Source organism: Geotrypetes seraphini, chromosome 11 (genome assembly GCF_902459505.1).
Source record: "Geotrypetes seraphini chromosome 11, aGeoSer1.1, whole genome shotgun sequence".
NCBI classification, from domain to species: domain Eukaryota; kingdom Metazoa; phylum Chordata; class Amphibia; order Gymnophiona; family Dermophiidae; genus Geotrypetes; species Geotrypetes seraphini.
The window spans coordinates 132,028,670-132,150,351 of NC_047094.1; the positions used below are offsets into that span (position 1 = coordinate 132,028,670).

Genomic DNA, 121,682 nt, shown 5'->3' on the forward strand with positions numbered 1-121,682 from the left:
CTTTCTCTTCTTTTATTTCCCCTATGTATACAACTTCCACAGCCACTTTCGTTTAATCTGTCGATCTCCAAAACGTTCTCTTTTAGTTGCATAAAGGTCTTTTTCCTAGCCCTTATTCCCACAGTGCGATGGATAGAGCTTCCACCCCTCTGTTCTGTTTATTCACTCTGGAACGCATTGCCACAGGTTGTGGTAAGAGCGGATAGCCGTAGCCAGTTTTAAGAAAGGTTTGGACAAGTTCCTGGAGGAAAAGTCCATAGTCTGTTATTGAGAAAGACATGGGGGAAGCCATGGATCGGTAGCATGGAATGTTGCTACTCTTTTGGGTTCCGGAATCTTTTGTTACTCTTTGGGATTCTGGAATCTTGCTATTCGTTGAGATTTTGAATGGAATGTTGCTACTCCTTGGGTTTTGGCCAGGTACTAGTGACCTGGATTGGCCACCGTGAGAACGAGCTACTGGACTTGATGGACCTTTGGTCTGACCCAGTAAGGCTCTTCTTATGTTCTCTCTTATTCTCAGGGCATCATTTCTTTTGCTGTGCAAGGCATGGCCTACTATATTAGTAAGAATTTGGAGGTAGACCAATGCGGGAGGGGGGGGGCTTCTATGTTTTATAGGTGAGCTTTCCTGTCTCTAGACAATGGCAACCAACTCCTGAATATTCTCACAATAATCCTTGGAGAGGACAATGTTTATCTAAGACATGAGAAAGACATTATTAAATATTCAAGGAAGGAGACAGACCATATGGAGCCAACCTCGTAGCTCAGTTCAAACCACTGTTTTTTCAACAAACTCTCTAGATTTCCAGTCTACAGACTTCTGGTTAAATCTTGATTCCAAGCCCATACCTAATTAATCATCCAGTCTTTTAGCTATCATTGTTTTGAGGGTGACACTCTTATAGGAAGCTGGTTGCCTTTCTGTACTCCATAGATTTCAATAGGGTTACTTTCGTAATAATGTTTATCAATCTCACTATCCCTCCCCCTTTTTTTTTTTTCAAAGTCATGCTAGTGGCTCACCGTGGGGCATATTCAGACGTGAGAGTAATTTTTGCATGCACACACACTACCCACACACAAAAAAATTAAATTTTATTTTTTGGCACTAGGGGTGGGTCTGGAGCAGTGAATGGGTGTGTTTTACATTAATCAGTTGATAATGGGCATTACCACATGCTAACTGATTAGCATATGGCTTGCATGTAAGCTCTAGGGCGGGGTTCTTCAACCATCGGTCCATGGACCAGTGCCGGTCGCATCAGGCCCAAAACAGTGTTCTTCAACCGCCGGTCCGCGGTGCGATCAATGTGGCGTTATCTTCGAGCCAGCTCCCTCTTCCTAACTGATTCAGTGCACAAAGCCACGGGCAGCGGCTCCTACGGGCATCCTGCGCCTGAACCGGAAGCCTTCTCTCTGACGTTGCAACGTCAGAGGGAAGGCTTCCAGATGAGGCACGGGACGTGCAAGGTGCAATTAGTACTATTATGGGGGCGGGGTCTGGGGTGGAGATTGGGTAGAGATGGGCGGGGTCTGGCCCACGACTTAGCCCAGTGTTCTTCAACTGCCGGTCCACAGAATAATTATTTTATTTCTGCCGGTCCATAGGTGTAAAAAGGTTGAAGAACACTGCTCTAGGGTTAATACATGGCTCCAGAAAAAGGAGTAAAGAACACACTCAACTTAATGTATCACTTCAACCTAATGGGCAAAATTTTGAAATAGGAGTAATTTTAGATCGTTACTTATCCTTTGAGAATCACCGTGATCAAATGATTAAAAAATGTTTTGCGATCTTGTGGAAACTTAGAACCATAAAAAAGTTCTTTGATTTGGCTTCTTTTTGGATATTAGTACAATGCACTATCCTATCTACCCTGGATTATTGTACTATTTGGGGGTCCTATAAGAGAACGCTTACCAGACTGCGTCTAGTACGGAACGCAGCAGGAATAGTCAGGGACCACAGCACAGGTGATAATCCTGGAGGGCCGCCGCGAGAGCGGACCGCTGGGCGGGATGGACCTCTGGCCTGACCCGGCGGAGGCAAATTCTTATGTTCTTATGAGTCCTTTTTACTTGCAGCTCCACTGGCTTCCTTTCGAAGCCAGAATCATCTTTCAATTTGGTTGCACTCTTTGGTTTAATACCAACATACCTATCCCCCCAATGTAAATTATACATGTCAAGTAAGAATACAAGAAATTCCGGTATGTTTATGCACGTCGTTTTCAAGAGTTCTTTGGAAAAGCCACTTGCTTTCCGAGCTGGAAAAACAAATTCTTTGATTGCTCAAACACAATCCTATTATGCATTTAGAAAGTCGATGAAAACTTACCTGTTTGAAAGATTTGTACGCTAATTTTATAGTTATATTTTCTGATTTTATATTTTTATCGAAATGTATTCTCTGACTCATTGAAATAATATAAGAGCATAAGAACATAAGCAATGCCTCTGCTGGGTCAGACCTGAGGTCCACCGTGCCCAGCAGTCCGCTCACGCGGCGGCCCAACAGGTCCAGGACAGTAACAGTAACCGTTCTCTTGATGTGAACCGCCCAGAACTATTGGTTGGGGGGTATATATAAAATTATTATTATTATTATTAATTATAATAATAATAACTTTATTTTTGTACACCACAATACCTTACAGTTCAGAGCGGTTCACAATACAAGAAGCTATGCATTATACCAGTATTCTTCAACCACCGGTCCGTGGACTGGTGCTGGTCCGCAGAAATTTTCTGCCGGTCCACACGTCCATCGGGCAGAAGACAGTGTTCTTCAGCCGCCGGTCTGTGGTAAGATCAACGCGGCATCTTCGGGCTGTCTCCCTGAGTGCTGCAGTGCACAAAGCCGTGGGAAAAGGCTCCTACGCGCGCCCTTTGCCTGAACCGGAAGCCTTCTCTCTGGCGTCGCAACGTCAGAGGGAAGGCTTCCAGATGAGGCGCGGGTCGCGCGCGAGGAGCCGCTGCCCACAGCTTTGTGCAATGCAGCACTCAGGGAGCCGGCTTGAAGACGCTGCCATGGACCAGCCCGAAGATAACACTGGGGGGCAGGCCAGAAGGCAAGACACAGCATGGAGGGAGAGAGACAACAGCGGTAGGGGGAATGCTTTTATTGTTTTTACTTAGTGATTGATTTGTCTGTTCAGGAAGAAATGCATTTGTTTCTTTTCCTCTGGGGTTGTCCTGCTTCCAGAGTCTTGCATCTTAGGGTTTGTTTGTGAATATTAGTGCTTTTAGTTTTTGGTCCTGCATTTGCATGGGGTTATCTGTTGAAAAGTATACAGTGTGCTTTGTGTATTTTAATTTTGTGGTTAATCATTATGTGTTGTTAATACAATTATATTGTTTGTATATATGAAAAATGAATGGATAAAATGGTGTTACAATTAGTAGTATTATGGGTCTGGGGCGGACATTGGGTGGAGATGGGCATGACTTAGCCCAGTGTTCTTCAAATGCCGGTCCGCGGATTGGTGCCGGTCCACAAAATAATTATTTTATTTCCGCCGGTCCATAGGTGTCAAAAGGTTGAAGAACACTGCATTATACTATGCTGAACCGTATACGGTGCATACCTATGACGGTCCAAAATCGCTAAGGGCTTCTTTTACGAAGCCCGTGTTAGCGGTATAACGTGCGTAATAGCACGCGCTAAACCGCCGGATGCGCTCGCCGCTACCGCCTCCTCTTGAGCAAGCGGTAGTTTTTCGGCTAGTGCGGGGGGTTAGGGCGTGATTAAAAGTCACCCGCGCTAAAAGGAGCCCTAAACGTTGCGTGTGGTGTTTCGTGTACGCACGTTCTGTTTGGGATCCAGAAGGAAGAGGACAGATTGAGACATCCGTGTTTTACTTCCATTGAAAGCAAAGGATGCAAAACCTAAATATCTCAATCTGTCCTCCTTTTCCTGGACAATAATGTAAGGGGGGGGGGGGGGGGGGAAGGATACGTGAAAAAAATTCAATTCAAGATGAAATCTGGGAAAAGACTTGTAATCACAAAAGAGAACCCAGAAATCATTGCAGACTGCTTTTAGAAACTTACCACTATTGCAAATTTCATTGACGTCTGGAAAAAAGTTTTGTATAGCATAGCTGAAAAATAACACAACTTATAAATGTTCTTGGGTAGGAGGCACCTGGGGTGGTGGCCCCGTGCCCCTCCCCCCACTGCTTCCCACCCCCTGTTCCTCACTTGCACTCCCCCCCCCCCCCTCCGGTACCTCTTAATCTTCACCAGCGCAAATGGCTTCTGCAAGCATGCTCTTCGCGCCGGCATTGATGTCACTTCCTGGCCCCGTGACCCGGAAGCAATTCAGAGGGGAACCAAGCTGGTATGAGCAATAGGCAGAAGTTGCTCGTTCTAGCAAAACTGAAACAGAGGCACGGGGTTGGGGGGAGGGATGGTGCGAGCGTAACGTGGCTGGGCGGAGAGGTGCCATCGCCCCCACCGACTTGGCACCTGAGGCGGTCCGCACCCTTCTTACTACGCCTCTGGCCATGAGCTAATGTGAATATTAGCCCGTGGCCATTAATACAGAAAATACCAAAATTGGCCAATTTACCCTAGCAATAAAAATGAATTTCCTGCATGGGAATGACCCAAGTAAAGATGTGCTAAAGCCTCTTTTTTGTCATAGTTTAGTAAAAGGGTTTCTTTATGTTTTGTTATCATGTAAACATTTAAGTCAGGAAACAGGCAAATCCAGCGGAACAAGGGGAGATCCCAAAATCCAAGCACATTTTCCATACCGCCTAGTTCCAGGAAGAAGGCCAAGTCCAGTCCTGGATTTCTGACCACTGCCATCCTGATGAACTATGAAAACTGCAGGCTCCGGACTCGATGCGCAGAATCTCAGAGATGCCAAGTTAACCCAGCTCCAAGCAGAAGACTTCTCAGCCAGTCCTGATTTTGAACTTAACATCCCAAAGCAGTGTGGGATTTGGGGCTGATCCGTCCCACTGAAATGAGTTCTGGGTAACTTGGGATCTCTGGAATCCTACACAACACTTACGTACGCTGCTTTGGGATATAAGTCCAAAAATGAGACTGGCCACAAAATGCCATTTCTGGACTTGCATAAATTGGCAGCCCTGTTCCAGGGAAACAGCATAGAAAGGAGTCAGTCATTTGCGTTCAGCTGTGCCTTGAATTTTAATAAGAATATAGTTACGATATATCGCCATGTAATTGCTCTGAGTGTTGCTGTCAGACATTTCATTCAAATATGGATTCCGTTTCAGGGTTTCTTCTTCAAGCTTTGATTTAATGGGAAGGAAAAAAAAAAAATAGCGTTTTTTTGAAAACAAAATTAGTATTCGCACTTCTCTCTTTCTAATTAAGATTCTCACACTATTCTCTCCACATCTTCTATTGCCAAAACAAATTCCTTTCTGCGGAGCCACAGCCACCGCGTTTAGTGTGCCACGACTTCGCAAAGTTTGTGAGAATACTATCCCTTCACTTAAGATAATAAATACAAGACGCCAATTTATTTTTTCAGTGACTGCGCCACAGACCTGGAATGCTCTTCTAATTTATTTACGAAGGGAGCAGGACCTAGGAAAATTCAAAAGTAATTTAAAAACTTTTCTTTTTAAAGATGCCTTTGATATTTAATTTCTTAATACCCAGGTCATTGATTTTATTCTATTAATATGCTTTTATTTTTTGTTCCCTTATGTACCTTTCCTCTTTTGTTCTACTTTCCTATATTAAATTGTATTTCATTATCCCTTTTTTTACCTTATGTTATGAATTTGATGAGTTAATTTTTAACCTATTGTATTGTCTTAAGTTTGTATTGTATTGTTTTGTATTGTTCCCCTTTGAATGTATTTTAAATTGTTCATCGCTTAGAACTATGATTAAGCGATTAATCAAAAGAATTAATAAACTTGAAACTTGTCTTTACTGAGAAAGGTTTTTAGATCTGGTTTGAATCTTTCGAGAGAGGTGTGAAGCCGTAAAGCGACCGGGAGTTTGTTCCAGAGGGTTGGGCCGTGTACAGAGCTGTAGATGGAGGACTCTTCCCGCTCAGTCTTACAGGGGTGTCAAAGTCCCTCCTCGAGGGCCGCAATCCAGTCGGGTTTTCAGGATTTCCCCAATGAATATGCATGAGATCTACGTGCATGCACTGCTTTCAATGCATATTCATTGGGGAAATCCTGAAAACCCGACTGGATTGCGGCCTTCAAGGAGGGACTTTGAGATCCCTGAGGGAACAGTGGCGGCAACGCACACAGGTAAATGACCTCTGCATGACGTGTGCTTTCACTATGGTAGTGAACATGAACGGAATTTGGGAGGAACGTGAGCAACGCAAGCATGCATGCAGGTGGATTATGGAATCCTATAATTTGCATAAACCATATCGGTTTATGTTTTGGGCAAATAAAAACCAGCAGAAAAAAAACATGATTTTGGGGGGGGGGGGGGGGGTGTTGAATATTATTAATAGCGCATGCACTTTCAGAACGAGTGTACGCTATACACAAATCCGTGGATTCTGCGTGCACAACTTAATTGCGTACCGAGCTCTTAATTATCAGTAATTGAGTGCTAATAGTAATTGGGCAGTTTAATGGCTCCAATTATGATTTTACAAGGCTCGGTATCGAACTTTACAGGATTAACCAATAGGCCAAGTAGGCACGTGCCTAGGGCCCGAAATGGTCAGGGGGGCCCGATGAAGGAGGGCATCAACATTGTTTTTTTCCAAACGGCGATGGGCCCCTCCAGCATCGATCGGCAACGCGGACACCCCCCCCTCCCCCATCTACGGAAAGTAAGACAAGCAAGCAAGGTGCTGCTTGCCCAAAGCTTCCCTCTGACGCAGCTTCCTGTTTCCGCCTGGGCACATGGTGGGGTGGGGCGGGGCCCTCGACGAATTAATCCTGCCCTGAATGTTATCATTAAAATTGTTAGGATGAGACAATTAAAAGTCCAAGGTGAGTTGCATTCAGGCAAAGCAGACTGGGAATTTCGCTGTTCTCGGGGGGGGGGGGGGCCTTAAATCTAGTTTGGGGACCTAGGCGTCCAGGCTGCTTTCAGTGTGTCCAGCATTCCAGCTCACCCATGGACTAAAACAAAAGCAGGTGGCTGACTATCCTGCTGTCCACGGAGAACGTACGCTACAGGTAAGTAACTACACAAAGTCGAAACGTGCGTCGTTCCCTTGCAATAACCCCCGTTCTCGACTTTTTTTTCGTTCTCCGATCGGCTTCTTTGAAGGGCCGGCAGGAGGGGCAGCGGCAGGGAGGACGTTCCTGTGGATCCGGGAGAGATCCGCCTCCTCCTGTCCGGAGCGCAGCCGGGCTGGGAAGTGGCGCGAGGTACATAAGGAGCGAAGCAGCAGCTGATCGGGACGAACCCAGGCGCTCCCTCTTTTCTGTCCTTTCGGACCTCGCTCGCACGTGTTGAGTCGCCTCCAGCTTGCCCAGTCCGGGTTTCCTACTTTTGCACATCAAGCGCGGTATATTTTGGGACCTGAGCAGCTATTCCACCTTCTGTTTTGTTTGGGAAGGGCTGGGAAGAAGAAGAGCAAATCCAAGATGAGCGGATCGTTCAAGAAATCTCTGCTGGTGCCGGTGCTGTCCTGGATCGGGACCTGGCTCTCCCTGGTTGATTGCAAAGGCGCCTATCACCGTTACCCCGTGACCCATGGCAATAGATACAGCCTCTACACCTCGGGATCTAGTCCTCAGCTCAACCCGGGGAAGCCCGTGGCCAAGCACAAGTAAGCCTGGAGTTCCCCGAATGGAAAGAGTAAAAGAGTCAGGGAAGGCGCGCTTGGACGTCTAACTGGCTTTGGGCCGCGCTAAGCGTTCGGGGGGTAAGAGGAGAGTGAGGGGTGAAGCACGGCAGCAAAAGATCCACCGTGATAGATCGGTGCCTGAGCATTCTCTTTGGCTTTGTCCAGGGTTGGGTGTAGCCCCCCCCCCCCCCAAAAAAAAAAAAAAAAAAAAAAATCATTGTGAAAAGTTTGCTCCTGTGCGTTGGGCGCTGATTCTCGTTTAGAAAAGCTAGTGCGAGGGGTGGAAAGTTCAGGATTAAGTGCAAAGAGAGACCCCGAGAGAAGGTAAATGAACACAAGGGCGCCAATGCCAAAGCTCCTAAGAGTGTGGCCAATGTGGTTAAAGCTACAGCCTCAGCACCCCGAGGTTGTGGGTTCAAAGCCCATACTGCTCCTTGTGACCCTGGGCAACTCACTTAATCCCCCCATTGCCCCAGGGACTTTAGACAGACAGGGGAAAATGCTTGAGTATCTGAATAAATTCATGGAAAGCATTCTGAGCTCCCCTGGGAGAACAGTAATAAATAACGTGAAAAGTTTCAGCCTCTGGTAACCAGAGCTGGTATTGTGACATCATAATGCCTTATTCCACCAATGAGAGCCAACCTCAGCAGTGATGTCACAATGGCTTCATTGTCCTATACTCGGCTCCCTTTTACTACATTTTGATTTCTAGAGTGGCGCAGTGGTTAAAGTTACAGCCTCAGCACCCCGAGGTTGTGGGTTCAAACCCACGCTGCTCCTTGTGACCCTGGGCAAGTCACTTAATCCCCCCCATTGCCCCCAGGTACATTAGATAGATTGTAAGCCCACCGGGACTCTGAGCTCCCCCAGAGCTGAGATTGTGACATCATAATGCCTCATTCCACCAATAAAAGCCAACCTCATCAGTGATGTCACAATGCTTTGATTGTCCTATACTTGGCTCTTTTTTGCTCCACTTTTATTTCTAGGGTGGCACAGTGGTTAAAATGACAGCCTCAGCACCCTGAGGTTGTGGGTTCAAACCCACGCTGTTCCTTGTGACCCGAGCAAGTCACTTAGTCCTCCCATAGCCCCAGGTACATTGGATAGATTGTGAGCCCACCAGGACAGACAGGGAAAAATGCTTGAGAACCTGAATAAATTCATGTAAAACCATTCTGAGCTCCCCTGAGAGAATGGTATAGAAAATTGAATAAATAAATAGTGTGAAAAGTTTCAGCCTCTGATAAGCAGAGCTGGTATTGTGACATCATAATGCCTCATTCCACCAATAGAAGCCAACCTCATCAGTGATGTCACAATGCTTTGATTGTCCTATACTTGGCTCTTTTTTGCTACATTTTTATTTCTAGGGTGGCACAGTGGTTAAAATTACACCCTGAGGTTGTGGGTTCAATCCCACGCTGGTCCTTGTGACTCTGGGCAACTCACTTAATCCCCCCATTGCCCCAGATACATTAGATAGATTGTAAGATCTCCAGGACAGACAGGGAAAAATTCATGTAAATCGTTAAAACGGTATAGAAAATTGAATGAATAAAAAATAATTGCATCGGGTTCTTTTATGAATAATAATATTGCTTTTATTTAAAAGTGCTCTGATCAAAGAAGGGTCCTGGAATATTTTTTTAAGAGGCAACGGCTCCAAAAGGGTTGATTTTCGCATTCCATGTGGGCAATTTAATGAAGCCTCACAGGTTATTAATAATAAGGACTTTAAACTGCTCTTGGCACGGCTGATTTATTAGACTTTAAGGGAAGAAGCATCTGTTATAAATTACAACTGGTGGATTCATGTATGTTGATGACAAATTATTTTCTAAGTATTTCTTTGATTTTGTGCATTCCTTTTTTTTGGAAGAAAAAAAATGGTTTCATTTGTTTTGATTTTTTAATTTGTTTTGCTCGGCTGCATTAGACACTAACACACGCCTGATGCAGCAAACGTGGCCTATCGCGGCGTCCACACTGGGGCTCTTTCACTAAAGCTGCCGGAAAAGTGGCCTTAGCGCACCCCTTACGTGGGCCTTTCCCTCACGGTAAGGCCACCTTTGCAGTGGCCCGAAAATGGCTGATTTTTCCATTTTCTGAATTAACGGACCTGCGCTAATTTTGCCATTATGGCGCGGCCATTAAAAAAACCCCACAACACGTGCACCCCTACTGCCACCCAAGGGCCCTCACACCAACCCCATGCTAATCAGTTAAACCCTAACCCTAACCCCACCCCACCCTTTACAAAAACATAGCACAGTCGACCACAGCGGTAACAACTCCGACACTCATAGAATTCCCATGAGCACAGGCACTGCGGCTGGCGCTAAAAATTGCACTACGCTTTTGTAACAGGGGCGGGGGTGGGGGGTTTAGTGCATGGCAATGCCTCACGCGCTGTCACTTCCACTCTCCACCCCCTAACACGGCCCTTTCCAAGAAAATAAAAAATAATTTTAAGCTTTCAGTGTGTGCGTGCAAATTGGCCATTTTACCGCGGGACACCAGGGTAAATCATTTTCATGTGTGGTAAGGGTATTTTTTTTCTCATTGTTGGAGAGGGCGTGTTGGGCAGGGACTGAACATGGATGCATTAACCAGCTAGCGTACGGATGCCGCCAGCGCACTAATTGGTTAACATGTCTATCACGCGGGAGCCTTGAGCACCTCCTTAATAGCACCCAGAGGCGTAGTAAGGGGGGGGGGTGCAGTCCGCCCCGGGCGTGGTCTTTGTAAGGGGCACAGGCACCCTACCTCCTCCCCGCCCCCCCTTCCCTCGTACCTCTTTCATTTTCCCTGCGCGAGCAGCATCGCGAGCTTGCTGCCCACGTCGGTCTCGCCTCTCTCTGACGTCCCTTCCGGGCCCCGCGTCTAGAAAGTGATGTCAGAGGGACAGCCGCCACGACGCGGGCAACGAGTTTGTGCTGTTGCGCGCGTCTGGAAAATTTAAATGGTATGGGAAAGGGAGGGGCGCCACTCGCTACGCCACTGACGGCACCTGAAGTCGGCTGCCTAGATCAGCACACCTAGGGCTCCTTTTGCTAAGCCATGGTACCTGCTCTGACCCTCGCCAGGCTGCCATAGAAATGTCTACCACGGTTTAGTAAAACCCAGCATTAGCCGATCTAGGCACCTAACTTCATTTTCTTAATTGGCGCTCTGAAATGAAAGCGCCAATAAAAAAATACAATTAAAAAAAACATTTAAAAAATAAAGTTAATTAGCTGGTATGTGCCTTACTCAGTAGGCACCTCCCACTTTGAGCTGGACATCTACTCCGACGCGGCTACCGGCAAGAAGACGTAGTTAGAAGCGGATTTGGGGCAGGTTTTAGGCATAGATTGACTTTGGCGCATTTGTTTGGGCCAAGAAAACCCTGGCCTAAATGGGAGTGCAACTAACGACTAGTTTTACTAAGGTACGCTATGCGTTTTAGCGCACGCTAAAACTACACGCGTGCTAAATGCTAACACGCCCATTATAAGTCTATGGATGCGGTAGCGTTTAGCGTTTGCTAAAATGACTAACGTGCCTTTGTAAAAGAGGGGGGGGGTAAGCTTTCAATACCTACTGGAGCCTAAGACCGCTCAGGCACTGCTGGCGCGATTCTGAATGGCGCCTAGTGGACGATTGACAATTGAGAAATCAGGGCTTAAGTGCTGCCGCAGTATAAGTGCCAACACTAATGTTAACTCGTGGCCAAAAATAAAACAAATAGGAAAATGGGCTCAGCATACAGGGAAACCCCCTTTAAGGACATGCTAAGCCCATTTCTTAACCCAGTTTAGTAAATAGTAGAGAATGACATGAGGACAAATTTTTCCCTGCGGGAACTCATTTTTCCATCCTGTCCTGGAGAGTTATTTTCCTGTCCCTTCCCCGTTCCTGCAAGCTCCGTCCTCATCTGCACAAGCCTCAAACGCTTTAACATCCTACGTAGCAACATTCTAGAGCTCAGATTGTGATGTCATAATGCCTCATTCCACCAATGCCTAAGCTCCGTCCTCATCTCATAAGTAGCAACATTCTAGAGCTCAGATTGTGATGTCATAATGCCTCATTCCACCAATGCCTAAGCTCCGTCCTCATCTCATAAGTAGCAACATTCTAGAGCTCAGATTGTGATGTCATAATGCCTCATTCCACCAATGCCTAAGCTCCGTCCTCATCTGTACAAGCCTCAAACATTTGAAAATCATAAGTGTTCGAGGCTTGTGCAGTTAAGGCCGAGCTTATAGGAACGGGACAAGGACAGCGACAAAACGCAATTGAGTTCTTGCGGGGACGGGGTAAAATTTGGCTCCGTGTCATTCTCTAGTCAATGGGTCCCTTAGGTCCTATTTTACTAAGCCTGTGGTAGAGGTTTCTACCATGGCCCAGAGCGCTAAATGCTCCGAAACTGCTCTGATGCTCACGGGACCAGGATATGACATCGGAAGAGAGCTGATGCCAGCATCAGCAGCAGGTGGAAGAGGCTGTGTGTGCCGGTGAACATTTCTAGAGGTATGCGGGGGAGGGGGGGAGGGGGCGCTCAAGTGGCAGGAAAGAGCTGGGGGCGCCCAAGCATTGGAGAAGAGTAAGGGGGTGGGAAGAAGTAGGGGGACATGAGGTGCGGTAATGCCAAGCGCCAACCGCCCTCACTACGCTACTGGGTGTGGTGAATTCTGATGATCCTTTTGAAAGGAACATTTTTTAATTTGCTATGAAAGCCATATCTGTCTTAGAAATCATTTGCCTTCACCTTTCACTCTTTAAACAAAAACCCAGGCCATAGAATGGAAGAAAAGACCTCAGATGTCTGAAAATGTGCAGTTCCCCATATATCGAATGCCGACACTAGTATGGACTCACTCTTATTCACTCCTGTCTTGTCCATAAATTAATTGTTGCTGTGTTTATGCAAAAAAAAAAAAAATAGTGTGGGAATACAAGCTTACATTTATCTTTTTTTAATATAAATCTTTATTAAAACATGGTGGACATGACAATGAAGCCGACGGCAAAGCGCGCAGCGGCCGCTAAGAGAGCGAATAGAATGCTAGGTATAATCAAGAAGGGTATTACAACCAGGACAAAAGAAGTTATCCTGCCGCTGTATCGGGCGATGGTGCGCCCGCATCTGGAATACTGCGTCCAATATTGGTCGCCGTACCTTAAGAAGGATATGGCGTTACTCGAGAGGGTTCAGAGGAGAGCGACACGTTTGATAAAAGGGATGGAAAACCTTTCATACGCTGAGAGATTGGAGAAACTGGGTCTCTTTTCCCTGGAGAAGAGGAGACTTAGAGGGGATATGATAGAGACTTAGAAGATCATGAAGGGCATAGAGAGAGTAGAGAGGGACAGATTCTTCACACTTTCAAAAAATAAAAGAACAAGAGGGCATTCGGAGAAGTTGAAAGGGGACAGATTCAAAACGAATGCTAGGAAGTTCTTTTTTACCCAACGTGTGGTAAACACTTGGAATGCGCTTCCAGAGGACGTAATAGGGCAGAGTACGGTACTGGGGTTCAAGAAAGGATTGGACAATTTCCTGCTGGAAAAGGGGATAGAGGGGTATAGATAGAGGATTACTGCACAGGTCCTGGACCTGTTGGGCCGCCGCGTGAGCGGACTGCTGGGCGCGATGGACCTCAGGTCTGACCCAGCAGAGGTATTACTTATGTTCTTATACATATACGTATAATTAACTTCAAAATTGCATTTACATCAATCATAGAAATACTTCAAAAACATTTCACCCTCCCTCCCACCTCAATACAAAAACAAAATGCATTATTTCAGACATATAGGGGTCCTTTTATCAAGCTGCGGTAGGGGTTTAACGCGTGCAATACCGTGCGTTAAACCGCCTGCTGCGCTAGCCGCTAACGCCTGCATTGAGCAGGCGTTAGATTTTTAGCCGGCCGCAGGGGTTAGCGTGTTATGAAATGTCCAATTGGCTAACCCCACTAGCACGGCTTGATAAGAGGATCCCATAGTGAAAATCATATTGAACTTATTGATCACTGATAACATCAAAATACAACACCCCTCCGTCCACCCACCCACCCATCAAATAAGAAATCAGGAGAATAATCCAGCTAATCATCGTTCACAAAATTTGTCAATGGACTCCATGTTAATTTAAATAAGTTATTATCACACAACATTTCTGAATTTGTAACGTAAACATAGAGTCCCGCCAAAAGGAGAAATTGAGTCGATCCCAATTTTTCCCGTTTTTGGTAACCATTTGCATGGCTATCCCAGTCATGATGGAAAATAATCTACTTTTATATTTGTCCGAAGGAGGTTTAGGTGACAACAGCGTACCACAAATAACCACCTCATAAGACAGCGGGATTGAAGATTCCAAAATCAAATTGATTTGTCCCCATATCGATTTCCAAAAGTTGAGCATCAAAGGGAAAAAAACAACAACAAATGATCCAGTGTCCCTATTTCAAGATGACAGAACGATCTGGGGTCCAAAAAACTATGTAACAGAAAAAAACAAGTTTGTCTCATAGATTCCGACGCTGTACATCTCATCCTCCAAGTCCAAATCCGTGGCCATTGAGTAGCAGAAATTTGTTGCTTTATCTCAATGCTCCAAATGTCTTTTAGACTAGTTTTAGGTTTCTTGTTCATATATTCAGATATTAATTTATACCACTTGGCGGCCTGATGCCCTAGCAAATCGGTCTGGAAGCATAGGCCCGGCAAGCTATACCGATTATTTAAATTTCGCCAAACGGGGAACCCCTTCTGAATGACATAGCTTGCATTTATCTTAATAATCCCCAGGGGGGACACGCTTTGCCAGGGGATACTTCTCTGTGCTGCATCTGGGTTTTTGTTTAATTTCAAAACCATTTTTATTAGGAGAAGTGAAACCGCGAAAGCAAAGCGCATCGCCCAGCAGAAAACATCGTTCGCCTTCACGGTGCGGTGCCTTTGAGCCCGGCATCTTTGTCTGTGTCTGTGTATGGCCGTTTGGTGGGGGATGGGCTGGGGAGGGCTTCAATGGCTGGGAGGGTGTAGATGGGCTGGAGTAGGTTTTGACGGAGATTTCGGCAGTTGGAACCCAAGCACAGTACCGGGTAAAGCTTTGGATTCTTGCCCAGAAATAGCTAAGAAGAAAAAATTAAAAAAAAAAAAAAAATTTAAATTGAATCAGGTTGGGCAGACTGGATGGACCATTCGGATCTTTATCTGCCGTCATCTACTATGTTACTATGCGCGCTCATTGGTCGGCGCACCTTAGTAAAAGGCCTTGGTGTATGCAGTGGCGTAGTAAAGGGAGGGTCCGTCCCGGGCGCCGACATGGTGGAGGCACCGGCACCCTTCTTCCTCTCCGCCCCTCCCCCACTCCCTCCCCACTCCCGTGCGCATGTACCCCTTCCTCTTTAATGTTCCCAGCACAAGCGGCAGCCCTAACCTGCCGCTCGTGCCGGCGTCGGCTCTTCCTCTGCTGTCAATTCCTGGACCCGTGCCTGTTGCTTTTTTGGGTAATTCCTGGCAAGCGCTATCCCTTCACGCTGCGCGCATTTTAAGGGAATGCCCCTGACCTGCCCACGCCCCTCCCCCTCCCATGGCCCCACCCCCTTGCAGAGCCACGCGTTGTTCTATAAATGGGCGTGAAAGAGTGCTTTCGCACAGATCTGTTGTTTCTGCCCCCATTTCAGTGCCTTGCATCCGTCAGAACGTTTTTCCCCACTGAACCTGCAGCGTGGAACTCGCGTCTAACGTTCAGTGTCATATATAGGTTTTCCCCAGAATTGAAGCTTTTTTTAAGGCACTGTCCCTACAGCAATATTAAAAATATCTATTAGGAAGTGAGAATTATCTTTTACCCATCCTCCTGAATCAGATTTCCGACAACCCACATACTTATTCCATATCGCTTGACCACTTCTTCAAGACTAAGATGGCGACGGCGTTCTAAACTGCCATTTAAATATCCGGCGAGAGCCCATCAGCTCTTACGTATCCCGATGCGGGTCCGCGTCAGACAATTTATTCCTCTTTCACTCCCCTCCCCCAGACAATCTTCAGATGAGTGAGATGCAGTCTAGCTCCGCATTCCAGCCATGTGTTCAACCAGTATATACGCTGTTCTAAAAAACTTTTACTTGTGGGAAAATATACCTATTAAATAAGATCCGATGACGAGTGGACACATGAAGTTTAAGGCAATGAACTGCTTCCGCCTTAAGTGGTGTCGCTGAGGTTCTGGAAAACAATATACTTGTGGATATTGAAGCGTATTATATAAATAATATGTACCGTAAAACCTTGGTTTGCGAGATAATTTGTTCCGGAAACATGCTTGTAATCCAAAACAGTTGTATATCGAAGCGAATTTCCCCATAAGAAATAATGGAAACTGGGAGATTGGAAGATAAGATGTAGCAAAATTGAAATTTTGAAGGAATATGATAGTTTTAATGATTGTATAGAAAGATGGGAGGGGGGAGGGTTTTTAATTAATTTACGTATTAAGAATATAATGTATGATGTTCAAGTGTTGTACGATAGTATTTCATGTTGTTCTTTTTGTGCACTCGATGTAAGTTTGAAAAAGAATAAAGAAATTAAAAAAAAAAGAAATAATGGAAACTCAGACGATTCGTTCCACAATCCAAAAACTTTAAGACAAAAGACTGTCCCCACCCGTATGGCAAGACCTCGCTCGTTTAGAACAGTCGCTGCGCTCCCGCAGCGTCAGAGAGAGAAGAGCCATCGGCTCAGTTGTCGTGCGCGTATACTGTTCGTACTTGTAAGACCTCGCTCGTTTATCAAGTTAAAATTGAATAAAACGTTTTGCTCATCTTGCAAAACACACCAAGTTACTCGCAATCCAAGGTTTTGCTGTAGACACAAGAGTTGTGATACTTTTGGAAAATATGCATATGGTCCTGGACAGCTCTGCCCCGGTAATACCTGTGCGTAGATTGTCTGTCATTTCTATGTATTTATACACCGGCACAAATTTCTAAGAGCCATTTTCCCTGCGCAAAACACGCTCTACAAATTGACAAGGCTTTATAATGTTACCCCCTTTGCAATATTACTCCTTTCTAATATTACCCTCTGCCCCACTGTGCCAGGGCCACCGCAGGGGAGACAGCAGAAGGGGAGCAATTTCTGTCTCTTCTCCCTTGAGCCCCGGGCAGCCACACTGCTCTCACAGCCCTTGAGACGGCTTTGTGTCTATATTGAAAGATCTTGGCCCATCAAGACCAAAGTGACTTAAATCTAGCGGAAGGACCAGACATAAATACTCAGTTTCCAAGAAGTCTTCTGACATCTGGTTTTGCACTCTAGCTAATATAGCATTTCTTTTTTATAGACGTTATAATTAATCTTTATCCTGACTTGCAGTATCTCTGTTAAGGGTCTACAGATCTGTCTCTGCTTTTTTTTTTTTTTTTTTTTTTTTCACCCCCATGTGTGCTGACACCCGTCAGCCTTACCATGCCTCTGCCTAACATTGGATATGACGCCTGGATTGTTCTTTCGTTCATACAAGTATCATTCTTCACCCAGACCTCTATCTCCCTGGAGGCTGGGGTGAGATGGAATCAGTCTCTTTCTGGTTTGCCAAACATAGACAATTCCGGCTGCTAATGACTGGTTTTGGAGCGCCAAGTATAGCACAGCCACCTTCCAGTTTGGTTGGGCTGAGAACTTTTCAGAACCCACCTCGTAACTCTAACCTATACATTTTGGGTGCTTGAAAAGCAAAAGAGAAATTAAATAACCTCCTTGAACATTGCCCTTTAAAACTAGGAACATAAAAACGACAGTTCGACCTAGACACGTATGCTCTCGAAGCATCTTGAATTCAGTAAAGTGGTTGCATATGCTTCCAGGTGCAGTGCTGGATTTACTGAAGCCTTTCTTCCATTGTCTGTCTGTGAGAAAAGATGCTTATTACATCATGCTTTATGCTTTATGTGTCTGTGTCTGGAGAAGAGCCATTACTACAGAAATCCTTGCTTTGTGGGATTTTCTGAGGAATGTAGTCCGATCAAGCACTGTAAAAGAATTAGAAATAAGCTGACAGCTGAATTCAAGGGAAGGCGCCCCCCCCCCTCCTTTACCTAAACCGCGATAGCGGTTATAAGCGTAGGGAGCCGCGCTGAATGCTCTGTGCTGCTCCTGACGCTCACTATGGGGTCCTTTTAATAAGGTGCGCTACCCGATTTAGCGTGCACTAAGGTGCATTCCTGTTAATTTGAATTATCTCCCCAATATTCTCCGTATCCTTTCTTATCAGGCAGCCACTTGGGACAAGGATTTCAAGCAATTATTACTGACTTCTCACTCTTATTTACATTTTAGAAAACAATTAAAAACTCATTTGTTTTCCATATTTATGAGTAATTCGATCTGAAAAAGATATTGTAACTTTTAAAAAACTTTTAAAATCCTACTTATTTAGGGATGCTTTTAATACTTAAAACTTTTTAAAAAACTTTAAAATCTTATTTAAAGTTTTGGATATTTTTAATACTTTTAGGATGTTTCGAACTGTGCTTTGGATTTTAGCCCCTTACCTCTTGGCCTACCCTTTCTTCCAAATATAAGATTGTAAACTTTAATCCTTCCCTACCCTTTCATGTTTGTGTTTATGTTATTATTTGTGTTAATTGATAGTTTCTTTGTATTATTCTCTATATGGACTCTGTACATCGCCTAGCAATTTTAATAGGCGATTCATCAAATGAATAAATAAACTTGAAACTTAATTAACATTTAAATTGAAGGGAGACAAATTCAGAACAAATGCTAGGAAGTTCTTATTCACTCAGAGGGTGGTGGACACCTAGAATTCGCTTCCAGAAGAGGTGGTAGAGCAGAGTACGATTTTGGGTTTCAAAATGGGATTGGACGAGTTCCTTAAGGAAAAGGGGATTGAAGGGTACAATTAGAGGGTTACTATACATTACAAAATGCTTTGGAGATTAGATCACTTACAGGTCATTGACCTGGGGGGCTGCCACGGGAGCGGATTGCTGGGCATGATGGACCTGTGATCTGTCTCGGCAGAGGCGATGCTTATGTTCTTATTACAGGTCTTTTCTTTATATTTAATTAGTATTTTATTACTAATTATTTTATTACTAATATTTAATTAGTATTTTATTCTTTTACTAAGGTGCGCTAACCGATTAACAATCTTTTGCTAACCGCATAGAACTTAACGGTTTTGCAGTCTAGAAATTGATTTTATGTTATCCCTTCTCTCCTCTATTGCAATTACAAAATCCCGAATAACTCAGTCTACGCCACTGGTTTGCGGGAGGTTTGTCCGTCTCCTTCTGTAGGCCCACTACAGTCTTGCAAGTTTGCCTCACTGTGCTCTGTTTTTGTTCTCGGTTTCAGAAATTTCTGTGTGTACGTGGTGCAGAAGAACATCACATGCACTCAGCAAGAGGGGACAGAGACCTACGTGAAGGCCGAATATCTCAAGTGCAGCTGGGGACCAAAATGCCCAGGGACTGTTGTGTAAGTACTCATTAAGAAAGGCAAAAAAGGAGAAAACGCAGGGCTGAGGAGAACATCTCCAATTTTATGCAAATCTATCTCATGCATACCTGACTGGCTGGGTATGTCTCAAGGACTGGGTTGAGACACCCTGCAATATGTCTATTTGAAAATGAAATAGAAAATGCCACACAAAAAAACCACAGCAAAATTTATTTTTAGCTAGGTGTGTCCCGAGGACTGGGTTAAAAAGCGCTGTTATGAAGAACCTAGAAAACATCCTGAATTGAAGGAAAAACCCTACATGCATACCCCTAATCTACTGTAATTATTTGCATAACTTCTTCAGTGTATATATGATGCTGTCCAAAATACCATATTTTTCACTCCATAAGATGCACTTTTTCCCCCCTCCAAAAAAGTGGATGGAAATAAGGGTGCGTCTTATGAAGCGAATACCCCACCCCCGGGTATCTTTTTTTTAATTCTGGCGCCCTCCCTCTCTGGACGTGGCTACCTCCGAGTCCTCTTCTCTTGCGGCAGAGCGGCGCACAATGCTGCCTGCCTGGTCCCGCGCCGCTTCCTGCAAAAACTGACGGCAGCCGTCAGTTTTCGCGGGAAGCGGCACGAGATCAGTTCCAGTCCTTGAGGCCAGATTTTCAGAATATCCTCGATGAATATGCATGAGAAAGATTTGCATGCGTTCTAGGGTTGTCCTATATCCCACTGCGTAACATTCAAAACCTTGCTTCTCACTTGCAAAGCAAGATCCGAATATTCCCCGGCATTTATGATCGATTGTTACTAACATATACCCCGTCAAGATCACTTCGCTCGACTCGACAAAATGTTCTCTCAATCCCTTCAGTTCGCCATATTATATATGATACCACATGGAAAACTGTCTTCTCGGTCACTGCACCAACTCTCTGGAACGCCCTACCTAATCATCTTAGACAAGAAGATTGCTTATCAAAATTTAAAGCTAATCTTAAAACATAATAAAGATGCTTTTGATGTATAAATAATTTCCAACATTTGCATTCAGGACTAATTAAAGCCTCTCCTTCCCTTCTGTAGCAAGCAGGGCCAGATTTTCCTATAGGCTAACTAGGCTTCAGCCTAGGGCCTCAAGATCAAGAGGGGCCTACATTCAAATTGTTAGCAAAATTAAAATTACACTATTCTAAAAACAGTGAACACCAAAACACTGAACCGAAAATAAGGAGAAATTCTACGCATATGACTAATAAACAGTATTGGTTAAGATCAAGGCGTTCGGCTCATTGGGTCTGTTCGTTTGTATATACTAGATTGCACCAAAGTATAGTTCATACGTTCACTGATTGCTATGGCAAATATTGACGTGTTCTTGCATAAATAAAGTGCAGATTGGAACAGACAAACGAACCGACCTATTGATATCTCGACGTTCGGTTATATTCGTGTTACTTCGATAATATGAAACACGTGTTAATGTTATTAGAAAAGATTCTTATTTTAGGATTGCGTACACGATCATTTGATTCTCGCCTTTTGAGTTCAGTAGGTTCAATACTTTAGTGAAGTGTTTATAGACTATTGAAAAATTTTTTGGTGACAATATCTTCATTTTGCGGAATTTTAAGTAAGTTCTTAACATATGTTTTAATTTGCATATTTTAAAATGTATATTACGTGCTTTATTTTATATTTTCATGATTCTATCATAAATAATAAAATCCTAGAGCGCGCATGCGCTGTTGAAATATCGTGAGTCCTTGTGGCTTGAGGTGTGCTTCTGTGTCACTCCTCACAGCGCCTGCGCCAGCGACTCATCAAAATTCAGCCTGGGGTGGGGAATCCGAATTGCACACGTGCAAAATGGGAGGCGAAAGGGCTTCATAAGTGGAATAGCCTAGGGCCTCTTTTCATCTAAATCTGGCCCTGGTAGCAAGTATATGTTTTTGTCTTTGTCCATTACCATTTTAACTTATATTTATCTTAACTCGGCACTGCCTAGACTTATAGGGGTCCTTTAATTAAAGTGCGCTATAGAGCGTACGCTAAATGCTAAGGCATCCGTTATATTCTATGGGTGCCTTAGCATTTAGTGCACCCTAGGGCTCCTTTTACGAAGGCGCGTTAGGGCCTTAACGCGCGGAATAACGTACGCTAAAATGCCCCGCGCGCTAGCCGCTACCGCCTCCTCTTGAGCAGGCGGTAGTGTTTCGGCTAGCGCGCGCTAATCCTGTGCGTGCGCTAAAAACGCTAGCACACCTTCGTAAAAGGAGCCCTTAATAAAAGGACCCCATAGATAGGCAGTATGTCAAATTAAAAATAAACTTGAAACTTTAATATCTTGAAAACCAAACTGACTTATGTATCCTGAGGACTGGGTTGAGAATAGAAAATTGCAGGGAATAAGGATTGCACGAATCCTGTGGACTCCCACACTTATGGAAGATGTTGCTGTGGGTTTCCCGTGGGGATAAAAGAAAGTTTCCATGGGATTCTCACAGGAGTGTCTGGTGAGTTCAGAATGAGGCTTGACTAGCACTGAGAGAGAGGCAACTGGAGCACCAGAGTGAGGCTTGGAATGCCCAGAGAGGCAGCTGGAGCACCAGAGTGAGGCTTGGAATGCCCAGAGAGGCAGCTGGAACAACAGTGACTTGGGACACTCATTGGTTGAATAATGAATACCATCCCAAAAACCACGGGAGGCTAATAAGGTTGGGAGAAAACAGGGCTGCGAGCAAGTAAATAATAGTGTTGACTCCTGCAGAATGGGTGAGGATGGATCTTGGTGGATAGGGGTGAAATTTCTGTCCCTGTGCAACCTTTTAGTTGAGAATCCCTCCTCCATGTCCCCTGGGGTGATGCAAAGGTCAGACTGCTTTCAGTGTTCAGACTACAGTAAACTGCTTATCCAGCTGTCATAAATAGCTGTTATGACTATGATCACAGCCAGCAGGCCCCGGATGTCAAATCTCAAGTGGGATCAAGATGACAGCAGGAACCTTATTATCTCCAGCATCGGTTAATAGCCCCCGATCAGTACCAGCAAAGGCCTAGTAGAACTGAGTGAGGCTTTCCTAGAAGGATTTGTCTGCCACATTCTTTGAGATGCTGGCGCTGCCACCAATATCTTTGCTATACCGAAGCAAACAGTTCTCTAAAAATAATCACCTGCTTTACATCAAGTTAGTTCTTTTTTTTTGCTAAACTGAAGGCAGTGCCAATAATTCTAGCCAAGTCAGTGCCCTCTATAAAAATGAAAGTGATGAACAGGTGTCCGTTGCTGTGGCAGCGACGGCTGTGCCCAAATCTAAACAATGAAAATATTCTATGATACAACCCGTAAAACCATGTTTTCAGTCACTGCCCTCTCTGTGGAATGCGCTTCCATTAAACATTCGAATCAAACCCTCCCTAGACAAATTCAAGTCCAAATTCCAAATCTTCCTCTTCAAAGATGCATAAACACTTCTCCTTCTGCATTCACGGTTTTATTATTTGCGACTTTGATTATTCACGTTTTATACCTTGCGGGCTCCAGACTCCGTCCCTTCTGCTTTGCTGCACCGTATGCTTGGAACAAGCTACCTGAATCCCTACAGCGGGCTTTGTCTCTGGCAACATTCAAGGCCCCGTTCAAAGCCCACCTCTTCGAGAGTGCTTTCGACTTCTAACTCCTCTCACTTTGGGTTCTGCATCCCCATCCCTATATATCATGTCTGTCTGTCCAAGTTATATTATAAGCTCTTCCGAGCAGGGACCGTCTATAAATGTCAGCCCACCTCTTCGAGAGTGCTTTTGACTCCTCCACCTTGGGTTTTGCATCCCCAACCCTATATATCATGTCTGTCTGTCCAAGTTAGATTGTAAGCTCTTCCGAGCAGGGACCGTCTATAAATGTCAGACCACCTTTTTGAGAGTGCTTTCGATTCCTCCACCTTGGGTTTTGCATCCCCAACCCTATATATCATGTCTGTCTGTCCAAGTTAGATTGTAAGCTCTTCCAAGCAGGGACCGTCTATAAATGTCAAAATGTGCAGCGCTGTGAATGCCTTTCATCGCGACATAAATGTAATGTAATTTATTTCTTATATACCGCTACATCCGTTAGGTTCTAAGCGGTTTACAGAAAATATACATTAAGATTAGAAATAAGAAAGGTACTTGAAAAATTCCCTTACTGTCCCAAAGTAGTAGTAGTAATATTTAGCTCATGTATTGTAACACCATTATTGAAGCTCATGTATCGCAACACCGCATTTGAAGCTAATGTAAACCGCTCTGAATTGACTTAGTAATGGCTTAGAAGCTTAAAATAAACAATTAATGTTGCCAGAAAACTGGGAGGAGAGAATGAGGTTGGATGCTCTTTACTTTAAAAAGGCTGCCAGCCCCTGATTAGGCAGTAGTGATAAGAATGGAAGTTGCCCCTGTTAGAATTATATTCTTGTTTCAAGTTTTTTTTACTATCCAACTATTTTTACAAACCTTAATTCCTTCCTCTTTCTCTTCATGTTGATAAGGTATCGGACTCTTTACAGACCAAAGTACATAATTGGCTACAAGACAGTGACGGAGTTGGCGTGGAGGTGCTGTCCCGGTTTCACTGGAGAAGGATGTCACGAAGTGCCCACACAGCAACCAGGGCTCTTGACGCATTTCCCCAGTCCCAGGATTCCTCCAATTTCAAACATGTTTCCCGGTCCAAGACCACCGCCTTCGCATCCAAAACTTCACCCCGAGCCATTCCCAGGGCCCCCGAGTTCACCAAAGAAGAGCGACTATGGTGAGTCAAGAGCATGTTTTATACAGACATATATCTCTCATCTAAGCCTCTAAAAGCCTCCAGCCATATAATAATTGAAAACCAAACCAGCCCTGGACTATTCAAAATAGACTCATAATGATGATAATTTGTATGAATATTTTTTCATCTTTCCATCAAATAAAGGGCAATAAATCATACCCAGCATCTCATTTAGTTCTGAACACGACATCCTTATTTACTGCTTTAATTTTGCTATAATCACAAGTCCCAATTTTTCTATAAATGCATGCTTAAAGCAGTCTTTACAAACAGGCAAACAGAAGAGTTCCTCGTCTCGGGATACAAGCAGAAAACAGCAAGAGAAGCCAAGGTGGATATCTTAACAACTACCAAAGTCTTTGTTAGAAACAACAGGTCCCAACGAGGATCCCAGTTTCGGCGTTTAAAACACCTTCATCAGGGGACATTCAGTGCAGGTTCACAGATTAATTGCTAGAGCAGAAAACAAACTGAGAACCCTCCCCCCCCATACTTGTAAAAACAGCTGACTGCTGTCGCTCAAAGTCTATTCAAAAACAAACCCTTTCGCTTGTTCTTCCGTTAAACCACAGTAAATCTGAAAGTGCCACAAGCAGGTGTATCTAATCATTTTCTTCAAAATATTATCAGTCACACGCTCATCTTCTGAGTATTATAAACTGTAATATCTCTACCCAAGACTGTGTTTTGCGCCAAAGGCATCATCAGGAGCTAGGGTGAAAGCCTGTTCTCATTGCCTAATGTCAAACACAATAAACCTTTTAAAAAACATTATATCTTTCTATTACATATTAAACCTTTAACCTTTGTACCAACATTTATCATATTATTACCTTCATCACAGCGTACAGAGAAACTGGGCCTCTTCTCCCTTGAACAGAGGAGATTGAGAGGGCACATGATCGAAACATTCAAGGTACTGAAGGGGATAGACTTAGTATATAAGAACAGATTGTTCACCCTCTCCAAGGTAGGGAGAACGAGAGGGCACTCTCTAAAATTGAAAGGGGATAGATTCCGTACGAACATAAGGAAGTTCTTCTTCACCCAGAGAGTGGTAGAAAGCTGGAACGCTCTTCCAGAGTCTGTTATAGGGGGAAACACCCTCCAGGGATTCAAATAGGGGGAAACACCCTCCAGGGATTCAAGACAAAGTTAGATAAGTTCCTGCTGAACCAGAACATACGCAGGTAGGGCTAGTCTCAGTTAGGGCACTGGTCTTTGACCAGAGGACCACCGCAGGAGTGGACGGCTGGGCACGATTGGCCACCAGTCTGACCCAGCAGCGGCAATTCTTATGTTCTTATGTATAGCAGCATAACAGAAAGGGGATTTTTCAAATCAGGTCCATTGAGCGGGAGCTACCAAACAGTACGCTCACCCCCCGATGCAATCAATTGAGCCTATGCTAGGTCACATGCTCTTTAAATCCTTGCTCATACATTTGGTCGAACGGAATTTATTGTAACTGAATGCAAATGTATGTGTGTTGAATTGTTAATATATTTGTTAAAAAAGTAAAAAAATACAAATTATATGTAAGCATTATTCTTTATTTAAAAGTATTTAACTCATTGAAGCTATCTATCTATATATATTGTGATTTTTATAACCAATGAATATGCATGAGATCTAATTGTATGTATGCAAATAGGTCTCATGCATAGTCATTGGAGAAATCTTGAAAATCCAGCTGGGTCGAAGCTCTTCAGGAACGAGAGAACCTGTTATAAAGGTTCCCAAATGTGATTCAGCAACTGGTTCTACTGGAAAAAGGCTACGTTACGAAAAGAATGCAAATAGCATGTGCAGAGTAAATCAATGGTTAATCATAAAACACATTAATAAACTTTGTTTTCATTGTTCTGAATAGGTAGAAAATTGCCTGGCGTTATAGGAGACAGGTTGGATCATCTAGAAGAGGAAGTAAGGCGCCTCTCACAGTCTTACAACAGCCTACATACCATGGTGAACGGTTTGGGAGACCACCTCCGGCATGCTATCCAGGAGGACACCAATAAGATGATTGGGACCTTGATGAATGCTCCAAGAGTGCCTGACTCATCTGTTGGCTTTGGCGTCATTCCAGGTGGGGTGCCGGATGCTCCAGAGAAAGCTGATGTTACATTCCCCAGGGTTGGAGACATCATGGGGAAAGTTACGGAAGTCAGCGATATGCTAAAAACCAAAACAGACTTACTAAATGAGGTGCATGGCATGGTCCTGGACCACGATGGACGAATTAAGCACCTCCTAGATGCTGCCAAGCCTTCTCCTTTGACATCGATTGACATACTTGAAGAGTTTATTGAGAGGAAGCTAACCAGTGTAAGGGCCGAGATCCTAGATGGTTTTGAGAAGAAGTTGCTAAACATACAGAGCACATGTGACTTCCGTATCAAAGAAGTCCAAGAGCAGTGTGAGAAGGAGAAAGCTACAAATTTGCAGTTGCAGCAGACGTTGGATGGCAAGGAGCTGCAAATTAAGAAAGAAATATCCCACCTAGAGAGCCAGATTCATGGTCTGACAGTTGTTGAAAGCTGCTGCAGCAATATCAACTACCTTACGGAACGACTGGACAGTTTGGAAAAAAACATGCACATTATTACGGAGTCCCAGAAGAACCAGCAGTCCAGACTAGAAAGTGAACTGCCCCAGATTTCTTCAGTGACCTTTGAGAATTTCTTTAATGGCCGCTTTGAAGATATCGAGGCAAAGATCAATGCATCTGAACGAGACATGGATGGCCGCTGCCATGAAATAGAAGGAGGCATAAGAGCTCTTGTGGACTTGGAAGTGGATGGCATCAAAACCTCAGTAGAAGATAAAATAAGGACCTTGGAAGAGAGGTTTATGACCATTGTTGGGGAGCTTGGCAATATCAGTATGCCAGTTAGCTTGGATGGTGCTGCAATGCCTTTGCTTGAGCGTGAGATAGTCACCATAAAGAAACAAACCAGTGAAGGAATAGAAGTGTTACAGAACAGACTGACTGTCCTGGAAAGTCTTTGCACCCAGTGCTCCAGTTCCAGCGTTGTAGAACATTTTAAGACAGATATTGAAGGCTGTCAGAATAGAAGCCAGGATCTACTGCTGAAACATGATGTCAACTCGGAACTCCTAAAGAAACTCAATTCTACTGTCCTGGAAATCCAAAGACGAATTGAACTGGAGGAAGCAAATTCACTTCAGGGGGAAATCACCTTGCTTAAGATTAATCTCAACACCGTCAGCAAGTCACTTACTGGCCTGAAGGACTCAGTCAGTCAGTACTCCGACACAGTGGTGCACATCAATTCTTCTTTTGATGAACGTGAGCGGAAACTATCTGGTGAAGTCCACTCTATCCAAGAGAAAGTCCAAGATCAGGGCTCTCAGCTGTCATTCAGTAACAGGAATGTCCTGGACCTCAAAGGAGATCTCGAGAGATTGAAACTCCGAATCCTGAACGATTTTGGTAACTGCAAGTACCTGGCCCAGGACCTCCAAAAAGAAGTCTTCCAGTTTGACGGTCGAATGGCTCAGGTGGAGAACATGTGTGGCAAGCTTGGGGTGGTGACTGGAAGCCTGGATCTCATTAAGGATGCGTTAGAGAAGCACACGGGAGATTTGTGGGGATACATGGACCACATGAATGGGACTCTGGAGGTCCACGCTCAGGAAATCACTACCCTGAAAGACAACTTACTTGACTGTCAGGCCAAAGTCAGGGAGATAAGCGAACAGTTCGGAGTCTTGCCAGAGTCATTGCAACATAAGAATCGCTAGCAGAGAAGAATTTAGGTGGAAAAGACATTAACTTATATGAAAATTAAAGATTGCAATGTGATAGTTTGTTTATATATATATATATATATAAAAATTAAAGCTGCTATAATTTCTTAATCCATTTTTATAAGTCAACTTCACAGAGTGAAATTCCTGTTTCCCATTTACAGCACTATAGTTTCTGTTCTGTTGTTGTCTTGTATACTTGTGGTTTATGCAGCGCTGGCCCTCTACAGAGCTGATCTGTGACGAAGGTGAACCATTGAAGATTCTCACTGAAAACAGAATAATTGAATTTGGACATTGACTGGAAGGCAATGATTTCTCCCTAACTGTGGGTTACAGTAAATCACATGTACTCCAACCAGCGATTGGTGGTGGTGGGGGGGGGGGAGGGAGCAAGCTAGTCCCCCGTGCTCTGAGGGTAATAAGTAATGAAAAATGATTTAAAAAAATAATCCTTCACCTCTCTGAAATGCATCCCAGTATTTATTTGGTGCCTCTTGTTCAATTAACGATGTTTCTTTATTAGCTGATGAAAAGGAATGAGTTGGACACAGTGTACTGGCCACTAGGATGAAGTGTCTTGTGTCATGAGTCGAAATAAAGTCACCAGACCTCACCCGTATTTAACACACATGCTTCAAATGTGCATCTGAAAACCTGGCTTTTCTCAAAAAATGTAAGTCTCCCTCCAACTTAGGAACCAAGGAAACTCTTATATCTTGGCATCCCAAGTCCTCTAAATTTTCTTCACACTTCTACCTCTAACCCTCTGTTGTAGTTCCTTCCTATTTCTCCTACTGTAAACCGCGTCGAGCTCTACGAACGTGGAGATGATGCGGTATACAAACCTAAGGATTAGATTACATTAGATTAGATAGCGGATGCTGCGGATGGGCAGACTGGATAGGCCATTTGTCCTTTATCTGCCATCATGTTTCTCTTTTTCTATAACCATAAAGCTCTATGACATCACAATGCAGGTGGAAAGAGCCTTAGCCTATAGGAAGAGGAGATGCAAATGTTAAGAGCCTTAGCCAATAGGGAGAGGAGGAGATAGCACTTCTACCTCTAACCCTCTGTTGTAGTTCCTTCCTATTTCTCCTACTGTAAACCGCGCCGAGCTCTACGAACGTGGAGATGATGCGGTAGACAAACCTAAGGATTAGATTAGATTTGGCAAGAACCATCAAATTCATTTTCTGGCCTAATTCTGCCGGATATCTTTCCCAACTCTGACTCGTTGACCCATCACCAGTAGAATACCCGAGAAGACAGAAGAGGTTGGCTGTATTGGTAGAGTCAAACCTTGGTTTGCGAGCATAATTCATTCCAGAAGCACCGCTTGTAATCCAAAGCACTCGTATATCAAAGCGCATTTCCCCATAAGAAATAATGGAAACACAGACAGTTCGTTCCACAACCCAAAAACTTTAATACAAAATACTATACATACTTGTATTGCAAGACCTCACTCGTTTAGAACAGTCACTACACTCCCTCAGCATCAGAGAGAGAAGAACCATTGGTTTAGTTGTGATGATTTGACACGTGTACACTGTTTGTACTCGTATTGCAAGACTTTGCTTGTTTAGAACAGTCACTAAACCCTTGCAGTATCAGAGAGAAGAAGAACCATCGGCTCAGTTGTGATGTGTGTATTCTGTATGTGCTTGTATTGCAAGACATTGCTTGTATATCAAGTTAAAATTTCATAAAATGTTTTGCTTGTGTTGCAAAACACTTGCAAACCAAGTTACTTGCAATCCAAGGTTTAACTGTACTTCCATCACATAACAATATCTCGAGTGATAAGTTATAAAGAGCGGGAACACTTTAGACTGGTTCAGAGCTCCAAGTGTGAGGGACTAGTTAAAAAAAACCTCTTCCTCTCCCTTATCATGACATGCATGCTTAGGACTTGCCTCAAAAGAGTTAAAAAGCCCGCGGTGTATTAAGCCAGACTCATTTTCTTGCAACACTGGTAACATGGAAAGAACCCATTGCTACCTCTGCTCTTGGTCAGTAGAGAAAAATAATGAGCATTGCAATTAGAGAATGACATGGTGGCAAAATTCATCACCGATCCCGTCCCCACAGATAACCGCAGGAAATAATCCCATGCCATTTTCTAGTGTCTATTTCAACCTCAGTCCTTCCACACCAGCATTCTTCAAAGCAAAGCTTGCGGGTCAGTGGCTGAGCCCATTCATACTCTGATTCTTATGTGAGCCAAGGATAATGAAGCCATTGTGACATCACTGATGTGATTGGCTCTTAGGCACTGGTGGAATGAGGCATTATGACATCACAATATCTGCTCTGGATACCAGAGACTGTCATTCTGTAGTGTCTGTTTCAACCTCAGTCCTTCCACACCAGCATTCTTCATAGCAAAGCTTGAGGGTCAGTGGTTGTGGCCATTCGTACTCCGATTCTTCCCTCTCTCCTTAAAGAATGACATGAAGATGGCTTCCCGCGGTTATCCGCGGGGACGGGAACGGTGATGAATTTTGTCACCGTGTCATTCTCTAATTGCAATATGACTTTGACCTATAAGTAATGCAATGATTGTGTCAGAATAAAATAAGGAAAACGTTGGCAAATGTATTTATAGTTCAAACATTTTTCTTGATTTTATCAAGAAGTACAAAAGTACACAAATGTTAACAAGACAGGATATGGACAAGCCATACATCATCATCATAAGTCTTGATTAGCAATAAATTAAACGTAGTACAACTAGTCAAACCGGTTCACAGTCATTCGCGCGCGGGACAAAGCTGTGCCGACGTTTGAGTCCAGACAGTTGGGCGCAAGACTCCAGCACGCCGCCAGAAAAGTTAATTTTAAAGAGCTCCGACGGGTGGTGTGAGGGGGGAACCCCCCCCCCAGTTTACTTAATAGTGTTCGCGCTGCCGTTGGGGGGGGTTGGGGGTTGGAACCCCCATTATAGAGGAAACTTAACTTTTTCCCGATTTTTTAGGAAAAAGTTTAAGTTTTCTGTATAATGTGGGGGGTGACAGGTCATTTGCGCGCAAGACAATCGCGCACCAACAAAAACGCAAAGACAACTCAGCGCAAACACAATACCACGCAAAGACTATAGCGCACGAGACAATTGCGCGCAAGGATAACTCAGCGCAAGACAATTGAGCGTAAGGATAACTGAGCGCCAGACAATTGAGTACAACGATAACTCAGCGCAATGACAATTCAGCGCGCCTCTAGATGGCGCCTGCCGAACGAAGGCCACGCACACGTTAACACGCGATCACGTCACCACGTTGTCAGTATGGTTCCCTTGACTTTTTGTGTTTTAAATATAAGTCACGTGAATGCATTTTCGTTACTATGGTTACGTTTCCTCTTTATATATGTGCTCCGAACAGCCCGCCTTCCTTTCGCTGCCCGACTTTGTCCGTTATAGGTAAAGATCTGGTTTTGCTAGTATTTCATCTATAACGAATATTTGTCTTGCGTGGATTTTTCTCGCCTCTGGTGAGAGCGAACGTACTTCCACATTTCTTCATTTACAGGTATGTTTATATTTTTGGTATGTTTATATTTTCAGTTCACCTGCACGTGGGTCCCCTTTGCAAGCGATACAAGATGCGTGCTACACAATCGCAAGAAAAAGCGAGGGTATAATAATAATAAAATTGAGCGCAATTGACTATGAACCGTTTATATTGGGTATGTTTATGTTTGCGGTTCGCACGCGGACCGTATGGTTGCACCCCCCATAAAACCCCCAACGGCAAAGCGAACACTATTAAGTGTGTGGGGGGGGGGTCTTGCGCCCAACTGTCTGTGCCAAAATGTCGGCACGGCTTTGTTCCGTCACCAGTCAAACCATGTCAAGTTCAGCATTCAAATCCAGCGCCTTAGCTGGGCACTAGATCCCTTCTTCTCTCCCGCTGAGGGAATTAGGAATGGCGGACTCATCTTGATCAGGAAGAGACAAGACCTCACTGTCACTGCTGTTCACACTGATCCCAAGGGCCAATGGGGGCAAATGCTTTTCTAAAGATCATGCACATATATTTTGATTTTCTTATATTCATGGGCTGTGCTCTGGCTAATGCTTAAACTGCGTTCTTACAAAAATAGACCCCCATACAAGCAGTGTTCCCTCTAAGCGGGCGGGTGTTGTGAGCAAACTTTTTTCACTGTGAGCTAAAAATATCGGGCGCCAGCAAGTTATGAGCCAAATAAATATGTTGCTTTCTACCACAGAACTTCCTTACGTTTGTATGGAATCTATCCCCTTTCAACTTTAGAGAGTGCCCTCTCGTTCTCCCTGCCTTAGCTACTAAGTCTATTCCCTTCAGTACCTTGAATGTTTCTATCATGTCCCCTCTCAATCTCCTCTGCTCAAGGGAGAAGAGGCCCAGTTTCTCTAATCTTTCGCTGTACGGCAACTCCTCCAGCCCCTTAACCATTTTAGTTGCTCTTCTCTGGATCCTTTCGAGTAGTACCGTGTCCTTCTTAAAGTACCAGTGCTGGACGCAGTACTCCAGGTGAGGGCGTACCATGGCCCGGTACAGCAGCATGATAACCTTCTCTGTCTCTTCAGTCCAGCATCTGCCCCTTCCATTCACTGTCTGTCTTTCCCTGCCATCTCTCCTCCTGCCCCCCCCCCCACCCCCCAATTTGGTCTAGCATCCATCATCTTCCTTCTGTTCCCCTCATGGTCTGGCATCTCTATCCTTCCCTCCCCCCTGTGGTTTTTAGCATATCTCTCTTCTCATTTCCTCCACTCAGATCTGATCATTCTCTGCTCTCTCTTCCCTTTTCTTCTCTGGTCTTCCTTCTCTATTTTCTGCCTCCATCTAAATTAAATTCTTTCTTACTATTTAGTCCCGTTTCCCTCTTTTCACTGTGTCTACACACAGCTTGTCACCCCTTTCCCTCACCCCTCCATTATCTTACTATTTTCTTCCCCCTTTATTTATCTCCTCCTTCCATCCAGTATGTGTTCTTTCCCCACTTCCATTCAGCATCTGCTCTCCCTTCTCAACTGACATCCATCTGCCTTCTGCTCTCTCTCCCTTCTTCTCACTTCCATCATCTGTCCCCTTCTCTCTCTCTCTCATCTCCTCCATTCCATCATCTGCCCCTTCTCTCTCTCTCCCCCCCCCCAACTTCCATCATCTGCCCCCCTTCCCCTCACCTTTGTGGGTCACTTTCTTTCCCCTGAGGGTGGCTCATGTCACAGGGGAAGCTTTGGCCGAGCAGAACCGCTTGATTGACAGTGGAACTTACTTGATTGATGTCGATGCTGGGGCCCGTTGCCGTTTGAAGGAAAAAAAAAAAAGGTGGAAAAAAGGAACCTGTAAAGGCGAGAGGAAGGGAAACCTCCAGGACAGCTGCTTTTTGCCCTCCTTCAGCGGCCCAAGAGTTCAGACCAGCAGCGGCAGCTCTGTATGCTTTTAACTTCGGCACAGAGCTGCCCCTAATCAATAGTTTAGCGCGGTTTCATGAGGCAGCCTCGGGGCCTTTGATAGCCGGCCCGCTTCGATGATGCGATGTGGGCCGGCCTAGCAAAGGCCCCGAGGCTGCCTTATGAAACCGCGCTAAACTATTGATTAGGGGCAGCTCTGTGCCGAAGTTAAAAGCATACACAGCTGCCGCTGCTGGTCTGGAGGTGCGGAGACAAGGCAGGAGGCAAACGCGGTGGAAGGCAGGAGTCCCGGCGAAGGCAGGAGTCCCGGCACAGCGACTGCAACAGGAAGTTGCAAGTCAGCTGACGCCGGCCTTTCGTTGCGGCGGGGACCGAATCCTTCGCGGACCGGCAAGATTTTGTTTGCGGACCGGCGTGAAGAACTGTGCTCTACACTGTGTGCGCTGTGACGAGAAACTTGTGCGCTGCGAGGTAATATTTTGTGCGCCAGCGCACCCCAGCGCAGCTTAGCGGGAACAGTTGGCAGAGTAAACGATAATATACCAAAACCAGGGTAAGATACCCTTTTTCCTTAAAGGACCCACGGCAACAAGAGGGCATCCGTTGAAAATCAGGGGTGGGAAATTTCATGGCGACGCCAGAAAATATTTCTTCACCGAAAGGGTGGTTGACCGCTGGAATAATCTTCCACAACATGTCATTGAGGCCAGCAGCGTGCCAGATTTTAAGAAAAGATGGGATTGGCATGCGGGATCTCTTCGTGGAGGTAGTTAGGGGGTGGGCCATTAGTGTGGGCAGACTAGATGGGCCGTGGCCCTTTTCTGCCGTCATGTTCTATGTTTCTGTATTCATAGAATGAAAATAATATTTACTGGAAAATCTCTCAGCTGTGAAACTCACCTAAGCTACAACTTGCTAGACAGTTTGAGTTTTATCCAGTTTAAGAAGGTGAAAACACAGTGCATTAAATAATATAAGAAGCATAAATACCCTCCACCTCCTCCCCCAAAACCCTCACTCCCCCCCAATGGTATTCTCTAATTCATCTCACTATGACACATCAATATACTCTAGGAAACCCATCTTAAGACCGCACTAGGGCCCTTAGGTTTGTAAGTAAGGTTCCCATATATTCATAAACATCAACTTTCACTTCTCAGGCCTTCCCGCATCTCTCACCTATATTATTTGATGGATTGTTGTTGTATTATCCATAATGTGATACTCTTACGTTGCTTTTGATATTGTATGCATCAATAAAAATTGTTTGACTCTAAAGAAGGTGAAAACACTAGTTTCTCTTTCATTGGGAAAACTAGTGACTAAGGCACGGATTCTATAAACAGCGCCTAAACCCCAGGCGCCGAGGTCAATCTTAAGTTTATAGAATGGCGCCAAGCGGTGGCTGAAGTGGACTTGGGCACCGGGAAGCGTCCGAACCGTAGGCTCACCCTATTTAAGCCAGGGGTTTTTTGGTCTAAATAGGCGCCTATATGCCAAACACGTCCATGATCTGCCCCTAGCTACGCCGACGTTCTGGTAGGCGCCTTGGACTAGACGCCCACCTGAAAGTGGAATGTACCTACCAACCCCCCTCTTTTACTGAGGGGTGCTAAACGATTAGCGCACGCTAAACGCTAACACGTCCATAGACTAGTAAAAGAGGGCCCAAGTTACTACTTATCACTACTACTGATCACTGAAACATTTATAGACGGTCCCTGCTTGGAAGAGCTTACTATTTAACTTGGACAGGCAGACATGACAGACAGGGTCGGGGATGTAGAAACCAGGGTGAGAGGAGTTAGGAGCTGAAAGCACTCTCAAAGAAGTGGACTTTTAATCGGGCCTTGAATATTTGCTAGAGACGGAGCCCGGCGTAGGGATTCGGGCAGCTTGTTCCAAGCATATGGTGCAGAAGGGAAGGTGTCTGCAGTTGGCAGTTAGGTGCCCACCATCCGATTAGTTCTAATTTAAGCCAATTATGAGGTACTAATTGCTTGTTATCTGCGCCAATTAAACTTTTTAAATAATTGAGATTTAGGCTCAAGTGTCCAAACATTTGTTAAAACTTTGTCCACAACATTCGTTCTTAACACAATCATGGTGGACATATCCAATATCGAGAAATGTTCACCCTCTATGTGCTGACTTGTACTTGCCCGCAGCTGTGAAAAATCATTCCCCTACACAGACGTGTCTGACACCGCGGGCTTTCGCCTCGACGACTGCTTTGGGGACTTGGGTGAGCAGAAGCAAACTGTTTTCACTCCCTCTGAACGTTGCGTTACGGCTGTCTGGGACACCATGGCGTTGGCGTTGGCGTTGGCGTCTAGGCTCCCGGCAAGATAAGTGGCTCTTAAACATAGGCCCTCTTTTACTAAGGTGCGCTAATCGATTTCGCACGCGCTAAACGCTAACGCGTGCATGTTAGTCTATGGGCGCGTTAACGTTTAGCGTGTGCTCATCGGTTAGCGCAGTGGTTCCCAACCCTGTCCTGGAGGACCACCAGGCCAATCGGGTTTTCAGGCTAGCCCTCATGAATATGCATGAGAGAGATTTGCATATGATGGAAGTGAGAGGCATGCAAATCTGCTCCGTGCATATTCATGAGGGCGATCCTGAAAACCCGATTGGCCTGGTGGTCCTCCAGGACAGGGTTGGGAACCACTGGGTTAGCGCACCTTATTAAAAGAGGGGAAAGCTTTTTCAGCAGATGGTGTCCCAGTCAGCTTCCAGATGTGCGCTGCAGTGAAAGCAGGAAGGAACCGACTGAGACGCTGCTGCTGCTGCTGGGAGGGGGGGGAAAACTTTGTTTAAGAGCCACTTACCTTGCCGGGAGCCTAGACGCCGACGCCATGTGCAGAGAGACGGCCCTAATGCAGCGTGAAGATGAAGTGACCACTGGTTGCTTCTGCTCACCGCAAGTCCCTGAACTAGTGTCGGACGCGTTGATGTAGGGGAGTGATTTGTCACAGCTGCACGTAACTACAGTTCAGTACGTAGAGGTTGATCGTTTGTTGATATATGATAAGTTCGCCATAATTGTGTTATGATAGAATGCTGCGCCCAATGCATTAAGACATTTTTGGATACTTATCAGGCACTAGTTTCTATGGAGTGTTTCCACTGAAAAAGAAACTTGTTTTCACCTTACTGGATAAAGCTATCAAGCCGTGGCTTAGGTGAGTTTTACAGCTAAGGGATGATTATTTTCATTCTATGAACATTCGTATTATTGTTGCTATTTTTTTGAGTGGTATCTTACCCTCGGTGGCAAAGTAAGGGTGAGTGGTGCCCCTCCCCTGCCCTCTTCCCTGTCGTCGCCCCCCCCCCCCCCGCCTGCACAACCTTTCCCCATACCTTTTTAACTTTGGCGTGAGCCAGCATGCCCGCGTCGGTGTCAGCTCGCTCTTTGACGTCTAGGTGCGGGTCCCAGAAGTGACATCAGAGAGAGCCGATGCCGACATGGGCAGCAACCTCGCGCCGGGGAAGTAATAAAGATACAGGGGAAGGAAAGGGGCGTGCACATGCAGCAAGGAGAGGAGCAGGGGGGGGGGGGCTGCACCCTTAGGAAGACCGTGCCCAGGGCAGACCTTCCCCCCCCACTACGCCACTGCTCACCCTGGTTTTTGTAGATCATAAATTGCATTCTTAGCACAATAATATCTGTTTATTTATAGCTGGCCCCGAGCTAGAAACAGAAAACGGCTTCAGGTTCTACAAGGAGTGTCAGAAAGGGTCTGTTGATCTGATCTCTTGGCAAGACTGGCTGTGGACTGATATGAGTGACCCATTCTGCAGGCCACGTCTGCTAGAGCTATAAAACTGAGAAGGGAGCGTGGGAAGTGTGCAGGATCTGAGAGAGAGGTGACTAAAAGAGGCCAATATTCAACGTTGATTTAATTGGATAGCAGGACCCCTACCTGGTTAAATCATGCTGACCGTGTTTAAGCCGGATTTCCAATAGCACTTACCCAAATAGCATTGAAATCTGGGCAGGGCCAGAGTGCTCCGCAGGTGGCCTTTGTGGTATCCAGACAGAAATAGGCTGTCCTAAATTAGCCAGGCAATATTCATTACATTACATTAGTGACTTTTATTCCGTCTTTACCTTGCGCTTCAAGGCGGATTACATAAGAGTTATCTGACCAGGTCCAGAAGTGTTACAGAGTCGAGCGGGTTGCTTCGGGGGATTGAAATGCTTCCTGCGGTGTTAGTTTGTCTTGATGGATTTCTTGAATAGCTGCCTGATAATTGGATATTCGGGGCTGGTATCTGGATATGGCCCGGCTAGGTATAGAAAAGCCCATGGTAACCAGAATCTTAAAAAGTACTGGCCCCCATAGGCTCAATAATGACCCCCATAATGGTTTAGGCTGTCGTTCCCAATATCAAGGCAACTTACGGTATCCTTCATAATTCAGCTAGAATATGTCTCTTATTTATTTAAATCATTTCTAGCCCAACTAATTCTAAAGATACATAAAATCAATCAACAATACAACACAAAAATTTCTGATCTTAACCCCCCCCCCAAAAAAAAAAAAAAAAATTAAATTAAAATATTTAAAAGCATTTATCCAGTTAGTAACATCTGCTGGTCTAAAAATTGTTGCCTAAGTAGATCAAGGAACTTACCCAAAGTGTGTCTGTGGGAGACATTGAATTTACCCCGTTCCTAGTCCACTGGCCCAGCCACTAAGCCACTCTTTCTACTGCTTGGGCAGCTTGGAACTCGAGGCTCTTGTCTACATGGAGTAGCTTCACACAGGTAGCCAGAAGTTGCTTTTTTACACAGTGACTTACCTACGTGGTAGAAAACCTTTTATCCAAAGAATGACGAGACTCTGGTTCTTCTGGTTGATGGGATTCTGTCTATTTCTCGTATGGCCCTCCTTTTTTTTTGTCTTCTGAATACAGCTGCTGAGCCATGAGTGCAGCTGTAAACAGCTGGATTTTAAGCGACCTGTGAGGTGATTGGTTATTATTTCTCTACAGTGCCAGGTTTTAAATAACAGAAAGCTCTGACCGAAGTCCAAGTTTTGCCCCCCAAATCACAGGAGTTTTTGAATAATAGAGCTGAGGTTGTAAGTTCAATCCCAGCCTGCTCCCTGATTGTGATTAGATTAGATTGTGATTGTGATTAGATTGTGAGCCTGCCAGGACTGATAGGGAAAATACTTAAGAGGACCTGGTTACTAGTCAGTGTATTGTAAACCGCTTTGGGTGAATCTCTTCATGAATAAGCAGTTAACAAATCCCAATAAACATATACACACAACCATGTACAGTGACATTTTAGAAAGGATGGGTAAATTGGAATTAAGAAGTCCAAGTCGAGCCTGTTCTGAACTACACGGATAAATTAATTTTTATTTGCCACTGGGTTTAGGGGGGGGTTCTCCCCCCAATTCCTCCAGTAGAGCACAGCTCAATAGGAACCCTATTCTGAAACCTGGTTGTCCTGGATAATAGGTTTAAATCCCAATGTTTATCTTTTTTCGCCATAGACCGATGCTTACATTCAGAAATAGGAAATATATTTTGGGGGGAGGGCACATCCCAGACCTTGGAATCCAGATTTAGACATTTTGCAATATAAATAGATAAATGCGGGTTTAAGCATGCCTAAAACCTGCAATGTGCTTCTTTAAAAAGCACCATAGTCAAATAATGGTATTGTAGATATGTTTAAGATTAATATGGACATAGGTTTGTAGAACCAGACCCCTCTTTTTCCAATTGGCCTATTCTATACAGTTTGTTGTCCAAATCTTATTTCTCGTATATCTCTTGCCTTTCTCTTTTATCCTTTTCCTTTGTACAGTACATTATGGCATTCTTTGGAAGAAATTAGAACCCAAGCTCTTTCCTAGTCCTTCTAACTCTGTATCACACCCTTCTGTTCCTGCCCTTGCTTGTTCCGCGTTCCCAAGAGTCACTGCCCGTGTCTCTATGTTTGCCACTATTTCTGGTATGTTGTTTCCTTCCTTAACGTGATTAAGGTCCTCTGTCTGCTGACTCTCTTGGATAAAATAGTGTGGTGGCCAGGTTAGCCTACTTTAAATGTTATAGGCAGAACCCCCCCCCCCCCCAAAGAGACTAAGATGACGCCTTTTTTCTTGGACCAACAATAGTTTTTGACAGGCCTTTTAAGGATATAAATTCCCTTGAGGATTAACATCACACAAATTTTCAGTTTTCGCTTTCTGTTTAGGCTTCACCACACCACAGCTGCACTTACTTCATCATATACTGTTGACTGTGACATCATTCTGACTATGTGACATCATTCCCCAAGCTTCACACAATTGGTCAAAGCAATATCTCTCTTTTTCGATGATTCTTTACATGTCACCACCTTCCCACCCCACAGTATTTTTCCCTAAATAGTAACTTATATGTATACAAAGTTTGGTTGAAATCTGTCCACGCATTTCGGAGTTATGCTGGAATATACATACATACATCCGATTTTATATATATATATATTTAAATTTTATTTTATTTAATTTTCTATATCGTTTTCTCAGGGGAGCTCAGAAAGGTTTACATGAATTTATTCAGGTACTCAAGCTATACGACAGCCTTTTAGCGACACAGGCAGCAAAGATCGATACTACCATCACCAATCTACTGACCAAATCTACAGACATTAAAGTATTCCGAAAAGAAATCAAAACTCATCTCTTCAAAAAACACTTCCCATCATCATAACCTCACAAAAGTATTAGAAAATGTTCTCACGACCACCTCCATCACCACCACCAGCAATACCCTGAATCCGAACAGTATTATCTCTATTCGTCTAAACAACCTATCACTATCCCTCCTGCTATCAATTTCTCCTGGAAAAGTCCAGACTAACAATTGTAACTGGACACTCTCTTGATTACATGTACTGCAATGCTACTGGAAATGTCCAGTCCTCTAACTTGTAATCCGCTTAGAACCGCAAGGCACAAGCGGAATAGAAATCACTAATGTAATGTAATTTTCTAGTGTATTTAGTCCAATATATTCATTTCTTTTGTTTTATTCTGTTTGTTATCTACTGATTATCATGAGGTTTTTCTCTTAATTTTTATATTGCAATTTCTTTCTTTGTGTAAGTCTTCATTTAGTTCTCGATGTCTCCTTTCTTCTGGAAGTCATCCTTTTCTGTAAATCACCTTACTGCCTTTGGGAAAGCCATTATGTCAAAGACGAGAGGCCGCTGAAAAGTTCTCAGCCCAACCAACAAAGTTGGGGCAGTCTCCATCGAGGGCAATACAGTTAGGGCCTGATTCTCGAAATGCACGTCCTGATTGCAGGCAGCGGTAGGCGTCCTACCACCATCTAGCAGCCAATTAGGGATGTATGTTTTGGGGGTTTTAAAAAGTGTCCGAGGCAGGAAACGCCTGAAAACACATCTGTTCCTGAAATACTTAGGAAACCAACCTATTCAATCTTAGTCCTTAACAACCGAGCGCAAGAATCACCTGTCGCTAAATCTGTACTTTGCTTATTCATTCAATCTGTAACATTTCTAGTCATTGTAAACCGCATAGAACTTCACGGACCTGCGGTATATAAACTGTTATTATTATTATTTTAGGCCTCTGTAGCACATCTACGGAGAAACATACCCATGCTTAAGCATTCCCAAGGCGGGCCTTGGGCGTGGAAGTAGCTTTGGGAGGGCTTAAGTGTCGATAAAGATATCTTCCTTTGTAACATGTTTGTCTTGTAAACATACTCCCAAATTCTGTATATAGCACCATAAGTTCACATAAAATCGGTACACACAGCTGATTTGCAGACAAAATTATTTAATAAGAGCAATCAGTGCTGCCGGTTGACAATTAATATATCTATACCCACTGTACCTGGCCCTAATTAGAAGTTGCACACAACTTGGTAGGCACATTCTATGGCGCGTGCCAGTTCTAGTGTGCAAATCTAGAAAGGGAGTGTGGTCAAGGGAGGGCATTCTTAAAAGTTAAGTGCACTTTTACAGAATATGCTCGATCCGTTCACAATGTAGGCAGCGGTGTTTAGGCCTGATTTTTCTTGACCTAAATGGGTGCGCCTAAAAGTTATGACATGCATTAGCGCTAAGCGTGATTCTATAAGGTGCGTGTGCCTTTTATAAAATTGTGCTATGCACCATTCTCGTTGGTGCTGATTTTTTTTGGGCGCTATATACAGAATCAGGCTTATACGAGGGGGTGCTGGAAAGTTCTGAGCCCAACCAAGAAGAGAATGACGTGGATAGGGTTCAATCGATGATCTGAAGTAGAGAATGACACGGTGACAAAATTCATCACCGTTCCCGTCCCCATGGATAACCGCGGGAAACCATCTTCATGTCATTCTTTAAGGAGAGAGGGAAGAATCAGAGTATGAATGGCCACAGCCACTGACCCACAAGCTTTGCTTTGAAGAATGCTGGTGTAGAAGGACCGAGGTTGAAATAGACACTAGACAATGACATGGGATTATTTCCCGCGGTTATCCGCGGGGACGGGAACGGTGATGAATTTTGTCACCGTGTCATTCTCTAATCTGAAGCAATGTCAAAAACATTGAATTTTGTTTCTGCAAATTGGCGCTTAACACCCTTTTCAGCTACAGTGACAAAATAACGCTCAGAATTTAGGAATTTGGTTGGTTGGGCTGAGAACTTTTAAGCACCCCCTTGTATAGTCCTTAAATCTAGCTCCATCCTCCAGGTAGGGGGAGGGCACAAGTGATTCAGAATCGCTGCAGTACATCGGTAAAATAGGTTAGCAGAAAGGTTCAGAATCAACCCAGTCCTCAAGACACATCAAGTCAGGCTGAATGAATTTGCAGGAAATAAATTTGCATGCAGTGCCGCCATTTTATGCAATGGGCAAACATAACACAGGGATCTGTATTACACACTCAGCTATCTGGCAGGGCATGTAATATGGGCCCCTGGCACAAACCGTATGAGGTGAAGAGTAGTGAATGACATGGGGACAAATTTTTTCCCCATTCCCGCGGGAACTCATTTTCCCATCCTGTCGAGTTCTTTTCCTGCCCCTGCCCCATTCCTGCAAGCTCTGTCCTCATCTGCGCAAGCCTCAAACATTTTAAAATCATATGTGTCCGAGGCTTGTGCGGTTAAGGCACAGCTTATGGGAATGGAGCACGGACAGTGACAAAACTCACGGGGACGGGATAGGGGAAACTGAGTTCCCACGGGGAAAAATTTGTTCCCGTATTATTCTCTACATTGCACCACTCTAGAAATCAAAATGTAGCAAAAGTGAGCCAAGTAAAGGACAATCCAGCCATTGTGACATCACTGATGAGGTTGGCTCTTATTGGTGGAATGAGGCATTATGATGTCACAATACCAGCTCTGGTGATCAGAGGCCGAAACTTTTCACACTGTTTATTTATTCAATTTTCTATACTGTTCTCCCAAGTAGGGAATGACATGGGGACAAATTTTTCCCCGTCCCCCACAGGAACTCATTTTCTCGTCCCGTCCCCATGAGTTCTTTTCCTGTCCCTGCCCCATTCCTGCAAGCTCCGTCCTCATCCGCGCAAGCCTCAAACACTTTAACATCCTAAGTAGCAACATTCTAGAGCTCAGATTGTGATGTCATAATGCCACATTCCACCAATGCCTAAGCTCCGTCCTCATCTCATAAGTAGCAACATTCTAGAGCTCAGATTGTGATGTCATAATGCCTCATTCCACCAATGGCTAAGCTCCGTCCTCATCTGCACAAGCCTCAAACACTTTAAAATCATAAGTGTGCGAGGCTTGTGCAGTTAAGGCAGAGCTTATGGGAATGGGGAAGGGACAGCGACAAAACTCACGGGGACGGGATGGGGGAAACTGAGTTCCTGCGGGGACCGGGAAAAATTTGTCCCCGTGTTATTCTCTAGTGAGGAGCTGAGTCAGCACAAGCCGACCCCTCCAGCCTCGCCTCTCCAGAACCCCTCCTATCCGATCCCTCCACCTCCCGGAGAAGACTTTGCCCTTGATCAAGAACCCCCCACTCATCTCCCACAGATCAAGTGTCCCTCGTCCATAGAAGGCCTATAAGTGAGTGAACTCCCCTCACCCCGCCTACGCCCCTCTCATGATCACGCCCCCTTTTCAGTTGCGTGCTGAAAAATTTGCACGCGCGTCACTGAATAGCGCCTCGTAAGTAAGATGCACGTGCAAATTCAAATTGTCAATTGGCAGCAAGAATTGTTAGTGTCCAATTATTGGCGCTAATTGACTCGTTACTCAGATTACGCACACCCAAATTTCTGCGTGCAATTTTGCGTCCCGTGTATTGAATTTGGGAATAAATTTAGAGATTCCCTTGAATAGCCAACAGGGAAACATCGTTTGCAGTGTGCTGGGCTAGATTACCTTTTCCTGTCAACTTCCTTACTTTCTGGTTTGGCCTCTGAGAGAGCCGGCCCGCCTTCTACACTCCCTGATGTTAACGGCGGCGTACCAGACACAGTAAATTATCAGCTAATCCAGCCTCTCAGAAAGTAGATGGATTTAAGAGGTTAAACAATGACAGTCTGTTAAAAAAAATCTCTCCTTTATTCCCACACGGCGTGATGACGTGAACAGCCATGGTTGAAGTCAGAAATCATGTTATCAATGAATGAGATGATCGGGAGCCATCTCCTCCAATGGCTTTTGCGTAAATTTAGAAATCAGTCTGGATCAAGGAGATGGACAGGCAATCAGAAACTGACCGACTTGTTCCGTGACTCTTGTTATCTGTCTAAGAGCCAGGACACATTCGAGGTTCGAAGAAAGTGCAATGTTGCAATCTGATATTATTAACCTGGAGGCTGTGGATATAATATCCTGCAACACAAAGGAAAAAGAAAGAACTGACCTTTTAAGGGAGCCTTAGATGTAAACTAGGTTTTAAGATCCTGATAAGGTACTAAGGAGATGGGGAGGTCAGATGGTTTTTATCAATAAATATGCAGAGAAGCACAGTTCTAAAATCTGGCCATCTTTCTGAGCCATCCTTGAAGTTATAACTGCTTTACTGCAGATGAAATATTTCGTGGAAAGACAACGTAAATAAGCCACATGTTCCTGAAATAAGGCAGTGTGCCTTGACTTCTCAGCTGATTCTGACTGGCAGCTGCTTGGCACTGGTTCTAGAGCTCGTCCCTTCTTTCAGTCCCCTAGCAAATGTGGACTTTGCTTCATAAGTTTGCAGCGTTCTCTTAGCCCTGGAAGGGGACGTGGTAGCAAGGTGGGTTGTCTCCGTGAATAACCATTGCCTCCTGCTAGTGCTTTCCAGAAACGACCCACCCCAACGCTTGACAATCTTTGCATTACAAGAAAATAACAAACAGACTATGCGATCTAACCAAAGCCCACAGTTCACAATGAAATGCCTTTTTTTTTTATATATATATACAAAGATCCATTGCGTGTGTGTGCGTTTTTCAGGCTAAACCAGAACGCTCCCGTTTTCTTGACTTTGGCATATTTGGCCCAGACCTGCTCACGATGTAAGTATGTAGAAAGGCCAAAGGAAGGGAGAGAATCAGCATCGAATGTGGCCAAACGTCGTTACTGCCCCGGCGCGTTACTGGGGCCGTTTCTAGGACGTATCTACCATCTCCTCTAAAGAAACTTTGGAAACAGGATCCCGCCAGAAAGAGAAGTTGCTGAACTCTGGGCAGAGCAAGGAAGATGCGGACGTGTGAGGGACAGGCGGGAAGATCAGCTCTACCAGCTCACCTAGCCTGGTGTACCTGCAATAGGAAAAGAGAGGTCAAAAAGGAGAAATGGCTTTGTTTCCTCTATTCCCTCCAGTCCGTGGCAATTTGGGGCAGGCTTGAACCCAAAGCGAGCATCTCTTTATCTTTCCCTCCCTTCCCATCCCCCCCAGCCCCATTACGTTCATACCACACCCTAGCCCCGCCCCTCTTGACGCGATTGCTTTTCAAACCCCGGACAAAATGCCGGGTTTTGAAAAGCCATCCGGGCGCCTGGAAATGCCCGGGTAAATCCGGATGTCTGGTAGCCCTATATCAGGGGTGTCCAATGTTGGTCCTCGAGGGCCGCAATCCAGTCGGGTTTTCAGGATTTCCCCAATGAATGTGCATGAGATCTATTTGCATGAACTGCTTTCAATGCATATTCATTGGGGGAATCCTGAAAACCCGACTGGACTGCGGCCCTCGAGGACTGGAGTTGCCCACCCTTGAGCTAGACACACACAAAGGGACAGTCAAAAGAGATCATGCTAGAACTGAAGAGACCTAGGTCAGGGGTGTCAAAGTCCCTCCTTGAGGGCCGCAATCCAGTCGGGTTTTCAGGATTTCCTCAATGAATATGCATGAGATCTATTTGCACGCACTGCTTTCAATGCATATTCATTGGGGAAATCCTAAAAACCCGACTGGATTCCGGCCCTCGAGGACTGGAGTTGCCCACCCTTGAGCTAGACACACACAAAGGGACAGTCAAAAGAGATCATGCTAGAACTGAAGAGACCTTCTAGGTCAGGGGTGTCAAAGTCCCTCCTTGAGGGCCGCAATCCAGTCGGGTTTTCAGGATTTCCCCAATGAATATGCATGAGATCTATTTGCATGCACTGCTTTCAATACATATTCATTGGGGAAATCCTGAAAACCCGACTGGACTGAGGCCCTCGAGGACCGACATTGGACACCCCTGCAAACTCCCAGTGGCACAGCAGCAAAAAGAAAATGCCTCCAGGACCATTGCTAGACTACCCAGACTTACGAAGACTTGGTCTTGAATAGCTCCTGAAAGACTTCTCCTTTGGGATTCACAGTGAATATTCGGGATTCCGGCAGCCCCACCTGCTTGTATGCATAAACATCCTGTTTAGGGAAGAAAGTGGGGAGAGGAGGTTAAAACCTCCCCAAAACAAAACAACCCCCCCCCCCAGAAGACTGAAGGTGCAGCCAGAATAAGAAGCCAGGAAGCAGAAAATCCGGGTTCAATCCCTGTTTCTGTCCTCATAACTACACAATCTTGACGAAGTCTGCTTTATTTCAAGGTCTCTGAAATACACACATTCGAGATCATATCCAAACTGCCCCCAACCCCCCCCCCCCCACCCCCGGACCTTTCTCAGATCAGTGATGTCACAATGGCTTCATTGGCTTATACTTGGCTTACATTTACTACATTTTAATTTCTAGAGTGGCACAGTGGTTAAAACTACAGCCTCAGCACCCTGAGGTTATGGGTTCAAATCCCATGCTGCTCCTTGTGACCCCGGGCAAGTCACTTAATCCCCTCATTGCCCCAGGTACATTAGATAGATTGTGAGCCCACTGGGACAGACAGGGAAAAATGCTCAAGTACCTGAATAAATTCATATAACCATTTTGAGCTCCCCTGGGAGAACGGTATAGAAAACTGAATTAATTAAATAGTGTGAAAAGTTTCAGCCTCTGATAAGTAGAGCTGGTATTGTGACAACATAATGCCTCATCCACCAATAAGAGCCAACCTCATCAGTGATGTCACAGTGGCTTGATTGTCCTAGACTTGGCTCCCTTTTGCTACATTTTGATTTCTAGAGTGGCACAGTGGTTAAAACTACAGCCTCAGCACCCTGAGGTTATGGGTTCAAATCCCATGCTGCTCCTTGTGACCCGGGCAAGTCACTTAATCCCCCCCATTGCCCCAGGTACATTAGATAGAGTGTGAGCCCACCAGGGCAGAACATATGCAACTAATGTACTATTGTTATAAAATTATTTCTATACTGTGCAGGTCTGAATATACTATTAGCAATTTATAAACATATTTCTAGAATGGAGCAGAAGGGGAAGACGAGACCTAGAATTAAAAAAAGAAGATTGCTCTCATATAATGGGGAAGGGGGGGGGGGTTGTGTACGTCAGAAGAGCCAAGAGGGTGATGTATAGGATCCGTACACATTAAGATATAAAGGAGCAACATTTCACAAAAATCTAACCTTGAAAATTCTATCGGGAATTCTGCCACGTCATCACATATTGAACAATGTACTCAAAGGAAAACGCAATTACATTCCATAATGCTGAACACCAAAAGAACTGGAGATCCCCATCGTCCGCGTTAAACAACAGTCTGAGCTGGCTACGGGGAGGACACTTACGTTTTTTCTGTTCCCAAAGGCAGCATAGAAGGGCTCCTGCTGTGGACCGAACAGGTTCTTGATGTCTGTCAAGCAAGCGATTTTAAACACCTCTGGCTTCTTCTCAATCACTTCCCTGTAACATGAGGGGTGGGGGGGGAGGGGGGAAAAGGACAGCTGTTCAGCATGAAGTCATTCCATCCAGGACACTGGCATTGCTGTTGCTATCTCATTTCAAGCTGGGATTTTTCCAGAAAGCCAAAAAAGGTTGCAAACAATCTTTCATGTCTACAGCACCTGCTCTGGGATAGATGTAGCCTGTCAGCGGGACTCAGGCAGGGCAGGCAGGAGCAGCTGCCACCACCTGGAAGCTGACATTGCCAGCCGTGAAAGCTCGTGGTCCATGGATTCCAAGCATAAACCAACAATAATAAAACCAGATCCGCCCGTCAGTACCATCAAACTGTGTCTCGTGCCAGGCAAAGAGACAGCCCCGAACACTGCTTTATGGGGGTGATTTTATATAACAAGGTTGTCCAGGTGAAAAGTCCAAAAAGTGGTTACTTTATGGAGCAGGTACCCAGAACCAGCCACAGTAGCGTGCAAATTCACTTGCACAAATCTGCGTCTGCTCCTAAGGTCAGGCTACCACTAGGCAGACTGGGAGCCAGAAGCACTACAGCCAGTTTGGACTGCTTTAGCAATGATCGCATTTGCCGACCCGATGCACAGAAGGGCTCACCGTGTGTTTTTCCCCTCAATCGCCCATTTTCCAATCTGGCCATGCAAATTAGCTATTTAATATTAAAACTACTCGAGCAATTCATGCACTAACATCGCTTGGCAATGCACAATACAAGCGATGGGTTTTAGCGATTAAAAAAAAAGCAACTGGTCAAGACCAGTCGCTTACCTGTCATACCATAACTTTTTTTTAATGGGCACAGATGCCGAACATGTGTTACACATGCACAATATCTGTCTCATTTAAAAAAAAGAAAAAAGCCCCCCCACTGATGACGGCCCTCCCCAACATCCCCCCGATGAACCAGAACCGGCACCGGGGACCAAGCCCCCCTCCCCCTGTGCCAGCAAAAATTGGCAGAAGGGATGCTCATTCTCTCCTGCCACCCGACCCCTCCCCCCCCCACGGCGCGAGAAAAAATTGGCGAACTTCCCCCCTTACGGCAGCAAAAATGTCAGGAGGGATGCCCACTCCCTCCTGCCAATGGAGGGCTCCCCCGTACCAGGTGCCCCCTTGAACCACCCCCTACCCTAAAAGGCAGGAGGGATGCCCGCTACCTCCTGCTCTCCCGAACCCCGTACCTTTTTCAGATATTGTAATGTAAGTCTCCCTCCAACTTAGGAATCAAGGAAACTCTTATATCTTGGCATCCCAAGTCCTCTAAATTTTCTTCACACTTCTACCTCTAACCCTCTGTTGTAGTTCCTTCTTATTTCTCCTACTGTAAACCGCGTCGAGCTCTACGAACATGGAGATGATGCGGTATACAAACCTAAGGATTAGATTCAATTAGATTAGATATTGGGAACAGGAGGAATGCTTGCTTTTTCCTGCTCTAAGGCCCTGCAGTCAAAAATGGTGGGCCTTCCCCTGATTGGCTTGACTGAGCAATTTCCTACAGCGACATACATACAAATTGTTTTATTCTTCAACCGAGAATCATTGGGAATAGTTATTAGAGATATCATAAAATCCATCCATTACCTGTGCAGAGCTGAGAGGAGGCTGCTAGGGGCTAGTAGGATTGGGCCCTTGGGGAGTTCACAGCCTTGATCATTCACCCAATGCAGGTAATCCTTGGTGAGTTCGGCCAGTCCAATGGCCCTGGCTGAACAGTAAAGGAATTTGTACCCATTTCTGAAAGACATAACACACCGTTTGGAAACTCCCCATGAAGTACGTGGCCGATTTAAACTCTGCACTCTGAGCAAAGAAGTAAAATAATGTGTAACTGCTAATTACAGCCAATTAACACCAATTAGCAGCTATTTATTCATTGTTTCATGCATACTGCAACTGACACGATTCTAGAACTTACACACACTGCGCTGAAAATTGTGCAATTTAATTGGATAGCCAACTAGTGCATGCAATTATCGGTGTTGGTTGGTTTTACTTAAAAGAAACACACGTAAATCAGCGACTAATTTAGACATAAGGAATTGCATCATGTTTCAGTTGGTGTAAATGGCCATGCCTAAAGTTGAGCATGGTTCCCTGTGTTAAGTGGTAAGTGTTTACAGGACAGCCTAAAGTTAGGCATGGTTCCTGGCATTAAGTGGTAAGTGTTTACAGGACAGCCTAAAGTTAGGCATGGTTCCTGGCGTTAAGTGGTAAGTGTTTATAGGACAGCCTAAAGTTAGGCATGGTTCCTGGCGTTAAGTGGTAAGTGTTTATAGGACAGCCTAAAGTTAGGCATGGTTCCTGGCGTTAAGTGGTAAGTGTTTATAGGACAGCCTAAAGTTAGGCATGGTTCCTTGTGTTAAGTGGTAAGTGTTTATAGGACAGCCTAAAGTTAGGCATGGTTCCTGGCGTTAAGTGGTAAGTGTTTATAGGACAGCCTAAAGTTAGGCATGGTTCCTAGTGTTAATTGGTATTTTTTTTAAGACAGCACCCAGCGGGAGGGGGGGGAGAGGAGGGGAAGGGGGAGAGGGAGAGGTGTTCAGCACCAATGTTTTTAGACGCCATAATTAGGATCTAGTCCTAAGAGTAAAATTATGCATATGTGTTTATAGGATTAGAGGGACAGTGCTGCTGAAAATTCATGGCGAGAAGGACTTATCCATATGGCAGTGATTCCTATAAGGAAAAGCACTTTTGAATATCCGTGCCAAAGACTTTAGAAAGAGATGATATGGAAAACCTATGTTTTTAGACTGTTTTAGATTCTCTTTACTCCTACACACTAACAGGAGACTCAATGAATCAGGTTTATTTAATTAGTTAGTTAGTTTATAGCTCGTCCTACCCAGGAGCCCAGAACGGGTTACAAGATACGTACACAGAAGTCTTCAGGATCAATAACACTCATGGTACAGAGAACTTAAGACAAGTATCAGAGCACACATGCTACGGAGAAACTAAGAACACTCAAGCTATATAGGATCTAAGAATGGTATCAGCATGGCTGCAGTAGATAAGAGAACAAGGTTGACATAAATCTCGGGTGCTCCGTGCTACAGGTGAATCGATGTTTCCAGTCAGCCACTAGAACCATCCTCTCTGTCTCACCAATAATGTAGTTTAAATAAAACTGAACCCAACCCTGCAAGAATTGACCAAGGCAACAGCAGGACATCCTGTTTCTGGCCCTTCAACTTCCTGTCCCCCATCACTTTAACTCCCATTCCACTACCTGTCTAGCTCCCAAAGAGAAGCTGTTGGTCAATCTCTCTTATACATACGTGTGGATTTTGTGATAGAGTGTAGCAATGCCCTGGTGTGTCCAGTCTTTCCCTAGATGAGGCAAGATATGTCCCAGTGCATCTGACCTAAATGAATAACAGAGAAGTTAAGTGTCTGAACATTAGAAGGAGTTTATGTCATTGTAACAAGAAAACTTCCAGGTCATCTTCCTACTAGGGGAGAGAAACCAGGTTTGTCCTTTTAATGTCTTTGCCACTGGCTTAGACAAGACCAGACAAGTAAGCCAGCTACTGCCCTCTGAATCAGGCAATTGTTCATACAGCAGGAAATGGACAATGTGATGAGATCACCAGGCTTCCATTTTCTGCATTCTTAGAATACTGGCATTAAATAGATGTCACAATAAAGCACAACAAACAAAGAAAAACCCCAGCAGTGTCTACTGATCTCTACAATAATTTACCAACACACAAAAAAAGTTTTTCTAGTTGGTCAACGCCCATAAACCCCCCCTCCCAGATTTGTTGCAGGCCTCTGCTGGCCTGCTGTATGTCCTGGTGGGCCGGGACAGGAGGTATCTCTCCCACTTTTTATACCTCCCTCCCACCTCCCCCCATGTACCTTTTTGAATCCCTGGCGATTCAGTGGTGTACCGGGCAGGAGCGAGCTTTCCATGCTCCTGTCCCATGCTAAGCCCTTCTGAATGGCTGCTGCAAGTTTTCATGGTCCAGTGGGGTACTGGGCAGGAGAAAGCTTTTTGCGCTGAGCCACTCGCTGAATAGCTGCCGCCAGTTCTTGCGGGATTCGTGATAACTGGTTGCAGCCATTCAGGGAGCAGCTCAGGGCCATGCAGGAGCGTGAAAAAGCTTGCTCATGCCCAGTACACCACTGGGTCATTCAGGGAGGGGGCTCAGTGCGGGACAAGAGTGCAAAAAACTTTCTCCTGCCCAGTACACTGCTGGATCACCAGGGATTCAAAAAGGAATATGGGGGTGAGGCGGGAGGGAGGTAAAATAATTGTCAGGGTCAACTGGGACAGGAGATGGGAGGGATCCCTCCTGTCCCGGCCTACCACTGGACCACTAGGTCATACAGCAGGCTCAGTGGAGGCCTACAGGACATCGGGAAGGGGAGGGGCAAGGTACAGGGCAGGTACAGAGTGCAGAGCCTGGCAGGGCAGGGAGTGAGGGGGGCTGGGTATAGAGCAGAGCACATGAATATTAACACACACACAACCCGGCGTATATTCGAGTCAACCTTTTATCCTCCTTTTGAGGAGAAAAAGGGTACCTCGACTTATATTCGGATCGTCTTATATTCAAATATATGTGGGGGGTTAACTTCTACTGCTTATGTTAATCAGTTGTAAAAGAAAGGGGGGGGGGAGCAAAAAAGGCACAAGTTAAGGTTCACCAAATGTTCCAGTTGAGAATAAATCTACAGAGGTACTATCCTGATGCCTTTGCTTCGGCAGTGATGCCTGTTTCAAGGGAATTTACTTATCAATTCAAATCATTGTTCTTGGCCAAGATGGCTGAAAGGTTGAATTGATATAATATAATATTATAATATTGATCCAATAATAGATCCTTTGTGTGAGGGGGTTATATAGAGAACAGTTGTATTTTGAAAACACTTAAATACATATGTTACTTACATGCTCATACCAACCATGGCCCCAGGTACACCCCCCCAATGCAAATGCCCATCAAACTACTTTAAAAATGACCCTCATATGTTATATGATATGAGTGTTTTATAGATAGATACATATATATTGAACTAGCTGGGAAGAGAACCATTATGTAATAAACAAAAGATAATTATGGGTTTCTAGGTGGACCCCGTCTGCACCCCACTAGCCCAAAGTCCTTGAACCTAAAGCTGCCAGTTTGGACCAGCAAAGAAACTGGACAAGAGAGCAGAGCTCGCCTTACTTTGTGATGGTTCCATCAATGTCTGATATGACAACCTTGTCATCCCAGTTCCAGAGGTAGATGGTGGCTTCACAGCGGCAGGTGCCCTGGAACGGGGTTGTCACACTGAACGTAGCACGGTTGGCACCATCTCTGAGATTCAGGCGGCTCTGAGTTCCAAACAGGCAATGCGTTACACTTGCAAAACACTTTGGCCTCTATTTACTAAAACGACGTTAACTGTTGCTAATACTAGTTCGCACATTGATTGGCACTGACTAGGTTAATCTGCAATGAAGGTAGGCCCAGCATGCAGAAAATGCAAACACAGACAAAGGCGTATGAAGCACTTCAGTATTATGCAAATAGAATCACGCAGATTGAAGTAATGTTGGCGAGATATGATTTTCAAGGTGAGTTAATTACGCCTCCGGAGGGGCCGTTGACATCTTCCTCCAGGAGCATCGGCTCTTTAAAATGCAAACAGATGGCCTGGAGGAATGTTAAAGGGGATGGCATGTGGGCAAATAAAACACAAAATCCCCTCCCATATTCCTAAAATCCCTGGTAATCTAATGATACTGCCTATTACTCTCGTTCTTGCCCTCCACTGTAGTACTCCTCTGGTGAGAAAAATATAAAAAAATGTCAGGCAGTGTCCCAAAGCCCTGCTACCCAATTCTGTTCCCCCAGAGCACTCCCTAAAAGCAGCCCCCTTGCCTGGCCAGAACATAAGAACATAAGCATTGCCTCTGCTGGGTCAGACCAGGGGTCCATCGCGCCCGGCAGTCCGCTCCCGCGGCGGCCCTCCAGGTCCATGACCTGAAAATGTTCCCTACCTAACCTAAAAAGTCCATACCCTATTTGCTCAGTGTCCTGTGAGGTAAACCTCTATCTGTACCCCGTTATTCCCTTCGCTTCCAGGAAGTCATCCAGTCCCTTTTTGAACCCCAGAATTGTACTCTGGCTTATCACCTCTCCGGGAAGCGCATTCCAGGTGTCTACCACCCGTTGAGTGAAGAAGAACTTTCTTGCATTCGTTTTGAATCTGTCTCCTCTCAGTTTTTCTGAGTGACCTCTTGTTTTAGTTGTCCCCGCTAGTCTAAAGAATCTGCCCCTCTCCACCTTCTCTATGCCTTTCATGATTTTATAAGTCTGTATCATGTCCCCTCTCAGTCTCCGCTTTTCCAGGGTAAAGAGCCCCAGCCTGTCTAACCGTTCGGCATATGAGAAGTTCTCCATACCCTTTATCATCCTCGTTGCTCTCCTCTGGACCCTCTCGAGTATTGCCATGTCCTCTCGAGTATTGCCAGAACATATCTGTAAAACTAAGGACCCATGGATCCTTGGCCCCTGTTTTGAAGGCCCCACTGGAGTACACACATTAACCCTTCAACCAGTGACATAGCTAGGACTGAATGGACCTCCAATAAGATGGGTCTCCTATAACACCATCTCTCATAAGGTAGTGGGGCGGGGGAGGGGGGCACACCTTTTCAGACCTCCAGTAGTTTCAAGTTTATTTTGTGTTTGATAAAATCGCTTTTTTCAAAGATTACAAAGCGATGGACAATACATAATTTTCAAATAAGGCCGACATACAATATAGGGATAGACAGACGTGCACTTCATAGGGAAATCAGGGAAGAACTGCAATTTGATATAGGAAAGAGAACAAATAATGATAAAACAATAGGAGTTATGTTATAGTAGATCAGTACTTGCCTACTTCAATTGGGAATAGCAACTCGGTTTAAGAGGCTAACTCATTAATTAAAAACGTTTCTATACAGGAAACTTTTTTTAGTTGTTTGTTTGTTTTTTTTAATCTTTATTCATTTTCAGAAATTACAACATGTGTACAATAATCACTCAGAAATATATTAATTAATCACTTGACAATCTTATTTGTAATCCTCCAAATATATAAATATAAAAGAATCCCATCCCTCCCACCCATATATTAATAATTAACAATTATCAATTATTGTCATTCATATTCCCACCCACCCCTTTATCTTAACCAATACTGAGGTGTTTAAGATGTCTGATCATTAGAATAAATAATCAATGGCCCCCAAATTAAAAAAAAAAAAAAAGTTGAAACTTTTTTTAGTTTTGATTTGAATTTATCGAGGTTCTTTTCTTCTCTTACCTGAGCGGGTAGTAAGTTCCACGTTTGGGGTGACAGAGAAGAGTGTGGTAGGTCTAGTGTTTATGATTCGTAGGGATGGAACAGTAAATAGATTTTTATTCTCAGTTCGTAAGGAGCGGAAAGGAGAATAAGCAATGATAACTAGGTCTAGGAATAGTGACACGTTTGAATGTAATGAGCGCCTGTTTATAAGTTATTCCGTGGTTGATAGGAAGCCAGTGTGCGTTCTTTAATAATGGTGTTACATGGTCAAATTTTCTTTTACTTGTAATTATATTTATTGCAGTATTTCCTTTTGTGTGATTCTTTTATAAAGTGAATTATAGTAATCCAGTTTTGAAATGATCAATGAGTGAATTAATGTGATTTAATGGGTTTATTCCTGATGAATGGGATGGGTGGGAGAGGGGTCTTTTTTATATGCATTTGACAATAATTGTTAGAATGTCAAGTGATTTGTACGAATTATTTGATTGAATTTTGTACACTTGTTGCAAGAGTTAAAACTGAATAAAGAATTAAAAAAAAAATGTTTAGTGAGTTAGCTAAAGATCGAATCATACGCAGCCTATGGAAACAACTTTTAACGACAGAATTAATCTGATCGTGATAATTTAGTTTATTATCTATGATGATTCTGAGAATTCTTATCTTATTGATGGACTGAATTGGAAAGTTATTAATGCAAATTGATGGTAGACTCTTGAGTTCCTCTTTCCATGGGAAAAAAACAGTTTTAGGTTTTTTTAGATTTTAAAGATAACATGTTATCTTGAAGCCATTGTTTTGTTTTGGACAATTTTTGGTTGCTGTTAAATATCTCCTAATCTGAAAAACTTCTCATATTAATAGAAATAGAAACTAAAATTCAAGATATTAGAAATGCACATTTCCCAAAGCAATTACTCTATTCTTTTAAAAATACTTTTGTCTACCTTTGTTGCCTGAGCCATTGCTATGGTCTTAGTGTCTCTTTTCTGCTTTTTTCTTAACTTTCTTATCAGGATCTCCCATTGTTTTGACATACACATGCATTAACAATTACTACTTTGGCTGGCTGGGATCCCCAAGCACTACCATCTGAAGGCAAGTCTCTGCAGAAGTCCTCAGCTGCCCATGGCCGCAACCTGGCCACACATGCTCCGTTCTCACATATGAACTGAGCATACATGAAGAAATGAACGGGGCTACTGGTGTCAATGACTGGAAGGGAGCCATCAACTGCCATAGCATTCTGAAGACCTTGGGTCCCATGAAGAATGGCCACTCACTGAGACCTGGGGATCCCCACCAGCTACAAAGATGATGCGCATCACTGCTGGGTGGGCTTAAGCCCAAACTGAGTGGGTCCCTGCCTAATGAGGTCCATCGGTGGCTACACCAATGACAACAGATAATTCCTGCTAAAGCAATCCTAATGACTAAATATGGTGCTATGTTGAAGACAGCTGTTGACTAGGTTTCATTGTTAATGGAAGAATTATGAACATTTTTTCAGATATGTTGTATGAACTATCTGTGTGCACCAGATAATAATAATAATAACAGTTTATATACCGCAATACCGTTAAGTTCTATGCGGTTTACAGAAGATTAGTGGAGTACAAGTTGAGTTGACGTACAAGTTGAGTTAACTTAAGGGATGTGGGAACAATGGGGAGAAAGGGCAAGAGAGGGGAAGAAAATTCACTACAAAATGTGTTTTTCTTCAAGAGGCTGACTTTTACAACGTTATTGGTGGAGCCAATCTTCATGGAAGCAGGGTCTTGGGAGTTGACTGTCCCTCATCTGACTGGGCCCCAGTGGTCAGGGGCCTAGTAGTGACCACACACCGGCACTATGTTCAGCTGCATAGCCACTCAGGAGCCTGCTACATGTTCCACCAAGGATTGGGAGGAAATTCAGAAATGTGATCTTACAATTTGCTGGGAAGACAGTCGGAGAGATTTCTTGTACGTAGGGACGAAAACTGACTCAGAGGTGTCTCGGGGCTTAGACGGTGCTTTGGAATGTTCCTCCCGATACGCAGCTTCATCCTCGCTGGATGTTGCAAATTTCTTCTTTCTGTACAATGTGCAGAGTGGAGAAGGAGGCCAAAGTGATTATTCTGGTGAAAGCACTACAATTGGGAAATCTTGTAGCTGGGGTTTCTGAAATAGACAATTAAAAAGCAAAAAGGTCCACATCTCACAATATATTAGACAAACCCCAAAAGTCGTAGAATCATGTCTGGTCATTAACAATAAATAGTCAAATTCATGCTTATGCATACAGGACTTTTTTTTTTTTTTAATTTTTTTAAGATAATCAAACCAAAATACCCTTCCCCCCTCTCCCCACCTTGGACATGCATATTTAAGGGGAAAAATAATATTCAATCGTTACAATATTTTGTTAATGGCTCCCAAATATCCTGAAATTTTCTAAAATTCCCCTGCTGGTAGGTTTTCTTGAATTTAAAGAGGAGAAGACTTAGAGGGGATATGATAGAGACTTATAAGATCATGAAGGGCATAGAGAGAGTAGAGAAGGACAGATTCTTCAAACTTTCGAAAAATAAAAGAACAAGAGGACACTTGGAAAAGTTGAAAGGGGACAGATTTAAAACGAATGCTAGGAAGTTCTTCTTTACCCAACGAGTGGTGGACACCTGGAATGCGCTTCCAGAGGGAGTAATAGGGCAGAGTACAGTACAGGGGTTTAAGAAAGGATTGGACAATTTCCTGCTGGAAAAGGGGATAGAGGGGTATAAATAGAGGATTACTGCACAGGTCCTGGACCTGTTGGGCCGCCGCGTGAGCGGACTGCTGGGCACGATGGACCTCGGGTCTGACCCAGTGGAGGCATTGCTTATGTTCTTAAAGAATGTTATTGATTGGGGAGAGGGGGGATAAATTCTGATATGGATTTTAACAGAATATTAAGTGTTGTATCTGAGTTTAAAATGTTATATATGTTGTTACACTTATTGTAAGTTTTTAAAAAATGAATAAAGAACTTTTTTTTCCAAATTTTTTATTCATTTTTACATCTTACATCAATAATACAATAATACATCATTTAAACCTTAAAAACATCACTTGTGTTTCTTCTAACATCATCTTAAAAAACATAAAAAACATAAACAAAAAAATAAACAACCAACATTAATTTTTTTAAAGAGGTTGTTTAATTAATAAGGTATTATAATGAATAATCAGCATTTTTTCCCTACTTAATATATATTGTTTTAGGGTGGAGGGTGGGTTATGTGGTTTTCAAAATCAAATTATAAAACAAATGATCTAAATTATTATATTATGTAATATATATTCTATTTGAATATAATTTTTGGGAGGGTGGGTTGGGATATAATCTTTTTCTTGAGGAACTGTAGAGCTTCAAGTGATATTGTATGTTGAATGATGATTGTATTATACACTTGTTGAAAAATCTAAAATGAATAAAGATTTATTAAAAAAAAATAAAAAAAATTAAAAAAAAGAGGTTGTTTAATAACATTTTTGAAATTTTTGTGAAAATTGCTCATTGTTGCCACTGGAAATACTGCTCAGTGAAATCAAATGAAGCTGCCTTTGCGTTCTTAAGTACGGGTTGTACTTAAGTTGGACATCTCACTCGGGGACTGCCTGTGTTTCTGATCAGAGTTAATCCACCTCTGTTTTATTTATAGATATACAAGACACAAAGAAAAACTTAGATCACTGCAAAGAGGGTTGTGACCTGATATGAGAAGGGAGAGAGAATTCCAAAGTTTTGGACCGAGATAGCTGAATACATTCTCATGTGAGATCTTGAGGTGAAGAGTGGGGGGGGGGGGGGGGTGAGGAGAGTAAGCAGATTACTATTTGAAGAAAGGAGAGAGCACGAGGGAGTATAGGGAATACGGTTATTAATGTAGGCAGGAGCAGTTGGTAAGCGTCCTATGAAAAGAAGAATAATTTTAAGTTGGAAGGCAGTGAAGTCGGCATGGAACAGAGGTATCACGTGATCAAAAAGGTGAACACAGTGAGTAGCAGTGATTTATTGAACCATTTGGAGGCATTTCAAGAGTAGAGGGGAATGCCTGCATAAAGAGAATTACAATAGTCAATATGAGAAAAGACCACGGATAGGAAGAAAATGAGCAACTCAGAATATCAGATGGGCAGCATAAAAAAAGGTTTACAATACATTTTAAAAATAGACCTGACAGTGCTTCAAAATTAGGTTCTTGGGCCTGCTCTTTCTACCATTTTTGTAAGCGATGTTGCTTAAGGGCTGACTCTTTGCGGATGATACCAATGTCTGCAACAGAGTAGACACCCCTGATGGTGTGAATAACATGAGGAAGGACCCAACAAAGCTTGAAGAATGGTCTGAAATTTGGCAGGTAAGATTTAATGCTAAGAAATGCAAGGTCATGCATTTGGGCTGCAAAAGCATGAGGGAACGGTACAGTTTAGGGGGTGAAGAACTTTTGTGCATGACAGAGGAACAGGACTTGGGTTCAAACTCCTGTTACTAACCTACAAGTGTGTTCATGCCACATCCCCTCAGTATCTCTACTCTCTCGAAAAACGTAGGGAGAGGGGAGACATGATTGAGACGTTTAAATATATCACCGGCCATATCGAGGTGGAAGATGATATTTTCTTTCTCAAAGGACCCTCGGCCACAAGAGGGCATCCGCTCAAAATCAAGGGCGGGAAATTTCATGGTGACACCAGAAAGTATTTCTTCACCGAAAGAGTGGTTGATCATTGGAACGAGCTTCCGGTACAGGTGATCGAGGCCAACAGCGTACCAGATTTTAAGAGTAAATGGGATGCCCATGCGTGATCCCTAAGAGGGCAGAGTTAAGGAGATGGGTCATTAGGAGTGGGATCTCTAGAAGAGTAGACATAGGGGGGTGGGTCAGTAGAGTGGGCAGACTTGATGGGCTATGGCCCTTTTCTGCCGTCATTTTCTATGTTTCTCTCTCCTTATATGCCTCCCTGAGAACTCGTTCCTCAGATAAGCTGCTTTTATCTTTATCCTTCTCCTTCACTGCCAATTCCAGACTTCATTCCTTTCATCTAGCAGCTGGAATAAACTACCTGAAATTGTCCGCCAAGCTCCTTTCCTTACCTACTTTAAAAGCAGATTGAAAACGCCTTCAATCCATAACCCTACTTCTCTCTGCCCACCACTCTGCCCACCACTCACCACCCTAGCCAGCAGATAACCCTCCTCCCTAGCTGTATTCCACCCTGGAATCCTGTTTGTCTGTCTTGTCTGTTTAGATTGTAAACTCCTTTGAGCAGGGATTGTCTCCCTAGTGACTCTGTCTACGTCTACGTCTGGTAGTGCTCTACAAATTATTAATAGTAGTAGTATGTGATGATTTAAAGGTGGCCAAACAGGTTGAAAAGGCAACGGTGAAAGCTAGAAGGATGTTAGCGTGACTAGCCAGTAGGAAAAAGGAGGTATTGATGCCTCTGTATAAGATTGTGGCAAAACCTCATTTAGAATGGTGTGTATAATTCCGGAGACTCCACTTTCAAAAAGATATAAACAAGATGGAGTCGGTGCAAAGGAAGGCAACTAAAATGGTTGATGGTCTTCATCATAAAGCATATGGGGATAGACTTACGGCCTCTTTTATAAAGCCGTGCGGCAACAGCCCCGAAGCCCTTTAAATCTGTATGGGCTTAGGGGCGCAGCTTTGTAAAAGAGGCTGTTAAAGGTCTAAATATGTATATTTTGGAGGAAATGTGGGAGAAGGAGATATGATAGAAACATTTAAATACCTACACGGCATAGATGTGTATGAGGTGAAGCTCTTTTATTTGAAAGGAAGCTCTGGAATGAGAGGGCAAGTTAAGAGGTGAAAGGCTCAGGAGTAATCTAAGGAAATACTTTTTTACAGAAAGGGTGGTCGATGCATGGAAAAGTCTCCTAGCAGAGGTGATGGAGACAAAGACTGTGTCTGAATTCAAGAAAGCCTGGGACAGGCCCTTGGGATCTCTTAGGGAGAGGAGGAGATAGTGGATGATACAGATGGGCAGACTGAATGGGCCATTTGGCCTTTATCTGCTGTCATTTCATGTGTCTAGTGCCCCAACTGGATACTGAAGCATTTAAATTTTATAAAGTCTTCCCTCAAACTGTGTCTTTGAATAAGTTTATCTCAGAGTTGTTCTGGCAGCTCCATGTTCAATAGGTTTAGACCTTTGCTTCAAATTCACTTCATATAACAGAAACAGCTTGATTCTTCATTCAGCAATATATGGATCAGCTCAAGACAACATATTAGTGTTCAAACCCTTTCTCAAGCTCATCTGGTAAGTATAAGAAATGGAAAGAGTGATAGTCAACTTGAAGCCTCTCCAAGGGCCTACCTCTTTAAGAAAGAATTCTTTTTAGCCACCTCCGCCTCATCTTTTTCTGCTGTGGTTTCATTCTGCAATCACAGGGAAATCTACTGTTAGAAGTCAGGTTGTTTCACATCAGGAAGGTAATGTCTGGAAAAAAAAAACCCTGCTTACCATGGCACCCTCCAGGATCTGCACCAGGGAGGGCACCCCCCCCCAATCATATTGTCACTTCAGAGCACACCCCTCTACTGTGTTCTAGAATCACTTGCCCGGGCTATACTTGTCCTCTGCCCCTGAAATTATATGCATGTCAAGTTTTGTTCTCTTACAAGATCGATGTTCGTGATTGTGAAAGTAATACAAGTAGTTTGAGTCAGAGTTTAAGATATGTGCATGTATTGCTCTGCCAAGTCATCTCAGTCCTGTCAAAGCACCAAGCTCCAAACCAATTCATATACAGTATGGCTGCATTGGCGCTGCTGTGATGGTTTTATGGCATGTTCATTGAGCTGATCTGTTTGGGATGCGAAGATTGTCTGGAGAGATTAATGCTCTTATGCAATTTGGTGGTGGTTTAATTTTTTGTAAAGTGATTGTAATGTCATTTGTGTATTGTTATGAATGTGTTGATGTGCTTCGCCTTGTAAAAGGCGGATTATAAATAAACCAAACCAATTATTGGTTATCTCCAATATTCCCACGCAATATTATTAATGCATCACAGTTACTGGTGTCCCCCCTCGCCCTATTCTCTGCCTTCCCACCGCAAACGCATCCCTTCCCTGCCCTTACCTTTTTAGCTTCCCTGGCATGAGCGGTATCGCCAACTTTCTGCCCGTATCGATGTTGGCTCAGTCATGGGACCTGGACCTGAGGGCAGCACGAGCAGCAGGTTGGCATTTCTGTCACGCTGGCGGAGAGCTAGAGGTTCGGTAGGGGGGGAGGGGAAGTGAAGGTATGCGCACGGTGGGAGAGGAGTGAGAAGGAGCAGGGGGCAAAGAGGAGGAGAAGAGCCGGTGCCCCCACCCAGACGGCGACTGGGGTGGTCTGCCCCCCCCTCCCCCACTCTTACCACACTACTGATCACAGTATTCATTCTTTGGGGACACCCTAAGTTCAAAATTGCATCATGTTACATGTTGCTATGCAATTTGGGATCTACAAAGACCAGCCAATTGCTTTCCCTGCTAATTGGAATTAGTCGTCTAGCGATGAGCATTTGGAAGTGATGAAGTTTCAAGTTTCAAGTTTATTAGGTATTTATATACCGCCTATCAAGGTTTATCTAAGCGGTTTTTACAATCAAGTACTCAAGTATTTTCCCTATCTGTCCCGGTGCGCCTTCTTTTCTTCAGCGATTAGGCCAGAGAACACTATCATCCATGCTTGGATTACCTCCATATTAATCTCGTAGAGGACCCCTGAGGAAGACACTTAGGTCGAAACACGGATTGTGTCGGATCCCTTATTCCAAGTTGTGGATACATTTTATTGTCTTTTTTTATTTGAATAAAAGTCCTAACCAGGAACTTCAGTCTCCACAGTTTTTTGGTTTGTTTTGATGTCTATGCTCTACCATTTTTTGAGAAAACTAAAATTTCTTGGTGGCTCTAAGCCTATCCAGGTCCAAGGTAACTTACAAATTAAGAGATTTACATAATGCATGGAAGGAACAACAGTAAACATAAGGGGCCTGATTCTAAAAAAAACGGCATCCTGCCTGTAGGTAGCGGTAGGCGTCCTTCCGCTGTCTAACGACCCAATCGGGATGCACGTTAAAAAAAAAATCAGTGGGGTGAAGGACACCTACAATGTAACCAGTTAGCGTGCGTACGGAGACGTCTTGGCATGCCTACAGATGCCTAAGGCCGACGTAGGTGTGGTTAATGCCGGAGGAGGCCTTAGGCGACCGTAGGCATGCCTAGGCGCTTCTCGTAGGTGTGAGTCAGACGCCTTTAATGTAGGCCTGTAAAATGCTGGCCTACATTTAACGTCACTCTTTAATATTTATGATAAATATATGAATACAAGAACACAATAGCAGGTGGGAGTTATCTCTGGTATATAAACTGATTTCATATGCGTAACGCAACGGGATATCAGATATGACCTACGAGTAGTAGCACTCTTCGGTTTGTGTTTATGTCATTTCCTCATTCATCCCTGCGTAATGCATATTTTTTTTTATGTTTTATATATAATGCATTTTTTTTAATGTTTTATATATAATGCTTTTTTAAAATGTTTTATATATAATGCTTTTTTTATGTTTTATATATAATGCATTTTTTTTATGTTTTATATATAATGCTTTTTTATGTTTTATATATAATGCTTTTTTTTAATGTTTTATATATAATGCATTTTTTTTTTTTTGTAATTTTCTTATTCTTTTATACTTAAGGAGTGAATTAAATAATTTAAATAAGTTAAATGAACTTAGCTTCATAGCGAACATGTTTCAACTTTAGAATGAAGCTCCCCAGTGCCAACGTGTTTCGCAATAAGAAAATTACCAAAAAAAAGCATTATATATAAAACATTAAAGAATGCATTACGCAGGGATGAGTGAGGAAATGACATAAACACAAACCGAAGAGTGCTACTACTCGTAGGTCATATCTGATATCCCGTTGCGTTACGCATATGAAATCAGTTTATATATCAGAGATAACTCCCACCTGCTATTGTGTTCTTGGCCTACATTTAAGGCATCTGTAGAAGAAAAGAGACGCGATTCTGGAAACGGTGCCTACCGGTCACTGACACACGACAGGCCCCGTTTTGCAGACGCCTTTTCCGGAAACAGGCACAAGGTGAGCAGAAAAATAGAGTGAGGACATCAGATGCTGTCTAGAAGTTTGAAGTGCAATCCCATTGATTAGATGCAGTGGCTTAGTAAGGCGAATGTGGGGGAGGCAGTCTTCCCCCTCCCCCCGTTCCTCACCTTGCCGCATGTACACAACCCTTTCCTTCCCCTATACCATTTTTACTTCCCCGGCACAAGGTTGCTGCCTGTGTTGGCATCGGCACTCTGAAATCACTTCCTAGACCTGCACCTAGAAAGTGACGTTAAAGGACGAACCCACACCAAAGTGGGCATGCTGCTCGCACTGAAGTTAAAAAGTTAAAAAAACTTAAGGTACGGGGAAAGGGAAAGGGGTGCGCATGTGGCAGGGGGAAGGGGCACCACCACCCCTGGCCCCGTTCATCCTTACTACGCCACTGGGTAGATGCAATGTGGTTATAGGCTGAGGAGTAATCTAAGGAAATACTTTTTGTACAGAAAGGATGGCAGATGCGTGGAACAGTCTCCTGGAAGAGGTGATGGAGACAGGGTATGAATTCAAGAAAACGTGGGACAGGCATGTGGGATGTCTTAGGGAGAGGAGGAGATAGTGGATGCTGTGGATGGGCCATTTGGCCTTTATCTGCCATCATGTTTCTATAACTATAAAGCTCTATGACCTCACAATGCAGGTGTAAAGAGTCTTAGCCAATAGGAAGAGGAGATGCAAATGTTAAGAGCCTTAGCCAATAGGGAGAGGAGGAGGCAGTGGATGCTGTGGATGGGCCATTTGGCCTTTATCTGCCATCATGTTTCTATGTTTCTATAACCATAAAGCTCTATGACCTCACAATGCAGGTGCAAAGAGCCTTAGCCAATAGGAAGAGGAGATGCAAATGTTAAGAGCCTTAGCCAATAGGGAGGGGAGGGGAGGGGAGGAGATAGTGGATGCTGTGGATGGGCCATTTGGCCTTTATCTGCCATCATGTTTCTATGTTTCTATAACCATAAAGCTCTATGACCTCACAATGCAAGTGTAAAGAGCCTTAGCCAATAGGAAGAGGAGATGCAAATGTTAAGAGCCTTAGCCAATAGGGAGGGGAGGGAAGGAGATAGTGGATGCTGTGGATGGGCCATTTGGCCTTTATCTGCTATCATGTTTCCAAGTTTCTATAACCATAAAGCTCTATGACCTCACAATGCAGGTGTAAAGGGCCTTAGCCAATAGGAAGAGGAGGAGGCAGTGGATGCTGTGGATGGGCCATTTGGCCTTTATCTGCCGTCATGTTATAATGTTTTTATTCAACTGTGTAGAGATTATAAGGCAGAATCTGTAGGGTGAGAAGTTATGCAGCTTGGTTGTAATTGCTAAGTGCCCATACAACATCTGTCCTTGTAGAGAACAGTTTTTAGTTTCTGCTTCGCTTAAGATACCTTTTTCTTCTTGATTCTTATCTGAAACACATACAGTGTTGGCAACAGCTAGCGGCGGACATACCTCTTCGATGGAAAAATCCTTCCTCCGCCAGGAAAACCACCACCGGCCACTTTTCTTTGGCATCTTCTCCTTGACCAGCTTATCAACGGTGTTCTGCAGGAAAAGAATGATTCGAAAGGGGAATCGGTCTGTGGGGTGCCAGAATCCACAGGAACATATGGACTGACACCCCAACACCGCCCCCACCCAAACAAAATCAATTTTCTTGAACCATACTTATGATCAGAGTAATTTGTCTCCCAAAAGGGCTTCCATGTAAGACGCTGAGGGGTTGATTCTATAAAGGAAAAAATTTTAATTGGGCGATAGGCACCTATCCCATTCTATAAAGGGCAGCTAATGCATGGCACTTAACACCTAAGAGGCTGTTTCTATGGGCGGAGCGTGACTTAGGCTCTGCTAAGCGTGATTCTCCAAAAATGTAGACACCTGAAATGTAGGTTTTAAAACCCTGGCCTACGTTTCAGGTGCCTAAATTTTTACATAGGCACCACTTGCTGCGATTCTGTAAACGGCGCCCAAGCGTTTTTCTAGGCCCCGGTAGCCACTGGCGTCGTAAGGGGGGTGCGGAGGGGGAGGGGGCAGTCCACCCCAGGCGTGGTCTTTGCAAAGGGCAAAGCCACCCGTCCTCCTCTCCTCCCCCCTCCTCCCCACCTCTCGTACCTCTTTAAATTTTTCCTGCGCGAGCAGCATTACGAACTTGCGGCCCGCGTCGGTGTCGCCTCTCTCTGACATCACTTCCAGGCCCTGCACCTAGGAAGTGATGTCAGAGGGACAGCTGACACGATATGGGCAGCGAGTTCACGCTGTTGCTCTCGCCTGGAAAATTAAAAAGGTATGAGAGAAGGGGTCGCACATGTGGTGGGGGGGATCAGGAAGGAGCAGATGGGGTGGAGAAGATGGTGGGGGAGGGGCACCATTTACCCTCGCTACATCACTGCCTGTAGCCACACTAGCTACCTAGAGAAATGCCGCTCACCGGGGACAGTCAGAGTTTTAGCCGCACTATCTAATCTAATGTAAACCTTAAGTTTATATACCGAAACATCTCCACGAATATGGAGCTCGATACGGTTTACAAGAACTTAAATAATAGGTAGAGAAGGAGAAAGGTTTACATGAAACTTATGTGTAGAAGGGAGGAGAAAAAGGAGGGAGGATTGAGTTACAATTTGGTAAAAAGCCAAGTTTTCAGTTGTTTGCGGAATAATTGGAGGGAGCCCAGGTTCCGCAACGGGATGGTGATAATTCCACTGAAAATCATTGCACTATCCAGATAGCACTGGGATGGGAGGCGAGCAGAGGGGCACATTATCTGGATAGCGACAATATGCAGCATTGCTATCTGGTTAGCTCAGGGCAGGAAAAAAAAATCATTCTAAATTATTCGGATAGTGGTACTAAAAATCAGCTATTCAGGCTACACCGTCAAAAGCGCAGAGGACAGTGGCATGCCGACAATCCCGCACCAGCATTTGAGCGCAAGAGAAATGTGCGCTGCTGCTTTGAGGCCTTCCATTTTATGCTGTGAGGGGGGGGGGTATGGGGGAAAAACCCCAACTACACTTGGAACTGCTCGCACTCCTGTTGGGGGGGGGGGTTGGGGGAACACGCCAGTACACTGAAAGCTCTCATTCTTTTCACTGTTCGGGAGTTTTCAGTGTAGTGGGTGGGGGTTTTACCCCCTAATGGGAGCACGAGTACTTCTAAGTGTATTGGGGTTTTTCCCCCATACCCCCCCCCCCCTCACAGCATAAAATGGAAGGCCTCAAAGCGGCAGCGCACATTTCTCTTGCGCTCAAATGCTGGTGCGGGATTGTCGGCATGCCACTGTCCTCTGCGCTTTTGACGGTGTAGCCTGAATAGCTGATTTTTAGTACCACTATCCGAATAATTTAGAATGATTTTTTTTTCCTGCCCTGAGCTAACCAGATAGCAATGCTGCATATTGTCGCTATCCAGATAATGTGCCCCTCTGCTCGCCTCCCATCCCAGTGCTATCTGGATAGTGCAATGATTTTCAGTGGAATTATCACCATCCCGTTGCGGAACCTGGGCTCCCTCCAATTATTCCGCAAACAACTGAAAACTTGGCTTTTTACCAAATTGTAACTCAATCCTCCCACCCCACCCCTTAGAGCGCAAAAGGGAAAGCCTCAAAGCGGTGGAATCGGTGGCACGCATTTGGCCTGCGTGGTTTTGACACGTCACCGTTATTCAGATATGAGATGGAGCTAAATATATGGCTATATGTTTAAATGCCACAGACGGCATTTAGAAGAAATGCCAACCATGGCCTGTGAACTATTTTGAGATTATATCAGGTGGGTTTCCCAAATGAGGGTAAACCACATATGCAGAATAATGTGATTACGCAGTAAGGGTAGGTCTGAATGGACTATCCCTTGTTTGGAAAGCACGGGAGGCAATTTTCTGGCTTCCAGTACAATGCATCAACTATCAGTGCAAAGCCTCACACTGCTCCACCCAAACCCTCAGAAACTAAGTAAGGCGGCAGCCAAAGCAAACTTTTAACAGTAACCAAAGTCATAACAATTAACCAGAGGAAGGAGGAGAAGATCAAGACAGCCCTGAACCGCGAGTCAAATGATGTCCCAGGACACAAGCTGAAATTCTGTCCAATAATCGGGCTATAATGGCAATGATATGACAGAGGTCTATAAAATAATGAGTGGAGTGGAAAGGGTAGATGGGAATCGCTTGTTCGCGCTTTCCAAAAATACTAGGATTCGGAGGCATGCGATGAAACTCCTAAGCAGTACATTTACAACAAACTGGAAAAAATAGTTCTTCACACAGCATGTAATTAAACTCTAGAATTTGTTGCCGGAGAATGTGGTGAAATCAGCTTAGCAGGGTTTAAAAAAAAGGTTTGGATCATGTCCTAAAAGAGAAGTCCATAGGCCACTATTGAGATGGCTTGGAGAAATCCACTGCTTATTGCTAGGATAAGCAGCATAGAATCTGTTTTGCTATTTGGCATCTAACTATGTGCTTGGGACCTGGGTTGGCCACTGTTGGAAACAGGAGACTGGGCCTGATGGACCTTCCGTCTGTCCCAGTATGGCAGTTCTTATTGGTCCTTCTTTTCTCACTCTATCAAAGCTTTTATGAATATACAGTACAGTATTGGATGGTAGAAATGTATTCCAGGCCATCTGTGCCACAGGTGGCTGCAAATCTGGCTTTCAAATGCTAGCAGAATTACCTTAGGGAGATTCTTCTGGAAGGCCTGCAAAGAGAGGATAATGGGTGCAGCCACTGTCCAGTTATAGTACCTAAAATGGAAGGTGAGAGATTGGAGATCACATAGGAGCAATTTTGAGTATCGGATCTTTATTCAGCCCTGGATAAACAACCAAACTAAACAGCCTGATTGGAGTCACTTAGGTGGCCAGGTTTTAGGTTAAAGCAAAAGAATTTAAATGACCAGGAAAGCCTTCTGGCTATTTAATTTCCTGTCTTGAGCTAACTGGGCATTTTCAGTGGTATTATTCCATTAAGTGCCACTGAAAAAGCCCAGTTAGTGCCAGACAGGGGATCTCCCGGTCATTTAAATTGTTTTGAATATCGGTCCCTAGATTAATTGTATTGCTGATATAATTCTATTGTTGTTTTATTTTTATGCAGGTTTTTTAATGTACTTGTATAATTTTATGATTTGTGGTCTGGCAGAATATAAATATCAAATTAATATAAATTAAAATGAGCAGAAAAATCCCCAGGTAGCTGAGAATGGAGGCCAATTTCCAACTAAGTAGGCCAAACTAAATAAAATGCAGGATCAGAATCTGAATAGGCAAAGAGTTAACAAGCCACTCACTTGTTGTTAATTCGGACAACCAGGTTTGGGTCTTCAAGGATCGCTGGATTTTCTGACAGTGTATCGTATGACAAGGCGTGCTGCATAAACTTTTCTAGAAAAGAAAGGGCAGGAGAACTTATTCGTTCCTACCAGGGAGAATCAGAGAAAACCAATCACCGATTTTAAAAAAGGTTTGGACAAGTTCCTGGAGGAAAAGTCCATAGTCTGCTATTGAGGCAGACATGGGGAAAGCCACTGCTTGGCCTGGATCGGTAGCATGGAATCTTACTACTCTTTGGGGATCCTGCATGGAATGTTGCTACTTTTTGGGTTTCTGCCAGGTACTTGTGATCTGGATTGGTCACTGTGGAAACAGGATAAGGGGCCAGATAGACCATTGGTCAGACTGAGTAGGGTTATTCTTATGTTCTTATGCTATTGAAAAAGATGTGGGGAAGGCCACTGCTTGCCCTGGATCTTGCTACTCTCTGGGGATCCCAAGTGGAATCTTGCTACTCTCTGGGGATCCCAAGTGGAATCTTGCTACTCTCTGGGGATTCCACGTGGAATCTTGCTACTCTCTGGGGATTCCACGTGGAATCTTGCTACTCTCTGGGGATTCCACGTGGAATCTTGCTACTCTCTGGGGATTCCACGTGGAATCTTGCTACTCTCTGGGGATCCCACGTGGAATCTTGCTACTCTCTGGGGATCCCAAGTGGAATCTTGCTACTCTCTGGGGATTCCACGTGGAATCTTGCTACTCTCTGGGGATTCCACGTGGAATCTTGCTACTCTCTGGGGATTCCACGTGGAATCTTGCTACTCTCTGGGGTTTCCACGTGGAATCTTGCTACTCTCTGGGGATCCCAAGTGGAATCTTGCTACTCTCTGGGGATCCCACGTGGAATCTTGCTACTCTCTGGGGATCCCACGTGGAATCTTGCTACTCTCTGGGGATTCCACGTGGAATCTTGCTACTCTCTGGGGATTCCACGTGGAATCTTGCTACTCTCTGGGGATTCCACGTGGAATCTTGCTACTCTCTGGGGATTCCACGTGGAATCTTGCTACTCTCTGGGGATTCCACGTGGAATCTTGCTACTCTCTGGGGATCCCACGTGGAATCTTGCTACTCTCTGGGGATTCCACGTGGAATCTTGCTACTCTCTGGGGATCCCAAGTGGAATCTTGCTACTCTTTGGGTTTCTGCAAGGTACTTGTGACCAACTGGCCGGGGAGGGAGGGGGCGAGAAAAAGATCGCATAATTTTAATTGCATTGATAACTACAGATCAAACATTTCTTAAAAGCACTATTTATCAAGTCATAGTAAGTAGAACTGTACCACATATTCATGTTTGATTCGATTCAGCCCCTAATTGCGCCCGAATGCAATATTTCTATTCGGCCGAACAGTGATTTAAATTTCAATAGGAATAATCCGGGCTCTACTGTGCTAAATCCTGCTGAAATAAACACTTGATCTCTGATTTCATGTTGTTTCTTTTATTATTTACTATGTTATTCATATCTGGTATTCGTAATCAGCCAAATAATACTTTTTCAATTTTGATATTCGGCCAAATAGTAACATTTCCGATTCGGTACAGCTCTAATAGTAAGTGACTTATGTCACATCACTAATTCATGAAAGAAAGGACTTGATATTTGCATTCAATTCAGCTGTGGGGATTCCTTACCCTAAAACCTCTGTAAGTGCAAAGGGTGCAGAGTAAACTGGAAAAAAGCAAGACCTGCCCCATCACACAACCACCCTTTGTGGCAGGTCTGTTTCATTGCTGTCAGCTTAGTGTGGCCGTTTCAGAACGATGAACTGCCTGCAATGAATCGTCCAATTTCAGTGTTTGGGGGAGGGATTATGCCCCACCCCCCAAATTTCAGAGTTTGGGGGGATTATGCCCCACCCCCAAAATTTCAGCATTTGGGGAGATTATGCCCCCACCCCCCATAATTTCAGCGTTTGGGGGATTATACCCCACCTCCAAAATGTCAGCGTTTGGGGGGGGCGATGCCTCCCCCAAAGGTTTCAGCATTTGCGGGGGGGGGGGCAAAGCCATACCAAATTATACCCTCCCCCCTCTCCTTCCTGTTTGTGATCTGGCACCTCTGCGGCGGCTAGCGGGGAGTCTAGACCAAGTGCCGACTTAGGCAGTTTTAGTTTTTTGATTATGAGCCCCATTGGTTCTAGAATGCTATCACTTATGCGCCCATCTGCCTTTGACAATTTCTCCTGTAAAGAGCATGAAAATATTAGTGACTAACTTATATACAGTAATTGCTCCATGAATACTGAGAATTACAATGTGTATACAAGTGTTTGCCACAGAATCTCAAAACCTGTAGCCCTTGCTGTAGAAATCCAACCTCATGCTGCTGCAGAAGGGCCTTACGAGTATATCTGGGACCCCCGTACAAGAGTTCATTCATTCATGTATTAGAAGAAATTCACCCACAGTGGTAAACTGAAATCCCAGACAGGGTTTGAGATATGGATTTTATAGCTGCTGCAAAGGAGGTGCAAGGTCTGGGGGTACTATTGGACCTGCAGTGCCTTTGACACTATCATTTGGAGTAGGGTTACCAGATGGCTCCAGAAAAAGGAGGACGGATTGCGACATCTGGGTTTTACTTCCTTTGAAAGCAGTGGAAGCAAAAACCAGATGTCTCAATCCGTCTCTAATTTGGAGGGCAGAGGTCGGCTTAAAAATTGCCTTCCTAAAGGGCACTGGATGAAGATAGGGTTAAGAATGGGTTTCCCTACCGGCTTGGCTAGGGAAGTGCAGAGTCCCCGATTGTGGGGATTAACCCCCATCATCCACAGTTAGAGAAACGGGATTTGAGGCCACGGAATGCCACGTAACCATTATATTTCAACGACTCACTTCCTTCCTCAACCTATTTCTTGCCCCTCGTTTCCACCCTTCCCTCTGTCGATCCCTGATCCGCCATCACTTCCTCTGCAGCTGTCTCCGCCTCCTTCCGTGCTCACCTTTGATTTGGCTGCGAAGGCACAGCTTGGGCAGCACTGCATCGGGGGATGGGTAGATCAGGTCCTTAATAGCCATCGCTTCCCATTTCTCTATGTCTTACCGTGCTGGATCTCCCTGCCGTCCCCCAGGCCACCGCACAAGGACAGCATAATGTTGTCCACCAGTTCACAAGTGGGATCTGAGAAGTTTTCCATGCCGCTGTCGTTCATACTGTTTCCAGGGCAGCTCGAGCTGGCATCAGTGCAAGGCTTGGGTGGTGGGGCCGCATCACTGCCAAGGCATAAGATACGAGAATTGCTGAAACCTATGTCACCTGCCAGCCACATTTCCCCTTCCTAGTCAGTGGCGTAGGCTGAGGCGGTGGCACCCTTCCCTGCCCCCACGTCGCATGCGCGCACCTCTTCCCCGTACCTTTTTAACTGTACTGCAAGCAGCCACCAACTTACTGCCTGTGTTGGCTTCAGCGCTCCTCTCTTGACATCACCTCCTGGGCGCGGGTCCCGGAAGAGACGTCAGAGAGAGCGCCGAAGCCGATGCGGCCTGCAAGTTGGTGGCTGCTCGCGCCGAAATGAAAAATGTAGGGGGGAAGGGAAGAGGCACGTGGATGTGACAGGGGGAGGAATGGGAAGGGATGGAGAGGAGATGAAAGATGGTACCCAGGGCGGACCACCCCTCTCAGCCCCCTCCCCCCTTACTATGCCACTGTTCCTAGTCTCCATAGACTTCATCCTTATCCTGGACCTTAGGCAGATTCCTCAGAGAGAAATGAGTTTACACGGTGCAGGAGAACCTACGCATGGCGAGGCTGGACCAAGATTTATTTCCAGGCGTCTGGATTTCCCCGGACAGGTCCTCCTTTTCGAGGACGTGTCCGGGGGTCCGGAGAACTTTTCAAAAACCGGTACTTTGTCCAGGTGTTGAAAAAATTCCTCGAAATCCCGTCGGGCAGGAGGGCATTCGCGCATGCACAGTTGCCACGTCATTGTGTCGCATGCGCAGGTGCCCTCCTGCTCGACAAGAGCAGACGGGGGGGTGGGGGGGAGGAGGGCTAGGGCGTAACTGGACAGGGATGGGTGAAAGTGAGAGGGCCTGGGGGCAGATCTAGGGGTCCGGTAAAATCCGGTAACCCTATCTAAAGGCAGTTCTATGAGCTCTACTGTAATTAGGATTAAAGGGACAATTTGTGTGTTTAAAGGCAGCAAAATAAACGACTGTGTTCCAATTTATTGCCATTATGGGCTCCTTTTATCGAACCGCGCTAGCAGGGGTTAATGCGCGGGGACTTTTCATCACGCGTTAACCCTTGCGCTGGCCAAAAACTACCGCCTGCTCAAGGCGGTAGCAGCTAGCGCGACCGGCGGTTTATTGCACGCTATTACGTGCGTTAGGGAACGCTATTACGCGCGTTAAACCACTCTCGCGGCTTGATAAAAGGAGCCCTATATTTTCCACTGAGTCTGCAGTGACTTACTTCCTCCTTGTCTTCCACTAAAAAAAAAAGTCCAAGGACAATTAATGATTTTTATTTGTTTTGTTATATCTGGTTTTTAGTTGTTTTGCTGGTTTCTTTCTTATGTTCTTTTGTAGCTTGATTTAATTTGTAAACTACTATGATTTGACTAATTGTTAAGGAAAGCCATATACAGTAGTAAGACCTTAAAGAAAGTTCAGTTTTTAAGCTGGTGGCTTCCTCCTGCTCCTTTGGGCGTCCATCTCAGTTGGAACTGAGACCGAGATTTGGCCTGCAAATCTTTATTTGAACTCACCCAGTAATTTCCCCCTTCAGTTTATTTCCCCTCCTAACTTGTTTTCCTCCAGCCATTGCAGTAACTATCTCCAGCCATGGGCCTTTCTCTCAGGCTCCTTCCAGAAAACACAGTTATCTACCTGTAGCAGGTATTCTCCGAGAACGGCAGGATTTCATCCGATGCAGCCCACATGGGAACTTTTCCTCAGCACTTTGAAATGTTGACAATATACCCAGATGGGACCCTGAGTTCCAACAGAACCAAATTAAGCTCACATAAAAACCAAAAACCTTAGAAAATGGCCAGGAAAACCTATCGAGAGAAGCTTCTGGGAAATGAAGCATATGACGGTGTCATGGCTCGCATGTAGAAAAAAGAAATTTAGTTAACTCGGAGGCAAGCACAATGCTCTAAACGTTCCATTGGGTTCTGCAGGAAATGAAGGACTAAGGGGGATCTCATGCAAGAATGGCAGGCGGAAACAGGCACGGTAAGACATTCCTAAAAGTTCTGGAGAAAAAGTTCCTGTGCAGGCTTTGTCAGAGGACGGCACCCGTATGGGAGAATTCAGTTTGTTCTCAGAGAACCCTTCAGTTGAAATATATCATGAAGGTGCAATACATTCCACATCTGATATTTCACATACAGAAGGTGTAGATCTGATGAATGTCAAAAGCTTAATGCAACCTCATAATAGTAGTATTTTACAAAGAACCCCCCCTTAAACTATGCAATTCCCCCTTCCCCTTCCCCCTAGCAGGAAATTTGAGCTGGAGAGCATTTCTGTGACCCCCCCCCCCCCACCCGATAGGGAGGGATATAGGCTAAACCTCTACCAACACTCGAGTGGAAAAGGCGTGTAGGAGGAGCTACAGTTACACAGTTGCTAGCAATATTTAATAATGTTCTTGCCTACATAGCTAAGTGATCAAATAGGACCATATAAAAAGCTGCCCTAAATTTGGATTCCTAACTGGCGCTGAATATCGGCCAGCAACCACAGAGCTTCCAGTTAGTGGCCTCTGGTGTGCAAAGATCGCCCTTCCCTCCCCCTCCAAAGTGGCCTGACCCCCATTATGGACCTCCCACAACAAAATAATTCCCCTTTACATTATGTGGTCCCTCCTCCCGTCCCAAGGTCAAAGGCTAGCTCCTAAATCTGGCCAGGAGATGTCACTGTTGCAAATCAATGACAACCCCCTAACCTCATGGGCTGTGAAGGCTGCCACCTCAGTTTTCCCATCCCCCCATCAATACAGGAAGCAGAACCCAAGTTACCTCACCCTAGCAATATACAGCCCAAATGTTGAGCCACCCCGATGGCCCTGTAGTAGCTTAGAAATATAGAAACATAGAAATTGACGGCAGATAAGGGCCACGGCCCATCCAGTCTGCCCACCCTAATGACCCTCCCCTGCCTTTACTTTGCGAATAGATCCCATAGCTTATGGTTCTATTTGCTACAAAGTTAGATCACAGACTCTGGGAAGCTTGAGTACAGTATGAGTAAGGCCTCCATGAAGGACATAAAAGCCACCTGTACTCCGCTATACCTTTTTGGGAAATAAAGGGCAATCTCTTCAGAATTTAATTTTACGATGTCATCCAGGTAGATATCAGAAGGACCCTGGTGCTGGCTTCTCTTCAAAGAACCTTTACGTAATGCAATAAAAATAAAAAAACAAACATATTTTAATTTTTAATTCTGCATGTACACCGCTTAGACTATTAGATAGGCGGTATATCAAAATAAAATTAAACTTAAAACTTGAGTATGTCTACTTCAGTACAGTCAGATTGGGATATACGAGGGTCATTTCATAAATAATGCACACTATTTTTTTAAAATTTATGTTTTATTTTTTTCTCAAGTATTTCTTTACAGTCTTTCAATATAGTCTCCCTGCTTTGCAATGACCGAGTCCCGACGTCCGGGAAACTTCATTATTCCATCCAAGACACCGTTTTTGTACCGGTGGAAAAAAGCTCTTCCAGAGATGCAAAACGATGTCCACGCATAAGTTGTTTCAACTTTGGGAAAAGGTCGAAGTCTGGTGGACTTATGTTTGGACTGTAGGGAGCATGAGGTAACACCTCCCAGCCTTATTTGCGTAGTTTTTCAATGATATTCTCTATGTATCTATGTAAACTTTTACTAATTCTGACGGGGGTTGCCATTCAACATATTACTGGAAATTGGAAGGATTATACTAAGCTTAATTATACCTTTTGGTGGAATTCAGTCTGTCATATTTATAAGAGTGCTTGCTATACAGCAAGGAAATTATCATAATTTTAAAAAGATTTGGGGGCCATTGATTACATATTCTAATGATCAGACACCTTAACCACCCCTTTTTTTTTATTGTATATGGTTATAAATAGGGTTGGATTGGGATATATGATATTTGTTTTAACTGGTTTATTACTAATGGGTGGGATGGGTGGGGAGGGATTCTTTTATGTTTTGATGATTATAAGTAAGAATGTCAAGTGATTTGTAAAATTTATTTTTGATTGAATATTATGCACTTGTTGTAAGATATGAAAACGAATAAAGATTTTTTTTTAAAAAAGATATTCTCTATGTGCGGGCGAGCGTTGTTATGAAGAATGACTGGCCCAGCCAAGAGCAACTGAGGTCGGGTTTTATGCATTTTTCTGTGCATTTTTTGCAAAAAATCACGATAATACACTGCTGTGACACTTCTTCCACATGGAACTTTGTCTGGAATGATGATGCCTTCGTGATCATAAGCAAAAATCATCATTTGTTTGACTTTTGATTGAGGTTGTCGAAATATTTTTGGCCGTGGGGAAGATGGAGCTCTCCACTTGTCATTGAAAAACTATGCAAATACGGCTGGGAGGAATTACCTCATGTTCCCTATAGTCCGGACATGAGTCCACCAGACTGACCTTTTTCCATAGTTGAAACCACCTATGCATGGACATCGTTTTGCATCTCTGGAAGAGCTTTTTTCCGCCAGTAGCCGAGCCATTCAGCAACTGAACAAAAACGGTGTCTTGGATGGAATAATGAAGCTTCTCAGACGTTGGAACTCGGTCATTGCAAAGCAGGGAGACTATATTGAAGGAATGTAAAGAAATACTTGAAAAAAAAATAAACATGATATAGATATACTGTATATATATATATATCTTCTATAATAAAACCCTAAGCGCGCAAGCGCACTTACAACACCGTGATCCCTGACTCCGTGATGTGTGCTTCGGTGTCAGACATGCGCAGTAGAAGGAGCCAGCGGTGGTACGATGGTTTCTTCTACTGCGCATGCGGATGCACCTTAACCATGGAGGTGACTCCCCCCTCCCACCTTCACTTCATCTAATACAGGTGCCCCAGGTCTGGCCGCGGCCCACGGTCTGGCCGGCTCCCTTACTGAAGTTATTCTTCAGTCTGTTGCCGCCGCCGCAGCTCCTCTCACGAGCTGCACCTGCGTCGGAAGCCTCCCTGATGTCACGTCAGAGAGAAGGCTTCCAACGCAGGTGCGGATTGTGAGAGGAGCTGCAGCGGCGGCTTTTAGGAAGAGAAATGCTGTTACCCTGCTGCACAAGGAAGGGGGGGGGAAATGCTGCTGCTGCTGTACAGGGAAGTGGGGGGGGGGGAGAAATGCTGCTGCTGCTGCTGCTGCTGCTGCACAGGGATGGGGGGAATGCTGCTGCTGCACAGGGAAGTGGGGGAGGGAGAGAGAAAGGGGGCCAGGGAGCAATCTTGGTTTGCTTTGGGGGGGGAGACAGAAGGGGGCCATGGAGAGAGACAGAAAGACAGACAGACAACGCATGAGAATGAAAGACAGACACACAGAAAGACAGCAGGCAGGGAGAGAGACAGACAGACAGGGGGCCAGAGAGAGAGAGAGAGAGAGAGACAAAGAGAAAGACAGACAGACAAAGGGGGCCAGGGACAGAGACAGACAGAAAGAATGATAGACAGCGGGAGGGAGAGAGATAGAAAGAAAGATAGACAGCAGGAGGGAGAGAGACAGAAAGAGAGGAAGAAAGAGACAGGGGCAGGGAGAGACACAGAGAGAAAGAAAGAAAGAAAGACAGACAGACATATATTCTAGCACCCGTTAATGTAACGGGCTTAAACACTAGTATATATATATATATCATCAACATCTTTTGTCGTTTCAAGCTACATTATGGGATAAAGTTCTGATTTCTTTACTAGTTACCTCTAGTTCATATCAGCACTTTAGAGGACAATTGAAAACATATCTGTTTACAAGATTTTTAGGGAATTAACGTATTCAATTGTATATGGACAGTTTTTATTCTACTTTGTAAACAGCATAGAACTTAATGGCATTGCAGTATAGAAATAAATGTTTATGTGAAATATATATATATATATATTTTTTTTTTTTTAATTTATTTGTTTGTGTAAAACTTCTGTTATTTTTCTGGAATATATTAGGATTGTATGTATTTTTTTTATGGATATTGTAAATGTAAATTGTCTGCAGACCACTTAGAACCACAGAACAGAGTGGTTAAGACATATTCTAAATACGTTGTGGGACATGGTATCAGCCTTCATGTACCTGAAATTACAGAACCACCGTAGTTACGCACAGTTGCCCCCTCTTGAAACCTAAAGTTAGACATCAAGGGGCTGATTCTATAAACGATGCCTAAATCAGTCGGCGCTGAAAAAGAAAGGCTCTGGCCGCGTGTTAATCACACTAAGGCACCGTTTACAGAATCGCGGCTAGTGGTACCTATGTAAAAACATATGCACCTGAAATGTAGCCGAGGGTTTTAAAGGCCTACATTTCAGCTGTCTAAGGGCTCCTTTTACTAAGGAGCGCTAAGCGTTTTAGCACGACACTAACACGTATATGGACGCATGAGCCGTTAGCACGCGCTAAAACGCATAGCGCGCCTTAGTAAAACAGGGGGTTAGTTTTTGGAGAATTACACTTAGAGGTGCCTAACTCTCGCTCCACCCATAGAAGCACCCACTTAGGCGTTAGGCTCCGATAAGCGCATTGCGACAGGCACCTGTCTTTTATAGACTCGGATAGGCGCCTAGAGCCCAATTAAATTTTTAAAAACTAATTGTTGAGGCTGTTAAGGGTATTTTGCCAATGAAACCCCCCCCCCCTTATTTACAAAACCCTAGTGTGATTTTTATTGCTGGCTGCAGCAGTAACAGCTCCGATGCTAAAAACCACGCTACGGTTTTGTAAAGGGGGGAGGTTAGGCCCCAATTGCACACATGTTAAAGGATATAAGCACTTATGGGGGACCTCTCATATACTGACAGACTGAAAAAGCTGGGGCTTTTCTCCCTGGAAAAGCGACGACTCAGGGGAGACATGATAGAAACCTTCAAGATCATGAAGGGCATAGAAAAAGTGGACAGGGACACATTTTTCAAACTAAGGGGAACCACAAGTACAAGGGGGCACTCAGAGAAATTGGAAGGGGAAAGGTTTAGAACAAACGCCAGGAAGTTCTTTTTCACCCAGAGGGTGGTGGATACATGGAACGCGCTGCCGGAGGATGTGATAGGCAGAAGCACGCTACAGGGCTTCAAAGAAGGTCTGGACAGGTACCTAGAGGACAAAGGGATTGAGGGGTACAGATAGGGGTACAGATAGAGGTACAGATAGGGGTACAGATAGGAGTAGAGGTAGGTTATAGGGACAGGATTAGAGGTAAATTATAAAATTAGTCAAAGACCATTGTTCAGGCAGTGGGCCTGATGGGCCGCCGCGGGAGCAGACCGCTGGGCAGGATGGACCTCTGGTCTGCCCCAGCAGAGGCAACTTCTTATGTTCTTAACTTCTTATGAGGCACTTAACAGCTAGGCACAATTCATGTGTTCTTCAATGCAAGGCCCGGGGACTAATGGCGGGCCTTGAAGATCTCTGAGGCAGCCCTCATCATCATTCTGGCTTTTCTTTCTGCTTCTCTTTGCCTCTCTACCCAAGTTCATGACAGAAAAGGGGAGGTGGATGAAAGGAAGAGCCACATGCTTGAAGGACAAGGCGTTTCTCAGTAGATAAAAGAGAATGCATTTGGAAATGTTTGCAATCTTAAGGATGCCCCCAATGAAGTTTGACGATAGGCTGATGGAGATGGATGTCTCCAGTGCCGAACTGAGGGTGAGAGGTGCCTCTCTTCTGCTCTCTTCTCCGCCCCCTCCCCCATCTCCACACGCTTCTTGCCCACCCCCTCCTGCCGCGCCCACGCCGCTTCCCTTCCCCCGTAACTCTGTTACATTCCTAGCGCGAGCAGGGACCCCCCCCCAAACTGTTGTCACGCTAACATGGGCTCTTCCTCTGATGTCACTTCCTAGGTGCGGGTCCAGGAAGTGATGTCACAGGAAGAGGCTACGCTGGCATGACAGCAGGTTGGGGGTTGATCACACTATGTTGGAAGGTTGCTCTGTTTTAATAAAATGGTTTTAATTTATAGTCCTTCGGACTTTGGTATTTTACAGTATTCTGTGTCTTTCTTTTCAATGATTTGATAGTATAAAAAGTGACCGCCCTTAGCTTAAGTCCTAGGGATTACAATGGTGGCAACACAGCTATAGTCCATCTATGAGTGATCTAACGACTCTTCTTACCTTTTCTGTTTTGTTTACCAGGCTTCAGTTCTGTGTTGACATCACAATCTGCTGGTTTAATGCACTGTGATCCAGTCTGGCTTGTGCCAGGCACCTCTTCTATATGCAAAACCAGTTTAAACTCTTCTGCTTTGGCCTCACTGGTTTTCTCTCCTCCTGTTGCTTCCAGTGGTTTTCGAATTTCCAGTCTCTGCGCCTCTACCCCTGGGCACTCGGCTCTCTTGCCAGCATGCGCTGTTTCAGCTCTTCGCGCTTTCCCTGACACGGAAGGACCGCTGCTATTCTGGAAAAGGGGTTCAGGTCGGAGTAGAGAAGTGAGAGGTGAGGAATCCTTCGAGTATAAGGTTTGGGGCTCATCCAGGGAGTCCTCGGTGATAGCTCGGAAATGGGTGGATTCAGAGGGCCAGATGGACATAATGTTGTCATCTTTTGAAGCTGGCAGAGGACGATGTGCGGTTAGGCTACTTAGAGCTGATTTGGGAGGTTCTGTTCTTTCCCATTTTGAAACCTACAACAGTAGCATTGAAAGAAGTTGAGATATTAAGCCAAAAATAGAAAGTTACAACAAAGAGAGGAAGCGCTAGGTATTACACTGACCTGTGAGAGTTCGCAAGGCTTCTCCATACCCTGTTTCCCCAAAAATAAGACCTATCCTGAAAATAAGCCCTAGCATGATTTTTAAAGATGCTCCTAATATAAGCCCTAGTTAAGATCAACCCCAAATGTCCCCGACACTCCCTGACAAACCTCCGCTCCAAGGCCTCCTAAACAAGCAGAAGTGGCAGCGCTCTGAACAGGCTGGTTCACGGCCTTCCCCGGTGAGGCCTTTCCCTCTGCCACATCACTGATCAGTGATACGGCAGAGGGAAGACCCGGTGGGGAAGGCCGCAAAGCAGCCCGTTCAGAGTGCTGCCGCTGCTGCTGTTTTTGGAGGCCTTGGAGCGGAGGTATGCCAGTGTCACAGTGGAGGGGTCGGTGGGGTTCTGCTGCACAGGAGGATGGGAGGGAAGGATAGAAAGATGCTGCACAAGGGGGTGGGTGAGAGGGGAGGAAAGACACTGCACATGGAGGGAGGGGGAGAAAGGAAAGAGGAAGAATTGGGGTGGAGGAGAGGAAGGGAGAGGTGATTGTTGGACCCAAAATTAATATGACATTGTCTTATTTGGGGGGAAACACGGTAGTTACATAGTAAATGACTAAACTAAACTAAAACTTGAATTTATAGACCGGGTCATCTTCGTATAATAAAGCTCGACTCGGTTTACAATAAATTAAAGAGATACAACAAAGAATAGCCAAGTTTTTAGGCCTGAAGTGAACCTAATTCTCTTAACCTTAGGTGAATATCGTTCCACAATTCTCTTAGTTTAAAGCAGGGTTAGGCAATTCCGGTCTTTGAGAACCACAGGCAGGACAGGTTTTCAGGATATCCACAATGAATATGCATGAGATAGATCTGCATCTCAAGGAGGCAGTGCATGCAAATCCATCTCATACATATTCATTGTGACTATCCTGAAAACCTGACCCGGCTCTGACTCTCAAGGACCGGAATTGCCTACCCCTGGAAGGAATATGATTTCCCTGGTTTACAATACCTATGAGTGATGGAAAAGAGAGTTTTAAGTTTTTGCAAGGTGCTCACCAGACCCAGTCTTTGAGAAGTCCAGGAAAGTGGTACTAGCAGAGAGCATTTGCCAAATAGAATCTTAAACGTTAAACAGGTCCAACCGTACATGCCCTATAAATGAGTAATTTAATTTAAATGGTCCTTTTTCTTAGATATTATTGGGCCAGAAACCTAGAGGTCTGTTCTATCTACTAGAGTCTCCGTCAAAGCTCACGCCAGCCCATCAAAATCATTCCAGTCATTAAATATCTATTATTTTCAGATTAGAGATCCTCTGTGTTCATCCCATTGTTGTTTGAACTCTCCACCACTTCCCTCGGGAGCGCATTCCAGGCATCAGCCACCCTCTCCGTAAAGAAGAATTTCCTAACATTACTCTTGGGTCTACCACCCCTCAACTTCAAATTGTGCCCTCCGGTTTTTACCATTTTCCATTCTCTGGAAAAGATTTTGTTCTACGTTAATACCTTTCAAGTGTTTGAACGTCTGAATCATATCTCGGAGAACTTTATCTTCACGTGGCCAGGGTGGCCAGGGTGGCCAATAGGGTGCGGTGGTAGTGCTCTGTCTTTGTCACTCTACCACTAGTTCTATTATTAATCATTTCTATAGTGCAGTGCTGTACATTTATACTTTACCTTTTAATGCCCATCAGACCAGAAGAGGCAAGAATTTATGCCACTACCCCAGCCTACATAGGATCCAAGCTAACCCTCTACATCCCCACCCGCCTCCTCCGCTCTGAAATGGAGAAACGCCTATGCATCCCCCCAGGAAGGTTTCTCCTGTCAGTAACTGCCTGCAAATGCTCCTACAGCCACTTCATCCCCCAACTCTGGAACCAACTGCAAATCAGATTACAGAACTCATTGATGACCTTCCGGAAAGCTGTAAAAACCCTCCTCTTCAACTAAAACTCCAACTGCAATCAACCCCCGTTGCCCCCTTAAATTTCCCCTTCCTCCTACACTCACTTCTCCATTCCTAACCTATACTTAAGTTGCTGTATAGTCTTTGTACTGTTCAAATGTATTCCACTGTGAATGTTTGCTTGTAACTCATTTTGAGCTACTTGGAGGATGGGATAGAAATCGAATTAAATAAATATGCAGAGCTATAAACAGGCTTCTGAAGCATTAGCCAGTAAGAAGCATTAGGATCCCATTTCAATAAAAGATAAAGGCGGAATTGAAATCCTGATTAACATAACACCAACACTGGATATTGCGATACCTGGGTAAAATCTAACGGCCACTGAAGACTTAGGTATTTAGCATCAGTATTCAGGTCTAAATCAGCCCATAGTGGCCAGCATTTTTTTTTTTTTTAACCCAATCAGACTACTTGCAGGCTTAATATTGACCAGAAAACAAAACCTGGAAGTTGATTAGTGTTACTATGGCGACACCTGCTGCCCACAGAGCTGTACTGCAAGGTTTGCTTTGTTAGAGGCTCCCTTCAGTGCTTGGCCATCAACGAGCTGTATTTTGCCCAAATTCATTGTCTGTGAGTAGAAGAGGGAGGCAGATGAGAAATAAGGAAAATTAAAGAAAATTGACATAGTTGAAAGAGGTGTGAAGGCTGAAAATTGTGTTGCGGAAAAAGTTCCGTTTTTCTTGTTTCTTTCTTTGCGAATAGGAGGAGGAAAACGTTTGGGTCAAAACCCCCCAATGTTTCTAATACATTCAGATAAAGCACTATTTCTTAATAAGCGTAATCAGTATACTCAATTAGTTAATGGCCATTCAGAAGGGTTATTATAAAAAATTTATGGAAGTTTGGGAACCATTAACTAAATATTGTAAAGATCTGTTAAGAAATATAATAAAATGTTTAAAGTGTTTGAGGAAGAAGGATGGGGGGAGGGACAGATTTCATGTCAGATTAATTGTATTATCAAAAAGGGATATATAATTATATATAAATTTGTAAGGAATATTTTATTGATATGGAAAAGGGTGGGAGGTGGGGGAGGGAATAAAAACATGTATAATAATATTGTTTAAGAATGCCAAGTGTGTTATGTAAATTAATTGTAATAATACTGTACACTTGTTGAAAGAAATAAAAAGGAATAAAGATTTTAAAAAAAAAAAAGAAATATAGAAGGGTTGATTACAAGTATTTTATGAGGTGTTTGTAAATTGAAAAGTGGGTGGGAGAAAATAAGTCTTGTCTTTATTCTATTAAATATATTGTGGGGTAATGATATTAATTTATGTAAATGCATCATCATTTGTGCACAATTGAAGTTTTAAAAATTGAATAAAGAATATTACAAAAAAAAAAAAAAAGTATACTCAATTTTATACCACAATGCGGCTTGATGGTCTTGGAGAATGAGATGTACAGTGTCTGCATCTATGAGGCAAACTTGGTTCTTTTTATTGCATAGAGCGTTTTGGACCCCACTTTGTTTGCAAAAGTTGAATTGTTCTAAATCTAATAGATGCTGGCAGTTGGCAGTCGCTGCACGTTAAACAGGCTGCTTCTGCTTTCTTCTGCCGTTGAGGCTCTCTGTTGCGTCATTGATGATGTAATCAGTGAAGCGGCAAAGGGACTCAACTGCAGGAGAAAGGCCGAAGCAGCCTGTTTAACGTGCAGCGAGTGCCAAAGCTGGAGGGATGTTTGTACCGGCGCAGAAGCGATATGTCTCTCCCCCTCCAGTACCTGTGCAGCACTTTGCTGCGGCGCATCCTCCCATGGGGGGGGGGTTTGCACAGTGGGAGCGGGTGAGAGCGCCGATCTCCAGTTGGGTTTTGTGTTTTTTTTTTTTGTTTTAAGTTGAAAGCCGGCGCTGCAGCTCCTCTCTCGATCCTGGTGCAGTTCGAGAGAGGAGCCGTTACCATTCACGGTGAGGAAGGCCGCCGCAGCTGTGTAATTTTATTTTTATTATTTGAAAATCGCCGCAAGCAAGTGGTGACGTAAAACCCGCGCATGCGCAATCGTGTTTTTGCGACGGATCAGGGAACACGATTTTTTTAGTGCGCATGCGCGTCCTACCATTTTATTATATTAGATTGTAAGTCCCTTTCTGCCTAGCAATAGCTTTTTCCATCTTATAAATATGGCATAATGAGTTCCACCAAAACGTATAGTTGAGATTAGAGTAGTTTTTCCAATTTTTGGTTATATGTTGAATGGCGATCCCTGTCACGATGAACAAAAGTTTATTATTACACAACGAAATTTGACTTTTTTTCCTCATAGATATACCAAATAAAACGGTGTCATAGGCTAACGCAACATGGTTCTCTAGACCAGTGGTTCCCAACCCTGTCCCGGAGGAACACCAGGCCAATTGGGTTTTCAGGCTAGCCCTAATGAATATGCATGAAGCAAATTTGCATGCCTCTCACTTCCATCATATGCAAATCTCTCTCATGCATATTCATTAGGGCTAGCCTGAAAACCCGATTGGCCTGGTGTTCCTCCAGGACAGGGTTGGGAATCACTGAAATATACAATAGCACAAATTGCACAATATAAATGTGGCATAGACCCGACACGGACCGTGTTTCGGTCGTGACAATGACCTTCTTCCGAGGTCAGGTCTTGCTAGGAGCCACAATTTTTATTTTATTTTTTAATTCTTTATTCATTTTTAAAACCTACAATAAGTGTATCAGCAAATACAAAATGTAATGATATATGGTATATATGATATTGAACTAGAAAAAGAAGCCTTATGAAAGAATTATTCTATGTTATGGAACCAAGTCTCCTGGGAGGGGGGGGGGTGCGATAGGAAATGGGATTCTTTTAACCTTATTATTTGTAAGATGCATTATTATTTTTTTCCAATTAGTTTATAAATTGTATGTTGTATTGAGACTACTGTATTGATGAAAATATTCAAATAAAGAATTTCAAAAAAGTGTATCAGCAAATAAAAACATTTTTAACTTAGATACAACACTTAATATTTTTCAATAATCCAGTTTAGAACTTATCTCCCCCCCCCTAATCAATAACAATTTTTGAACACAGAAAAACATAGAATAGTCCCCCATCCCCACATTCCTTTACATTTATACAAAGGCCAAAATCTACCCCCCTTCCCCAACCTTGGACATGCATAATTAAGGGGGAAAATAGTATTCATTCATTACAATAATTTGTTAAAGGCTCCCAAACATCCTGAAATTTTCTTAAATACCCCTGCTGTGTGGCTATTACCCTTTCCATTTTATATATATGACATAAAGAATTCCACCAGAAACTATAATTCAATCTACTCCAATTCTTCCAATTCTTCGGAATCTGTTGTATGGCAACCCCTGTCATAATAAGTAGAAGCATATTATTGTTAGAGGATATTTGGCGCTTAGCCCTCATTAATAATGCCTCCGGATTTTCTAATAAACAATTTATTTGACCCCCCCAATGCACAAAATAAATGTGGCATAGACCTGACACGGGCCGTGTTTCGGTTGTGACAACGACCTTCTTCCGGGGTCAGGTCTTGCTATGAGCCACAAATTTTAAAAAATGCAAAAAAAACCCACAAACCACTGTGTGCGTAAACAGTGGTTTGTGGGTTTTTTTGCATTTTTAAAAATTTGTGGCTCTTAGCAATTCCTGACCCCGGAAGAAGGTCGTTGTCACGACCGAAACACGGTCCGTGTCGGGTCTATGCCATATTTATATTGTGCATTTTGTGCTATTGTATATTTGATTGTGTTGGCCACTGCACCATTTTTCAAATAAACTGTACAACAAGATACCCGGTCCACTTTTTTCTCTTTTTGCTTTGCGTTTTGTTCTCGTGGAACTTTTCCGGTGGACTTGTGTTGTGCTCTCTGCTCTGAGATCTCCCCTAACCTAGCCAGTTCGGGGATGGTTGGTTAGTGGTCGTATTTTATGTAGGGTTACCAAATTTTCCTTCGGGAAAATCTGGACCCATGGTCACATCCCCAGGAATAATAATAACAATATAACAGTTTATATACCACAGGACCCAGTTCCACTTCTGTCACGCTCTCCCATTCCCCCCCCAGACGGCATCCACGCATGTCCTCAAAAGGAGTTCATGTCCGGGGAAATCTGGACATCTAATTTAGTGACACTGTCTGCTTGATTACCACTCAATATCAGTGACCAGCCAGCTCAGCAGGGATTAGTCAGGCAGAATCCAGTTAAGCCTTTTGTTTTTTTTGTTGGGTTTTTTTTTAAAATCTTTATTCATTTTCAAAAATTACAAGTGTACAACAATCATTCATAAATATCTTAATTAATCACTTGACATTCTTATTTATAACATTCCAAATAAATAATTATATAATAAGCCCACCCCTCCCACCCTTATACTAATAAATAACAATTATCAATTATTATCCTTCATAATCCCACCCCCCTTATCTTGTCCAATATTTAGGTGTTTAAGATGTCTGATCACCAGAATAAATCGTCAGTGGCCCCCAAATCTTTTTAAACTTATTATAATTGCCTTGTTGTAGAGCAAATACCCTTTCCATTTTATAAATATGACACACTGAATTCCACCAGAAAGTATAATTCAAAATGTAGTATAATCTTTCCAATTCCCTGTAATCTGCTGAATGGCAACCCCTGTTAATATTAATAAAAGTTAAGCCTTTTGAATATCGACCCCTTAGTGAAATCCAAGCAGATTGGTCAACATCAGACCTGGACTCGACTCTTCTGACTTTTGTCCAACTTGCAGGGCTGGTTGAAGGGTGTTTTTCATTGGCACACCCTCCCCCACCTGCAATCTAGCATCTGTGCCTCCATTCTGCCCCCACCCTCCTCCTTGCCTTTAATTCAGTATCTCCCCCTTTCTCAAGTCTCCCCCCGTACATCTGGGCTGGCTGAGGTACTGGCTCAGAGTGCCAAAATCTCAGTCCGACATCTATCCCTCTAGGAGTCTGAAGATAGACTGAAGGTGAGGGCCTCACCTGGTCCGTAGTTTGAATCAGCCCTGCCAACTTGAAACTATCTGGACATGGTTTGATTTGTTATCCATCAGAGCTGAGCCATCGCCACTTCCCCATATCCCACCACTCAGCCAAGAACCATGTTAAGTGCTTATGTCCCCAAGATGCAATGGAAAAGCAGCAGTGAGTACCCCAGTGGCAGGATCCCAGCACCCTCTGCCTACATGGCGAGTGCTCATGCACTGAAGAAAGGACTCCGCTAGGGAAGCAGCAGCTCCTGGTGGTTTCTAATACAATAACGTGAAACTGTAATGCCAGTTCAAAATCAGAGAAATGCAGCTGCCAAGCTGGACAGTTGTTGGGTCAACGGTAAAAGCAACAGGATGTGAACAACTGCTGTCAGGGTGTAGGACTTGGCTGGAGGAGGGTCACCAAGGGAAGTACTGCAACCGCCATGCAGCGAAAAGATAGGTGGGCCAGTAATTTGGGCAATTTAGGTAAAGCAATGCGGTTGGGGGCAATAGGGATGTTTTTCGGCACATTTTCATTGGCTTCTTTAGATCTCCAATTCACCAAATTGCTCTTAACCCTTTACTCACCTGAGGAAGTCTCCCCCAGGTCCACTGCATGTGGGATTCTGCTCTTCCAAGGGGTACGTCTGAACTTTTGATCTCCAGCTCTGAATCAGTTTTAGGGTATGTGGGACGATTCAGGAACAAACTTCAGATAAAATGAACATTTGAAAAGATGCTGGGCATTCAAATTGGAAGCTCTTACAAAGTCCTAAAAGTCTTAAAAAGTCCTTTTTCCGCAGCCCCCACTCACGCTGCACTCTAGCGGATCACAAATGCACATCACACATAACACAACCCCTGCTCCTCCTCCAGAAACTTACACATGACATACCACACCACACCACACCACACCAAAATGCCCCATATTAACTTCCCTGTTTGGGTGCAGTTCCCATCACATTCAGCAACCCATAAATAGAGCTGATGCAAACCCATGCTAAACAAGCCCAAGGATCATTGATTTAGGCAACAATTTGATTTTTAAAAAACCAAACAAACTACTGCAATGTTATTGCCTAGTTTGGTCTATAAGTTTATTCATCTATCTTTGCGACAAACAAAGGGGTAATTTTATAAAGTGTGCCAAGAGGCAGGGGTATAAATGTTAGGTAAATTAATATCAGTTTACTCTAGTATTCTGTGATGGAATTGGGCACCCAGGTGCTGTTAAAGGATACGTTCGTATCATGCATCCTTGGGGTGCCCAACTGGAGATGCCTACTTGTACAATTGCCTCAATGGTGCCGACCTCTATACATGGATGTATCAAAATGGCAGCTTCATCAATGTCCATGGCAGCTGTTGGATGATGCTAGCCTTTTTTTAAACAAGTAGCTTTCTCCCACTCTTATTTTCCAGAGTTCTTCTATGGATTTTACTAAAGACTTCATGTTTAATAGAGCCAATTGGTAGATGTAATAGGTAGGACAAGAATTGATAGATTGGCAATTGGTAGGATTTTCCTACCGATTATCATATCCTACGAATTGTTGTCCTACCAACTGTCATAGACCACTCACCACAGTCAACAGTTTTCATTTTACCTTTGTACAGGTGGAGTATACTCTCCATCAGAGGAAGGGTAACGCTCCTTGGTTTGCGAGATTGAGATCTCCAGATTTGAAATATCAGTGACTGAGAAATAAATTGAATTGCTGGGGAAACAAGAAAAAGAGAAAGATGAGAATATGACGGCCTGTAGCTTCGCTTGACTTGATCATGTTGAGACTTTTCCATACCCAGAGTTGTTGGAGGGGGGGGGGATTAATCATTTTGATAGTCCTCCTAAGGCTTCTCTCCTCTCCCATCTCTTTCTCTCCTATATTTTTCCCAATTTGTCACAATCTGCAGTCAACCCTCAAGCCCCCATGAAGGGGAAAGCACTTTATCACAAGTTAGTTCGTTATTTTTCCCCACTACAACAAAAGGTCATGGCAACTAAAATCCAGAAACACACAAAATAAATAGAAACTCAAATGCTTTAAGATAAAAAAAGGAGAGGGGAGTTTCCAGATAAGACATAAGAATAGCCTTACTGGGTCAGACCAATGGTCCATCTAGCCCAAAATCCCGTCTTCACGGTGGCCAATCCAGGTCACTAGTACCTGCCAAAAACCCAAAGAGTAGCAACATTTTGAAATCTCAAAGAGCAACACGATTCCAAAATCTCAAATAGGAGTGGTGGACACCTGGAATGCTCTCCCAGAAGAGGTAATTGCGGAATCCACCATTCTAGGATTTAAGGGTAAGTTAGATGTACATCTCCTTATGAGTGGCATGAAGTGACATGGGAAGGGGTAGGCTAGATGCACTTCTCTTTATGAGAAGCTTGGAGCGATATGGGGACCAAAACTATGCCAGGGTACATCTGGCAAGGCCTCCGCGTGTGCGGATCGCCGGACTTGATGGACCTAGGGTCTGTTCCGGAGATGGCGCTTCTTATGTTCTTATGTTCATTCTCCCAATCCCAGGGCAAGCAGTGGCTTCCACCATGTCTGTCTCAATAGCAGACTATGGACTTTTCCTGCAGGAAATTGTCCAAACTTTTCTTAAAACCAGCTACGTTAACCACTCTCACCACAACCTCCGGTAACGTGTCCCAGAGTTAAACTATTCTGAGTGAACAAATATTGTCTCCTATTGGTTTTAAAAGTATTTCCCTGTAACTTAAAGCAGAACCCCAAAGGTTTAATCCTTGGTCTGCTATGGACTGTGCATGTATCATTATTACTTCTTCTCAACTTCAATGGATGGTACCATTCAGGTCAGGCTTTAAAATAATGGTCAAAGTCACACACCTTACAGGTGTGTTTCTGAAACGAACAGAATATGAAATGTGTTGTGATTTTGAACGGATGAGAGACTGTATGATCAAGTTCTCATTTTGGTATACTGGAATTTCAGCACGGTATATTTTCATAATTCTTGATTAAATTTTCAGATCTTACAAAAAGTGCATTATAACATGCATGTCATAACCATAAGAATTAAGCACCTATCTTATTGTGGGAAAATGTTTATTGCTCATTACAAAAATCTGTTAATGGTCCCCAAACCTTTTGAAATTTACCAAAATATCCTCTCTGTATTGCTAATGTTCTTTCCATTTTATGTGTATGACATACAAACTCCACCAGAAACTGTAATTTAATCTGTTGAAATGAGGGGTTGGGAATGGGTGGGTGGGATGGCATTTTTTTATATTTTATTAAATCATATAATATATTTTTATATTTATATATTTGGAGGATTACAAATAAGATTGTCAAGTGATTAATTAATATATTTCTGAGTGATTATTGTACACTTGTTGTAATTTCTGAAAATGAATTAAAAAAATTTTTTTTAAAAATCATATAATATATAATATAATATATGAATATTTTTGATGTATTAGGGATGGAAGGGTGGTTAAATTTCATGATTTTCAGATGATATTATAGCAATTCAAGTGATGTTTTACAATTCAAATGATATTCCCTGTTACACTTGATGTATGTTATAAAAAATGAATAAAAAATTCTTAAAAAAAAAAAAAAGAATTAAGCACCTATAAACATTCTATAAACATGCATATTTTCAATATAGCACCAAGTAAAACTTGTTCAGACTTCAGGTATCCAACTTTTAACATCAACAATCAAAAACCACACAAGTATCTATCACAATATCTTTATGAAACAATTATTGGCCAACATATAAAAGAGCTCCCCATATCATAGCAGCAAGGAGATTTATATCATTTTAAATGGTTACTAAAAGGGCATCTGTTTTGTAAGATGAAATATGGGAATTAACCCTACTGTGTATATTTGAACGCTGGTCGTTGACTTGTTTTTGTCTTAAGTATGTATTGTGTATGTATTAGAGTTTTTTAATACTTAAATCCTTTTACTAAATCGCGATAGAGGTTATTAGCACAGGGAGCCACGCTGAATGCCCCGCCCTGCTCCCGACGCTCAAAGAGTTCCTATGAGTGTCTGGGGCAGTGCGGGGCATTCAGCGTGGCTCCCTGAGCTAAAAAACGCTATCGCGGTTTAGTAAAAAGGGGGGGGGGGGAGATTTGTGTATGCATTTGCTGTGGCCCGCTTTGTATAAAGTGGGATACAAATGAATAAACTCTATTTACAGAAGAGATAAGAAGATATAATCCCAGGTTCACCAAAATTAGTGCAAAAATATTTTTAAAAATATAAGTGAAAATGTAAAAAAAAAAAAACCAAAAAACCCAACAACAAAACTTAGCTCTGTATTATCCTCGCTAGCTCGGACAACTTCTGCCTGTTGCTCGCACCAGCCTGCTTCCCCTCTGAATCACTTCCGGGTCATGGGGGCCAAGAAGTGATGTCAGAGGGAAATCCAACGCTGGTGCGAGAAGGAATGTGAGGGTGGGGAGGGACAGCACAAGTGTGGAATGGGGGGTGGGAAGGAGCGTGCGTGCGGGGGGCACCCTTCCCCCCCCCCCCGGCTGTCTCCTACCCATAATACGCTACCGAGGATTGACTCACGGAAGCTGTCAGGTCACTCTGCATCAGGGTTTTATTATTTAGCTCTGGTCCATCTATTCACAATTGCTCATTCCCGTGTCACAGTAGCATAGTGAACAGAGGAGCCCCTCCCCCGCTCCTTCACCAAACCTTCCCCTTCCATTCCCCCGTACTTCTAGTTGTTCACCATCGCAAGTAACAACTTCAACGTGCTCCTTATGACCCCGGCGGCTCTCCCTCTGAAGTCACTTCTTATGTGCAGCACCCAGATATAGCATGTGCAGGGGGGGGGGGGAGCTGACGCAGTCACAAGGTACATATTGAAGTTGTTGCTCATGGCGGAGGAAGGTTTTTTTTCTCCTTCCTTTTGGATTTGTATTCACCTGCCAGATCCAGAATTCTTCTGTCTACAGTATACCCCCGTGAATTTGCGTTTGCGATTCATGGACTCAGTAATTCGCAGGGTTTTTTTCCGTGCTAGCGTTACCAACCCGGACGCGAATGAATCCCGCTCATAACTGCAGATGTGTAACGCACTCAGTCCACTGAAACTGAAGACGGAAATCTCACCTGGTGGCCAAGATTTTGTGCTTATCGTCCAGACCGATCTCATTCTCCGTCTCATCGTCTGAAGATATCTCCGTGTCGTCCCTCTTCGGGCTCTCCTTCGCTTTGGACTTCTTCCTACGCCTCTTCTTCTTCCGTACAGAAGTGTCAGAGCCTGTTGCTTCTGGATCTTTAATCGGGCTAAACTGGGAGGTGAACAGATCCTGGCAGGTTCTGGCCGGCAGATAGTCTGCACAGTCTGAATCTTGAAGTGGAAGTGGGGAGGTACTCAGATGAGCGGGAACTTTCTCCTGTTACACAAGATGAACCCCAAAAAACAAGGTCACTGCTTACATGACATCAAGCTGTCTGAAATGGTATTGAAAAATTAACCCTCCTCTTTTACAAAGGCATGTTAAGTCTCTTAGCGCGCTAAACACTAATGCACCCATTATAGTCTAAGGCAGGGGTGCCAAAGTCCTTCCTCGAGGGCCGCAATCCAGTCGGGTTTTCAGGATTTCCCCAATGAATATGCATGAGATCTATTTGCATGCACTGCTTTCATTGCACATTCATTGGGGAAATCCTGAAAACCCGACTGGATTGCAGCCCTCGAGGAGGGACTTTGACACCCCTGTCTTAGGTGAATAAGGAGTCAAGTGACTAGATCAGGGGTGGGCAACTCCGGTCCTCGAGGGCTGGAATCCAGTCGGGTTTTCAGGATTTCCCCAATGAATATGCATGAGATCTATTAGCGTACAATGAAAGCAGTGCATCCAAATAGATCTCATGCATATTCATTGGGGAAATCCTGAAAACCCGACTGGTTTGCGGCCCTCGAGGAGGGACTTTGACACCCCTGGTCTATGGACACGTTAGCATTTAGCACACGGTAAATTGGTTAGCACGCCTTTGTAAAAGGACCCCTAAGTGACCCTGCGGGTGAGCAGGGTGCCAGAGCTGTATGGCTATAGGATTGTAAGCCCTCCTTTACTATATGGTATTAACACTAGAGAATGACACGGGGACAAATTTGTTCCCTTCCCCACAGGAACTCAATTTCTCCGTCCCCGCGAGTTTTATCCCAGTTCCTGTCCTGGCCCCATTCCTGGAAGCACTGCCTTAAACGCACAAGCCTCAAACACTTATGATTTCAAAGGGTTTGAGGCTTGCGCAGATCAGGACGGAGCTTGCAGGAATGGGGCAGGGGCAGTAAAAGAACTTGCAGGGATGGGAAAATGAGTTCCCACCGGGACAGGGAAAAATTTGTCCCCGTGTCATACTCTAATTAGTACTTTACAGTCTTAAATCACAGGCAGAAGGAAGTTCTCTCAATCAATTTAAGGGCAAGTTAAAATGTTTTTTTTTATTTAAAGATGCCTTTGATTTATAACTCATTGAAATTGATGCCACCCAAACGGAAAATCTGGTAACCCTACCCTCCACCTCTGCCCAATATGGCCACCAGTAGTCAAGGGAGCAGAGTGCCTATCCCTGCCTGAACAGCAAGCTTTGTCCACACACTACCCCAGGGCTACATGTTCTCTGTAACCTATTTGTCTTGGATGTGTGTCTTGACTAGACTGTGAACTTTACAGAGAAGGAACTTTTTCCTGTGTGTCCCTGTGAAGTGTTGTGTCGATCAAGCAGCACTATAGAAACCAGAGGCATTCGTAGTGTCTTTTGGAAACGAATAATGGCACAGTTGGTGTTTTATAGGTTTTTTTTAAACAAATTCTCATTTGAATACTTCTGAATGTGATACAGATGAGAAAAACTCTGGGTAACGTTAGTTTGTGATACTGTTTGCTTATGGAAAAGGGTTTTTGGAATGACAGCTATGGTTTTCAGCAGGACTGGATTTGTTGTTCTCATGCTAAGACGCATGGATGTTGGTGTCCTCTGGAGACCCAGGTGCTCCTACTCATGTGCTCAGGGAAATGTGCAGCCTTGGCTTTCTAGCTGATTAATTACAGTGTCCAGAGATGGAACCATCCACTCAGCTTACTTCTGAGGTTTCAGTTTCTTGGACGAAAAAGGCCTCTCCATTGTCCCCTAGCTTCATGCGTAGATCTACCGGCAGACCGTTGATCTCAATATCAACCTGAAAAGAGGCAATACAACAGAGCAAGAACACAACCTATTTAAATCAATCGAAGGGCACAATGAAAGAATGAACCAAAAAGCTATTTAAATCCTAGAGACAGTCACATCGTACTTGTCAGTGACTACTAGGCTTCAAAATCAAAGTTGAATTGAAACTTTCATGAAATGAAAATGCTGGTTTTATATTATCAATGTTGACAAACCACTCTTCAGGGCTCTGCAACTAATGTGCCTCCATTTTTCATGTTTCACAGCACGCCCCTTCCTCAGATTAACATCATAGAACTGTCTCTCCGGTTAACCATGGGAAACCATTTCCATGTCATTCTTTAAGGAGCAGAGGAAAGAATCAGAGTATGAATGGGCTCAGCCGCTGACCCTCAAGCCTAGCATTGAAGAATGCTGGTGTAGAAGGACTGAGGTTGAGATAGACATTAAATAATGACAGTCTCATTCCACCAATACCTAAGAGCCAACCTCATCAGTGATGTCACAATGGCTTCATTATCCTATACTTGGCTCACATAAGAATCAGAGTATAAATGGGCCCAGCCACTGATCCTCAAGACTTGTATTGACTAAAGATGGTGTGGAACAGTGGTCTCAAACTCAAACTCTTTGCAGGGCCACATTATGGATTTGTAGGTACTTGGAGGGCCTCAGAAAAAATAGTTAATGTCTTGTTAAAGAAATGACAATTTTGCATGAGGTAAAACTCTTTATAGTTTATTAATCTTTCCTTTTGGCCAAGTCTTAATAATATTGTAATTTATAGCTAAAGAGACATATGATCAAGAAACTGTTTTATTTTACTTTTGTGATTATGATAAACATACCAAGGGCCTCAAAACTGTACCTGGAGGGCCGCATGTGGCCCCCGGGCCGCATGTTTGAGACCACTGGTGTAGAAGGACTGAGATTGAGGTAGACACTAAAGAATGATATGGGATGGTTTCCTGTGGTTATCCATGGTGATGGTAACAAATTCTGTCACCATGTCATTCTCTATGATTGACAATTTCCTTTCTGCGCAAATTTCCAAAACTCATGGAAACGGTAGAACAGAAACATTCTTAAAACCCATCAACATTGCTTACAAACGCCAGCATATATGAGGAAGAACAAATGGGCTTTGAATTTATTACCATCTAACAAAAAACTGACAGGAATATATACAATTATTGGCGTTATTAATAAGTGTGAAACGACAAGACAACTGGGGAAGAATTATGAAGGTAAGGGAGCAGGTATCCTCAAATGAATAGCTGCAGAGACTAGACATGAACGCCAATTAGGAGGAGGAAAAATTATGTACCAAATGGTCTCTTCAGAGATTTGGTCATTTCACACGTATTAAGATATTCACATTGATTCAGGATTATCATTATCTTCACATTAAGTTTATTATTGCGGGCAGTCTGTCTGCCACTTTGATTTTGCTCACCTTCGTCCACTGCTTGGAACATACTTGTCCCTCTAAACATCCACAGTTTAAACTTGTGGTTAGATAACGCTGACACTGGAGGTATACACTTAGATTTATCTAAGTTAAGCTTCACTATGCATAGCACTGTACAAGTCTTCAAACCATGTCATATTCATACACGCATTCATTCTATTGGACCCCTGAGGAAGACCTTTTTTGGCCGAAACACAGGCCCTGTTGGGTCCTCTTCATTGGCCTAAGGTACTTCATGGTTTTTAAGATTGTGGATTATCTTCTTGTTCTAATAAAGCCCTACATCAGCAACATCAGACTCCACAGCTTCTTTTGTTGGGGTAGTCGAACTCACCATTAAGAACCAATTTTTAAAAAGCATTTTAATAATGAATTTTGGTTGCGTGCAGATGTCTGCGTGACGCCCAGCAACACCTAAGTTGAGGCACCCTGCGAGGCCTAACTACACCTACCTGAAAAGTAGGTGTAATTAGGGGCAGAGACTAGGCGTGGTTGACTTAGGCATCGCTAGGCATTGGAGGTAGACGCTGGGAAATTTACTGGTGCTTACCTCAGGGATGCCTAGCAAGGCCTCAACCGCACAGAGCGGCACCTGTAAATTAGGCCCTGCTAGGCACTGTTTATAGCAGGGTCTCACAAACTTTGTGAAGTCGTGGCATATTAAACATTTATTTTATTTAAAAGCCAAATTTCAGCGAATAATAATAAACTTTTATTAATATTAACAGGGATTGCCATTCAGCAGATTACAGGAAATTGGAAAGATTATACTAAACTAAATTATACTTTTTGGTGGAATTCAGTATGCCATATTTATAACATGGAAAGGGTGCTTGCTATACAACAAGGTAATTATAATAAGTTTAAAAAGATTTGGGGGCCATTGATTATTTATTCTAATGATCAGACATCTTAAACACCTCAGTATTAGAAAAGATAGAGGGAGGGTGGGAGTATGAATGATAAGAATTGATAATTGTTAATTATTAGTATATGGGAGGGAGGGGTGGGATTCTTTTATATTTATGTATTTTGAAGATTACAAATAAGATTGTCAAGTGATTAATTAATATATTTCTGATGGTTTATTGTACACTTGTTGTAATTTTTGAAAACGAATAAAGATTTATTTAAAAAAAAAAATTAAAAAATGGGAAATTCATGTGTAAAGTTTTGGTCTGTTCACACCTTGCCCCCTGCGTTTGATATACTGGCCTTAAAGCCACAACATAACTTCTAAAATGTCCTCCCATTTTTCTTAACTTTCCCAACACCCTACAAAGGGACCTGAACAGAATCGAGGAGTGGGCGAATAAATGGCAGATGAACTTCAATGTAGGGAAATGCAAGGTCATGCATATAGGGAAAAAGAACCTGATGTTCAGCTACCAAATGGGGGGATTAGTACTAGAGGGAAGTAACCTTGAAAGAGACTTGGGTGTACTAGTGGCCACAACAATGAAGTCAACGGCACAATGCGCAGCAGCCTCGAAGAAGGCAAACAGAATGCTGGGTATTATTAAGAAGGGTATTACAATCAGAACGAAGGAAGTCATCATGCCGCTGTACCGCGCGATGGTACGACCAAATCTGGAGTACTGTGTCCAATATTGGTCGCCGTACCTAAAGAAGAACATGGAGATACTTGAGAGGGTTCAGAGAAGAGCAACAAGAATGATAAAAGGTATGGAAAACCTTTCATATGCAGAGAGGCTAGAAAGGCTGGGGCTCTTCACCCTGGAGAAGCGAAGACTCAGAGGAGACATAATATAGACGTACAAGATCATGAAGGGCATAGAGAAGGTAGAAAGGGACAGATTTTTCAGCCTTTTGGGAACTACAAGAACAAGGGGGCACTCGGAGAAATTGAAAGGGGACAGGTTTAGAACCAATGCTAGGAAATTTTTCTTCACTCAGAGGGTGGTGGACACCTGGAATGCGCTTCCGGAGGATGTGATAGGACAGTTCAACGGACGGCCACCAGGATGATCTCGGGGCTCAAGGGTCTCTCGTATGAAGAGAGACTGAACAAATTACAGCTCTACACTCTTGAGGAACGTAGGGAGAGGGGAGACATGATCGAAACATTTAAGTACCTCACGGAACGTGTCGAAGTGGAAGTTGATATTTTCTTTCTCAAGGGACCCTCGGCCACAAGAGGGCACCTGCTCAAACTCAGGTGCGGAAAATTTCATGGCGACACTAGAAAGTATTTCTTCACAGAGAGAGTGGTTGATCATTGGAACAAGCTTCCAGTGCAGGTGATTGAGGCAGACAGCATGCCAGACTTTAAGAATAAATGGGATCCCCATGTGGGATCCCTACCAGGGTCAAGATAAGGAAATTGGGTCATTAGGGCATAGACAGGGGGTGGGTAAGCAGAGTGGGCAGACTTGATGGGCTGTAGCCCTTTTCTGCCGTCATCTTCTATGTTTCTATGTTTCTATGAGTGCATTAAGGGGATTCAAAGAGGGATTGGACAAGTTCCTGAAAGATACGGGGATTGAAGGATATAGATAGAGGTAGAGATAGAATCATCAAAGGATATAGATAGAAGAAAAAAAATGGGGATTAAAGGGTTTTAGACAAAGGATCACTTACAGGTCATGGACCTGATGGGCCGCCGCGGGAGCGGACTGCTGGGTACGATGGACCCCTGGTCTGACCCTGCAGAGGCCACTTCTTATGTTCTTATCGCCAGCAATTCGCCTTCTAAAATGTGCCCCGCTTCTCCCTTTTGGAAAGTTCTAACCTGGTGCACGACCTCGTTGCTTTCACAAAGATCTCTCCGGCAGCAAATTCTCACCCCCATTCCCAGAGATTCACTTACCACCTTCTCCCTGGAACGCAGCACGCCGAGCTTCCCAAAGCGCACGTGGAAAGGCGAACACTGGTAGGATCCATCTGCTTGCCTCACCACCAGCACGTCGATGCATCCAGTTAGGGTGGCGGGGTTCAGGCCCTTGTACAGCTCCTTCACCGTCACAAACACGCTCTCAGCAAGCTGGCCCACATAGTTCATGGTCTGAGACTGGTGGAAGGAGGCAGAGATTTAGTTCAATCCCCTAGAGCAATGATAGCAGAGAATGTAGTTGGCGTTGCAATAGCTGGAGTGAGCAAGAGCCAAAACCCTGTTGGCTTTTCAAGGTTTCCACAATGAATATGCATGAGATTGTTTTCCGTGTACTGCCTCCACTGTATGCAAATAGATCTCAAGCGTATTCATTGTGGAAATCTCGAAAACCCAACAAGGTTGTGGCCAGAGCTGACAATGGGTCAACGGGACATGAGTCAACACTATTGGATGGGTCATGTGTCTGACCTATGATAAAATTTATCTGTAGCAGTTTGAAATTTTAATTTAATGGTGAAAATAGTTAGTGTTTTCTTCAGATTTCAGCGTACTGTGACGTTAATACAATGAAAACCGTTGCAGAATTAGTTAGCCTAATTATTTATCTCTAGGATGAATGACCAATCAATTAAATTTAATTCCATGCTTATATATTATGACGTCACATGCTATGACATCACATTGTTAGGGTAGTGAAATATCAGGCATAGGGTTACCAGATTTTACGGAAGTAAAATCCGGGCCCGTGGCCACAAATGCTGGGCTTTGGAAAGTCCGTCCGGGAGTCCGGACAGTCCTCTAAAAAGAGGACATGTCTGGGTTTTCACGGACGTCTAGTAACCCTAGGTTTTCAGAAACCGAAAGCAATGGGCTTCTGCCCATTCTTTCTTTTTTTTTTTTTTTGCCCATTTTCAAATTTATTAAGGCAATAGTACTACCTAGCTATTGCAAAACTGGCATTTAGATTAGAAACATAGAAACATAGAAAGATGACGGCAGAAAAGGGCTACAGCCCATCAAGTCTGCCCACTCTACTGACCCACCCCATTAAGTCTGAGTGCTGATGACTTAGTTCCTTAGCTCGACCCTCGTAGGGATCCCACGTGGCTGTCCCATCTATTCTTAAAGTCGAGCACGCTGGTGGCCCTGATCACCTGCACCGGAAGTTTGTTCCAATGATCCACCACCCTTTCTGTGAAGAAGTACTTCCTGGTGTCACCACTAAATTCCCCTCCTCTGAGTTTAAGCGGGTGCCCCCTTGTGACCGAGGGTCCCTTGGGAACGAATATGTCGTTTTCCACCTCGACACGACCTGTGACGTATTTAAATGTCTCAATCATGTCACCCCTTTCCCTGCGCTCCTCTAGAGTATAGAGCTGCAATTTGCCCAGTCTTTCTTTGTATGAGAGACCCTTGAGTCCGGAGACCATCCTAGTGGCCATCCGCTGGACCGACTCAGCTCGAAGCACATCTAAGCAAAAACCATGTTACTTCAGCTCCCTTTTAAGAAACAGATGTTAATTTTTTATTTTTTTTTAAGAAAACATAAAACTAAGCAACTGATTAAAAATCATTAAAACACCTCACTGATTTATCAAAGCCAAACACAGAACTGACTGCTTTTTCAAATGACCCAAAACATTTCAAGGACATTTGAGAGACACTGTGGTCCGAGGACCACGTTTTTCTGATGTAAAAATACATGTTTTAATTGTAACCATTTATTGAAAACAAATAATCAGTACTAAAATCATTTTTATAGTTTTACAAGAGCTGTGTTTCTAAAATGGGGACTAAAAATGATTTATTTTTGGCATTGATCATTTTCATGCTGCTGAATTTTAAACTTATGGTATAGAATTCCTTTTTACGAAGCCAACTATGGCCTTTACAAAGCTACTGTGTTTCTCAGTTTTTAAGATAATGGGCTCCTGTTACTAAGGTGTGCTGAAGATTAGCGCGAGCTAACCCCCGCGCCACGCGGAAAATAAAAAAAGGTTTGGACAATTTCCTGGAGGAAAAGTCCGTAGTCTGATGGGCTGGGGAGGGCTTCAATGGCTGGGAGGGTGTGGATGGGCTGGAGTGAGCTTTGAGTCCAAGTATGGTACTGGGTAGAGCTCTGGATTCTTGCCCAGAAATAGCTAAGAAGAAAAAAATTTAAAATTGAATCAGGTTGGGCAGACTGGATGGACCATTTGGGTCTTTATCTGCCGTCATCTACTATGTTAGCTCCATGGAGGCGTTAGCCGTGTAGCACAGCTTAGTAAAAGGAGCCCTAGGTCATAGAAACATAGAATTTGACGGCAGAAAAGGGCCGACGGCCCAACAAGTCTGCCCAATCATGATCCCTTCTATCCTCGAGAAACTATCCCCTATCATACCTCTGTAGTGACCCCACATGTTTGTCCCCTCATCTTTTGAAGTCGAGCGTGCTACTAGCCTCGACTACGTGACGTGGAACACCATTCCATCTATCAATCACTCTCTCGGTAAAGAAGTATTTCCTGGTGTCCCCATGGAATCTTCCTCCCCTAAGTTTTAGCGGATGACCTCTTGTCACCGTGGGACCCGTAAGAGTGAAGACTTCCTCCTCCTCCTTGATGCGGCCCATTATGTACTTGAAAGTTTCTATCGTGTCCCCCCTTTCTCTGCGCTCCTCGAGCGAGTATAAGCGCAGACTGCTCAGACGATCTTCATATGAAAGATCTTTAAGTCCTGAGACCATCCTTGTGGCCATTCTCCTGAAGAGATGCCATATCCGTTAGCACAAGCCAGCTCTTTCCCCTTCTGCCAGGGGTCTCCAGCCTATGGAGCACGTTCGTTAGCACCAATTGTAACCTCAGAGTCAAAGTTCCTCTGACGGAGCACTTCACATGCATACTTTCTGTAGATTGTTACTATCGCTTGGCCCCTCTGCTACGAAACTGCGGCTAGCGCAGTTTCGTACAAGAGGCCCTTGGTTTATGCGTTAGATCTAATACGTGCTTGTGTTCCTTGTCTGATTGTTCATAGGTCTTACAGCTGATTGAACTAGGCGTAAGTCCAGCACCCAAACTTAGGCCAAACCTGCATGCTATGTTAGTATTCTATAAAGGTCAGGTGCCTTTTATAGAATACATATAGGCTTCATGCAGATATTGAGTATAACATATGGGCAGAGTGGACGGACCATTCAGGTCTTTATCTGCCGTCATTTACTATGTTACTATGTTAGAAACATAGAAACATAGAAATAGACGGCAGATAAGGCCCACGGCCCATCCAGTCTGCCCACCCTAATGGCCCACCCACCCCTAACTACCTCCATGAAGAGATCCCACATGCCAAATAGAAACATAAACATAGAAACATAGAAACATAGAAATAGACGGCAGATAAGGGCCCACGGCCCATCTAGTCTGCCCACCTTAATGTCCCTCCCCTACCTTTGCCCTGTGAATAGATCCCATGTGCCGATCCCATTTGGCCTTAAAATCAGGCACGCTGCTGGCCTCAATGTTCAGCGCCATATACAGAATCTGGCCTTGGGATGTGAATCTGACTTTTCTTGCTCTCAGTATCCTGTTCTCACCATTAAGCTACTCCTAAGTCTGATCAAACCCTGAATGGGGAACGTCTAATCCCTGAGGACTGCATGGGTTTTCAGGATATCCCTAATGACTATGCACTCCCCTCTCACATATAATTAAATGATAAGGCTTATATAGACAATTTGGAGTTTAGAAAATCTGACTATAGTACAGTGATTCAGTGGTCATTTACGGAGGCGAAAGCTGGACACTACAGAAACAAGACAGAAAGAAGATGGACTCATTTGGGCTTTGGTGCTGGAGAAGGATTGTAGGCATGCCGTGGACCGCCAGAAGAACGAACGAATCGATTCTGGAAAAGATCAAACCGGCTATGTCACTCGAAGCCCAAATGATGGAGTTACGACTGTCTTATTTTGGTCATACAGTCAGAAGAGAGAGATCACTGGAGAAGGACCGAAGGAACCAGGCCAAGAGGGTGATCTGCAACCAGATGGCTGGACATGTTGAAACCAACCATGGGGACGACGCTGGAGGACCTTTCCAGACTAGCATGAAACCGTTTTCTTTTTAGATCCGTGATTCATCAAATCGCTAGGACTCATACACAACAAGAGTGACTGAGGAATGTGTAGGTAATTTTAGTTTCACGTGTGAGGGGAATGAATTGAGGTGAAGCTATAAGACATTTATCTCACCATATTGTATGAATGACTATGCATGAGATAAACCTGCATGCAGTAGTATCTCAAGGACCAGGGTTCCTACCCCATGTCATCATAAATGCAGGTCCAGAAAAGCTTCCACTGAATCCGGACTTTGCACAACGACATCACAGAGCTTCACCAAACAACTGAGAGCGACTAGGGTTTAACCCCTCACGCCACGAGCCAGATACTGCAAAAGCTGACTGTGTCATAGGACAGAGGTTCCCAAACCTAACCTCCAACCAATCAGGTTTTCAGGATATCCATAATGGATATTCATGAGATAAATTTGCACGCAGTGGAGGGAATTGTTCTCAGACATCATGCAACAGGCTTTATCGTGTTTGCAGATTTGCCAAAAACCCATAAAAAGGCCCATTTCAAAAACCAATATATACATAACACTCTATATTACAGGGGTCTCAAAGTCCCTCCTCGAGGGCCGCAATCCATTCGGGTTTTCAGGATTTCCCCAATGAATATGCATGAGATCTATGTGCATGCACTGCTTTCAATGCATATTCATTGGGGAAATCCTGAAAACCCGACTGGATTGCGGCCCTCAAGGAAGGACTTTGAGATCCCTGGCCTAGACCAGACATGGGCAACTCTGGTCCTTGAGGGCCGCAATCCAGTCGGGTTTTCAGGATTTCCCCAATGAATATGCATGAGATCTATGTGCATGCACTGCTTTCAATGCATATTCATTGGGGAAATCCTGAAAACCCGACTGGATTGCGGCCCTCAAGGAAGGACTTTGAGATCCCTGGCCTAGACCAGACATGGGCAACTCTGGTCCTTGAGGGCCGCAATCCAGTCGGGTTTTCAGGATTTCCCCAATGAATATGCATGAGATCTATGTGCATGCACTGCTTTCAATGCATATTCATTGGGGAAATCCTGAAAACCCGACTGGATTGCGGCCCTCAAGGAAGGACTTTGAGATCCCTGGCCTAGACCAGACATGGGCAACTCTGGTCCTTGAGGGCCGCAATCCAGTCGGGTTTTCAGGATTTCCCCAATGAATATGCATGAGATCTATGTGCATGCACTGCTTTCAATGCATATTCATTGGGGAAATCCTGAAAACCCGACTGGATTGCGGCCCTCAAGGAAGGACTTTGAGATCCCTGGCCTAGACCAGACTTGGGCAACTCCGGTCCTTGAGGGCCGCAATCCAGTCGGGTTTTCAGGATTTTCCCAATGAATATGCATGAGATCTATGTGCATGCGCTGCTTTCAATGCATATTCATTGGGGAAATCCTGAAAACCCGACTGGATTGCGGCCCTCGAGGAGGGACTTTGAGATCCCTGGCCTAGACCAGACATGGGCAACTCCAGTCCTTGAGGGCCGCAATCCAGTCGGGTTTTCAGGATTTCCCCAATGAATATGCATGAGATCTATGTGCATGCGCTGCTTTCAATGCATATTCATTGGGGAAATCCTGAAAACCCGACTGGATTGCGGCCCTCGAGGAGGGACTTTGAGATCCCTGCTTATAATATGAATAGATTAACTTGGCATGTGAAATTGCAAATCACGCAATTAGTGTCTGCATTGAATTTGCTTATACTGGAGTACAGGAGCTTCTTAATGGTTAAGAACCAGCAAAACCAGGGTTCAAAGCCCACTGCTGTTCCCTGTGATCTCAGGCAAGTCACTTAACCCTCCACTTCATCAGGTACAAAACTAGATGAGTAGGCCTCCAGGGACAGGGAAATACCTTCCCCCTACCACAGTTGGTTCTATGCCAATGAACAGTTCATCAGAAATTATTGAATGCCGTGTCCTCAAGCACGCGTGTCACAGTTACAAGATGAGAAATTGTTTAGTTGTTTGGAGTCGAATGATAGACTAATACAGATAATAGGTAAGAATTTTATTTTGGAAATTTATGCATCCTTTTCTGCTAAGCAGGAACAATCATGCATTCAGCCAAGTCAAAGCCTAAGGACTCTCAAATCCTGGAGTGGCATTAGCAGATGTCTTTTCTGCATGGCGCAGGCAGGGTATGCCCTGAGGCAAAGATTTCAGACAGTGTATCTATGAGAAGTCTCACACTTTAAGAGCTTTACTCACTAGGGGAAAAAATGGACCTAGTTAAGATAAGACTTTTCTTCTCTGGTCTTTCCAGGTAATTCTGCAATATTACAATTTCAGCTGGAGACTGGTTAGAAGTATAACAGTTATAAAAACATTAGAACAGCCTTACTGGGTGAAACCAATGGTCCATCAAGCCCGATAGCCCGTTCTCATGGTGGCCAATCCAGGTCCCTAGTACTTGGCCAAAACCCAAAGAGTAGCAACATTCCAGAATCCCAAAGAGTAACAAAAGATTCTAGATCCCCAAAGAGTAACAAAAGATTCTAGAACCCCCTAATAGTAGCAACATTCCATGCAGAATCCCAAAGAGTAAAAAGATTCCGGAACCCCAAAGAGTAGCAACATTCCAGAATCCCAAAGAGTAACAAAAGATTCTAGAACCCCAAAGCGTATCAAGATTCCGTGCAGAATATCAAAGAACGGCAAGATTCTGGAACCCCCAATAGTAGCAACATTCCATGCAGAATTCCAAAGAGTAAAAAGATTCCGGAACCCCAAAGAGTAGCAACATTCCAGAATCCCAAAGAGTAACAAAAGATTCTAGAACCACAAAGAGTATCAAGATTTCGTGCAGAATATCAAAGAACGGCAAGATTCTGGAACCCCCAATAGTAGCAACATTCCATGCAGAATTCCAAAGAGTAAAAAGATTCCAGAACCCCAAAGAGTAGCAACATTCCAGAATCCCAAAGAGTAACAAAAGATTCTAGAACCCCAAAGCGTATCAAGATTCCGTGCAGAATATCAAAGAACGGCAAGATTCTGGAACCCCCAATAGTAGCAACATTCCATGCAGAATTCCAAAGAGTAAAAAGATTCCGGAACCCCAAAGAGTAACAACATTCCAGAATCCCAAAGAGTAACAAAAGATTCTAGAACCACAAAGAGTATCAAGATTCCGTGCAGAATATCAAAGAACGGCAAGATTCTGGAACCCCCAATAGTAGCAACATTCCATGCAAATTTCCAAAGAGTAAAAAGATTCCGGAACCCCAAAGAGTAGCAACATTCCGTGCTACCGATCCAGGGCAAGCATTGGCTCTCCCCATGTCTCTCTCAATAACAGACGTTGGAGTTTTCCTCCAGGAAATTATCCAAACCTTTCTTAAAACCCATATGTTTAACAGCAGGTTCCTTACCCAAATGGATGGGGATGGGTGGAAGTCTTTGGAAGCTCCTTGGCCCCCCTGACTCGTGGGAAAGGACCAGCTCCTCCTGTACACCAAAGGAGTTTCATCCTTCTTGTCCTGCAAGCATTCTTCAAATGTCCCCTGCCCAGATCTCTGCACTCCTGAGCCCCTAACCACCAACTCCATATTCTCCCTGAGTCCTCCAGGACACAGTTATCCCATAACAAGTTTCTCTCCCTTTTTTGTCCTTCACACGGGAATGTTTTTATTAAAAGATTTGCTGGGTTGCAATCAGAAGCATCTGTGCGCCTATCGGCAGCCTGTCTTCAATGGGGCTCAGAGGACAGAGCCCAGGTTCCCACTTGCTGAGTTGGTGCTTTCTTTTTTTTCTAAGAGAATTGCAAGAAATATATATATATATATTCCTTTTTTTTTTTTTTTTTTAACCAGACTCTCTGTTGGAACAGTTATTCCTCACCCTAACCCTCTACATACACCAACTGATCACATGATTCATCAGCTATCATATTTCCATCGCAGACATGTGGTCATGTGCGTGCATACCACTGACCTTAAGCACAGCTGGGCTCCCACCAGCAGGGTTCCTTGCTGTAATCCTCTGCGACAGCCAGTCCCAGATCCAGCATTCACGCAGCCAAAGGAGGGCGGATTTCTAGGTCCCTTTAAGGGAGAGGATCTTGTTGGAACTTTGATTATTTGTAGTGAAAATTGTACACGGGTTAGACCTGGAATATCTTTGTACTCATCTATAGGAAAGAAATATATCTGCAAATACTGCCACAAAAACAGTTAAAATTGCAGGATAAATATAAGAAGTCTGCATTAGATAACGATCCAAGTTTGTGGAATTCTGTGTCATCAGCTATTAGAATCCTAACGTTTCATGGGGATTTTAGACAAGTATTAAGAATTTGGTTTTCCGTGAAATTCCTGTAGCTTATGAGATCAATGCTCAGCTCAAGTATTTTAGGATTTGGCTTTGGTTTATAGGGGGGGGGGGGGTTAGTAGTAGCTCAAGGAAAATTACATTGAGGGGCACTAGGAGACTTCCCTCCATGGGTGATTGACTGGTACAGATGTTTTGTTATATTCAATTTTTATTAAAAACTAGTCTTTAAGCCCGTTACATTAACGGGTACTAGAATAGATGTATCTGTCTGTCTCTCTGTCTCCTTAGCCGCTGTCTGTCTTTCTTTCTTTCTTTCTGTCTCTCTCTCCTTAGCCGCTGTCTGTCTGTCTTTCTTTCTTTCTTTCTTTCTGTCTCTCTCTCCTTGACCGCTGTCTGTCTGTCTGTCTCTCTGGCCCTCTGTCTGTTTGTCATTCTTTCTGTCTGTGTCTCTCCCTGGCCCCCTTGTCTGTCTGTCTGTCTTTCTTTCTGTCTGTCTCTCTATCTCTCTCCCTGGCCCCCTGCCTATCTCTCTCTGGCCCCCCCCGAGCAAACCAAGATTGCTACCTGCCCTCCAGCACAACCCTCCCCCCAAAGCAGCCCCTTTTCCCTCTCCCCCTCCACTTTTTTCTGTCTGTCTCTCTTTCTCTCTCCCTGGCCCCCTGCCTATCTCTCTCTGGTCCCCCGAGCAAACAAAGATTACTGCCTGCCCCCCAGCACACCCCTCCCCCCAAAGCAGCCCCTTTTCCCTCTCCCCCTCTACTTCTTTCTGTCTGTCTCTCTTTCTCTCTCCCTGGCCCCTTGCCTATCTCTCTCTGCCCCCCCCCCCCCCGAGCAAGCCAAGATTGCTGTCTGCCCCCCAGCACACCTCTCCCCCCAAAGCAGCCCCTTTTCCCTCTTCCCCTCCACTTCCCTGTGCAGCAGTAGCAGCCGGATGCCTCGTAGCACCTCAAAGGACACCCTCCTGCCATTGCTCTCACTGCCGCACGTGCTGCAAGCCGCTACATGCTGCAAATCGAACACGGCCACAGAGTCACAAGGATCACAACGTTATAAGTGCGCATGCACACTTAGGGTTTTATTATAGAGGATTTCTATACCGTTTTAAACCAAAACGGTTTACAGAACTGTTACATACATAAAATTTTAAAATAAATGAAGACAAATTTTAAAACAAATTAGCAAATAAAACAGAAGGATTCAATTCTTTCAGAAAATTAGCAAGCAAAGAAGGTCACATTGTGTTTTAAGTAACTTTCTAAATGCCTCCCCTCCCCCCCCCCCCCCCCCCCACTCACTGCATTTTTGAATTTGCCCTACAAGAGAATTCCACAATTTTGCTCCTGCACATGAGAAGCTCATTGCATTGGTTTCTACATATTTTGGGCTGACATTTGACTTCAACAGCGCAGAGTTTTCAGAACGCAGTGATCTTACTGGTTGATAACTAGACATTCTTTAAAAATTTAGGGATCGTACTGTATAGAAATTGATGACAACTCATAACTGCTTTATATTGAATTCTAAAAGCAGCTGGCATTATTGCGACTGTGTTGATTTAATACGAGTGGTTTATTCTCTTTTTAACATCTGTTTTCTGCTCCTGCACGTTGGTTTCTAGTAAAGCAGAACAGAAATACTGAACTGAAATTCAATTATGGGAAATAAAAGTAGAAGTTTTGTAAAACGAGAATAAATAAATATTGGTAGAAGGGTCTTAAAGTTCAAACATCCTTATCCTCGGCTGGGAAAAGCAAACAATGGAGAGAATAGAACACTAATGCCCTCTAGAGGCCACTGGGACTTACTGCACCACTATACAAAGGCTTTCTGATACAGGAAACTTTACTGGCATAACAAATTATACTTGTTTGCCCAACATAGTAGATGACGGCAGATAAAGACCCGAATGGTCCATCCAGTCACCCAACCTCACCCAGCTGTAAGGTAGAAGCAAACAATCTACCCAACATTCCCACCAACTCAAATACAGATTTTGTATTCTGGTGAGATTGGATTTTAGGTTGTGTTGCTCTTCTTCCCTATGTACCGTAGTTGTTATGGGGTGTTGAATGCTTGTTTGGTGGTTAGGGTTTCTGTCTGATGGAGCTCTCCTGTTAGGGTGATGTGTTTTGTTTGTAATTGTTTGAAGAAATATGATCACATCACGGAGGCCTACATCGACTCACACTGGCTTCCAATCCAAGAAAGAATACAATTCAAATTTTACTGTATACTATTTAAAACTATTAACGGGAAAAGCCCAACCTACTTAAACAAACGCTTTATCCAAACTACCTCTACCAGGCATAGAAAAACACCCCCCCCTTTCACTCACCCCACAATCAAGGAAGTAAAACAGAAAAAAACTTTACGACGGCCTACTAGCTACTCAAGCAGCAAGACTAAATAATCAAGTCTCCATCCTACTGACATCAACTCCTGACTACAAGAGGTTCAGAAAGGATATAAAAACTATACTCTTCAAGAAATTCCTGAGTAAAGCCTAATACCATGATCACCTCACCTATCCCTGATCCTACCTTTCCCTCTCTCAGAAACTACCTCTGATCTAACTTTGTAACCCTTCCCTCCACAACTCTTATTGTAATCCGCTTTGAATCGAAAGGTAATGGCGGAATAGAAATCTATAATGTAATGTAATGTAAGAACTAGAGATACATATGCATTAGCATGCCTTAAAACATGAAGCAGTAAATTCAGTCCCTGGCACCCAAGAATGTGACAACGCCGGGACGCTAAGCAGAGTGCGAATGTGGGAATCCGTATATACCATCACATCCTGAGGCAGCCGATACTGGCGAAACGTTGGCCACCGTCGATGTGTGGTGGATTTCCTAATTGGATAAGTATTCAAGTTTTACTTTTCCAGCTTTCTTGTTTTCACGACCTTTGTTCTCTGCATTGCACAAGGCTCTTTTGGGGTGAAGTCCAGTTGAGCAGGGTTGTTGTTTTTTAATGCTGATGAGGTACACCCGCCTGTAAGGTGCTTCCACACTTTTATTGGTCGGTGTGGCAGGGGTTCTGAGGCTGGACAGTTTATTCATTTCAAAGGCCATGCAGTGTCAGAGACCTGAGCCTTATTCATGTATCCACAAAGTCACCTCTGCACAAGAAGAAGCCAAATTCAAGAAAGAGAGCAGAGCCTGCCTGTTTTGAGCCATATATTGATGTGACAGTTTTAGACTATTTGTAGATACAGTAAAACCTTGGATTGAAAGTAACTTGGTTTGCAAGTGTTTTGCAATACAAGCAAAACATTTCATTAAATTTTAACTTGATAAACAAGCAATGTCTTGCAATACAAGTACATACATTATAATACACACATCACAACTGAGCCAATGGCTCTTCTCTCTCTGACACTGCGGGAGTGTAGTGACTGTTCTAAACGAGCGAGGTCTTGCAATACGAGTACATACAGTATACACGTGTCACATCAACACAGCTGAGCCGATGGCTCTTCTCTCTCTGACTGCAAGTGCAGTGACTGTTCGAAACGAGCGAGGTCCTGCAATACGAGTACATACAGTATACGCGCGTCACATCATCACAACTAAGCCGATGGTTCTTCTCTCTCTGACGCTGCGGAAGTGTAGTGACTGTTCTAAACGAGCGAGGTCTTGCGATATGAGTACATACCGTATACACGCATCACATCATCATAACTGAGCCGATGGTTCTTCTCTCTCTGACACTGCGGGAGTGTAGTGGCTGTTCGAAATGAGCGAGGTCTTGCAATACGAGTACATACAGTATACACGTATCATATCATCCAGTGGCGTACCAAGGGGGGAGGTCCGCCCCGGGTGCAGCCTTAGAGGGGGTGCACAGCCGGCCAGGTTGGGAAAATTCCTGGGCTGCAACAGCGACGGCACTCAGCAGCTGAGTGCCGTCGCAGAGGTGGGGGGCGCTGATGCCGCTGAGTGCCTTCGCCGGGACGGACCACCCCCCCCCTTGGTACGCCACTGACATCATCACAACTGAGCTGATGGTTCTTCTCTCTCCGATGCTGCAGGAGTATAGTGACTGTTCAAAACGATCGAGGTCTTGCAATACGAGTACATACAGTATACGCGCGTCACATCATCACAACTGAGCCGATGGCTCTTCTCTCTCTGGCGCTGCGGGAGTGTAGTGACTGTTCTAAATGAGTGACGTCTTGCAATACAAGTACTTAAAGTATTTTGTATTAAAGTTTGTGGGTTGTGGAGTTTCCATTGTTTCTTATGGGTAAATTTGTTTTGATATATGAGTGTTTTGGATTACAAGCATGGTTTCGGAACAAATTATGCTCGCAAACCAAGGTTTTATGGTATATTTTATTTGCTGCTAATAAAGAAGGGTCTGAAGACCAGGCCCGCTGCTCGTTTTCATGGATTTGTCTTATTCGTGTATAACATTTGTTTGAATGTATACAGAGATAGCATTCTAGCTCGTTTGTTTCCTGGGGAGTGTGTGACTACAGGTTAAGGGAGTTGTATATTTTGATTTAGAGTGACCCTTATGAACTTTGGTTGGGTTGACTAAAACAGAAGGAAAAACATGGAACAACTTTCTTATCTCAACTCTTTTGAGCCACCAGCCATTCAAGCTATCTGGTCCTCTGTGACCTAGAATGGTAGATAATCTTATACCTCGTTCAAATTCATTATCTGATACTCAGGCCCTTACTTCCATTTCTTGTGGCCCTCTGAATTGTAGGTCTCCAAGAAATAAAACTTCTCTTATACAAGAGATTTGACTTTCTTCTCATTCCAAAATTCACATCTTACGGAGATGAGGCTACGACCAGGTGAGAAATTTCTCCTCCTTCAGTTTTTGCCTTGTGAATATTCTATTTGCTACTTGTCCCGTCCGACCAAACATGGTAGAGAACTTACAATCATTTATTCCTCCAAATTGCTAATTAAAGAACTCTCTTCTTTCCACTTTTCCTTATTCCAAATTACTTGTAATGGAAATAGGCACACAGCCACCTATCCGTCTGATATTTTCAATTGCCCACCTTGTATAATGGAATTAAATTTGATCTACCAAATGATTGATGATGGTAACACAGAACAAAAAGAAAACAGATCTTCTACCTTCCAAAATTCTTAGTTCAATACAGTCTTGTTAGAATGTTTATTTGTTTATTTTTCCTCTATCTCTACTTTTCACTTCTTTATTACTCTCTAGGTACTTTAGTTAGATTGTGAGCCTTCGGGACAGTAAGGGAATTTCTAAGTACCTTTCTTTCTTATAATTTTAATGTATATTTTCTGTAAACCACTTAGAACTTAACGGATGTAGCGGTATATAAGAAATAAATTACATTACATTACATTACATGTACACTTTATTCAGTTAATAACAAATGTTGCATAGTAACAATCCACTTTTGCCTTAGAGCAGGGGTGTCAAAGTCCCTCCTCGAGGGCCGCAATCCAGTCGGGTTTTCAGGATTTCCCTAATGAACATGCATGAGATCTATTAGCATACAATGAAAGCAGTGCATGCAAATAGATCTCATGCATATTCATTGGGGAAATCCTGAAAACCCGACTGGATTGCGGCCCTCGAGGAGGGACTCTGACATCCCTGCCTTAGAGAAACGGGGACCCAACATGGGCCGTGTTTCGATTAAGAAATCTTCCTCAGGGGTCCCAACTTTTCTTTTTTGGGAACAGAAAAGTGGATGGCAAAAATATACCTAGCTAGTGCCTATAGGGTTACCAGCCATCTGCATTTACCCAGACAAGTCCGTTTTTTAGAGGGCATGTCTGGGTGTCCGGTCGGGTTTTGAAAAGCAAATTACATACTCCTAGATTTTATATATGACACTCAGAATTGCATTTACAAATTAATTGAGGAATGAGAGAATTAGCATCAAAATTAGGTGCTCACAACCAATGATTGATAATTGGCACGCATTAAAATTTGCGTACGCCTCTGGCTGCACGCTTTTCTATAAGGCATAGCGCCTAAGTCTACTAGTGTGTCATTCAAAAGGAAGCGTGGCCATGCGTGTGTCAGGGGCACTCCAAAAAGGTGTGTGCGGAATTACAGAACACAGCTCCAGCGCACCTAACTCAGGTGCCGGCATATACAGCAGGTTTCAGCGGGAATCAGCGCTATGCACGGTTCTAAAAAGGGCACGCCCTGTTTATAGAATTGCACCGAGCACCAGGTTTTTTTCGGCCTGAATTTGGAACACCATTTTCTGAATCCAGCATGTTAACGTCTTTGATAGTCAGCAAGAGGAGTTTAAACTGTATTCGGAAATTAGGTTGTAAGCTCTTCAGAGCAGGGTCCATCTATTACATGTCAAATGTACAATGCCGGGAAAGCCTTTCAGCACTACAGAAATGATTAATAGTAGTAGTTATAAAAATGCCCTTTTTGAGCATCTGAACAGCATGCACCTGAAAAATGATCATTAAAATCTTAGCTGGCATCGCAGATTTTCAGGTGATTGCGCCCTCAACAGTAATCAGGCTAGCTCCGGTGTGGCTACTAGCATGCAGTCTGCAGCGTGAATTGAGAGCTGGGCTGCTGTGAGATACTGGGTTTGTGAAGACAGATACGGCTGAAGTTTCACTTGAAAAATACAGGGATTATCTGAGCCAGCTCTCGCTGGTAACTGGTATCAGCCTCCTCTGCTACAGGGGAAGGCGGAGGGAGGGAAGGAAGGCACCTGAGCGGAGGTGCCCTGGTTACTGAGCTCTAAACCACCAGAGACTAGGATGCACAGCTAAGCAATGGTAGGAAGAGAAAGCAAACGGAAAATCAGAAAAAGAAATCACTTATACAGAGACCTGTCCACCACAAGGACTCAGTACCACCTCTTGGAGCCAGATTTATTCTCCTCCTCTAGGGAGCACCTGCCAAATAGCTTACATTCCTATAACTCTTATCACTTGAGATGGTGGCCAGCTCTGCAGAGGGGAAGTCAGGATTCAGAATGCATCTTTCTTTCCTACCTCTCGCTTACCTGGGAAGGCCTCGCTGCTCCTGGTTTTTAAATCAAGCCCCAGTTGAGGGATCTGACCTGCACCACTCCCCGAAACATTTTCTTCCCTTCTCTGACTCCACCTCCTTACCTGGAGGCTTCCTGAAGCAGCTTCACCTGGGAAGGAGGGTGGGGTGGGACAGAGCCCAGGCATGACACCAGCAGGAGGACTGTGCCATCTCTCCTCGTACCTGCGGGCTCATGCTGGGCCATCCTGAATTGTATACACACGGTCTACAATCTTAGGGCTAGTCTGAGACTATTTAAAAATAGGCCACTGAACAGCAGTGGCTCCCTGGCCTTGGCAGTGAAGGGTTAAGTAGCTCCTTTGCACCTTCCACAAACTCCGTACCTCATGGAAAGCTAGTCCAGGCCTGGTTTTCAACTTTTCATATATAGGAATACAAGGTAAACAAAAGGAAATCAAGTGAAAGCAAAGGGACATAGGGAGCCTCAAAGATCAGAAGAGGTTAAACAAGTAATTAATTAAAATCAATTGCCCTTAGATTCCCAATTCGCAGAGCACAATCAGCAATAAAGCAAATGTATCATTCTTATTTTAACAATCAACACTTGTTATAATAGATTCGGTGAAAAATCAGTTCTTGGAGAAACTTTTTAATAAATCTTGAAAGTCTCCGCCAGGGTTTATCCCACAACAGTACAAGTGTATATCTTTTTTAATACCTAAAGTGCAATGAAAGTGGGAAACTTTTAATATTAAATATTGGTTAGAACTACAGCCTCAGCACCCTGAGGTTGTGGGTCCAAATCCCATGCTGCTCCTTGTGACCCTGGGCAAGTCACTTAATCCCCCCATTGACCCAGGTACGATAGATAGATTGTGAGCCCACCAGGACAGGGAAAAATGCTTCATTACCTGAGCAAAATTCATGTAAACCAGTCTGAGCTCCCCTGGGAGAACGGTAAAGAAAACGGAATAAATAAATAGCCTCTGACCAGAGCTGCTATTGTGACATCATAATGCCACATTCCACCAATAAGAGCCAACCTCATCAGTGATGTCACAATGGCTTGATTGTCCTGGACTTGGCTCACTTTGACTACATCCCGATTTCTACAGTGGTTAAAGCTACAGCCTCAGCACCCTGAGGTTGTGGGTTCAAACCAATGCTGCTCCTTGTGACCCTGGGCAAGTCACTTAATCCCCCCATTGACCCAGGTACATTGTGAGCCCACTGGGACAGACAGGGAAAAATGCTTCAGTACCTGAGCAAAATTCATGTAAATCAGTCTGAGCTCCCCTGGGAAAACGGTAAAGAAAACGGAATAAATAAATAGGCTCTGACCAGAGCTGCTATTGTGACATCATAATGCCTCATTCCACCAATAAGAGCTAACTTCAGTGATGTCACAATGGCTTGATTGTCCTGGACTTGGCTCACTTTGACTACATCCCGATTTCTACAGTGGTTAAAGCTACAGCCTCAGCACCCTGAGGTTGTGGGTTCAAACCAATGCTGCTCCTTGTGACCCTGGGCAAGTCACTTAATCCCCCCATTGACCCAGGTACATTGTGAGCCCACTGGGACAGACAGGGAAAAATGCTTCAGTACCTGAGCAAAATTCATGTAAATCAGTCTGAGCTCCCCTGGGAAAACGGTAAAGAAAACGGAATAAATAAATAGGCTCTGACCAGAGCTGCTATTGTGACATCATAATGCCTCATTCCACCAATAAGAGCCAACTTCAGTGATGTCACAATGGCTTGATTGTCCTGGACTTGGCTCACTTTGACTACATCCCGATTTCTACAGTGGTTAAAGCTACAGCCTCAGCACCCTGAGGTTGTGGGTTCAAACCAATGCTGCTCCTTGTGACCCTGGGCAAGTCACTTAATCCCCCCATTGACCCAGGTACATTAGATAGATTGTGAGCCCACCGGGACAGACAGGGAAAAATGCTTGAGTAGCTGAATGTAAACCACTTAGGCTGTACGTGGTACATAAATAAACACTAAAATATCAGCTGGTTCAACACAGCTTTCCCTGTCCCTATATAACCTGTATAGCCTGCTTATTTAATTTGTACAAACTGCATGTACAGCATGTTATGGATTGTTACAAACCACACCTATGGCCTGTTAAAACATGCACAGACTGCATCTATAGCCTGTTACCGCATGTAAAACCACATGTATAGCCAATATATATAGCCAGTCACCGCATGTACAATCTGTTACCGCATGTTTAGCCTGTACTGCCCATCACTGTTTACCGCATGTATAGCCTGCTACCGCATATACAGACTAGCTACCACCGTTCCCCAGCTAAGCACCACCTCTGTTCCTATCTTACTAATTAACAATTGCTAAGCTCCACCTCAGTCTGTATCTCACTATTAGCAATTGTTAAGTTCCACCTCGCTAGAAACAACTTGGTGCTTATTCTCCTTCAGTTCTTAGTCCTTCTCCTGTTTCACTCAGTCCTTACCTATACTCAACTCTCCTCCCTCCTGCCTGGCAAGCTCTGCCCTAACCCCTCTCATTAGTTCTCCTTGATCCCACCATGAAGCCACCTTCTTGGCTCCTCCTTCTTCTTCTCTGCTCTTTCACCAACACTTCCCACTGCCAAAAACCTCTCCCCCCCAACCTTCCCGACTCCACAAACTCCAACAACGTCTGCCCTGGTCTCAGAATCCCCGTACTAGTACGCACTAGAACCCACCCTTTCAAAAAACACCGAGGAGTCAATCACACCTCTTTAAAGCCTGTTCCTCCAGCCAACCTACCCAACCTTACTTCCGACTCTCTCACCCCAGTCCCAACACTCTACTGTAACGCCAGATCAGTCCGCAATAAAACCCAAATACTAAAAGACCTACTCGGAGACTTCGATCCAGGTTTCTTGTGCATCACAGAATCATGGATCGAAAAAGATGATTTATTCACACAAAATGAACTCTGTCCCCCTGGCTATTATGGCCTCTTCTCACCTAGAATCAATCGGAAAGGAGGAGGCCTGGCTCTGCTTTACAAATCATTCTTCGTTGTCCAGCTCCTTGAAAAGGGCAGCCATACCTCTTTAGAATTCATGTTAGCTTCAGTCAACGATGAACTTCATCCCTACCCATTAGGTATCCTGTTACTTTACCGCCCACCAACCCCCTGGAACAAATCCTCTGAACTCGTTCTCGAGACCATAACAAGGGCCTTCCTAAAATTCCAGAGACTACTGATCATTGGAGATAATAATCTCCATCTAGACAATAACATCAGCAAGGATGCAATCGAATTCAAAGACTTCCTCACCTCCCTAGGCTTCACCGCTCCTTCGCCCACCCCTACCCACAATAAGGGGCATACACTAGACATCATCAGCTTCCTTGACCTGACCAAGCACAAAACTTCTGCCGAAGAGGCCCGTTGGGAACATCTAGGCTCTTTCTGCCTTCCCATTTTCATGTCTCATCTTGGTACTCCACCCCGACCCACAAACTCTATCACCTACCGCAAAAAAATCATGAGTGAACTGTTCTGGACCCAATTTCTCAACCAACTCCCCCCTTTTCCTAAACATGCCGACCCATATGCCAACTGGCATAATTGGGTAACCCTTTCCGGGACTACCTACCGTGCTCTTGCCCCTTTGTCTACTAAACCTATCTCCCACTCCTGCAAGGCTCCCTGGTATCTTCCATACCACAGGGAATTAAAGCAGAAATGTCGAGCCCTGGAACGTAAATGGGAAAAATCGAAATCCCCTTCAGACAGACAATCCTGGAGAGACAACATCAAGTTCTATAACACAGTACTAAAAAAAGCATGGAAGAATTTCTATGGAGATAAAATCACCAGATCAAAAAACCAAAATAGTACACTGTTCAACATCTGGCGCAACCTAACCTCAAAAAATGACTCCACCTTTCCCCTTTCCCCCCCATCCGCAAACGACCTAGCTAAATTTTTCAATGAAAAGATTACTACCTTACGAAATTCTTTACCCCCAGCAGTCTCTCACAATTCTCTGCCTCCCAACGACTCCAACCCTATCCCTGCTGATAGATCCTGGACTGCCTTTGAACTTGTATCCGAATCCCAGATCTCTAAACTCTGTCTCAAATTGAAATCCTGCAATTGCATCCTGGATCCTTTCCCTTCCTACCTTTACGAAAACATTCCTGCGCAGGCCATCTCCTCCCTTACCAGGCTTATAAATTCTGCTTTACTATCGGGCCTGTTCTCCACAGAAATGGGACACATTGCCTTGTCCCCTCTTCTGAAAAAAGCCGATCTCGACCCTTCCTTACCATCTAACTACCGCCCCATAGCAAATATCCCTCTCCTAACTAAACTGCTAGAGGCCATAGTCGCCACCCGGCTCTCTTCTTACCTAGAGAGATTCTCCATCCTCCATCCCTACTAATATGGCTTCAGACCCAGCTTCAGCACCGAATACCTCCTAGTTTCCTTAATTTCTAAGGTGCAACAACTACATTCTCGTAATAAATTCGCTGTCCTATTACAATTCGATCTCTCTGCAGCTTTTGATGTTGTCCACCACGACATACTACTTTATCAACTTTCCGAGATAGGAATTGAATCCACCGTCCTAAAGTGGTTCTCAAACTTCCTACGCTCTCGCTCCTACACTGTCAACACAAATGGCACCATGTCCGTTCCTTGGACACCATCTTGCGGTGTCCCTCAGGGATCACCCCTATCCTCTATTCTCTTTAACATCTATATGTCCTCCCTGAAACTCCTCCAATTATCCCCCCTTGAAACAATCTACACATATGCTGATGACAACCTTGTCCTCCTTGAGACAGACCAGAACCTCACCAACCTCCACGAGAACATTACAGCTTGCATAATGAGACTCCATTCCTGGTTCTTCTTGGTACAGATGAAATTGAATGAATCAAAAACAAAATTACTCTGGCTCGGCCCAAAATTAGAACACCTGCCCACCCTCTTCCCACTACCCTCAGGCGCTGCACTGCAGTTTGAGTTCTCAAGCAAGGTCCTTGGCATCATTATCGATTCTTCTCTCTCCCTCAATGACCACCTCAACTCCTTGGCTAAATCATGCTTTTTCAGCCTCCACATGCTGAGGAAAGTAAGATCCTATTTTCGCCAACAACATTTCACCGTCCTTGTCCAATCCATCATCCTCTCCAAATTAGACTACTGCAATGCCATCTACTTAAGCCTATCAAAAAAAAGTCTTCAAAGACTCCAGCTAATCCAGAATACTGCAGCCAAGTTGATCTTTGCAAAACGCAAGTCTGACCATGTCTCCCCACTCCTAGCCAAACTTCACTGGCTCCCAGTGATTTCCAGAATCCATTTCAAATGCTTCTGCCTGGCTTTTAAGATCATTCACGGCATTCTTCCTCCCTTAAACCCACTATCTTATAACTCCTCAAGTCCTGACTCTACCAGACCTGCCTAAAGGTATAAACTATCCTTCCCCTCTCTACACGGTATTCGCTATGCAGGCAAACTGGGAAAATCCCTTCTCTTCAGAATCACAGGTCTTTGGAACGACCTTACTATCCCGCTACGGAACCTGGGCTCCCCCCAATTATTCCGCAAACAACTGAAAACCTGGCTTTTCACTCAAATGTAATTCTATCCCCCCCTTACTCTTCTCTTCTATATATAAGTTCATGTAAACCTTTTTTTTTCCTTCTCTTCCTATATTTTAAGTTCTTGTAAACCGTGCCAAGCTCCACAACATCCATGGAGATGATGCGGTATATAAACTTCAGGTTTAGTTTAGTTTAGTTTAGTTAGTACGTGGTACATAAATACTATGAATAAATAAACACTGGACCAACATGCTAAATGCAGAGCTGCAGGTTATCCAGTTCCAGAAGGGACATTAAAAGCCAATCCTGGATTTCCAACAATCCTATCCTAATGCATCGGAGAACCCGAGGCACTAATTTCAATGGATAAAATCCAGGACTCCATTGGGACATTGGCTAAAAAGTCTCCCAGCCATTCAAATGCAGAATCAGATGACAATTACTTAAAGAACATGAGGCCTAGTCTTAGAACAGTTATGCAGTCCCAAACTGTAAACAAGCCTGTAAAAGGCAATCTCTTGTCATTCTCTTCCTTGTTCCACCCCCCCCCCCCCCCCACCACCACCCCTCTCATCAAGGGAATGTATAGTATAAACACCAGACCAGGCATCCAGTTCTCCCCTTCTTACAAGCTCTCTACACTTATTCTAAAGATTTCTAGGTAGAAACCGCAGCAATTTGACATCACAATCTGAGCTCTAGAATGTTGCTACTTAGGATTTTAAAGGGTTTGAGGCTTGTGCAGATGAGGACGGAGCTTAGGCATTGGTGGAATGAGGCATTATGACATCACAATCTGAGCTCTAGAATGTTGCTAAGTGTTTGAGGCTTATGCAGATGAGGACGGAGCTGAGGCATTGGTGGAATGAGGCATTATGACATCACAATCTGAGCTCTAGAATGTTGCTAAGTGTTTGAGGCTTGTGCAGATGAGGACGGAGCTTAGGCATTGGTGGAATGAGGCATTATGACATCACAATCTGAGCTCTAGAATGTTGCTAAGTGTTTGAGGCTTATGCAGATGAGGACGGAGCTGAGGCATTGGTGG

The 121,682-nt window shown here is 44.0% G+C and overlaps 2 protein-coding genes across 7 annotated transcripts; one reads left to right on the forward strand and one right to left on the reverse strand.

The window, feature by feature from the left end:
- Positions 1 to 7,341: 7,341 nt before the first annotated feature.
- Positions 7,342 to 27,956, forward strand: EMILIN3 (elastin microfibril interfacer 3). 3 transcript variants are annotated; one of them, XM_033962754.1, is made up of 4 exons: positions 7,342 to 7,753; positions 19,166 to 19,288; positions 23,788 to 24,050; positions 25,945 to 27,956. In XM_033962754.1, the coding sequence occupies exons 1-4, from the start codon at positions 7,569 to 7,571 to the stop codon at positions 27,837 to 27,839; spliced, it is 2,466 nt and encodes an 821-aa protein (XP_033818645.1). In that variant the 5' UTR covers positions 7,342 to 7,568; the 3' UTR covers positions 27,840 to 27,956. The 3 variants fall into 3 exon arrangements, with proteins under 3 accessions (XP_033818645.1, XP_033818646.1, XP_033818647.1); XM_033962755.1 differs by lacking the exons at positions 7,342 to 7,753; positions 19,166 to 19,288 and adding an exon at positions 21,860 to 21,978; XM_033962756.1 differs by lacking the exons at positions 7,342 to 7,753; positions 19,166 to 19,288 and adding an exon at positions 21,874 to 22,036.
- Positions 27,957 to 43,795: 15,839 nt separating this feature from the next.
- On the reverse strand, positions 43,796 to 115,162 carry LPIN3 (lipin 3). 4 transcript variants are annotated; one of them, XM_033914538.1, is made up of 21 exons: positions 115,061 to 115,116; positions 107,728 to 107,923; positions 99,661 to 99,861; positions 95,274 to 95,369; positions 93,290 to 93,576; positions 89,777 to 89,887; positions 88,758 to 88,878; positions 80,632 to 81,139; positions 75,578 to 75,677; positions 72,377 to 72,546; positions 69,282 to 69,375; positions 68,667 to 68,736; positions 65,438 to 65,530; positions 61,176 to 61,237; positions 56,733 to 56,877; positions 52,680 to 52,828; positions 50,781 to 50,867; positions 49,081 to 49,233; positions 47,373 to 47,487; positions 46,001 to 46,101; positions 43,796 to 45,003 (listed from the first exon to the last, which is right to left on the reverse strand). In XM_033914538.1, exons 3-21 carry the CDS (start codon positions 99,850 to 99,852, stop codon positions 44,850 to 44,852), a joined length of 2,808 nt encoding a protein of 935 aa, XP_033770429.1. In that variant the 5' UTR covers positions 99,853 to 99,861; positions 107,728 to 107,923; positions 115,061 to 115,116; the 3' UTR covers positions 43,796 to 44,849. The 4 variants fall into 4 exon arrangements, with proteins under 4 accessions (XP_033770429.1, XP_033770428.1, XP_033770430.1 ...); XM_033914537.1 differs by lacking the exon at positions 107,728 to 107,923 and having other exon boundaries at positions 115,061 to 115,162; XM_033914539.1 differs by lacking the exon at positions 107,728 to 107,923 and having other exon boundaries at positions 99,661 to 99,895; positions 115,061 to 115,142.
- Between the last annotated feature and the right edge of the window lie 6,520 nt (positions 115,163 to 121,682).

Bases quoted from the DNA above. Each gene is read 5' to 3' on its own strand.
- EMILIN3 (XM_033962754.1), top strand. From the start codon at position 7,569: ATGAGCGGATCGTTCAAGAAATCTCTGCTGGTGCCGGTGCTGTCCTGG. The intron at 7,754-19,165 runs GTAAGCCTGGAG...TCTCGGTTTCAG, and splicing joins AAGCCCGTGGCCAAGCACAA to AAATTTCTGTGTGTACGTGG. The intron at 24,051-25,944 runs GTGAGTCAAGAG...TGTTCTGAATAG, and splicing joins ACCAAAGAAGAGCGACTATG to GTAGAAAATTGCCTGGCGTT.
- LPIN3 (XM_033914537.1), bottom strand. From the start codon at position 99,852: ATGAACTATGTGGGCCAGCTTGCTGAGAGCGTGTTTGTGACGGTGAAG. The intron at 72,547-75,577 runs GTATAGCGGAGT...ATGCCTTGGCAG, and splicing joins GCCCTTTATTTCCCAAAAAG to TGATGCGGCCCCACCACCCA. The intron at 69,376-72,376 runs GTAAGACATAGA...TTTCTTTTCTAG, and splicing joins CGGCAGGGAGATCCAGCACG to AAAAGTTTATGCAGCACGCC.